The sequence below is a fragment of the Lycorma delicatula genome, chromosome 9, assembly GCF_047948215.1.
Source record: "Lycorma delicatula isolate Av1 chromosome 9, ASM4794821v1, whole genome shotgun sequence".
Lineage (NCBI taxonomy): Eukaryota > Metazoa > Arthropoda > Insecta > Hemiptera > Fulgoridae > Lycorma > Lycorma delicatula.
The window spans coordinates 35,807,693-35,951,871 of NC_134463.1; the positions used below are offsets into that span (position 1 = coordinate 35,807,693).

A 144,179-nucleotide genomic window follows, 5' to 3' on the forward strand; every position below is an offset into this window, starting at 1 on the left:
TGCAACCAGTAAAGCGGATGAAAAAATCTTATACATACATATGTATACGAAATCTATAAATAAAGTAATGAGACTAGTTTTTTGGCAGTCAAAGTGGCAACATTGTAAAGTTACTAGTAAACATATGGTTATATGAATAGCTGATTTATATTAGGTATTAATATTTTTAGTCTATTGTTGCTACATGAGACGTAACAAACTTTTCATGAAATGAGTTTTTGTTGTGCGTTACAAAAGTGAATGATACTAATTATGAGCAAGTTTTGTGTTAAACTTTGTGAAAATGCTACTGAAACTTTTTCAAAATTGGAAATGGGGTATGGAGATGATGCTCTGTCACAAACTCAAGTTTTTAGGTGGTTTAAAGGATTTTCAGATGGACAGGTATTAGTTGCGGACAATCCACGCTCTGGAAGACTGTTAAAGTCAAAACGTTATGACACTGTTGAGTGAATCAAGAGATTTGATATGGTAAAACTGGCAATTAACTATCAGAATGATTGCAGAAAAATTGAATTTGAACCATACCACAATCCATCAAATTTTGACAAACGAATTGGACATGAAAAAAATTTGTGTAAAATTGGTCTGTTGAAAGAAAAAAAACTGGGTGGAAGTGTGCCGCGATCTTCTAGGGCGAATTGAAACTGTTCCTGATTTTCTGAGATATGTTATTACTAGTGATGAATCTTGAATATTTGAGTATGACCCAGAAACAAAACGCCAGGGGAAGGAGTGGCACACTTCAAACTCACCATGTCACAAAAAAACAAATCAAAAATCAAAATCATGCTAATTTGTTTCTTCAATAGTTTTCTCCATAAGGAGTTTTTACCTATAGGGCAGACTGTAAATCAATATGTTTACCGAGAAATTTTTGAAATACTGCAGAAAAGAAATGCTCGTGCGAGACCAGCCATCAAATTCAACAAGATGCTACATCATAACAATTCACCTTGTCACACTGCACTCTCAGTGGATGAGTTTTTGGCAAAAAAAAACATTCCTGTAGTTCCTTAACTGGTATTCACTTGACTTAAGTCCCTGCAACTTTATCCTGTTCCCAACTTTAAAAAAACACCTCAAAGGACACCTATTTGCAACAGTAGAAAACAAAAAAAAAATGTAACCGACCATCTGAAGGATATTCCAGTTTCTGAGTTCCAACACTGCTATGAAGAGTGGAAAAAACATTTGAAGCATTGCGAGGCTTCCCAAGGGAACTATTTCAAAAGTGAGTTCATGTATAATTTGATTGTAAATAAAACATTTTTCTGAACCAGTCTCATAACTTTATTTACAGACCTCATACAAACATAGCAGAATCCTTCGGAGACTCCAAAATTTAAAGTAATGTTGGCCTTCTCCGACACCTCCTTAGAAAATCTGATTGGGCACAGAAGCGATTCCTATAAATTCTTTAAAAATTCATTAATAAACTTTTATTTATATATATATATATATTTTCACCAAAGGAATAAAATTGTTGCCATTAAAAGGATCTATTGTATGTATGTCTATAATTATTTTTTAATTCACAAAGTGATCTACAAATAAATAAATAAACTTTTATCTAATTGATACTTAGTTGGACATTTTTATTATGTTCTTGTCTTCTGAGAGATTGTGGGTGCTGCGATGTCTAAAGAGGAAACATTGAACTTTTCCCTGAGTGTAGTTTTTATTAGTTTTGTATCAAGTGCAGATAGTTCTTTTCTGCAAAGTGCTTTTCTTTATGCTTGATTTTTTCTTCTTCAGTTTTTCTTCTATGGGTATAGGTTTTACCCTATTGAGGATGTTAGGAACTGTGAACCAGCATACCCTTGATGTGATTTGGTGATGAAAAGGTTGTCTGAGGACTAGGTTGGCTAGGTTTCGTTTGGTGGATTCAAGTCAATGCCCGGATTGTGGGACTGATGATACAGTAGACCACGTCCTCTATATCTGTCCTTGATACGAGGTCGAATGTTCATAAGCTGTTAGGGAACTTGAGAGAATACATTTCTTTCTGGATCACCGTATTAAATGAATGATCTACGAGGAGTGTTCTATAGTGGCTGGTTTTCTTTGTGCCCTTGCGGTGTGTAGGTCTGCAGAGGGAGTTTAATTGAGGTACTCGGCTGTGGTAGGATCCCGGGTGGCTAGGGTTCCAGCCTAGGTATTAGATTGGCTGGAGGTAGGCGCATTGGATCGTGCCACGGTTATATTGGTTGTGATTTGATTGGGGGCTCCTGCTGGTGGGGGTGGCTGCACCGCCAGGGTATGGTAGCCCATGCAACTGAGGGCATGGCTTCGTTCCGCCGGTGGTGGTGGTCCTGATTGTGACTTTGTAATGCCATGCGAAACACCATGATTGGACCGGGTGGGAGTGCGGGATTTGTCCATGTCTCTTGTGCAGACCAGAATGAGGTTACATTCCCCTTGTTAGGTGACCTAAGTTGGTCGACTTATTTGGGTGTAGGTCTGAATTTCTATGTTGCATGAGACATAATTTTGATTGGTGTGAGTGTAGCACTAATTTACCTGTCAACTTGTTCGTTTTCTGAGTCACTCACAGTCACGAACGGTACTGTCAAATCTGAACTAGGCACAGGGTTTGCGCTTCCGCAGTTTCGGTCATTTAGTTTGAGGGAATCATGTTAGTTTGGATGTGAACACGTCTGTATGAGGCCTATGTGAAGGCAAAATTTAATCTGAATTTTACTGATGCAAATGTCTGCTGAGGCATTTACATCGGTGGCATCCCGACCGAGGCCTGGCTGATTACTGTGAGATGTAATCAGTTAGAGGGTCTAAAGACGACCTCTGGTAAAAACCCTCATGGCTCGGTACAGAGGGGGTGGTGTGACAATTGGTAACATCACAAGGTAGGTGGGTGTCTTCCCCCTATAGGGTTGGGATGGATGGATGTCTGATAACCTAGAGAACATTTTCCACCCAGTGGCTGCACAATATAAGCCTATACTGGCAGTTAGGTAAAGCCAGATTTCCTATCTCTCCTAAAATACAAACTTACTTTCTTTAACAATAAGTAATATGCTTTCTCCATAAACAGTACCAGAAATAAATAAGTTAGATTCCAGTTGATTTTTTAATTTTTTTTTAATGTGAAATTTAAACATAATTAACATGGATACTAACATAATTAACATAGCGTATATTTTTTTCAATTTTAAGCCCATTTTTTTCTGCAGTTAATGAGCAACAGAGAGAATGAGACAAGCCATTCTCTGATTAACAGCTGGATGTCTTCCTGATTTCACTGTATTAAAGGGGATGGAGTGTGGGTACCTTTAGCATGAAAAGTGCAATCGATTACAAAAGAGTACTAGACAGTACAAAAGAACAATATATAATCAAAAGAATAGTTAAACACGATATATTGTGTTGACATGTGCTGATCATCTAGGAATAGTGTATGCATCAACTTTTTTTTGAAATCTGTTAGTCAGCTCCTGATTTTTGCACTTGTATTAACTGACAGCTAGAATAACATTCAGTTAAAATCATTACACCTCTTTTGTAGACCTTGATGAGAAATTGCTTGTTTGTTTGATGATGTATAAAAATAGCTTGACAACAGCAATGATAAAATAATAAATAAGAGAAGAAAATAGTAAATTAAGTTATAGAGAAAACCATTTGTAAGATATATATATATTTTATAATCAGTGGTGACCTTCACAGGTGGTAACCTTTGACAACATTATGTGTTCTATCTTCTGCGGAATCATTTTAAAACTTATTATTAGTATTCACTTATGTAATAGCATTTTGGTCACAACAGCATTTACGATCCTAAAGTACATAGGCTGTACAACAATATTTAAATATGATTGATAAAAAAATGAAATAAATTTCTCTAAAAGTTTCTTCAATTTGGAACACTCCATAATTGACAGGCTCTTTGGCCTTCTTTCTAATCATCTGAGTCTAGTAACACACTTTATTACAAACAAAACATTTTGTGAAATTAACTTCAATAATCTAAAAATTCTTATCTGTATTTTCACAATTCTCTCCTTCACCTGTTTGCCAATTGAATTGATTAGCATACTGGCTTCTAAATCAGATGGTCTCTCAAATAATCCTTTGTAAGAGTATAATACATTTTCATTCATCATTCCCATTCATTTCATCTTCCTTAAGAAAATAAAATACACGTAGAAGAATATTCAAAATTATAATAATAAATTAACAATGATCCTGCAGTTTCACCACTTAGCAGATTACCATTGTTAGATATATATATGTGTATAGTATTGTCATTTTAGTCATTTTTCATCCTTACTAAATTAATTTCTAAAAATTTAAGTAAATACATAAAGTTTATCCAGGCATTTAGGAAAAAACAATCAAAAAAAATTATATTCAAATACTTATCTAATATAGATAAGTAAGGCTTTTATTTACTATTAAACAATAAAATTTAATTATATGCAGTATACAAAAGATAATAACTAGTTCATTTTTAAATACAAATAATGACAATATGATAATAGTTTTTTTCTATTGAAAGCAAAACTTAAACATAAGTGAGTTCTGATTAACTTGTTAGAATAAATAAAGATTATACATAAAAATATGGATCAAATGTATGCACATATATCAATGAACAATATTTTATACATATATTAAATAAGACTGATTTAAAAAAAAGCTTCTTTTTAGTTACTTAACTGTTAACTCTTATGTAGTTTATGATTTAATTAACTATTTTAGCTATTATATGGCCAACTTATTTTAGGAAAACTATTTTTTTGAAACAGTTAAGTCTTCAAAAACAATAAAGAAAACAAAAATTATTCACATTATTTATGATTGCAGCACCACTATGATTGATAATTAAGTCTAATACTGTTTAAAAATCATTTTTTAACATTTTAAATATGACATTTCTACATCTGAAAACTGCTCCATTTGAAAACTCTAGGTATCACAACATGAAACAACTGTCTACAAACAACATAATGAATCTTGCTAATATACATTATACTTGTACTCTAATTAAAATTTTAATCATACCATACAATCTCATTTGATCTGAAATTTTATAATCCAATAACCCTTTTTTCTGCAGTTTGTCAAATTTTTATATTAATAAAATCTTAGGTTAAATAAAAATATTATAATGTCTCTAATGTTTTTGAGAGATGGTCTTAATATAACAATTATAGCAGTATGGTATGAGAATGTTTTTAAAAACTATAATCAGATAGAAAAATTAAATATAGTGGTATTATAATATCCCTTTCTTCCTTCTACCAGTTTAATCAATAACAAAGTTCCAACATTTGAAATTTTGTTTGAAATATTTATAATTATTGAGCTATTTTTTTAATTTTTTCTTTTACTTTTTAAACTACAAATCTTTATTTATTTAACACAAAAATGTTTAAAATACAGTAGTCAGACCTTTTTTAAATTTATCTCTCTTTTAAATCACATATCTATTCAGCCACTCCACAAAGTACAGAATTAAAGAACACTCTTACCTTACTTTTTTTCATTTTCTAAGTGCTTTAGAGCCTAAGCCCATCTTCAGTAATTAAAAAGTATTTTTTTTTTTTACATTTACATATTAAAATACATGATATGTTAAAACTTTTTGAACAAATATTTGTTCAGTCAATAATTTTTTTTTTTTTTAAATTTAAAATGTTATATTACTTAAAATCTTTAACATGCTGTCAATTTGTCAATATAGTACTGTCACTACTGTACTGTATTGACCAAATTAACAGCATTTTAAAGATTTTAAATAATATGTTTTCATTTTTTTTAAATTTTTTATTGACTGAACAAATATTTATTCTAAAATTTTTAACATATCATGTATTTTAACATGTAAATGTAAAAAGAGAAAACATTTGAAACAATTACTGAAGATGGGCTTAGACCCAAAAGTGCTTTGAAAATCAAAAAATAAGGTAAGAATATTCTTTAATTTTGTACTTTGTGGAGTGGCTGAATAAGTTTATATTATATAATTAGTTTATATATATATATATATAATTTTAATAAATATTTATATATTTTATTTTTATTATAAAATACTTATAATTTAAAAAAATAAATTATTAAATAATTATTCAGTACAGAGTTTAATCAAGTAATCATTATTTTATAAAACATTTTAAAATATACTATAAAAATTATAATCGCTATTAAAACGAATAGCAATTCAAATAAACTATAATTTTATTCTTCTCAACAGTATTGCGTATGCATCATGATAATGCAATTCATAATGTTGTTACTTATATTACACAGTAACATTATTTTATCACATTTAATTGCGCTTTGAAAATAATTATCATTATGAATTGTATATAAAAAAATGAAATTATTCCTTTTACTGACCTAATTATAATACAAAACCAGTATGATCAAGCTAATATTAGAACATCTAAAATAAAGGCTTATTGTCATGTGTAATGTTGAAACAAGTAGAATTTGTCACACATCTTATTAAGCACAACCAACATTACACAAGTACGTGAAATGGCTTGTCTGGTATCTGATAACATTTAATTTTTCAGCTGTTAATGATAGGGTAACTTTTACAACTAGGTGGTTGTGGGGCAATTGAATCAATTAGGGGACAAATTTTAACTTTGTTTACCTGGATTTTGAACAGGAAACTTTGAACTAGAAAGCCAAAGATGTTATTAAACTGTTTTATCTGTGATTACTATTAATATAAACTAAATGAAATAAACTGTAATTCTAATAATGTAGAAAATCATTAAATTATTCTTTTTATAATATATTACAAAAAATAAAGCTTTGATGTCTCCTTTACTTTTATGTAGAATAGCTGTCATATTTTATAAAAATATAACTTATAAATGTATTTGACACACTGCAAACTTACTTAGCTTCCAAAACACGCTAAAACAGATTTATTTTACCTTGTATCTAATTATGTTATAAGGGTGACCGGATTAAGCTCTGGTATGAGGTCATAAGAGGTCTTATTAATTTGGTTAATTACAATGAATTTAAATTTCTATGGCCTCTATCTAATGAAAAAGTGTAAGAATGAACCTTATAGAGCAAGGAAGATTTCAGAGCTAATAATACGTGATACTGCTATGTAGGTATAACTAATAAAACGATCAACTGCATGTCAACTTTTATATTAAACAAGTACAATACAGATTTATAATTTATAAATTATTTCTTAAGAATTCAAAGAGTACATTTTTATTACCATTATTCAGATGTAAATATAATTAAATCTGATAATCAGGGGTTGTAGATGTAGTTGGCATAACAGTAATATTTTGTAAATATAAAGGATAACTATATTCAGAATTCCAATCTCTTAAAAATATATATTGTAAATCTGAACGTACTTCTGTTTCTCCTTCTAAAACAATTCCAACACCACCTGTATCAATGAAATAATTTCCTATCCAGTTTGATGTACCTACAAAAAAAAGAAAAAATACAATAGAGTACTACTCATCTGACAAAAATTGGGGTTAGATTATATGACATGGAATGTTGTTAGATTTTGATATTAAAATTCCAACATGATACATGTTTAAAAATTAATTTAAAAAAAAAAAAAAATGTTAAACTACATTTAAATAAAATAAATAAATCTAAATAACCTAAGTCTGAACTACCTTTCGCTTTAAGGTCTTCAGGGATTGTTCTGTAAGTGGTGTGTTCATGTTTTGTGTTAGTAAGGTCCAAGACGTTGATCCCTTCTTGGTACCACATATTTTTAAGTTGCATCTTCTATATATAAAGAATATCATTAAAGAATTCTGGTATCAAGAAGCATAAACATCTTGAATTTTATAATCACAAAACGTGAACAAAGACACGTTTTAAAATATACAGAAAATCTACCACAACTTGGCATATAGTACTACTTTAAGAGAAAACTGAACAGGTGAGAATTGACATTTAAAAGAAAGCCAAGTAAAAAAGGAAAATTTTCATTTGCATGAAATAATTAGATGTAGAGCAAGACTAAGCAGAGGCTGTGTAAAAGAAGACATGAAGTAGAGAAGAGATGACAAATCAAAACGATCAAGACAAAAGACAAAATTTAAAACCTAAATTTCTCAAAAGTGACTGATGTGATTTTAATAAAATTTAAATATGTTTATTTTTTGCTAGGATTCTAAGTTTATACATATTTTTAACATATGCAGGCAGTCTTCATTTAAAATTACTCTAATAAACATCACATATTTTTGACACATGAAGGTTTTATTGTATTACTGATGCAACTTATTATGCAGAATTCAAAAATGCAATCAGAATTTTTCCATCACTGACAGTTTTTATGTGATAACATCTTTGGGGTATTATTTTAGAAGAATTCTACATACATTTTTAGGGAAACTTATGTTCATAACAGATATCTTAAATGATTTCTAACAGAGGGAGGGGTACAAACATAATGTAACATAAAAAAAGCAATAGCTCTATACGACTGATGATTCAGTTACTGTAGGCTGTGACATGTCACCACAGAGTAGTCTTTTGAGTAATAAAATTAACGCACTTTATAGTTTAAACATTCACTGTGCTGCATGTACTTTGATAACATTCTGTTTTGTGATTTACAGTTAATGTGTTAAGTGTGTTTTGTTAGTGAATAAGTATTCCAAGGAAGTGTGTAAATGATTTGGATATTTCTACAGATGATCTGGAACTTCTGTTATGTGTGTGGGGATTTGAAGTTTAAAGAACTATGATGAAGTTTGACTCTTAGTTAAAATATGTTATAAACTATATTTTCACTGTAAAACTGGAGATCAATAGTTCAAGAGATCAAGTTGGCTCCATATAAAATTAAGGTTTTTCAAAAACTTTGTTAAGGCTATGTAAACAAATAATGGTGGATTTAATTATTTGAAAGAAATACCTCCTTGTGTTAGTGTTGCTAAAATCAAGAAAGTAATTTTTGTGAGCTCCCAAATAAGAACTTTGATGAGATGAAAAAGAACTGTTAAACCAAGTTGAAAAGTCGGCATGGAGGTCATTTTGAAGTATTGTGCAAAACATTAAGTCATATAGTTGTTATAAATTCACCAATTAATGTGGTATTATGGGTGAATTATTATAGTCATACAAACATATGGGTAGTAATATGTCCATAAAAGCTAATTTCTTGGAAAAAGATCTAGATTTCTTTTCAGAAAATTTCAGTTCCATCAGTGATGAGCACAGAGACGGGTTTTGCCAGCAAATCGCAGTCATGGAAAACAGGTACTGGCAAAAATGGAATGCAAGAATGCTTGCAGGTTATTGTAGAACATTAAAGAGAGATATTCCAGTTGCCAAATAGAAAAGGAAAACAATATAAATTCTTACATTTCTTTCAAAAGAGTTTTTTAATTTATAAGGTACTTCAATATTGGCTGCCATTTTAGAATTGGGCTGGAATTGAACTGGATTGAATTATTTCTTATTGATGTAATGTGAAGTTTTAATACAACAAACTATTAAAAAAATTATAAGAGTTGTTCTAAAATATTTACTACATGAACTGAGATACATATACTTACAAATATATACTGTTTATAGAACCCAACATCAGTTCTGGATCATCCAAAACTGGATGATTATTATTAATATTAACAGACCATTTAAAAAAAACTCCATTTTTGTGATCTAAGATCACCAAAAGAAAAGGTTTTCCATGTTAACTATAGAAAATAAATCATAACTAAAACCTTTTAATAACGAAAAATGACTTAATTAAGACAAACATTTTTCCTTTACATTACATTTGCAAAGTAATATAGAAAATAAAATTCTTAATATTATTTAACTTCAATGTTAGGCATTACTTCAGACACTTAGCCAATGAAAAACTGAAACTTTTTTAATCATTACATTATTCAGTGTAACATACTTACTTTCTGCAGAAAATTATATGCAACATAATTTTCTAGGCCATTCAAACATGTTTTACTTGAATGACTAAATCTGAAATAACATTACTTAGTATGAAAGAAGGCAGTTAGTTAGTTGTCTGTCTATCTTGTTTAAATTATAAAGATCCATTTTTAAAAATAAAAAAAATCAGTTGATTCTACTTCTCCCCCCCAAAACACACACACACACACACACACACACACACACACAATCTGAAATTTTCAAATGTTTACATGCACACAACACTGGAAAATGAGAAAATTATTTTTATATCCATCCATTCATAATTTTATTTATTTTGAAAAAAGCTCCCAACAGATATTTTTAAATAAAAGAACACATCAGATAATTCTTAAGCCTGTTAAATTATTATAATCCTTTACCTTCATTAGAACGTATTGCTTTATATTAGAATATATTGTTTGGATGATATTGTAAATGAAAATACTTTACGGAAATGTGCATCTCTAGATCTAGTTGTCTATTTAGTATATACTTGAATATATAAATTCAAATTCGAAATTTTGTAATGATAAAACTGTCTGAACTAAATTTTATAATAAAATGACTGATGTTTTTTTTCCAATTAGGCAGACATAATATGAATGTGGCTGAAAAGTGTGTGTGGTTTGAATGTGAATTCAATATATTCTTATTTGTTTTTTTTTGCTTTATATTTCAAAATGTATTAAGATGTGGTCCTTTTTATGTGTAGATTTGTGATCTCTGTTTATTAGGTAATAAGCAAATATTACACTTTAACCTTAGTGAAGAGGCCAACAAGTGATAGTGATTGTAAGCAAATATGTTGGTGTGGAGGGTTTTAAGTGTATCTTTCTTTGAAATTCCATCATGTCTAACCAGTGTTAAATATTGTGAAATTAGAACAGTCTAGCTTCTATACTCTATGGGCACTGTGTTTGGTGACTGTGAACATTGTACAATGATTAGATTGGTTTTTTACAAAAGTTTAAATTTTTAATTAATGTCATCACCTGTCATCATGGACAGGAACATAATATCTTACAACTAATACATATGTATACAAACTAAACTTATTTAAAATTTCAAAGATCTTTTTTGTTTGATTTTATGAAAATAATCAAAGTTTTGATGTTGTTCTGAGAACTATGGGTTTAATCCTTACATAATAAAAATTAGTATAAGAATGCATTCTTCCAATGAATTATAAAATTTAATTATTTATCTTTACTAGCCTTCAATTTGACATACCTTGGATGAGATCATGTAAAAAAAATTGTATTTTATTTTTAAAGGTGTTTACAAAGCAATTGATGAATGTGAAAGTTAATGATTTAAAAATAATTGTCACTTATTTGCCAGAAAAAATTGTAATGTTATAATATACATGTGTACATGTTTATAATGTACAAGGTGGAGGGGTACGCAAACTTATTTATTTTGAAGTCAGTAACTATTTGTACTATCTCACTAAAATTGAGATTAATTCTGCTTACAATTGTTTTTGTAAATTTTTTGATTAAGAAATGAAACAATGGAGTGGAATATTCAACATTATGTATTAGCAATAATAGAGTGAGAAGTATATTGTAAATTCAAGTGACTATTATGAAAATACTTTAATTTTTTATGAAAAAAGAATCAATTCCAACTCCAACAGATTTTGATTTAGGTAAGAAAAGGTTTGGTATGTGTGATCTGAATAGAACGGGGCACTAAAAACTGTTTGCAACCCTGAGAACACTGAATTTATTACAATGATAAATAGCAAAATCCAATTCATTCAACAACATCACTCACCGTCTTAAAAATTTTACTAAATTTTGCCCAAAAATGTAACAGTTAATCCAAACAGACTGATGAAATGTTAAGAATGTCTGATAAGATTAATTTTCTTACTAAGCAAGGTTTTTCTTTTAAACACAAATCCAAAAAAAAATCCTTGAAAAATCGCTGCATTTGTTAGAAAGTGATAGTTTAGCATACTATTAAGATCAGGCAGCAGTATCGTCCACTACTTTTTAAAGAATGATAGGAAGGAGTATTTAATTAGTGTTACTGTGGAGAAATATTTAAGATGATCCAGTATCAACCTAAGCTATATGACCTTAGATATATCTAGGTTCAACCAGATAGTGCCATGGTTTATTGAGAAACAGAGAATGGCAATTCTGCATCAATATTTGAGGGCTGCTTAATTTTTCAGTTTGGTGCTACAAATGCAAAAACCAGTTTTGCTCAACTGTATAACAGTATACATTATGCAATTAAAATATAATGTATAGTTTATAATACATTTCTTCAGGTTTACCCCAACATATATTTATTTGTGATAAAATTATTATAATTAAAAACAGAGATTAACAAACAGAGTTTATTTAAGGAGAAACTTAAGTACTATCAATTTAAAAGAAAACTTACCAACATAAGCAGAGTTATCAGTGACCATAAATTTACCATGATTAACTCTAGCAAATGGAATTTTCTTTTGCTCTTCATCAGCAGGTACAACCATTTCTTTCTGTAATTAAAGTAATTACAATATTAATTTTGGTACAATAATAAAAAAAAGAATTACATAGGTTATTTATTCTAGTTATCCTGTAGTTGGGTGTTACAAACATACCATTTTCCATAGCACCAGAGCATATGTGCACTAGACATCAGCTAAGCTTAAATATTGTCACACATACAGTCAGTCGCCACTTTATTCTACTTGAGTAGTATGTGGTGAAATATGGAGATGATTATTGGGCTCTTGCCAGTTGGAAGGTACATATTTTTTTGCAATCAGAATAAACATCTGCAGCCAAAGTCCACCATCGGATGTGTATAGTTGAAGGTAATAATGTAATGAGTAATGGTTCTGTGAGAGAATAGTGTGGAAATTCAGGGACTAGTGTGCACAATGAGGAACATAGAGGACGACGTTCCACTGTAGGTGATGAACTTATTGAAAAGATTGAGCATGCCATTTGTAATAAATGCTGCTTCATAAATACTAAACTTAGTGAAAATTTTCCTCAAATTTCAAGGTCCATTCTAGATAGCATTCTTACAGACATACTGGGAATAAGTACTGTGAATGATGGGTACAGAAACAACTTACACATACTCACAAAACAAAAAGAGTGGGAGAAAGAATGAATTTTTTTTTCAGCAATACCAAAATAAAGGAAGTGAATTTATTGAATTGCTATTGTGGACAAGACATAGACTCGGTTCATTGATATTGAGACAAAATAACAGTCCAAACAAAGGATGCATGCATACACACACCTGCTGAACAAGACCAGAAAATTCAAATAAACCAATTCTAATAAAAAAATGATGGCTACCAAGCAATTCTAATAAAAAAATGATGGCTACCAAGTTTTGGGACCGTAAGGAAATTTTTTGGCATAGCAAAATGAAGCTGGATATGACAATAACTGTAGAAATTTACTGTAAAACATTGACAACAGTTCAGCTAGTGATACAGAATAAATAGCAAGGGATGCTAAACAAAGGGAATCGATTTTTGGTAGACAATGCATGATCTCACATTACTGCTAGTACTAACAATATACTAAACAAGTTAAGTGACAGATTTTTTACCACCACCGCCTTAAAGCACAGATTTGGAATTGCCTCAGTTTACAAAATTTAAAAACTTTGAATAGTTCAAAAGTAATTATGTAAATGATGAACTCATGGATGGAGACAACAAATGGATGGGAATTTTGGTGGCGCCATTCTTTGAAGGGGGAATAGACAAGCTGGTATCATGATATGTTAAGTGCTTTGAATTTGGGTAGGAACTATATCAAAAATTAATATAAGTATATACGCAGCTTTGGTCTACAGAATTTTTTTTTTCAACTTATTTTTATTATTTGACTGGAGGTTAATTTATAAAACCTTAGAAAAATCTATGTGATTAACAAATTATATTTTCCATCAGTGCCAGATTTACATAATGGTACTTGTGGAGTAATGAAATTTATTAACAAGAAATAAATATTAAAAATTAAAAAGCTCTGCCAAAAAATGTTTTTTGACAAATATTCCTCTTTAATATAGGATAACCATTTATTTAGGATAATTAAAGAGCATGTGAATGACAATTTTTTATATAGTATAATCTTTTTGCAAATTTTTAAAGTCTACTTAAACACACACACACACACACACACACACACACATATATATATATATATATATATATATATACATATATATACAGCCTATGACACTTCTGATAACGTTAGGATTCCAATGTGGGATCATAGATCTAAATCGGTTCAGCTGTTGAGCTACTACGATGGAACAAATATACACACATACATAACCCTAAATACATTCAACTCTTTTTTGGGCAGTTGTGTAAAACGTTTTTGTATTATTGAAATCAAATATCTCAAAATGTTAAGAAATAACATTTGAGGGATAATTCTTTGATTGACATTAATGCTTTCTCTCTGTTATTTAGTTTTAATTTTGTAAATACTCATGGGCATATTCATAGTAACTGCTACTTCATTGGATGAGTTTATATATATCCTTGCCAAAAAATATAAAATAGTAATTATTTTAAAAATCTAACAAAGGTATAACTAACTGTCTCTTCAAGAAATTTGACAAAACTCAAAAGTTTCATGTTTTTAAACATAATTCATCTGATGTCTCTTTTATACAAAAAAAAATTATAGTTTATTTATTTACTTTTTTAAAATCTTTTTTCAAGTATACAACTTTTCTGATAATGTGGCAACCGCTTTGAAAGTATCTGTGAACAGCCTATATAGAAAAACTAAAAAAGTAACAGAAGCCATTATTAAAGATAATTTGATGCATTTAACTATTAATTAACATGTGTGATTAATAATCTAATTTAATTCAGCATCATTTTATTTGATCAAATAATTATTAAATAATTAATTTATTATATAATTATTTTAATTAATCAAATAGGTTTTTAACGTTTTTTTTTTTAAATTTATTAATTATTATAATAGTTTTTAATTACACATTAATATTATTAATCTTTTTCAAGCATCTCTTAATCTTGTTAAAGTAGCATAATGAAACAGGTTATTTAATTATATACAACAATATATAACAAGATGTGAGACAATCTGCTTTAAAAAATAACATTAATATTCACAAGAAAAGGTTTTCCATGCCTAACATTTAAGGGAAAACGAAGGGTGGTTTTCTGTACTTTCTTAACTTTCATTAAATTAGCCAGTCTGCATCATTTATGTCTTTAATTAATGGATGTTTTGTCAATTTCTTTAAGGCAAAGATTGAGAAAATTACATTAGCAGAATAGAATGATTAAAAAAAACCTTCAAAACAGCTCCACGTGATTTAACTGACCAGTATTTTCAATGTGATTTTACAAATTCACAAAGCTGGATATTATTCTGTTTAATATCAGTAGATCAAACCCACTGAGATACCAAACATTTTTAATGTTATGAGACACTTTCGCACTCTCACCACTAGAGGTATATGGTGAAAATCATTATAGTCGGGAAAGGCTATGCTTGACTACTATATCTTACATACTTTAGATGTATCATATACAGTAGAAAAAGTTGGACAGATATTGTAAAGCAACAAATTAATATACCTCTTACAGTCATGTAAAAATAAATAAAATTGTAACAGGCCCAGTATAACGGATTATAGTAACAGATTTCTTCCAATTAAGAAGAAAGTAAGAAAATAATAATGAAAAGATGAATCCCTTAGGAAATAAAAGGGAACCTTTTCTTAGAGAAATAGGTCCGTTTTAACAATCTGTTCTTTGTAATACAGACAATGGCATCTCCAAAAGCTGTTGTTCGACAGAAGGGTGACTGGACTGGAATAAAAACTGATAGTAAAATGTAAGAGTGCGGATGATAAAAACGATTACACTTCAACAACGAAAAGGGATGAGGCTATACTAGTTCTGCAGGCCAGAGGACATAAAATACTGCCAGTGACCAACAGAGTCAGTAGTTCTGTTAGGTCGTGTTCAGCGCAATTGTAATAGAAAAGCGGTAACAGAGTAGTTTCGCAAGCCCGAGTTCGACACGGTTGCGGTGACAGAGATATCAGTAAGCATACACTCAGTATGCCATGAGTATTTAGCGTGGAGAGTGGGTGAATGCAGGAAGTTGTTCGGTGAGTTATTGGTAAACAGTAGTGAAAGTGACAGCATTCTATTCATTCATAAAGTGTAGGGTAGTTCTATTGTAAAGAGTAAAAGTAATAATATTCATGAAAGTGAATTGTATGAACTTTAGACTGTTCTATTGTTATCATATTGTTAATGCAACACTAGTTTCTATCACTCATTTTAAAGTTTTTAGTAAACTGGACTGTATTCTGGTTTTTATAATTTAACTGTCATTACACAAAAATTTTTAAATCTGTTAGTCTCTCAATATCCTGGTTAAACCACTAACAAGCGACAATATACACTGTCTAGTTTGTAAATGTAAACATCTAGATTACTTAGATTACATCTAAATTACTAGATCTGTTCTCCATATGTATATGGTTATAATTTTACTGACAACATCTAATAAATAAATTACATTTTGATACCGATTGTCCCAAAAGAGTTACCAATAGGAAGAGAAGCTTGGCTTTAATTACCAAAGTATGCCTTAATTAATTCAGTAAGCTTAACTGTAATTGGTTAAGGCATTTTTAATCTATCAACATGGCCAAATATGTAAAAGTTTTGACAATTTTTTTTTGTCCAAATTGAATACATTTACAAATTTGTGTTAGTATTATTTTTTTGATGAACCTGAAGAATAAAAATGTTTTCTCAACATTTTTTCATAAGAAAATCAAAGACTTTAATGGATCTTTTGAATTTCTTACACACTTCATACCAAAGATATATGAAACACAAAAACTCATGTGCAAGTTCTTTTTAATGCTTGCAGTATGTAGCAGTCAAATATCATGAAAACTATATTACAAGAAACTTGTTTTTACTGGAATGTAAACCAATTTTTTTTTAAATTCTTTATTACATCCATTTAATTAACTTGAATTTCTTTAAATAAATATATTATATTTATTATTCTACATAATATAATCGTAAATTTAAAATAAAAATAGTTTAATATGTTGGTCAGATTTATTTAATGGAAATAAGATTGTAAATAATCTGTCTCTGACAAACTATAATCATTTTTAGAAACATTATTCAAGAAATTTGTCATTTATACAAACTACTCAATCAAGTATTGTTATAAAGATTAATAAACATTTTGACACTGTGCATTAAGCCAGTAAGGAGTCTGATGTTACCGGGTGTCAAATGCACACTGTGCATTTTATGGATACATATTGATAAGGTTTCTTTACAAGAAGGTTTAAATAATTTAAAATCTAAAATATTAAGCCAGTAACATACCATTTTCTCTATACCTAACACACAACAGTAGATGTAACTTTTCCTGCCACACAATGGTATATACAAACAAACAAATCTGATTCTGTTTGTAGGAAATTAAATACTGTACAAATGAAACATGAAATAATCTTACAACTGAGATTCTGAGTCCTTTAGATGCTCCAGATAAAGCTATAAGTGACTGAAGAAACTGAGGAGGACTGTCTTTAAAATGCCATTTAGCAACTAATAATCTCACTTCCAATCTTTTTTCAAAAGCAGCAGCTCTAAGTGTAGAATCAATGTGTCCCCAGTACCTAAAAAAATAGGTAAATAATAAATTAACAGAAAAAATAAAAAATATGAATGAAAAAAAAATATATCTACAAATAATTATTTTTTATAGTGTAATTAAATTGTAATTACTTTTCAATTTACTACTTTTCATTTTCCAAACTGCTGTAAATAAATTATGTATGTGATAACTTATAATGTTTGGTCACAGTTATAATATGGATATGAAAATTAACATTGTAATATATTTCTATTAATACAATAAACAGTATTAAACTTTTTTATTTCTGGATAAGCAAGAAGGATTTTTAATATATCTATAATGATTTTTAAACTGCTAATTAACATTTAAGTGACTTAATAAAAATAACAGCACTAATGCACATTTTTGAGGTTAAGAATAGTTATAAAGATGCATGTTGTTTTTATCTCAGAACTATATGAAACTCACCAAATTATGTGTAAAAACTTATTTTGTGGAATACAGTGGATTCATAAATAAAATGATTTATTTATGTTAAAGCAATAAATGAGGTGGTTTCTAGTTATAAATAATGCAATCCATGCATTGATGTATCAATACATCAATGTATAAGTAGCATTGTCCAGCAGAAGCAGTTAAGTAATTTGATCATATAGTAGGATAGATGATTTAAGATTTCCTAAAGAAATTTTAGTGTACAATGGAATATATGCTCAAAGAATAAAAAATGTCGTAGAGAGGCAGTGAAAGGAAGAAACATGAGAATAAAAATTCTGAACATAGATTGTCTTGGAAACTGGCAGCAGAGTACTTTATAAATTTATACTGTACTTTATTACAATCTGCTGCAAGTAAAAATAATTGTGTAATTTGTATTATGTTTACAGTCTAAATTTCATAGATAAATTAAAAAAAGGTTAGTGTAATAAAAGGAGAAAAATAATTTCTTTAGATACTGTATTATACAAATAAAATGTAGTTAAAATGTGTAAAATTTATAATTTTGCATAGCCATACCTGTGTTAGAATGATTTCGCTGATGCTTTTCTTTTATAAATAGCCTCAGGCACATCCCGAATTAACGTCCAACAGTAATCGGCTAGCTTGTTAGTATTTCATTTCCCTTTATAGCAGCTTTCCATCACCGAAATGTCTTTGTGGAAACATTCACTGTGTTTGTCACTTACATCTCTGAGGTTGTCCAGGAAAAAATCCAGATGTGAGTGGAGGAAATGTATTTTCAGAGATATATTACAAACTATAGCTCTGTATGAAGTAAGAAGTTGATTAACAATATTGTGGTAATTGTCGGATTTTTTTGCTGAGAAAAGGTTTGCAAATGTCTTTAAATGAAGTCCAAGCGGCCTGTATTTTCTACATTATTTAATATTCAGTTAAATATATCATCTTTGACAAACTCTTTTATTTGATGACCAACAAATATTCCTTCTTTACTTCACTTACATTTCCTTCACTTACATTCGGAAATTTCTGTCTGATATACAAAAATCCGTAACTATCCTTCTTCATTGCTTTTACAAAATTTTTCTTCATTAATCCTAGCTTGATATGGAAAGCGGGTAAAAATATTTCCTAAGTGCAACATAAGCTCATCAATATTTGTGCAATAAACCAAATTATTTTCATCAATAAAGTACTAAGAAAGTTCTTTTTATCGGCTTCGATAGTCTGAAATTTTTGTATTTTTTTTAAGTAAATCCCAACCATGCAGTCTTGATCCTAACAGTTCAGCTTGATTTTTTGATAAATTTAAATCCCTAACCAAGTCATTTAACTCAGCTTGTGATTTAAGATCTGGCTTATTGGAAGATAATCAAAATCAAAATCATTGTTGTCTTCTTCAGAATGCCTGATTCTTCACCTCTGCTTTTGAAACATACATTAACAAGGGGCTCAGGAACTGGAATAATTTCGCTGTGAGGTACAGGCCTGATTGCAGATTGCAATGAAGTATATTTTACAGCATGTTTAGATTTTTTAGAAATTCCAGAACTTATTAAACAAAAGTAATAATCAGTTACATGAGCCTTTGGTTCATGCCAAACCAAATTTGGTACATCAAATGGCAAAGCCTTCCCTGCACCTTTAAGCCATCCTCTTAAATATACAGAACAATTAGTGCATACTATATGAGGAGCCCACGTCTTATCCTGATTACCAATTTTACGCTGAAAGTTCAAATGATATACTTCTTTAAATAAAGGTGTAATAGTTTTTCTATCTGATTTTATGGTAAACTCACCACATACATAACACATCATTTACACAATTTTGAGGCATTATGACACTGCACCGTTAAACTTAAGACAGAAATAAGACTGAACAAAATTAAATCATTCCTAAATCCAGTGCTTAATACAAACAACACTGTGTTTTCAGCTACATGTTTTGACCTGCACAGATGTGATTAATCTTGTCCATGAAGATCTTGTCCTCTTCAGTATTAGATATGATGTCATATTATGTGACTATGATATGATTTAATTCTTTGTCTAGTATTGTTTATTTATAGCTTAGAAATTATGTTAACAAAGTTAAACAAATAAAAAAATGAGCTAACAAAAAACAATATAGGAGCTTAAAATGCTAACCATACGTTAAAAAATGAAAAAATCCTTTAATTAAAATTTAAAAATTTTTCAAAAGTGGTGGGTGATAGAAAGATTCTGAGTTCATATTCGTTTTCAGCATCAAAACCAGATTAAAATCATGTATCACATGCTAGGAAACAAGAATTATGTTTATTAGTTTTATGAAATAACAGCAATATTATTTATATGTGATTAAAACTGTATAAATGAATATTAAATATCAGTTTTACATTCCTGAAAGACAGTGTTAATTTCTCTTTATGAAGGATACTTACAAAACGAGTTCAATTAGCAGTAGAAACCATCTAAACTAATTGCACATTACCTTTACTTTTGACATTCAATTATGGTAAAGCACATTCTACAGCTTTATAAGTAGTAACATTTATATATTTTTATTATTTATATATAGTTTTTATAAATGTTTTAAAAATCTTCCAATTGAGCTCAATGGAACCAGATTGACCAACAAAATTTCTAAAAATAGTATCAGCAGGACTACACAAGAGTTATTCACAATTGAAAACATATTATAAGAAACATCAGTCGTAGGCATGGGCCAGATCATCTCAACAAAACAAAAAAAACAAAAAAAAATCCAGCTTCATCTCAAAAAGGACATCACATATCTTTTCTTAAAAATAGCTTTATCTTAATATAATTATTACAATAGCATAGGTGCTTTTTTGTTTTCTTTTTATTGTTGTAATTATTTTATTATAATATTAAGGTAATTATAATGGTTAATCTGAAAATCTTTAAATATAGGTTTATGTACATGTATTAAATGTTTCTTAATTTCATTTATCACAAACCTTTTCCAAAAAAAAAAAAAACAGATAATGAGCTCATTAAACCTGACACTTTAATAAATAATTATTAACATCCTTGGCATTTAATTGGTACAGCTGGCTAGGCAAAAACTGAGCTGTAGGATGGTCGAACAGAGAAAGTGTGGGAATAAAAATGAGCAGTAGAGAAACAAGATATACATCTTCTCACATTTAATGTGTATCAGCTTGATTTGATTGTTTAGTCCTCCAGGCTGGTCTAGTGGTTAACTCATCATCACAAATCAGCTGGTTTTGAAGTCGAGAGTTCTATTGTTCAAATCATAGTAAAGGCAGTTCCTACTTTTATACAGATTAGAATACAAGATCATGAATACTGGTGTTCTTTGGTGATTGGTTTCAATTAACCACACATCTCAGGAGGAATGGTCAACCTGAGACTGAACAAGACTACACTTCATTTACATTCATACATATCATCCTCATTCATTCTCTGACATAATGCCTTACGGTGGCAAAAAAAAGAGAAAAAGAGAGCTTGTTCTGCTACATTTTTGTAAAATTGAACAACATATTTCTTAAGTTACAATGGGGTTTTAAACTCCTGAAATATCTGAACAAAAGAACAAGACATAATGAAGGTGTAACAAAACACAACATTGAAGTTTTTGACTGTGAAGTAGGCTTTGGAGAACTGCAGATAATTAATGATGGAGACACAATATATCACTGCTCCTAATTGAGACAAGGGCAGTTCAGAATCAGATTCAGTGTATTCTTTGGCTTGCTAAATTTCAATCTTTGAATATTTTTTAATATTAATATCATTCATGTATGTAAGAGAATAGCACATTTAGTACAGGGATCAATAGCTTAAGGAAACTAGAAATTTATTAGATAAAAAACATTCTGGCAGGTCATGTAATGAATCTCTGCAGGAGAGTTAAACAAAGGGTTAAAAAAAATCAGTCTGAATCTATACTTAAAAATAAATCTTAAAAACCAATGTTTAAAGTTCTTTAAAAAGTCTGTTTTGTAGTTTGATAGTAGTGAAATGCAACTTCACCCAGGTATTACCAAAAGGATGCTTTTACTGAGACATGTTCAATGAGGTAGACAATGGTGAACAATTTTTTAAAAAGTTAGTGTTGAGTGATGAAGCTACATTTTATATAACTAGCCGTGTTAATCGACAAAATTAAAAGCAACAATGTACATGAGTTTCTTAATATATTTCCACAGTGCTGGACTGGAAGTGATGGGTGGGTGAGAGGTAGTGGTGGTACCGCCACCACTATTACTGGATCTCATGTCTTTAGTCTTTTGCTTCTGATGTTATAGAAATAAACAGTGTATATTGATTCACAAACAACTGATGAACATTGGAAGCAAGATTTATAAATTTTCTCTTGCATTAATTACTCATATACTTCATCTTGTGTAGCAAGAACTTGAATGGTATTTAGATGTCTGCAGAGCAATAAACAGAAACCACATTAAATTTAAAAAAAAAGATCACTTGATGAGCTGCTTTTTTATTTAACATATATTTGAGATGGTTTACATTTATGGTAATAAAAATAAACATTCCAAGATGTGTTTACAGACATACTGCATAATTATACAAGATTAAAAGTAGAAAGAAATTAAGTAAGAATGCTATATACATACAAATAATTAAAACTTATCCTAAAATATCAAGTTACTGTACATATATACTCAGCCTACATACAGATTTTACTATTAATTAAATAATAAGTATTTTTTTAATATATGGCAAAAATGATTAAACTTATAAAAACACTAAGTACTTTATTGCCAGATAATTGATTCGTTTTATAAATTTCAATAATTTTATTTTTAGTACAGTGTATGTACCACATATCAACATACAACATCAAACTCATTAATACCAACTATGAATATGATTTTAAAATTTGAGAGTTTATATAGAGTAGGACATATCAAGTTGTTGTTACTATAAATCTGTACAATTGTATAAAGACAGAGTTTCTTTGCTTGTTTTTCTGGGATAAACTCAAGAACTACCCCAAATTTTTATAAACAAATTTCAATATGAAAAATTTCTGCACTCTTTTAAAGCTGTTTTTAAACCTTAAATATATGATTTAATATAAGAAAAATATTTATATATATAATGATGTAAAAAGTTTCAGGCTTTCTTAGTCTCCATGGGTATCTTCCCAATAACTATCCAAAATTAACCAAAACTGAAGTTTTGCAACATTTAAACTGTTCTTTTTGAGTATGTAATCTAACTTCGGGAAGAAGTTGAAAATCATACAGAAGAGGTTCATGTATTTTAACCTCAGAGTTCCAGCTCCCTAGCTCCGATCTATTAACAAAAATTTTAATATTGCAAAATTGGAACTTTTATTTTTAAAAATATGTTCCATCTCCTGAAACAAAAAAAAAAAATTATATATTGTCAAGATTTCAGTCCTTCTTGCCCCCAAGGACTTCTTGCTTCCTTTAATTAAAAATCTGATGTGGATATCACATGACTTCCTTGTATGCCTGTTGCGTACATATACACATTTTTTTGACTGTAATCAAAAGGAGAGGTGCACAATTAGATGTTACAACAGTTCTAAATCCAAAATTTCAACATCCTATGGTTAATCATTTTTGAGTTATAAGAGATACATGCGTATGAACAGACATCACACTGAAACTATTCAAAATGAATTGAGGGATGGTCAAAATGGATATTTCCCTTGAAATCTGAAAACCGAAATTTTTCGCGATCACAATATGTCCTTTACTGCGTACAAGGAAGTAAAAATTGAAAACTTGTATTAAAACCCTTCTTTTTCCAAGACATTAAAAACTTTGGAACTTGAAAAACTGATAGTGCCAAATTCCCCACCCAGGTACCCTCTTAAATTCCTTAAGAACTTAATTAGCAAGTAAAAAAAAATAAAAAACAAAGGGGTCAGGGACCTCTTGCCAACCTATTTGTTTAATTAAAATTAACTATTTCCTACTTTCAAGTTTGGAAAAAAAAATATTTGATACTCATAACATTTCTTTTTCAAAACCTCTATTTCTGAAGAAATAAAATTGTTGGGCATTGAGAAGTGGTGGGAGAACTCGTAATAAGGCTTGGTTGTGGCCGGTCATTAAGTTAGTTGTGCATATCATTTGTCATAACACGGTTCCACTCTGTCAGCGAGTGTATCATTATGTGCATTTACTATATCTTGTAGTTTGGTGAATCTTATTATAAATTAAATATCGTTTATCTTATAAATCAAGTATCTAAATTCTCATACTGGTCCAAGGGATTGTTCCAGCCCTAGCATTGTCTTATACAGTCCACTATCTCCAAATCAACATAAATTTTCTACCTAAATGTTATCAACCGATCATTTATTTTAATTTTCCTAAGTAAATCCCACATTTCTATGGTTCTCCGATTTCTTTAGTTCCCTACTCAACATCCTGTTTTGGTCCTATGAACCACAGTTCTTCTTTGGTTACCAATTCCTTCAAAAATACTCAATTATGTCAGTTGAGTCTATGTTTTTTGCTCTCTCTCTACCATCAATTTAATAAACCACAAGGGATAATGAATGAAAAAGAATAGTTTTAGTTTTCAGCTAAGCTGTATCAAAGCCAAAAATATACCAAGGTTTAAATTTTATTTGTTTAGGCTAATCAGTTGGTGTAATTTTTCAATAAATCATTCGTTCGTTAGTGTAGCTTCTTCAGGGTAGCAATATACTTATGAAAGGTGCAAACTTCAACAATTATTTTAATTACTATTATAAATAAGTATGACAATCATTTTATTATTATAATTTTATTACCTCTCAGGTTTTGCATAAATCCTAGCTGGTCGATATGACATAACAGTAATATAGATAAATTTAGCAGCTGTATTGATAACATGTCTGATAGCCTGTAAATCATTACATCGACCTACTGTATTCATTTTTGGTGGTGAGCTCTAAAATAAAAAATTAAATCAAAATTGAGTTGTTATAGATAAATAAAATATTAAGTAAATCAAATACATAGATAATTTTTTTAGTGACTACTATAGTCACTTATACAGAATTATAAACAAAAACAGACCAATACTTACAAAACATTATAAATAAATTACTTGTCTTTTATGAAATAAAAAAAAGAAAATGAAGACTAAAAATATAGGTTAGATGGAAACAATTCAAATTAACAGAAAAGGTTAACTACCAAATGGGAAATTTTCCACTTGAACTAGCCATTACACCCTGTTTTTATAATATTTCATCACCATCATGTGCAGTTTCCAGCTGCTAGCTGGGTCCCTTACACAAAAGCCATTCCTTTCTATTCTACGGTAACCTCTGTTCTATAAACATATAGTGTGGGGAAATGTAGAACAGAAGGTTCTACATTTCCCCACATCGTCATGTAATCTCCAACCACCATTGCTCTCATCATTCTCTCTTCAACTTTCACTGCCATTTTACTCAGTACACTATACATTACAAAAGTTATTAACAAAGATAAGAATGTATGAACTTGTTCAAAACAATTTCTCTGCTCTATCCAACTTAATTTTTCCTTATTTTTTACACTTTTAACACTTCCTTCATCACCTTTTCAATAATTCCTCTCTGAACTCTATTTTTTTAATGCCTACCATACATTTCTTTTATCCATGTTGTCCTACATCTTTTTGCTCTCCAAAAAGGCCATCAGCATGACAACAGCACATTTTTTTATTGTCTTTTTTTTTAAGTTGCCTCATGTTAGGGCTTCATATTTTCATCAGAAAAACCTCAGAAGCCAAAGATTTAGCCTATGAAGATGTGTAGGAATAAAGCCAAGTAGAACCCAGCTATCAATACACAAGGAGGTGAAGTAACAAACATCATGTTTTTGTCATTAACAATGATACAGTAACCATTAAAGTAGGGTTGGCTATATTCATTAATTTAGACATTTAAACATTTAGGTTAATTGAACTGGCAATCTGCGGGTAAGAAAACCTCCGGAGCTACTTTACGATAAATACTATGGACAGACGAAATTAAATAAAACTTACCCCAAAGAAAATATATCCTTCTTCGCCCAAAGGCAGTCTGATTTTCATTGGGTTGAAAGCATTAAATAAAGCATTGTAATCACTTGGCCACTGCATAGGTATAATGGCATTATTTTCACTAAGTTCCCAGTACACCTGGCTCAAAGTAAAAATAAAATTAATGTAGACTAAATTATAATATCATAATTACAACTAACATTTCTAAATTAGAATAATAAACTAAGGTAACAGTTATTTTAACAAACACAATTCCTTACAAAGAGATGGTTCTGCTATACACTGAACCACCTCAAGTAATAGCATTTTGAAAAATAAAAGGATGTGTTGTAATAAAACAATTCATATAGTTGATGTCATGTTCTATTAACTGATTCTACAGATTAATCAAGTTAACTGCTGGATTTTCCATTTGGCACTGTTTCTAAACTCTGCAGATTGTTTTTTTGTTATTGCCGTAAAAAAGTCATTAGCGCAGTTAATTTTAAACTGAAGCAAAAGATAAATGCATGAAATGTATAAGAATAGAGCGAGAATTGAGTATTTGACACTACTTCTTTATAGATAAATCACTGTATTAATAGATCTGAATGGCTATGTTGTTAATAAAATTTACCCATTCAGATTCAGTTATTGTTTCAAAATTAAGATTGGGCAAAGATTCAGAAAATGAAACTAGCAAGTCAACTGCTTAAATGTGCAGTACTTTGTTTATAATACATTCACACAAGAAAAAGTTATGGATACATTTATAATCATTATTAAGAACTATCTTGAAAATTTATTTGTTTTCTTTAGTCAACTTCCAGTCATTAGTTCACCAAGCAGTTATTAAGTGTCACACATACCCAGTTTACCATTTATCAATTCAATTAAATTCATTCGATTTGAGTTTCAACTAGAAATCAAAATTAAATCTCAATTACAGACTGGATTAAAATCTAAGTGGAAGCAAATCTGTTATTTGAATTTATATACAATGCTCATCTAAATGAAAAGACTTACCCGATTTGCTATTTTAAATTTCATTTACCTTCAAATTGTATTGTTAATTTATATATGTCTAACTGATAACACTTTTTGTAATAGAAATCTCTGTAAAGTTTTCTGAATATTAATCTATAAATTTTATATTTAACAGTTCAGAGCAGCTTTTTTTTAAAAATAAAATTGTAACTGAAATTGACAATTATGAATATTTAAAAATAAACTTTTGCAATGAAATACCAAATCAAATCTGATTGTAATATGTTTTAAAAAAACTTACTTCAAAATGTTCTCAGTCTTCTTTGTTACTGTCTATAGTGAGTTACTGGTACTGATGTCCTCACACCAATTTCAACTGAAATTACTATTGATGATGGATTATTTATTTTATTGTGTTTGAAAAGTGTGTTGCAATTGAATACATCTGTTCATTTATTACATTACTGTTGAATAAGTTTATGTACTTCATTATGCTGAGAAGTGGTTCTCTTTTGTGTACATGCAGTGTATCAATGTTGTTGCCAGTGATATCAATGCTGTTACTACTGGAAAGCTGGCAGGTGAGGTGGGATAGGTGACAGGTGGTTAGGTGGACCTGGAGGCTAATCCCAGAGTTGAAACCATGGATGACAAGAACATATGGAGAACTGTCGTTTGAGCTGTGACACAATTCTTGTCTGGCCATGGCTGCTTCAATATGTATCTGTTAGAGAAGAAATGGAAGAGGTTGGATCAGTGCTTCTACTGTGAGAGCAGTAACTCAGCAGAACACACCATCTTTCATTTGACCAGGTGGACTGAGGATGTAAGGGAGGTCCTTGTGGTGATTGGTGAGGTTATGCCTGACAATATCATAGCAGCTATGCTGCATGGTTCTTGAAATTGTGCCTTGATCACTGGAATGATTGGTGGTATTCTGAGAACAAAGGCTTTTGTAGAACTTCAATATGGGGAAGATGGTGGATAAAAAGAGTCTGCAGAGGAAGAGGAGTAGTTGGGCAAGGGAGGGAATTGCATAAGACCATAGACCTGGTGGGGGTACTCTTTTGGAGGGCTCACCATTAGTGGCAAGGCAAGGAGGAGACCTAATCCTGGCCGTCTGGGTGGCGCTGACAAATCCTATATCTTACAGTCATTTGCTGCCAAAGTTTACTTATTCTTTTTCACTTCGCAATAACCTCTTTCTTGACTGCTTTTGATGACAAATAGGTAATTTTTCTTACTTGGAAAAATAAGTATTTTTCTTTTTTGGTGATAAATAAGTAATTTACTGTATCTAAATAAAATATCAGCTGTTACCCTTGTATTAATGGAATGCATGTGTGCTAGCAAGAAAATCAACCAACAGAACAAAGAAAAGATCCTCTTCACAATGTTTACGTAAACATTACAACAATACATTTGACAACACTGTTTTCAGTAAGACCAGTCTTTTTTCTAAGCTTTCCAAACATTATAGAGATATCAGTAGAAGATCCAAAGAAAAGAAGGCAGAAAATATTAAAAACTATGGGCAATCAAAATGAGAGCAACCAAGAATTCAAAAGTTTAGCTAGAAATAGAGGAGCAAACACAAAGTCACGTGAGGAGCAAATAATATTATGATGAGAGTTGCTGTTTTTCTTAATCATTCAACTGAATGAGGACTACAATACATGTGAATGTACATAACAGAAGTACAGACATCTATTTACTACAAATTATATTATCACACAGAATAATTTATATTGTCTTGATTAAATAACAGGATATAAGCAGGAAAAACTTTACTATAAAAATTAATTACTAATAATATAGTTCACTCAGGACATAAAAGAAAAAAAATATGCCAAACATTTGTTACCTGAAATATACGTCCCAGATCTGCAGATAATTTTGTACAATTCTGAACATAAAATCCCAATTCTTTAACATGAGTTAAAGCTCTCCAATCCCAATTTGCACTTCCAAGATAAAATGAGCTATCATCAATTATCATGAATTTAGTATGAAGTACACCACCTCCAAAATATTTTGGCATATATAAATTTCTAACCTAAAAAAAAAAAATATATATATATACATATTCAAAGAGAACTTGCAAAAAATGTTATTTACCACCTTTCTTTTAAATAAACCAATATAAAAATTTTATATGTAAAAAATATATATAGCTTAAATCAGAAAGGAAAAAGAAAAAAATTACTGATTGAAAAATAAAGAATATATTCTTATGAAAGTTTTTTTAGTTAATAATTGTTCTTAATATTTGATGTTAGCTTTAACCTAACTGATTAATAAATAATTTTTTAAATTGTATTCTTTGGTACTACATAATAACAAATGAAATATAAAATTAAGAAAAAAGAACTGTTTGGCATTTTATGATGCTGATTATTATTTTTCTAATTTTTTATCTCAAACCTTGAAATGTTTTAATTAAAATAATGCAAATATAATATTTAGAAGATCAAGACAATCTACATAGACAATAAATACCAATTGGTTTCCAACACTGAAGGTAATAATTAATTTGCTAAAAATATTGAGTAGAAAAAAGAAAAATAATAATTAGCACCGAAAAAGTAATGTAAGGTATGGTAAAGTAAGAGAGGTTTATCTTTTGTACAGGTAAAATATTTAGAATTACATTACATCATTTAAACCTTCTCAGATTTAGCCAGGCATGATTACTAATACATGGATACTTACAAGAACAAATTAACAAAAGTAAAGCAAGTGGGGGATTTGAGGGAAAAATTACACTTAGAAGAATTCACTAGTTTTTTTAGTCTATAGAGAACACACATACCAGAAACATTAATATGAAATCATAAAATATTTAGTATAGGGTGTGCTGCTTTTACATCCAATATGTTTTTTTTTTTTTTTTTTTTTTTTGTGGGTGGAAAACGCTTGGGCGTTATCACCGCCCGGAATTTTATTAATAAAGGGTATAATAACTCCAAAATAATAAAGTTTATAAGGTATAAATGTAATATTAATCATATAATAAAAATTTATTAAAACAAGCCAAGAAGGCAAAATAAAATTCAAAACTAATACCAAAGACAACGTCGATAAAACATAAAAGTTAAAATAATCGAATAAAGAAACTATATAAAACTTACCTAATTCCGATGGGTTGTGCGAAAGGTCCCCTCCCCGGATAGTAAAATTAAATACATAGAACCAAAAAAATCAAAATTGAAAGTAAAGGTTAAAATTATTAAAAAGCTCTTCTAACAGAAAAATATATATGATAATATTAAACCTTTTGTAGTAACCTGGTACTATGCAAACATCCGGAGAAGAGAAAACATCCGGTCCAAAATTCCGTTGTTATTGCACAAGATATCACGGATGTTTCTAGGTAGATTAAACTGACGACGCAACGCCGCATAACATATGCAGTCCACGAGAATGTGGTGCCAGTCATGCGGCAGTTGCATCGTGTGCATAGGGGTGGGGCTTCGCCTGACATTAGGTATTCGTGTGTGATCCTCGTATGTCCTAACCGTAACAGGGAGAGGACCACTTCCTCACGACGAAATTATCTGCAAGAGGAGCCCCATGGCAACACTGAATCTTAAATCCGTCGGAGTTTATTATCGACGGTAGTCGCCCAGTCACTTTGCCATCTTGCTCTCAGGGATTGTTTTATACGATTGATAAAATCAACGGTAGTAACTCGGGTGGTGAAAGGAGGTTGAAACGCACCTGTGACAAGCCGAAGAAAAGCATGATGTAGACCGTCCAGCATTTTAAGCACGGTTTGACAAACTGTAGAATAGGCGACACAACCATAATCTAAACGGGAACGAACAAGGGAAGTAACATACATGACCGATCGGCTCCCCAATCGGTGTTACTAAGGACCCGCATCATATCTAAAAGTTTGGAACATTTTGTCCTCAATTCCTTTACATGTTTGATCCAAGTAAGACGGCTATCAAAAAGAAAGTCTTTACCAGGCTTTAGTACTGGTATAATAGATCCTTCTGACCAGCCGGGCGGAAATACTTGTTCGGAGAATAAACCATTGTAAATACTCAAAACATGTTGTAGTGCTGAGTTAGGAAGGTGTGAAAGCATACAAAGGCGAACGTTGTCTGGTTCAGGGGAAGTGTCACGTGAGTTCTTAAGTGCGTGTAACAATTCTTTAAGTAAGAATGCAGTGTTCAATTCACCAACCGAAACACCAATATTTAACGCCAATATTTCCATCTGTGCTTTGTACCTCTGAAAGTGGTTACTATATGATGAAGTGAGAGACACCGAGCGGAAAGATTTTGCTAAAGCATTTGCTACAGCCGAAGATGATGTAAGGAGTTCTCCTTCATCGACGAGAGCGAGAATAAATTGCCTTGGCGACATGAAAATTGCATGCACACAGTAGACGTGGGAGTAGCACGGAGTTGGTGTTCACATATTTCGTGCATGAATTTCTCTTAGCGTTCAAGAAGACACGACGGCATACCGCTCTAGCCCTGCGGTACCAATTTAGATGTTCAGTTGTAGGTCTATTATTGAATTTGCGTAGTGCCCGCCATCGATTCCTAATAGCACATTTGCAATCATCATTCCACCACGGAATGGAAGGACGATTAGGATTACCCGATATTTGTGGGACATATCTGCTGGCAGTTTCAAGTATCATGGACGTAAAAGAGGAAAGTTGCTCAAGGATGTTCGCACCGTCGTCATACTGCGATTGGAAGGCTTTAAGATATCCATCCCAAACTGTCCTTTCAACAATCCACCTCCGTGGCCTTCTCCGAATCTCGTGGTCCACACCGAAACCAATAACAATTGGTTTGTGGTCACTGCCGTGAAAATCATCACAAACAGACAAATCAAAATGAGGGAGTAAATTCGGCGAGCATATGGAGAGATCGATGTTAGACACAGTACCTGATGATAAAGACATGAATGTACGAGATCCATTATTCAGCAAACAAAGGTCCAAGTCTTGTCTCACATTGTGTACCATATTTCCTCGAGTGGAGCAGAAAGTCGAGCCCCAGGAAACATGGTGGGCGTTGAAGTCTCCTACTATTAACGACGGAGATGGTATTTGTGTGAGGAGGTTTGAGATGTCTAGAGCACTGAACTCAGTGTTCGGTGAGATACAGATTGCAGATATGTAGCGGAGATTTTCACTGCAACAGAAGGAACGAGAGTGGTCAGTTGAATCCTTGTAGCCAATACTTCATCCTTCATGAAAATATCCATTCCACCAGTCTCTCTACCGTCTACTACACAGTCGCATCTCTCACAGAAGTATCCTCTGAGTGCTATTGGGTCATGTCGTAGAAGTTGAGTTTCCTGGAAACACATGATAATCGGATCATGTACATGCGCCAGTACTCCAATATCTTCAATGCGCTACCGTACACCTCTAACATTCCACTGAATAATGTTCATAAAAAAAAAATAAAAAAAAAAAAAATATACAAATAAATAAATAAAATATATAATAATAATAAATATACTTAGAAAACCATATAAAACTTAGTTGTATGTGATTCTGTTCTTCTTTTTCGTGTTCTTTAACTTAGATAACTCCAACGCCTTTGGGTCGGGAGGTTCGTCAACCATATCCTCCAATATATGGGATGATGGTGGAGGAGATTTACGAAAATGGGATGTCGCTATTGACATCCCAGAGGGGGTGATTATGTGGGTTCCCTTTGTAGGGATCCTGTTAGTTGGCTTACTGCCAGCTGTGGTAGCCTCCGCCCGTACCGATAGTACTTTGGGAGCAGGAACCTTTGTATGGACCACACTGTTGGATTCAGTTATTGCGACACAGGACTTTTTACTCATCTCTGTCAGCCCAGAAATAGTGGTTGTAAGCTTAGTAACTTGATCAGAAAGCATCTGAACGAGTTTCTTAGGTTCAGCGCAGGATGCGGATTATGAACAGTTGAAGGAGTTTGTTTTGACGCAGTGGTGGCGAAAGACACATCTGGTTGTATGAGGTTCCGTGAGTTAACTATTTTTCTGTTTCCCTACGTGCAGCCGGGAAAGATAGTTTCTGCTCAGTACAGATCTTGAGAATTGCCTTTTCCTCTTGAGGAAAAGGCAATTGAGGAAACAAAGGTTGGGCAATCTCGGGAGCGGGCCGTATGTGAATCACTGCAGTCCGCACATTTTTCACTTTCCTCGCAGTTAGTGTCATTGTGACCTTCGGTAGCACATCGAGCACAGACCTCCGCCCTCGAGCAAGATGTTGTAGTGTGACCGTACTTTTGGCACCTGAAACACCGCCGTGGGTTGGGTATGAATGGGCGTACCCGAACGGAGAGGTAGCCCACTTTAATCCTCTCTGGAGGAACAGGAAGACTGAACGTCAGTAAAAGGTACGGTGTTGGTTCTTCTGTTCCATTCTGCCGTTTCATCATACGTTTCACCTCTACAACACTCTGAGTACGGAGTTCATCAGCAATTTCCCTTAACTTCATTTCCAGAAGGTCACGACAAAAAATTACTCCTCGGCTGGTATTGAGGGTCTTGTGGCATGTCGTACTTACGATTATGCCGCCCATATTGGTCAGACGTAATAAAGAGCGACTCTGCTCATCGTTATATGTCTCCACCAGAATTGTCCCATCACGTAATGTTTCAATGTTCCTCAGAGAACCAATACATCCTGTGATGCATTTATTAATCAGGAAAGGCGAGACCTTTTGAAGGGAGCCACCCTGCTGATTATTCCTAATAAAAACATTTTTGCACCTGACACCATCTTCATCGGCTGTAGAAAAATTATTCTCGTCAGACGAAGCTGACCGAGGCCTTTTCACTAGACTTAAATTGGTGGTTTTTTAGATGGACCACCAACCATCATAGAATTTGCTGTAGGAACTGAAATTTTGGTCCCACGAGAACCGGCGATATAATAGACCACCCCAGCAGAGCGCACGCGTACTGGAGCTACAGATAAATACAACTGGGTTTGCTCTGGTGCCCAGAGGACATCGTTCGAGACTCACTACGTAGAGCCATTCACCCATCGGCACGATTGTTCCCACCTTGGGTTACGGTTGCGTTTCGTACGATGTCGCAACACCACCGAGTGTAAATGAAAGAGAAAATTGTGTTGGATGTTGTCATGTAGTTGAGTAAATATATATGTTGTAATTCGTGTATTGTACTTGCTGTAGTATATGTGTATAGTGAAAAGTATCCTGCAGCTAAGTGTGTAGTGGGAAGAAAAGCTGCAGAGGCTAGGCCCGTGGGGACGCCAACCCCCAAAGTCTTAAAGAATAAGACTCTGCGTCGGGGAACATGTAGTGCTGTTTTTAAAAAAAAGCATGTCTTTACCTGTCACAGGTCTGACATCTTAGGTAATGTAATAGTAGGTATATAAAAACATGCATGTATTCGAATGCAACATTACGTAAAAATTTCAAAGCAATAATCAGTGAAGAACTTTCCAACATTTAAGATTTTGTAGAAACAAACATTTACATTTTTATTTTTGCAGATGCTCCTATATTTTAATTAATTATATCATTATTGTTATCTGCAAAAAAATTAATACATTAATTCAAATAAAGTAGATGTCTAAATAATGACAAATTTTATTATTAATCCTATTTTCATTTTTTTAATGACGTATGTGATTTTCCAAGTATTACTTGATTTTTTCACATGTGCTACTTTGTTTGTTTTATGCTATTATAAAATGAATAACGTTTTTAAAATGTAAAAAATTCTATTTGTAAAAGTTTGAGTAATGCTGGCTTGATAATAAAAATATAAGTGTCAAACCTTAGGTCTCTAATGAAGGAAATCTTTTATGAAATTTAACTATTCTGTGCATTATCTTGTGCATATAAAATTGATCACACAGATGATCTATCTTATTTTTATAAAAGGGGCTGTACAGAAAGTCAATTCAGTTATTATTAAAAAATCAATAATAACTTACATTAGCAATATTGCTATCTTTTAGTCTAATAGCATCTCTATTTTTGTGAGCCGCACTTGGTGAATTTTGCACAATATTAACTTCAACACCACGACCTTGTTTTGCATTAACCAAAGCGTCATAAATCTTCTGACCCTGTGAGAATAATAAATAAAAAGCAAAACAAAATAATCATGTAAGATGATAAATACAAAATAAAATTAATATATAAATAAAACCATGAATATACTTTTATATACTCATGTATATATATATATATATATATATATATATATATATACATAAAACCATGAGTTCATATAGTCTAAGAAAATGCTTATAATCTAGATCAAATAGGATTAGTAATTTTAGTGAAGCAAAGAGACAAACAGACAGTGGTAAACTAAACTTATTTATATAAATTTGAAACATCAGCGAAATATCTTATTACAGAGATCATTAGAAAACTTTTTTGTATACTATGTTTTTTCATACTATTCAGTCACTTTTTATTTAATTATTTTTCATAAAATATTTATTGTTATTATCAGAAACACCATTATTATATTTCATAGCATTTAATTAATGCTTTCAAAATATCATATAAACAAAAACAAAAGTATTTTATATACTCTCTCTCTTTAATGGAACTGTTTGTTGACAGGTATCAAATAACTGCATTATCTGTGACATTCTGTCCTATCTTCCTTCTTCATCTTCCCCTCACATCTGCAATTATTATTTTTTGAATACAGTCATATCTTAGTATGTAGCCTATCCAATTACCTTTTCTTCTTTGTACTTTTTGTTGTAGTGACTGCAGTGATTTTTAATTTTACTGAAAGCCATTTTACCATTCACAATTCTTCTTCTAACTTTCTCTGTGTAACTTCCATCAAAGTTTACTTTGGTTTCAAAGTATTTAAAACTACTAATCTGTTCCAATTGGTTTTCCTTAATAGTAATCTTTGTTGCACTGTATTCCAGTGATATCCTCATTACTTTGGATTTATCAGTGTTTATTCTCATTCTAAGATTAGTATTTTAAAAAATTTCAAGACTGAATTTTTCAAAAAAAAACTATTTTATAAATTTTAACATTTAAGTTACTTTTATGAAAAAAAATTCTTCACATGCTATACAGTATCTACCAACTACTTTTAATAAAGTTACTAAATAATTATATTCTTATTACTATTATTATTTACGTACTTTTGCACAGCATTCACTTCTAAATTCAACGGGAGGTATTAAATGCCAAAACCATCTATTGAAACTACAGCAACCAGTATTCATTAATCTTCATAATCTAGATCAGTTTATTAAATGTGCATTTATCCATAGCCATTGTTTGTTAATCTAATACCTTCATTTACAGATTACTATTCACTGAGACATTTTGCTCTTATCAGTCGCAACTATCAAACACAAAACCTCAGCTTACTTTTTTATACAGGACCTATCATTAATTAAAAATCATATTTCAAAACTGAATTTATCAAAAATGGTTCATAGAATTTTAATATTGGTATTATTTTATAAATATTATTTGGTGAGTTCTTGCTACAATTTAAAAAAAATAAATAAATAAAAATGTTTCAAAATCAATCTAAAAGCACATAATCATAACGTAACTGAATATGATAATGAAAATCATAATACTGATAATTGTAAAAACAATGCAGACAGTTTTGAATTACAGAGTGGGCTTTGAATGCATGCATAATTAATCGTTGATGATGATACAATGCATATGCCAATCAGTTGAGATGTAGACAGTTAAGAAAAAGGATTAGCGTGTTCTTTGACTTACCAAATTTGAATAAGTGGTTATTGTTGAACATGAATATCGTGGTGATTTTAATGAAAAATAATTTAATAACACCACATTATATAATTATAACACCATTATAAATTATATAATAACACCACATAAAAATAATATTTACTGTCAAGGCTATCAGCTTAAGTAAAATGGTAGTTTGTTAGATGCAAAATGTTGTAGCAGAGCATCCGTTAGTGATAAGCTCTCACATAAAAAATAACAGGGCCATTTTTATTGTTGAAACTAGCTGATGATGTCAAATAACTATATAAATTTGTTGAATTATATTCAGTATCACAAATTATAAGTGGAAATGCCATTTTATCGGTCCAATTTCGTTAATCGTGCCGATAAGAGTTTTGTAACAATTTTTTCTATTTTTTGCTTTTTATATGAAACGCGTAAACATTGTTTATTATATGTATTTTTTTTAAACATAATTCTAAATTAATAACAGATTTTGATAATAGAAATGTAGTGTCTTATCATTTTTTGATATCGGTATCATTTTGTTAAAAACAGTTATATTTATATTACTGAAGTTTTTGTTATCAGAAGAAATGATATCTGCCAAACTCTTACCGTACGATTTACAATTTCATTGTAATTTTTTTTTTTTATATCACTGCATTTTGTTGGATTATTTTTTTAATTTTATATGAATTACTGATTGTTATCTTATGGGTTTATTATTAAAAATATTGACTTTCTAGAACAAACAAATACATATTTTTTTAATTTCTGGACCAATTTTTTTTGTTGATAATCATATTATACTTCATACCATATTTTTCCTTTTTTGATAAAACTAGCATAATGACCTTCGCGAATCGAAGATCCGTGATGTTATACTGCACTTTTTATTTTGTAAGTGTAACTCTCGATTTTTATCGTATCCTTGGACACTCTTTTTGTATTATTAAATAAACTTTTTTTTTATTTCTCCATCAATTAGTTCCAACAGTTGTAATTGTAGAATAAAAATTTACCAATCGAATTTATTTCTGTTTATCTAACAAATCTTTGTTGCCGCCACATTTGCGACACTTTCCTACTGTTCGTATTTTTTTTGTGTTTAATTAGCAGCTATAATCTCTTGTAAATTAATACTTTTATTTATTATTATTTTTCTAAACTGATGGTAATTAAAAAAATTGTTTCATCTTAAGTACTTTCATTACAAAAAGCATTTACTGTTAAAACAAGCTGTAGTATATTTTCTTTTAAATTTTATTATTTCAAATACATTACCAAGTTTTTGTACGCTACCTGGTACTATCAAATACTGATACCTAGCGGTGCAATTCGTAAATCCACCTTTTTGAGGAAAAAGTGACATATTCGTATCCCGCGGTTCATCAAATTTAAGAAAAAAGTTGTCTAAACAAAATTCGAGGTATATTTTGAAAATATTCTTTATTACAAATCTAATTAAACTGAAATAAAATGTTTTCATGATTATTTTTTAATATTTTTTGCTATTTTCATTTCACTTTTCGGTTAGGTCACGTTGAGAACTGTAAACATAGTTCGTTGGCTTCGCCGTGCCATCCAGTTCTGCGGACTCTTACCGGCGAAGTTCTAACGAACTTCTTGATACGCAAATAAAATTGCATAAAACATGTCAAAAAGTAAAAAGTGAATTGCTTGTTCATTTAGGATGTATTTGAACGTTCACAAAATTTATGGTTATAGAAATAAATAGTAAATCATCCCATTGACTTTATGGACATACAGTTGTATAAATAGCAAGCAGTAATTAGAATAAGCATTTTATCAAATTACATTTTTTGTGTTATTTTGTATGTAAATATGTTTAATTTACCTCTTCTTCTCCCTTAAATTTTACATTATCATCATCAGTACATGTTAATGTCCAATAAAATGAGCAAATATCAATTTTCCTTTTAGCATTATTTATCATATCAAGCCATACATCCTTTGTCTGAGGAAATATTTTAGCATTTGGAAATGTCATCCCTACTGGTAATGTCTCAACAATATCAATTCTAAAAAAAAAAGATTAATGGTTTGTAAAAATTCTAAATTATTATTTAACAAATGTATATTTTTAAATACTGGATCATCATATTTAGCTTTGTGATTTCTTCAATGTAATATTATTGTAGTTTTAAAATTAAATTACATGTACTCGTTATTGTAAATCTTATATGAACAATTTAAACAAAAAAATTATAATATGAATAACATTAAGATTAATATGAATCAATCAATATGGAAAATTTGAAAAATAAAAAGTAGAATGTGTAATATGAAGTATGTAAGCTTAAATAAACTAGGGAAATCTGCAAAGAAACACAATAATAAATATTATATTGTGGTCGGTATTTAATTTTAAATAATTTGTCTGTATAATAAATAATAATTTATTACATCAAAAATGATATGAGTAAAGAAAGAAAATGCTCCAGTGTTTGCCTGGATGGATCAAGGGAAACCATCGTAAACCTTGACAGAATTCAAAATTAATTACAAAAGAGAAATGGTTTTAGGCCATATTAGTAAATAATACTTGAAATATAGCCAGTAAATATCTGAAGCTACTAAATAAATAAAGTTAAGTATAAAAAAATAGTTTAAGACGTTAATGAAAATTATTCAAGCACATTATATTGGGTTGAGAAAAAAGTTTCTTTCTGTTTTAATTTAAAAGTAAAAAACAAGATTTTTAATATTTCAAAATATGTTTATTAAACCACTATGTGCAAAGTATTGATATCTTTCACTATTTTGAAAGTAAAAATCATAATCTATCTCTGTACAACATCTGTGTTTTCTGGATGAAAACCCTGTGATAACTATGTTCACAGACCTCTTCTGAAGCCAACATTACTGTTAAGAGAGTTCTGTAGAGACTGAATCAAATGGTAATTTGATGGTGCTAGGCCAAGACTATATGGTGGATGTATCACAACTTTCCACTCAAGTTCTCTCAATTTCTGATGGTTCACCAAAGATATATGGGTTTTGGTGTTGTCCAGATAAAAGATGACTCCTTTTCTTTTGATCAATTCTGGTTGCTTTTTGTGATTAGTTGGTGAAATCTTTTTCAGTTATGACTGTAGAGGTTAAAATTAATTGTTTGACCAGGTGGCAGCAGCTCATAGTGAACAATTCTTTTCCAATCCTTTTTCATCACACACACACACACACACACACACACACACACACACACACACACACACACACACACGCGCGCGTACACACACACACACACACACACACACACACACACACACGTACACACACACACACACACACACACACACACACACACACACACACACACACACACACACACACACACACACACACACATGCGCGTGCACACACACACATGCATACAGAGAGAGAGAGAGAGAGAGAGAGAGAGAGAGAGAGAGAGCATTTCTTCTCTTGGCAGCAATACTGGCTTTGCTACTGTTTGCTCTCACTTCAGCCATGATTTTTCCATTTATTATTGTCATTTGTGATCCATTTTTCAAAGCCTGAAATAATTCATTTCAAGAAAGGTTAGATATCTTTAGTAACGATTCACAGAAGGAAATTCAATCCGTTAAATTTTTCATTGCTAAATCATGTGGCATCCAAATATAGATTTTTTTTTTTGTATTCAACCTTCTTCAGTTATGGAATCCTAAAAGCTGTCTACTGGGAGAAAACAAAGAAACTTTCCCCCAAACCCCTTTTTTACATGTTAAACAGAGCCATAGAATATTAATCTTTTTTTCATTTTAATTTGTATTATTCAAGATTTTTATTTTCATTTATTATCTTTAATTTAATTTTAAATAATCTATAGAAAGATTTTTTTATGTGGGTCAGCTATTTTATTAAAAATAGCAATCCAAGCACAATGAGACACTTTCCTTTTCTTAGTAAAAGCGACTATTGTATAACAATTTGTTTTTCTTTTAGAAATGCTTACAGATACCTTCACCAGCTGCATATATACACTATAAAATTATTTTATTTAAAATGGCAAATTAGAAATTAAAACATTATTAAATTATAGCTGTATGTGTAATAACAAAAACATAATGTAAAATAACATACTCAACTGATGAAAGGATAATCTGTAAAGGGCTAAATTTCAAAAGAAGGCAAATAGATAGAGATTGTATAGGAGGAAATAATGTTTTAATCAAACATGGTAATGGATATGATAAGTTGATAATAATGGAAAACTAAAGTAGAATGCCGTAGTAGGAGAAAATTGAGAAGGTAAAATAGCTGAACTGGAAAGCATGGGTTAAATTAAAACATTAAAAAAAGTGAAAGAAGGGGCAACCTTTCTAAAGTTTATATAATCTTATTGCAGTAAAACAACAACACAATTTAAATATAAAGTAAACAATACAAAAAGAAAAAGCTAGAAAATTTTCAAAGAACAAAAGTAAAAATGTAAGAAAAAGAAAAAAAGAATAATTTTTTTTAATGATCAAAAAAATATAGAAGTTCAATGGATAAGATTTTTCCTAGATCACTGAGAATCAAATATAAATAATTAAATTTAAGTTACTTACATACATTCTTCATCTGGTTGTTTTAAATTAGGCCTTCTTGTTCCACTCAAAAGAGCTTTATTCACCGTTTTTACCCAGTTATTTCGTTTACGACTTCTATAATTTCCTTGTTCTCTGTAAAAACCTGGATATTGTGGAACTGGAGGTGGTTGAACATACGGAGGAATATTTGGATTATAATATGGAGGTCCTACACCATAAGGAGGTGGAGGTTCTACACCATAAGGAGGTGGAGGTCCTACACCATAAGATGGTGGAGGGGGAGGTGGAGGGAATGGTGGTGGTGGTGGCGGTGGAGGAGGAGGAGGAGGATGAGAACGTCCATTTTCAAATTGATTATCATATTGGGGTGGTTCATTTCCATACTCGTCACATTCTATAAAATTTATTGATATAGATATTGATATCAAGAATACTCCTACCATGCACGTAATCATAATTTTTTTATTATTAAAATATTTACTAATTTATTGTTATGCAGTTCTGTATCACACTAAAACAAAATAAAGAAGCACAACAATTAGGTAAATTGAAATAATTACCACATCCAAGACTGGATGTAGTGCATCCTGAAATATTATAGTAGGCTAGTTTTTCAATAGCAATATATTTTCTAGTTTTAAATTTTTTTAAAATTACTGAATTTGAAGATAACTAAACAACTCTATATAAATAAGGTAAAAAACACACAAAAAACAACTACTAATAAATAAATTAAATCATTCTACCAATCACTCTGATCAGAGAATATCATAAAGTTTTTCTACAAAAATCACATAGTGATCCATTATACTATGTGATTTCATGAACTACTATCTTGTAAATAAAGAGGCATGCTACATTAAAAGTATATCTAAATAGCATTACATTGTCAAAAATACAATTATATGAGGAACTATGTACAAACTATGTTCATAATTTACCTATAATAAGACTGAATATAATGCTTTGAGCATAGCCTGCAGTGTCCTCAACGGAAAATATTTTACTTTGAGCTATGGTCATAGATTGTTTTGATATGTTTTTAAATAATATACAACATACTTTTTTAAAGTTCATCTTCCTAATTTTGCTGAGCTTCATTGTACTTTTAAGGAGCCCCTAGTGACAAAATCTTATCTAATGGGTGATACCAACAGCATATGATAGTTGTACAATCTTAAAATTACTAATTCACTAATTAAGGTTTATGTTTATCATCCAGGAGGAGCCTTGTTGAATGGTCTCTAGTACATCTGGTTACTACACAAAATTCTACGGGGATGGGCAAGGGTCTTCTTTAAGGAACCTAAGCTCTTTTATAGGTTATTCTGGAAGAAACTAACAGCTGCAATAAATATATGCACTGATTGATGAACAAATCATGATTAGTAATGAACTGAACCCATTCTGGACAAAAATAATCCTAATCTTAGAAGTAATTGAAGGCAGGTTGGATGCCCGTATCTGAATAGGTCCCTGAAGTGGAAGGGTCAGTGATGTAAGGCTGTTTGTATCATTTTATAGATCTTCTGTGAGTTCATAATCTATTTTATACTATTCACATCTTTCTTATTTCTGTAATCTTTTCTCTCCATTGGGTATTATTCTGTAGGCTTTTAGTAGACATTAACTGGATTTGTTTAAAGGTACTGGAACTTAGTTAACTATTGTGAATTATTAAAAATATTATGGAGTGAGAAACCTGGAATGAAAATAACCATAGTTAAAATCTTAATAATGAGAGTTTGTAAGAAAGATAGCTCATTAAGATATCACTATCAGGAAAGACCAAAGAGCGGAATAAGTCATTAAATTATTAGGTTAAGTTTGGGGATTCAGAACAGAACCTATACAAAAGAATCTAAGAAAAAGGAGCTTTTGAAAAGCTGAGGATTACTGATAGCAAGAAGAATCCCAATTGAACCGAAGAGGTTTGCCAAATTCCTTGTCAAAACTTTATGCATTGTGGCATCATATGAATCTGATTTGTGGACAGTCATAATGAAAAAAGAGAAGGATTTGGATAGTTTTGAAATGTGAGAATGTAGAAGAATTAAAAAATAAAAATGGTCAAAATGAGAAATGAGTATTAAAAAGAATAAGAGAAAGCAAGACTTTATAAACATGTTAATGAAGAGGAATACATCTTGGTTAGAGAATGTCTTATATAAAAATTGGTTTTAGGGAAGGATCATTAGAAGCTTTAGTAAGGGAATGAAGAAATATGATCTAATCACAGAAATATGATCTAATCACAGAAAAATAGAGGGCATTCATTTAGACTAGAGGTTTAACCCATCAAAAGAGATTCAACACAAAAGAAAAATCTTTATTTGTATGAATTTGTTCTACCTCTTTTTTACCCAGCTGCTGTATAAAAAGACTTGACTTGGATTGAGATACTTATTAGATAAAACTGGCCTACTAAACCAAACAAGCATTATTACTGGTCTATTTAGCTGGTTGCAGAACTTTCTGTTATGTGCTCTTTTAATCAGACCACTATTACACAGAATAAAAAATTACTTTAACTGGTGTAGGCAATTAATATTTCATCTATATAATTCCTTATTGATTTATATATTTTTGGTTTACATACATTCTATTTTCCACATCATAACACAACTTCATCAAATCAATATCTTAGATTAGTGAAAATAAAATCCTTTCTTTATTTTATCTGAGAATTTAGTGTACAAAAGTTTATGATCTCCAAAAAAGAAGATTCAACACGAGATTGGAAAAAGAAAATTAAATAGTAAATTGAACAGAAGCATGTAGAAACCACCATAACTAGTAAGTAATTTCAAGTATTTAGGGTAAATATCAAGAAATAAGTTTTCAGATTATTGTAGTAATAACTATTTTAATTAAGTGATAAAAATAAATAGATTTACACTAGGGTTAAAATTTTAATTGTAAAAACAATTTTTTAAAAACTTTTTTCTATAAATTCATAAAGTTAAGGATCAATGAGTGTAATTTATCTTTTGGATTGGTTACTAATTTTAATAATATCACATCATTATTTCTGTTGGCATATTGGTCATAGCAGTCAATACCACATAAATGATTATAAAAATAAATAAAATGTTTAACCTTACTGTATTGCTTGATTGATTTCAGCGGTTAACAATTTTTCTACTGTCAATGGTAATGCTTTTAGTTTGTGGGAAGAATTGCCACAAGAGTTTGTTATTTTTTCTTTTGAATCTTCAATTTGATATTAGTTAGAACACAATAGAACAAAAGCTACCACTGTAGCAACTCAAAAAGACTAAAATACAGAAGTTAATCTCATAAAATGGCTATTTCATGATATCAACAATTCTCAAATACAACTACCATTACGGTTCTACATCATCTTTAAGAAGGCTATGGGATTTTAAATTTAGGCTAGTTTCCAATGGTTATTTAATTGTATAAATAACAATTATTTTATTTAAAAATAGCTCATTTAGTAATGTAAACATTTATAAGGTTTCATTTTTTATGTATATAGATAATGTTGCTGTTGTGTATCATAAGATATATTTTAGTAAACAATTCTCTTAAACACACATTGCAGTTCTAAACAATCTTTCAAAAGTTCCTTACAACACCAAGCATATAGTAACTCCAAAGTTCTACAATCCTTTTCATAAATCCATTAGGCATCTAACCAAAACCCACAAAACTCATTAATTTTAAATTTAAAAAAATGTTGGTGTTATAGACAATGTATATATATATTTTATTGAAATTAATTTTTTTAAGATTCATATTATTCCTCTGTACTGTTTTTATTATTTAAATTCATGGTTTATTAAATAAACCATGTAATACAGAATATTGATATGAGACATATTGTACCTTAATTTTTCATGAAAGAAAGTGTGGGATCCCGCAAACATACTTTTATGAAAAATTAAGATAAGATATGTCTTATCTCAATATTCTGTGCTAGGAGTTTATTTAACAGGATTTAAATATACATAGTGCTTCATTTTAATCGCCCCAGGCGATTTTCTTGTAAACTATGCACAATGCAAAACCATTACCTAAAAAAAATTTACTTAATTGAAGGACACCTCATGGTAACCTTGGATTTGACCTTGAACTTGGCCTTGACCTTATTTCAAGGTTAATACATTTTTCAAATGGAATGACCTTTTTTTGACCCCACTAATGAAAATAGCAGAAAATTTTACATTGAAATATGTGATCATACATATGGCCTTGGACATTTTTTTGAGGTCACATGGCTAACCTACATAGTGTTATGTGGGACAGTACCAAATAGTAATCCTCTTCTCACCACTTAGAAACCAGTGACTAAATATCTGAAAAAAGAATCCAGCACCTGTATAATACAATCTCTGACGGTTATCCGTATGATCTTCAAAAAAGTTCTAAGGTCATATGTGTGATCACATATTCCAATGTAAAGTTTTCTGCTCTTTTCATTGGTGCGGTCAAAAATAAGTCATCCCATTTGAAAAACTCATATTAACCTAGGAATAATGTCAAGGTCAATAAAAGGTCACCATAAGTTGTCCCCCTTCTATCTTAATAACTTTTGTTTACGTCATTCTTTTGTATTGTGCGTAGTTTATGAGAAAATCGCCTGGGGCAATTCAAAAGAAACTCTATATATGTAAGATGATATATAAACTGTATGCATATTAAACATTAACAATTTTGTTGAATAACACACACACACATATATATATATACATTCATTAACAATATATCATAATACATGCAAAATATGTTGAATACACGGAAGGAAATTATTTATTAGTTATATAATTTTACTGATGATTTCCTGTTGGTATAACCCACACAAGCATGCATGCAAACACAAGTACATTATTATAGCTGACAACAATAGTCAACATATTTCATAAATATAATGTATGATTGCCTGAGCCACAGAGGAATCAGGAAATAAAATGGGATTTACTTTGTGGTACAAATAAAACATAAGTTAATTTTAGCATCAGTAACCAATAAGGTGTTCATTATTCTATAAAGTAGGTAAAAGCTTTGTGTCAATTAGCTTACATATATATAATGCTGCAATAAACTACTTTTTTCCACAAAAGAGAAATCTGAAAACAGCTTCAAGCTTCCCTGTAGAAAATCTTCTTTTATTCTCAGAATTATATGGAGTGTGGAAGTGTTCAAATAAGATAAAATATCGATTTACAATATTCTAACGTTTGTGGGTCTTAATTCATAAGTGTTAAAAATGGTTTAATAAAGCATTACACACATATAATTTAATGTCTTGTTCGGGTAAATTAAATATATCAATTATGTTACATCAGATTCAATTTTTCATGTTTATTTAAACAGTATTTAAAGTGTTTATTATGATTAAATTATAATATGGAAATGTTATGATTAAGATTAGATCAATTGTCTAAGTCATTGCAAACAAATTTATTTAATATAAAAAATATAAGGATAATGTGGGTGTGTATGTGTGTGGATGTGCATGCATGCATGCGTGCGCGTATGTGACTTTATAAACACTTACTGCTTTAATTATATGAAACTACTTTCTTTAAATAATATTTAGATCTTTGTACAGATTAATCTGAAGAGCAATTTATTTCACTTCTGAAGGCAATATTCTCTTTCAGGCCAATGATCTAAATAAAATAATATTACAAAAATTTTTAAAAACTTACTTTATACTTTTTAGTTATACTTTAATCAAATTATTATCATATATTGCATAAGTTTAATTTGGATTTCAATAGATAACATTATTCATTGGAATTTCTATTATATTTATAAAGTATCAAACAGATTTTCAATCAAACATTTACTATACAAATTAACAAAATTGTGAAGTTTTTGATTATTGAAATACAATTGTAAATTAACAAAACTTTTTTTTTTTAAATGCTTATATACATTTTACAAATTTACCTCCGTATGGGGGGGATATTTGCAAAAGTAATGGTGGAACATTGTATTGTCACCCGACCTTAGTAACTGTGCAGAATTTCATCAATTGGCAATGTCAGGAAGTATGTTAAATTAAGGATGCAAGATATGAGTACTAACTTGAAATAAACATTATGAGTTAAAGAAAAGCAATTAATTATAGATGTAAAATTAAAAGTCATGGCAATGATAAAAATCATGATACATTTAACATTGGTTATATAAATACCTTTGTCAGTCAACTATTCTGAAGAATTCAATGCAATAACAAATTGGCATGGAATAATAATTACTGACTCCAATTTAAGATAACATAAAATATAAAACAAATTCTAAAGTACATCAAGTGATATAAAATGTATAGCACTAATATACATCAACCAACCATCATACAATGTTACCAACATTTTATGAAATAACATATCTATGTTGCCTTTGAAACAACAAATAAAATGTAAAAGATCAGACAGATCACTTGCTAACAAACACATCTATCCAACAGTATACAAATCAAACTGCTCTGTATTTATATTGGACATACTGGACACATATTAACCCACAGTTAAAAGAAATAAAAACCTACATTAAACAAAACATGTAAATTTTATATTTAGCACATAAAAACCAAGATCACAGAACAGTTGAGCAATATAAAATTTACAAATATAAAAGTTGATAAAAACAAAATATGTTTTTCAAATATATATATATATATATATATATATATATATATATATATAAATTATTTTTAACCTTAGGTCCACAGTTAGGTATTGCTTCAGAGGATGAGATGAATGATTTGTAGCGTGTGTGAAAGTGCCATGTCTAACCAGGATTCGAACCCAGGACCTCCAGATGAAAGGCTAAGACACTCCCACTTGCACCACGGAGGCCAGTAAACATATATTTAAGAGTATTTAAACTAACATTTTTAAGATGGATGCATTTAAATTTATGTTACAAGACTACATTAGAGAATTAATAATATCAAAAGGCCTTTCAAAGAAAACTTTCCATTATTTTAAAAATGAGTTGTTGGATATAAAAAAATAGTTGTTTAAAATGCCACCATGATTGTCATGATTTTCAAAAAAAGACAGAATAGTCCAATTTTAAAATGGTCTATTTATCACTTTTTATTATGCTAATATCAAAAAATTCATGTAAAAAACTTTAGTTCAACTATTAACTGGTTTGATGGTTGATTTTGCCACTTAGTAAACTTTTACTTCAACTTACACTTAAACTTTAGCAGATAAGGTTTTGGTTAATTAAGTTTTCTGTCAATCAACTGTTCAGCCCTTCCTAATTGTGCATACTGTATATAAATTAAAAGTAACTAGTAATAAACAGTTTATAACATTACTTGTATATTGCATTTTTTCTCCTGTATTATATATATTATCACTGATACTCAGATCACTTGGTATAATTACTGTAGTTCAGAAATTAACATTATAATGGGTAAAATAGATCAATTAAATAAATACAGTACATAATAATTAAAGCTAGATATACTTTTTTTGAATATAATACGAACAGTTAATTCTTTGCAATATTTAACCTAAATACCCAAGTGTGTGTGTGCGCGCGCATATGTGTATTAATGGTTATAATACTAAAAATAGAAGTGCTTAAAATTTAATATCAGTATATCAATCTTATCATATAATAATCAGAACATGATTCATTTAATACTTTATTAAATAACACTTCATTAAGATAATAGCACAAAATTATAAATTAATTCATAAGTTCTGGTTTCTTTCTATGTCTTAATAACATTTTTTAATCTTTATGTTGCATTATATTAAGTGAATGCACTTTGAAAAAGTGTCCCTCTTTCATTTTTGTTATAAAATGTTTTCATATATTTTTCTTTTTTTAAACATAAAAAAATACTCTTAAAATGAAAAGCAAAATCAACTGTAAAAAACTAGATTACAATGTAAAAATAATACTTTACTGTTTAAATTTTGACTTGTTAGAATTGATGTTAAAATAAGGATAAGTAAGTTGTTGGTAATTGTTTTTAACTTGGCGTCAACTTCCAAAAGCAAAAAATGAAAAGAAAAATACTACTTTCATTTCTCCATGTGGTCTGTTTTTTAATTGGTTTTAACATTTTGTAGTTTTATTTAATTTACGAATAACCCTTGACAAAATACTAACTATATGATAAACAATCATTATAAGAAACACAAAGAAGAGAACCTTGTAGCTTCTAATTCTAAGAACCTTGCATACTACTCAAAGGTAGTTGTATAGAAAATTAATTCAGAGAAACTACATAAAGAAACTACTATTGAACATGAGCTAATGCTTTTGGAATATGGGAATAAGTATTATTTTTTTAACTTTAAGTTTTTGACCTTTTTTTTTAATTTTTTGCATGAAAATATTTTGAATATCAAAATTATATTAGGCTATATAAATGTGAATATGGTAATTAAATATTTCTTTCATCATATCTTCTATTGATTAGTCGTCTCCCCATGAGGTTAAAAACAGCTTATTCAGAAAATAAAAGGCTACAACAAAATTATGTTGTATTTTCTTTGTATTTATATCTTAAGCAAGAAATTTTTACAAATAACAGAATTCTATTGAAAATATTTTTGTTTTTAAGACTACTTTAAAAATATAATTTGGGAAAATTTTGAGGCAAATTTAAAAAAAAAATGGTAAGATAAGCATGTGTGCATGTACTTGTATTTAATATAAAGTGGGATTATGTTAGTAAAATTTTGAGAAGATTGATCCCAAGAACCTCCACCACCGCATGACCATATTGACCCCAAAATTTTACCAACAAGTTGCCCCATATAATGAGTCTGTTCAAAATTTATCAAAATTGGTTAATCCAGTTAAAAGTAATTAAGCTTGAAACACACAAATGATATTATATACTGAACAAATGTTATTAGCAAGAGAGTGTAGGTACTGAGTTAATTGTATGGTAACAACAGTAGCAATAAAGCTGTCTAGCAAGATATCATGCAAGTTCAACATGATGCAGAGAATTTGTGCTGGGTACATCACTCAGAACTGGACTATGGTGATTTTTACTTCTTTTTATATATTATTTATATAATTAAACAAGTATCTGATGAAGTTTAATTTTTTGAATTAAAATAATTTCAAAGAACTAATGCATATTTTTGAACTGCCGAAGATCAGAGATGAAATGGCAATTTTTGTATGTGTGCAGAACGTATATGTGTAGATAAAAGTGTGCGAAGACATTTGTCTTTAAATAATAATAAATATTTATAAATCATAGAACAAAAATTTCAATTAGCTCAACAAATTCCAAAGAAAAAATACTGATGTTGATAAATATATTAAAGATTTTCTGCAATGTATTTTTTAAAATAATCTAACTGATTAAATTGACTGTACAAGAATAAAAAAAAAATATATATATACATATACCTTTTCAACATAAAAAGAAACAGTGGAATAAGATCATATAATTAATGAAATTTTAAAAAAGAAATAAAAAATCCAATAAATAATATCCAGTGGTAAAAGCCTATTTCTTCCACATTAGATTCCAATCAGTATGATAAACCAAGAAAAAAGAATTAATTTACAATTATTATACTAAAAAAAAAAATTTAAATAATTTATCATAATATTCATCAATTAATCACTGTTATCAGTGTTCTTATCAACAGGTGATCATATATGCAGTATACAAATACATATACATTGTTCACAAATGTAAATGTACTCCACTTAAAATTAGATTAATCAAGATAACAGATAAAATAATTTTGTATTACAAAATCATTAACATATAGGTTAGATAATATGATAAAAGAAAAAAAATTATAAAAGTATATGAACCTTAGGTCAATCATTACACTTATCAATAGTTAAATCATTTTGCCACTAAAATAGTATTTTATACTTTTTCCATTACAAAAATATATAAAGAGGTCAATAATGATAAATCAATGAAGAATATAAATGACGTTTTGTATAATGGTTAGAATCAGCTGGTCTTGTTTTAGACTCTTGGAAGGAATATAGTATTTTTTACACCTATCATTTTATCCATTTCATCGTAATTATTAAAATACACGTAAACTTACTAAAAATATTAATATTTTCACTTTCTTAATAATAAATAAATATTTTATTAAAATCCTAACATAATTATACATCATATTTGTATTATGTAGATAGCAACAAAAATGGTGGGTGTTTTATTCTACGGATGATAAAAAGTATAAAATTATGCTCTTAATTAATGTCCTAAAAATTTCAGTACAACCTCATTTCACCAGGGGAGCTGAAATCCAAGTGAAATCTTTCACAAGCCATAACTTACAAATGAAAAATGCTTTTGGAATATGTTCATATGAACTTTTTCCATTATTTTACAAGTAGAATAGGTTATGAATATCCTGGGAGAACTTTGTGATACACTCTGTATACATATATATCTATATTTTAAATTACAAACTAATTCCCAAGCTCTTATGCTCAAACTTTTTATTAGGTTTTTTGAGGATGGACAACCAGACAGGTCATTATCACATCGAAAACACAAGCAATGAATGATGCACAGCTTCAAACTGGGAAAATTTTAATGAAATTTTGAGAAAAAGTATAAAAGAGATAAATAGACTTTTAAAGTATGCACAAAATTAATACAATTTTTAAATAAATAAGCAATATATAGCAAATATTAATACTAAACCTGTGTTTAGTGTAAATGCATGCTTACATAAAGTAACTGATATAGGAAATGAAAAGGCACTAAGTAACAAGAGGTGTAAAAACCCATTTCTTAGAAAAATAAATTATATATATGAATTGTGATTGATAAAGAAGGGAGTATAAATGACTCCCTCTTTTTCTCAAAAATCTTCTTTACCTTCTCTTCCTCAAGCTTCTCTAAATTCCACCGATTTATCTGGCACCTTCTCTTCAGGTTTTTAAACCCCAATCTAATTTCATTAACACTAAATTATGGTCGCTATCAATGTCTGCTCCAGGGTAAGTTTGGCAGTTGATGAGTTGATTTCTACATCTTTGCTTAACTATGATATAATTTATTTGATACCTTGCAGTATCACCTTGCCTTTTCCATGTGTATATTCTTCTATTATGATTTTTAAACTGGGTGTTGGCAATTACTAAATTATACTTCGTGCAAAACTCTATCCCCTCTTTCATTCTTTTTACCCAGCCCGTATTCACCCACTATATATCCTTCCTTGCCTTTTACAATGCTTGCATTCCAATTTCCAACTGTTATCAAATTTTCATCTCCTTTTATGTGTTTAATTGCTTCATCAATTTCTTCGTATACACACTCTATCTCATCATCATCATCATGTAGGCATATAGATGTTAACAATCGTTGTCGGTTTAGATTTCGATTTTATCCTTATTACAATGATTCTATCATTATGCATTTTGAAATACTCTACTCTCTTCTCTATCTTCTTGTAAAAAACCTACTCCTGCCTACTCATTATTTGAAGCTGAGTTAATTATTCTAAAATCACCTGACCAAAAGTCGTTTTCCTCTTCCCACTGAATCTCGCTAATTCCTACTACATCTACATTTATCCTACCCATTTCCCTCTTTAAATTTTCTAACCTACCAACCTTTTTTAAACTTCCAACATTCCACACTCCGACTCGTAGAATGTTATTTTTTAATTCTTTGGTGACCCCTTCCTTAATAGTTCCCACCTGGAGATCCAAACTGAGGACTAGTTTACCTCCGGAATATTTTACCAAGGAAGGCGCCTCCATCATTTTTATATGAAAATGCAGAGCTACATTTTCTTGGAAAAAAAGCAGCTGTAGTTTTCCATTGCTTTCAGCTGCATAGTAGTCAGAGGACTGAGTGATGTTGATATGGCCATTTAAGTCGTCCTGACCTATGCCCTTAACAACTACTGAAAGAGCTGCTGCCCTCTTTCAGGAATCGTTCCTTAGTCTGGCTCTCAACAGATATCTCTCCGATATGGTTGCACCTTCGGTCCAGCTATTCTGTATCACTGAGCACTCAAGCCCCCTCACCAATGGCAAGATCTCATGATTCATAGAGGGAGTGAGCAGCCATAGCCCTGCAAAATTCAGGTCACATTAGTCCTACGTGTAAAATGTTCACACAGGGAATAACTATACAATGAATAATATTATCATACAGGAAAACCTGTAGTACCATTAATAAATTAAATGCTGTATATGCATCAAAGCCTTAAGAAAGGTTTAAAAAGACAAAGTAAAACAACACTGAACAAATTGAGTGCACGTGTGTGCAAATACAATGAACACATACAAGCACTACACACAAGTGAAACAAATTTTGCAAATCAATTCATACACAGGTCACACTAACAGATGAATTAACTAGAAACAATGTACAAGTAGATTTTACACAAAGTGTGACAAACCTTACAGACACGTGAACAATATAAAACTTGCTAACCCACAAAAAATTTGATAAGAACAATAAATTAAATGAGTAAACATGCTTAGATCTATGGTGTATTACGTTATTCAAATACATACTTAAGTTGCTTCTAAACCTTTTTAAGATGAATATCATTAACAACAATGATGCTGGTATTTCTACTAAGTGGTATTGATTAACTCCAAAAGATCTTTGGAAGAAAAAGTTTGGTAATTTTGAATGGCACATTTAATTTTGATAATTTTTGTGTTATCATGTTTTTGATCATTCTATATAATCAAATAAAACAAAAAACTAATGCATTGTTCTCTGTGGAAAACAATCCATTACAAACAATGTCTCCATTTGTACAATAACATAAAATTAATAAAAAAAATATAAAAAAATTACATAACTGATCCAGTAATTTGGGATTATAGTTTATAAATAATAAACTAGTATATAATAATAATATGGTTTATTAATAATAATTAATATAGTAATTGTTATATTCATTACTTATATATTTTTTAACAACTGTTAAATTTATATTTATTTTTATAATACATAATTGTTTCAGTGTTAATATTATTATTTTAAAATTAATAATTCAACTGTTTTTATTAATAGCTTATCATTATACACACAATAATGAAATTCTTTATAAACTTGATAAAATTAATAAGTGTCTATGTTGTTTTTTTCTGAATAATTAAACATGAGATAGAATATTTTAGTCATGAGCTACTGATATTCAGGTATATATATTCAAGTAAATACAATTATGTGTGTAGATGATATCAATCATCTGCACAAGTAAAAGTTAACATCATTTACACATAAACTGTTTAAACACATTTATGTTCAACTCATTTTTTACATGGACTGTTGTAAAAAAAGGCGGCAATGAATTTTTCTGGCTATGTCAGTCAAGTAATGCAACACATTTTTAAAAAAACTTCCTGGCTTTTTTAATGATTTTTTATTAATTTATTTTTTTAATGATTAAAATATTCACTTAAATTTATTTTAAATACATAAAAATCAAAATTTAAAATAAATCTTTTAATTGTTTTTTAAATTTCAGATCTCCCCATCAGGGGAGAGATTAAGTTATTAGTGACTATTTTTAACAAAAGATGTTTAGAGCATGAAACATTTGAAATTGCAGAAAAAAAATTCATTTTGGGGCTCCCATACTCAAGATGAAGTATTTGTGTAAACTTATTTTTAAGAAAATAATCATGTGGTGATAAATGAAAAAAAAAACTGACATAATTTTAAATAAACAAAGTAGTAATTTTCTAGGAAGGGAGTGAACATTTTTTTTTCAAGAAATACTAAAGAGTAAAGGCTATCAAAAAATAAGATTATTACAATTTAAATGCAATCTATAACTTGGGAGATATATTTAAATAAAATTAAAAAAAAAATTACACTGGGGTGGGAAGGGCAAAAGCTTATTATAGTGGTTGGAAGGCCATATGTAAAAATCTGCCAATCTATTAGATTAAAATTAATTTAATTTAATTCCCACTATATCTAATTAAAAAATTATAAAAAATACCAGTTTTTGTTTATTTTAATTTGACAAGAGGTCATTTTAAAGACAAGCGGACAGGGTGAAATTGATGCTGACAAGGCATCACGAGGAATTGTGAAACTATTACCGGAATATTCCTGCCGCTGTCAAAGCGACCATGACAACCTTATTAACGTCGATTTTGTATGCAGGGCATTTTCCAGATTTGCCCAAACCACGAAAAAGTTTATTTTTTATATTACAGACCGATCCTTTGGCGGTGCTTGGGGCCGGAAGTTTGGCCTGAGAAGTTTAGGCTCAGAGAGGGTCACTCTAAACGACCCTTCAACTAATTCGACTGGTGGACAGTCTTGTTGAATGTTTGAACAGGAAAGCTGTGATCGCGGCCGTTTTCCTGGATGTGGCTAAAGCCTTTGATAAATTTTGGCATGACGGCCTACTATATAAAATTGCTCACACGACGGACTTCGGCCGTCATATCAAGGACTAAGGTCTTACCTACTTGGGAGACAGTTCGTAGAACGCGTGGGATTATCTACCAGGGCTGTAACCACCGTGGTTCTGGGTTACGCGATCGAAAGACTACAACGGTAGCTGGATTTAGCGGAGCCGTGGCTTGATAGGTGGAATCAGGGTCAACGGGGAAAAGTCCGTGGTCGTGCTACGTGCTACTCACGAACAAGTTACGCGTTCCGGACAGACAACTGTAAATATCAGTGAAAAATTCACTTTGGGACAAACGTTAAGTATCTGGGAGTGATCCTGGATAAACGGTTTACCTTTGGGAAGCATGTGAAGTATGACCTAGAGGGCAAAGGCCGCCAGGGCTTCCCTACACCCAGTGCTTAACCGAGCCAGCCTCATTGCGCTAGTGATTAAAGTATATTGACTCTACGTCTTGATAATTTAAACATACGCCTATACGGCATGGGGGGCTTCTGTTTGCTCCCGTTCCAGAAAAAACTGGATGTTGTCCAAAGCGTGGCGTGGCATTGCGGACGAACGATACTTAGAGCCTTATTTATAGCGAACAGTTCAGCGCAGCGGTGAACACACTCGTAATACCGGGTAGGCCAAACATATAAGTTCTTTCGTTGACAACCAACGGTATCGTCTTGTTTCGACCCATCAGTGTACCACGTCTGGGTTCGTCTTGGTGAGAATATACTGAAACATTTGCCGGAAAACAGTAGGTAGTGTTGATTGTTTATCGTATGCTGTAAGGTCAAATGTAAAATTTACAAGGTTTATTCTCCATGGAGGATATGAGCACAGACATGAAGGAAAAAATGAGGGAGTGTCAAGATTTATATGCTGCAGCAGACGTCGGGTACGGACACCCACAGGCGCAGTACAGCGTGGACGGTCTTCATACCTCCTTAAATTAAGATTCCTAAGAACTGGGTCAAAAGCCGGGTGATTTGGCTGTCCTTTGAGACGGGCAAAATAAGATAACAAAAGCTGGTCTCGTCTATCCCAAAGTGATAGTTCGCTACATTCTACAAGTGAGCTTGCGATAGGGCTTTATCTAAACGCACCTGTGGCAAGCCGAAGAAAAGCATGATGTACACCGTCCAACATTTTAAGCACGGTTTGACGAGCTGAAGAGTAGGCAACACAACCATAATCTAAACGGGAACGAACAAGGGAATAATAAAAACGTAACATACATGACCGATCGGCTCCCCAATTGGTGTTACTAAGGACCCGCAACATATCCAAAAGTTTGGAACATCTTGTCCTCAATTCCTTTATATGTCTGACCCAAGTAAGACGACTATCAAAAAGCAAACCTAGAAACTTTACGTAAGGAGAGATAGCAATAAGCTCTCTGTTCAGAAAAACCCGCGGAATAGAAGGATTCCGTAGCCGAGAAAAGACTACACATTTCGTTTTGTCGGAAGAAAATGTGAAACCAGTAGTTCTGGACCAAGCCTCTAGGCGAAATATAGTGTTATGAAGCAGTCGCTCTGCACTGAACGTTGAACGGCTCGCAATATAAATAACAAAATCGTCAACGAATATAGAACATGAGACAGGAGCCTGTACACAATTGGTAATGCTGTTTATGGCCACAGAAAACAAGGTGGCACTTAATACACTACCTTGAGGTACTCCATTTTCCGAGACGACACTGTCCGAAAGTGAATCGTCCAAACGAACACGAAATGTTCGGTAATTTAAGAATCCCAGGATAAAAGCAAGCATATTTCCCTTGATTCCTCATCTCTTGAGGGTGTTAAGAATACCACGTCGCCAAGCAGTGTTGTACGCCTTTTTTATATCGAAGAAGATAGCAACGAGGTGTTGACGGTTCAGAAAGGCGTTTTGTATGGCTATTTCCATTGACACTAAATGGTCAATAGAAGCTCGTCCTTCTCGGAAATAACATTGTTCCGAAGAAAGAAAGCCATGTTTCCCCAAGTACCATGTAAGCCTGCGGTTTACCATTCTCTCCATTATTTTACACAACACGCTTGTTAAAGAAATAGGGCGGTAGCTTGAGGGATCGGATTTGTCTTTACCAGGCTTTAGTACTGGTATAATAAATGCCTCTGACCAGCTGGGCGGAAAGACTTGTTCGGAGAATAAACCATTGTAAATATTCAAAAGACGTTGTAGTGCTGAGTTAGGAAGATGTAAAAGCATGCAATGGCGAAAATTGTCTGGTCCAGGGGAAGTGTCACGTGAGTTCTTAAGTGCGTGCAACAATTCTTTAAATAAGAATGGAGTATTCAAATCACCAATGTTTAACGCCAATATTTCTATCTGTGCTTTGTACCTCAGAAAGTTGTTACTATATGATGAAGTGAGAGACACCAAGCGGAAAGATTTTGCTAAAGTATTTGCTACAGCCGAAGATGATGAAAGGAGTTCTTCATAGGTGAGACTGAGAATAGATTGCCTTGGCGATCTGAAAATTGCATGCACACAGTAGACGTGGGAGTAGCACGTGAGTTGGTGTTCACATATTTCGTACATGAATTTCTCTTAGCGTTCAAGAAGACCCGACGGCATACCGCTCTAGCTCTGCGGTACAAATTTAGATGTTCAGTTGTAGGTCTGTTATTGAATTTGCGTAGTGCTCGCCATCGATTCTTAATAGCACATTTGCAATCACCATTCTACCATGGAACGAAAGGATGTTTAGGATTACCCGATGTTTGTGGGATATATCTGTTGGCAGTTTCAAGTATCATGGACGTAAAAGATCAACATTGCTCAAGGATGTTCGCACCGTCCTCATACTGCGATTGGAAGGCTTTAAGATATCCATCCCAATCTGCCCTTTCAACAATCCACCTCCGTGGCCTTCTCTTAATCTCATGGTCCACACCGAAACCAATAATAATTAGTTTGTGGTCACTGCCGTGAAAATCATCACAAACAGACAAATCAAAATGAGGGAGTAAATTCGGCGAGATCGATGTTAGTACCAGATGATAAAGACAAGAATGTGTGAGATCCATTATTCAGCAAACAAAGGTCTTGTCTCACACTGTGTACTATATTTCCTCGAGTGGAGCAGAAGGTCGAGCCCCAGGAAACATGGTGGGCATTGAAGTCTCCTACTATTAACGACGGAGATGGTATTTGTGTGAGAAGGTTTGAGATATCTAGAGCACTGAACTCAGTGTTCGGCGAGAGATACAGATTGTAAATATGTAACTTGAAGGGGACAGAGATCTTCACTGCAACAGCAGGAACGAGAGTGGTCAGGTGAATCCTTGTAGCCGATACTTCATCCTTCATGAAAATATCCTCTCCACCAGTCTCTCTACCGTCTACTACACAGTCGTATCTCTCACAGAAGTATCCTCTGAGTGCTATTGGGTCATGTCGTAGAAGTTGAGTTTCCTGGAAACACATGATAATCGGATCATGTACATGCGCCAGTACTCCAATATCTTCAATGCGCTACTGTACACCTCTAACATTCCACTGAATAATGTTCATAAAAAAAATAATAATAATAAATATACTTAGAAAACCATATAAAACTTAGTTGTATGTGATTCTGTTCTTCTTTTTCGTGTTCTTTAACTTAGATAACTCCAACGCCTTTGGGTCGGGAGATTCGTCAACCATATCCTCCAATATATGGGATGATGGTGGAGGAGATTTACGAAAATGGGATGTCGCTATTGACATCCCAGAGGGGGTGATTATGTGGGTTCCCTTTGTAGGGATCCTGTTAGTTGGCTTACTGCCAGCTGTGGTAGCCTCCGCCCGTACCGGTAGTACTTTGGGAGCAGGAACTTTTGTATGGACCACACTGTTGGATTCAGTTATTGCGACGCAGGACTTTTTACTCATCTCTGTCAGCCTAGAAATAGTGGTTGTAAGCTTAGTAACTTGATCAGAAAGCATCTGAACGAGTTTCTTAAGTTCAGCGCAGGATCCGCACTGCGGATTATTTACAGTTGAAGGAGTTTGTTTTGACGCAGTGGTGGCGAAAGACACATCTGGTTGTATGAGGTTCCGTGAGTTAACTATTTTTCTGTATTCCCTACGTGCAGCCGGGAAAGATAGTTTCTGCTCAGTACAGATCTTGAGAATTGCCTTTTCCTCGTTAAAGGTTGGGCAATCTCGGGAGCGGGCCGTATGTGAACCACTGCAGTTCGCACATTTTTCACTTTCCTCGCAGTTAGTGTCATTGTGACCTTCGGTAGCACATCGAGCACAGATCTCCGTCCTCGAACAAGATGTTGTAGTGTGACCGTACTTTTGGCACCTGAAACACCGCCGTGGGTTGGGTATAAATGGGCGTACCCGAACGGAGAGGTAACCCACTTTAATCTTCTCTGGGGAAATAGGAAGACTGAACGTCAATATAAGAGACGGTGTCGGTTTTTATATTCCTTTCTGCCCTTTCACCTCTACAACACCTTGAGTACGAAGTTCATCAGCAATTTCCCTTAAATTCATTTCCAGAAGGTCACGACAAAAAATTACTCCTCGGCTGGTATTTAGGGTCTTGTGGCATGTCGTACTTACGATTATGCCGCCCATAATGAGCGGCCGTGTCCAATCACCGTCATCCCAGGGATATCTGCCGAGAGAACCCTACACCACAGGGTGTAAGGAAAAAGTCTCAAGCCATGTTAGATGAGGTACCGTGAAAAGGCGGGACGAGGCTTGAATAATGATAAACCAGGCCAGAAGCCTCTATATCGGATGATCTAACAGGGAACCCCCAGAATATACTGTGGCCTTTAAATTGGTCATTACAAGAGATGTTTGTGCGCATTGTTAGTGATGCGCGTGAGGTTGTCATCGTTTGTATGTATATTTACATACAAACTGTTTGGTTTTCTACAGTCGGAATTCGACTTGAAATTTGGAAAATTGAGCCGTTTTAAAATTGTTAGGCTCCAGCCAATCGTGCCCCTGGAAATGGCCACTAAAAAGTGATACATAAAATAAAATGTATGTATATATAATATATATATACATTTTATTTTATAATTTTTTTTTTCATATTAGCGCCGGCACGCTTTAAAGCCAAAATGCTGCGGAAGTTCGGCTTATTCGAGTTCAAAGCACCATTTTCGATTATTAGAAAGAAAAGAAACATGACAAGGCGTTCTTTCACTCTGGAGGTTTTTTCGTATGTTGTATTATACAACATACAAATCTCGCCTGTAATGTAGGGACAGGCTTTCTTTTTTTTGTCTGTTTCAGGTAATGCTATTCAACGACGGCGGCCTTGCGGTCCCGCCAAGCCCACTTGGACAACATACGTGTGTGTGTCTGGATGACTTAAAATTAAATTTTTTTTTTCTTGAAAGGATTTTTTGAGCTTCTTACTTCTGAAACACAAAGACGATGTAATCGCCGCTCCCTCAACATTTGCAAATGCGAAATGTAAGAAGACCGCCGAAGGTCAGCGAAGATTGTAGAACAAAAAGCCCAGCAGCCGCCCGACGAAAGAGAGAAGAGGCCTGCACTTTCCATGTGTTGCCCTCTACCCTGAACAGAGTTACCATGGACCAAAACAAGATGAACGACCTCCAGCTCTAGCTCATGGGACTGTCTGTGACTAAACATCAATCCGTCAACTTGCCCAGCACAGACATATATGCAGGGCAGTCGGCCGACCAACAATCATGTCCCGCTGGCTTCCGTAGCCTAGAACAATTCACGCATACGGATGGGCTGCAATTCCTCTTATCTGGGCAATCTGTAACACAATGCCCCCCCTTCGCACAGAATGTACAGAGCTCCTTACCAGTACGTTTCCTGGTCACATGGCCAAGTTCAGAGCATCTAAAAGATCGAGTAATCTTTATAAAATCTAACCTTGCAGGATTCATAACTTATCCTGCAGGATTAAAAACTCTGCCCTTCTCTAGAAACACATCTCACAAACATTTATCACACTACAATATAATGTAAATAGCTACTTTCCTTCTTGCCCGCACGAAGAGCTATTCTAAACTTGCTCTTGAACTCATCTACAGAATAACCAGTATTCTGAACTCGTAAGGCATTCACAAAACCCTTATCGCCGAGGTAATGCGTCACATCATACACAATCATGCGAGGTCGGAGAGAGCTCGTGGCAACAGTCTTGAGTGGGAAGTGCCGCAGATTACGCAAAATCTTCCTCCCTGTATCGCTATCTGCAGCAACTATCCGAACACTCTGCGAATTTTCCTTCACGCTCACTATTCGCAGCCTTCCCCAACTGTATCCAACTTCTCAATCACATCTCGTTTAAAAGCTGATTATCAGAAGGCTTATCGATTAGTAAGATTTTTGGCTTTGACGACACACGTTTCGCAACCTCCTCGTTAGTATACTCTCAGCCTTCTCTTTCTCGCCGAAACCTAGGAAAATTTTTTTTAATGGCAAGATATTGCCATTTTTGTAGTAGGTATATCATTAATGCAATGCTGTGTAACAATACAATCAAGAAGAATAGAATAACTATAAAAAGGTGATTTTTGAAAGGATGTACTGAAGCACTCCTTGATAACATGAGTCATGCAACAACTTGGGTTGTTCAAAAAGATAACAACGGTTGGCTTTCTTCATAACCATCTTGCACTGATGTTTTGCAAGGCACTATACCTTCTTTAATGTTACAGTTGTTCTTGATTAATGCGCATCTCTAATAGATGAGGAATCAGTAACCTAATTTTCAGAGAGGAAGTAATGATCTATGTAAAAAGCAACTTTAACAGCTGATTATTCTTTTTTTTATAACTTTGAATTTCATAAGAATGAAATCACATTTAAAGGACAAAAACTATTCTATTGAATAAATGATTAATTTATTTTGTCTTGGAACTTAGGTAGCAGCAACATTTATAATAGGGCTATTAAATTTAGTTTTAATTAGCATGAAGAATTTGATAACATTTCTAAAAATTATTAACTTTCAAATTGCATGGAAATTATCTTCCAAAAGATCATTTCAGAACCAATTATGCAACTAATTTGTCAGTTGAAGTACTGGCAACATAATTAGATATAAAAAGATCTTTTGGAAGAGAGTTTTCAAGTAATTTAACAGAATTGTTAATAATTTTTAACATTATATTTAGGTCAATCAAACTTAAATGACAGGACATGGGTTTTAAGATTTTTTGACTATATTGTTCTTTAATTTCTAGTTTCTTGATCTGACAAAAAAAAAAAAACGGAAAAATCTAACACTGTTTAAAACTCTTTAAGTATTCTATATGAAATAGTTTATTAAATGATCTTGTGGAGGAGTGGGAGCATCTTGGCCTTTCATCTAGAGATCCGGGTTTGAATCCTGGTCAGGAACGGCAATTTTCATACATTACAAAATTTAAATTTCATATTCCCATGGCATATGCTTCGAGCTTAAGTGATGAATTAATCAGAAACAAAATACCTTTGACTGTTTAAATTTTATTATAAATTAATACTAAGAAAAAACACAATTGTTTTTAATTAATATTTCAAGGTGAATCTGAAATTTTTAAACATGTTTCACGGGATCCATTACGTTTACAAGGAACAAGGATGTAAACATCTTTGCTTAAGATCTGGTTATAGTGTTTTATACATTTATAAACTAAATAAATTTTTAAATTGAGAGGAATTAAAAAAAAAATTAAATTTATGGAATGATAAATCAAGTGATCTAGATAGAATACATAGTTTTATTTAGCCAGAACCCATAGGCAGTGCACACCGTCAAGTTCATAGAATGGCAGTATCTTAAGTGAGATAATTTGGATTCACTAAACTAGGTTAATTAATAAAATTAAAGTTCTTTCAAGATGAAAAATGATTTAAATTCATAAAAAAAGTAATGTTCTACATTGAAAACACCTAAAAATTTCACAAATTACAGTTAAATTAATGGTAATGCTTTGGAACTAGTCAAACATTATTAGATAAAACCAAGTATTGATTTATCCAGAACTTACAACATCATGATAGAGTATAATCTGTCATAAATTACATTATCTAATTAAATTAGGTAATTATAAGATAAAGCCTATGAAAATCTTCATTATCAGAAAATCTGTTTTTTATTTTACATCCTCCAATGTTTTAGCTGTAGCTAAAACAAAATTCACAGTAATAAGTAATATGTACAGTAACATACAAATTAACCTGAACACAGATGTTACTTAATAAACAGTAACTTCATTTGGAAAAAAAAAATCATACCTGTACAATTTGTGAATATCTAGTAATTAATATGTCCTCTTTATTCTTAATCACTTCGGGTACATGGTTTGGCATTGATTTAACAAGTGTACTACACATTTTTTTTATCTCTTCATCTTGAAACCGTATAGTGATTATTCCTTAAATGAGATCAGTTTTTATGATACAATTCACTTTTTGACTTCTGTCCAAATACTTTCAATTGGGTTTAGTCTGGCCACAGGAGCACTTTAATGTTTTGTTCTTCAAAAAATTTTCCCACTTTTTTGGCAGTATGGCATGGCACCAAATCTTGTTGGAACACTCCGTTGTCTTGTGAGAATTTGTTTTGAAGTTGTGTCGCAACTCTTTCCTTCAGAATTTTGAGGTATCCATCGGTTATCAACATACCATCTGCTGTAAGTAATGTGAAACATTACTTACAAAGGCCTTCAAATGTGAAACCAAACATTTTTTTGGGGATGTTTAACTGAATGTTGGAACTGGTGTTGTATTTTCATCTGATACTTTTCTAATGTACGGAACCCTTTATCCCTGATCACAAAAATGTGACTCATCGGAAAACATAACATTTTTCCAGTGTTTTTTGGTCCAGTTAGCATGTGCTTTGGCCCACAAGGGGCTTTTTGGTACATTTCTAGTATTTAAAGCTGCTTTTTAGCTGGCCGATGAGGTTTCTGTCCAGTTGAAAGAAGTTGACGACTAACAGTTGTCATTTGTAAATCTGTTCCACTGGCGGCTAATTTTCAATTTAAGTCTATAACAGATAATTCTGGGTAAAGTTTACTTTTTCTCACTAATAAGAAATCCTGTGTTGGAGTAGTTTTTTAAGGCTACTTTGCCTTTCCTTTGTAGTGAAAAAGAATCAGTTTCTTTAAATAATTGTTTTAAAATAGCATTCATTGTCTCTAGTCCAACCCCACATTCAGAAGGTACTTGTGTAATACTGCTATGTTCAGAAAGAGAAACAATTTTTGAATTCTCTCTTGGAGTTATGTATATAATTAAATAACGAAGCATAATCATAAAGTAGGGGCCGTTCGGACATTAAATAAATTAACTCGTGAGGAAAAGGTTTTTACTTACAGTTTTAGTTTACTACTTCACTTACTTTATGGTTTTAGTTTACTTCATTTTTCAACAAAGTCACCATAGAGTTCTAAGCACTTTTCATAACACTGCACCAGTTTCTTTAACCTCTCTGCATAGAAGTTCGCCACCTGGGAATTGAACCAGTTGACAATGGCAGTCTTGAGTTCCTCGTCGCTTTCAAACCATTGTCCACCAACCCACTTTTTCAAATGCAAAAAGAAGTAGTTGCTAGGTGCAAGGTCAGGACTGTATGGAGGGTGGTCAAAAAGTTCCCAATGAAAATCTTGAATCTTCTTCTTGGTTAATATACCAATCTTAATATATTACAATATTAATATATTAATATTTAAATATAAGCCGATGGCTCTTACTTTATGTATATGCCTTGTATTGAAGAAACAAAGAAAAAAAAATGAAAATATTGTTTTATAATTAAAAAAAAAATAAACTGTTACAAAGTACTATTTATAACATGAAAATTGCTAAATAACAAAAGAACAAAAACCTCACATTACACAGACAACTTAAAGAATGATGAGGTCAATAAATGCAGCCACAACATAGAAGTAAACAAAGTATGGTTTGTTGAGGCAACTCTATTACAGTTATGGTGTATATTTAATAAATTGGTTCATTTTAAAAAAGGTTGGGTTGGAAACTTCTACCTGTTGGAATTGTTTTACTAATTGAAACTTTGACCACTGAAGATTTTCAATGTTTTCACATCCTTTTAATTTCTTTAAAAACGAGTTTATAAAATAAATAAAGTAGGAGATAATTAAATAATAAATTTGGTAAAATTTAAATTTTAAACTTTTTAATTTTTTTCAATTATATATATATATATATATATATATATTTAAATATATATCACACAAAAGTGGTATAAAAATCATAATTATTATTCTGTAATAATAATGCAGCAGTTCAATACAATAACAAGATAAGAGACATAAGAAAAGCATTTAAAGATAGAAAAAGTGAAACATTAAAAGGTATATAAATACACAGTGTTGAATATATTTGATAAAAAATTTTCAAAATATATTATTATAAGAGTAAAATTAGCTACTTTATATATATATATGTATATATTTATTTATTTCATAACAAAATTAGGTTCAATCAGATTAACCTAACCCATCTACATATTATAAAGCCAAAGAAAGCATTTTATGTAAAAATCACACACACAATAAATAAATAAATAAATATATATATATACATATAAGTACATCCACTCTATCTACAGTAATAAAATACTCTATACAATAATAAATTCAATTTAATTAACAATCTAATTTTTTGGTTAATTTAATACTAAAATAACAAAAGATTTACAGAGCAAAATCATTTGGCTAGAAAAAATTAAAATATGTTAAACCGGAGAAGAAAAACAGTAATGAGATATTAAAAAATAATTCATCAAGGTTGGTTATGTTGAGACACATAACACTGCTCAATAGTATATTTGTACATACTGTTAATGTACCATAGTGCAGCTTAACAGAAGCATGTTAAATTATTGACAATATAGTAGTTGCAAAATATTCCTGAGTTAGTTTACCAGTTGTTAAGTAAAACACAATGGTGAAGATAGTATTATGGTACCAATATGAGTAAAATAAATATCCAGTTTAGTTCAGCCTTAATCTGATAACTTTTATCAGCAACTTTTTACTTCCCAAATGTAATTTTATAAATACTGCTAACTATTTTAAACTATTATTAAGGCCCAAACTAGATCCTATCAAAACAAAAAATGAATTTTTGTAAGTAATGATTCTGTTAAAAGAATGTTATGTTTTTTGGTGATCATTTTAATTCTAATTACTGAATTATCTGGATATCACTCTTAGGATTTGAAATTCCTTAGATAGATGAAAAGGCACTGAAACTAAAATATTTTCCTGATAATAGGTGTAATAAGGCATAAAAACTAACTTACTTTAAAACATCTTAATGGGAATATTAGACTGTTTTATTCAGATGGAATAAACCAGCTTATCTATAAATAAAATTCAATAATAACAGAAATTAAAGGTAAATTGGTAATGAAATCCTGCTATAATGATTCTCTCATTATTATGATGAATTAGACTACTACATACCATCATGATTATATTAATATTTATGGTTTTTTGTATGGGTGAACAACCAAGATTTCTCCAAAAAAAACACTGATCTATAATAAATCTATATAAGTCTATATAAATCTATAAGTAATTTTTCTGAATATTTGAAAAATAAATAATAAAATTGATATAAAAATGTACAAGTATGGCATACACTAAAGAAATCAAGAATAAGAGGGTTATAGAGAGATCACACAAAAAGATGAAACCACCGAACTAGGATGAATGTAAAAATCCATTTCTAAGACAAGTAACAAAGCAAACATAAAAATTAAAATTAAGAAAATTCTATTAAGTTTTTTATAATTTAGAAAAGTTCTACTAAATCTATACTATGTATGAAGATGGAAATATGAAAAAAATATTTTCATATAATATATGCGATATGCAAAAATAATGAATATACTAAAATGTAATAATAATTACATTTACTTAGGATTTTGAATTATTGGATTTATTCAGAAATTTGTATCTGTTTATGTCATCGTTAATGTTATTAAGCATACAAAACATCTAACATTGAAAAAAGTAACAATTACAGGTTATAATTTTAAGTTATTTCAGAAAGTTCCATCAGATTTTTTAACTTAAAAAATATTTTTATAAGTTCACTAAAAAAAAATCTTTAATTAATATTCAATCTGTTCAACTGAGAAATCCAATTGTCTTATAGCTTGGCTTAATTATTAATATGATTAATATCACGTTTGATTAATACGATTATTTAGTTAAGTTTTTTAATATCTAATGCAGCTTTGTAAATCTAGGTTCGCAGATCTTAATATATAGCTATATCCTTTGTTTGTATATGTATTATACTAACACTTGGATTGTAAGACCAGGGTCAGTAGAGTTATATTGAATCAAACAACAATAAAATCTACGAGGATTAAAATATAATAGAGTCTATCTAGGCATGAATTATCTGTATGAGACGGCAAAATGATATTAATACACAATTATTGATAACATATTTGTGAAATACACTGTAATAAGTAACTACCAACTTTGATTTTCCTGTTTCTAAAAAAAAACTGTTTCAAGTCTGACGAATCTCTTAACAAAGGAAGATACTCTAGTAACAAACATCAGTCATTCAACAAATATGTAATTACATACCAAACAATTAAAATTTGTTCTTCATTAAACATTTTACTCACTGTAAAAATGAAAATTACAATTCAAAAAGAAAAAAATTAAATGCTACATAACATATTATTTTAAACTATTAACTTTTCATTTTGCATAATATTTTACAAAAATTTATCCTTACTTTTTTTTATTAAACATTAAAATATCTTCTTAAGTAAAAATTGAATTTTTTAATAGTAATTTTCCATTCATAAGTACTATTAGATCTACAAAAGAAAATTTAAACAAATGTTTTATAAGTCATTTATGAACAAAACATTCACATCATTTACTTTAAAATAGAAAAACACCTTATCATAACAAAAATTTTCTCTACTAATTCAAAGAATATAGAGAGGTGTTATTGAAGGTACTTAAACAAATTCTGTGAATCTAAATACAAATAACAGTAATATAATATTATATTACAAAAAAAATCATTTTCTTCAAAGTATTTCTTAATAAGAATTCAGCCATCAATGATTTAAATAATTCAATTTCATACTACAAATAAAATTTACTTTGTAATGCTGTAATGAAATTCATCATTTTCAGGTGAGAATTGTTATACGACAATAATAAAAAAAGAAAATAAAGATTACATTACCAACAGTTTGGTCACATGATAAACACAATACTATTTATTACTGAGATGAAATAAATATCATGTCATGCTGACCAGCACAGACAAACATATTTTGGAGAATTATATATACTTGCTTTGTTTATTAAAAAAAATAATTTACCTTATGACCTTTCTTTTTATATTATTATTATACAGCTGTTTCAATCTTTTACAAGATGTCTTTGTCGCTCTCTTGGGCTCCACTCAAGGACCGCCTTTGTCCACCTTCCATCACATCTTCTCGCAATGTGCCCTGCCCATTGCCATTTCAGAGCTTTCACTGTTTCCATTATGTCATGCAATCTTGTTATGGCTCTTATGTCTTCCGCTCTTTTCCGGTCCCTCCTTGTATAGCCTAGTATTGACCTTTCCATGCCTCTTTGTGCTGTCCGAAGCTTTCCTTTCATGAATTCATTTAAAGTCTAGGTCTCGCATCTGTAGGTGAGTACTGGAAGAACACACTAATCAAACATAGTCTTTTTCAAGACCACAGGGATGTTAGATTTGAACACTGTTGAATGCACTCCAAATGATTTCCACCCGTCCTGATTCTCAGGAAAATTTCAGGTCTGATGTCATCTCTGGTGTTTATTAGCTGCCCCAGTTAGATGTATTCTTCCACATTCTCTAGGATGTTGTCGTCAACTACTATCTCTCCTGCAGCAGCCCATCTGTTGTACATTACTTTTGTTTTGGTCAAATTCATTTTCAGACCCACTTCTCCACATTTTTCTGCAAGATCCTCAATAAACGATTGCAGTTCATCAACATTCTTAGCCAAAAGTACAATATCATCTGCAAACCGCAAGTTTTTCAGTCTCCGTCCATTTACCTTGATACCTCTTTCAGACCATTCAATTTTGGACATAGCCATCTCAAGGACCGCTGTGAATAATTTAGGAGATATGGGGCCTCCTTGTTTAACTCCAACTTCGATAGAAAATTTTTTGTTGATTTGCCAATGCTGACAAATGCTGTTGAAGTTTCATAGATATTGTGTGGCATTTTTATGTATCTTTGGTCTATTCCTTGTTTAATTAGAGCTTCCATGACTGCAAGATGACTCACAGAATCAAACGCCTTTACAACATCGATAAAGGCTAAACATTTTTATTTTTATATATACTCACTAACAATAACAAAGCACAAAAAAATTAATATTCGAACACACATAGCATTAGGAAAATACTTAGGAAAATATATCATATTTTTATAGATAAAATGGAAAACATTTATTGAATGATTACATAACACTGAAATCCTGTAATATAATAAGAGAATTTACAAAATATGTTGACTTAGTAAATTCTCTAACATACTTTTTTATGGTTAAATTATACCAAACAATTAAATAAATATAATTTATACTGAACAATTCACAAATCTCATTCATTTTATAATGTATAAACATAAAAAAATGGCAGCAAATTAATTAGATTCATTGACATTTGACTTTAACATTTTTTATCACTATATAATACTACAGTAGAGCAATCAAATACTGAAAAATCATATACAACCCCACCAAAAAAAAAAAAATTGATATTATTATGGAAGTAACATATACCCAACTTTTATCCTATTAATTTAGACCAAATTTTATGTTTACATCAGATATCTAAATCATTTACACTATTATCTTAGTGAAGGCTATCTTGAAAGTAAAAATTGTTTGATTATAAGAGTTTTTAAATATTACATTTAAACATTATTTGTTTATAATTTTTTTAAACTACAACTAACTACATTACTTAACCTACATATTAACATAATCATCGGCAACTCTGCGCCATTTATAACCTCAGGATTATGATTTTTACCATAGTAATGGTAACCCATTATCACAATTTCATTTAAGATAAAAGGGAATAAAATCATTTAGAAGATATTTCTGTGAAAAGTAAGATCATATTCACTTTGTACCAAATTTAACAAATTGAGCTCAACAATAAAACTTAATTATAACATGAATATTACAAAAATAAATCAACAAAAGAAATTGTCATCATAATTGACTAGAAAGTTTATCCAGCTAAAAATAAACTTACTTTTAGGAGTGTGCTAAGTACTCCAGGGGCATTGGATAATATGAAACAAATGACTGCCAAGCAGATACACAGCCTCTATATCCTTACATTTGTTTTCATCTATATTATCAACATTAAGATTTTGTGATTAAGCATATTTCATGTACAGTGATATAAGAATGGTCTTAAAAGCAAATATTAGCTTTTAAGATGTAAAAACACGTAAAGAATAAATTAGTTAATGATTTTAAATGGTGAGACAAATGGTATATGACATGGAATGAAGGAAGAACTGCATGTTGATGGAAACTTAATCACCACTGAACTGCACAATCACCCTCCCATCTAAGAAAAATAGCATCTACCATTCTGAAATGGAAAATTTTATTTACCTAATACTTTTTCAACTAACAGTACGGAAACTTAATGAAACTGAAAAATCAGATAATACATTTGACCAAATTGCATCATAAAAACACAAACCGATTAAATATTAAAAGATCAAGTTAAAACAGCAATGCTTTGCTTGATCAACTGACTCTTATTTTCTATAATTTCATCGATGTACAACCATTGTATCGTGGTTGGTAGAAATTAACCCATTCATTAGTATACAGATTTTACATAAATTTAAACAGATTAGAAAATGTGTAGATCAGAAAACAAGAATTCTACTAAAATATTAAAATTTAATTCATTAATATAAACTCAAACATCAATACATGGATCAGGAAAGAGATTAACAAAAGTATGAACATATGGATAAACAACATTAAGTTTTAAGCAATTTTTATTTAATTTTTTATTTAAGTATGAAAGGACTGAAAATAAGAAATATACTATATAAGCCTCCATTACAGAAACAACTGTTAACCTTTCTGATAGAAAAATTGTTTATTCAGTAAATGAATTTATTGGTGAGACCGGCTGATAAGGACTCTGTTGCACTCAAATTTATTAATAATTATATAATTTTAAATTTAGTAATATTATTTTGAGTTTAAAGTAGTATTTGTTATGCGCATATAATTTATTATATATATCAACAAATAATATACAAGGCTGGGAAGGTAGTAATTGTTTTTGTATATAAAATTTGTTTTATATGTCTAATATAAATTAATTATATTTTCAGTGTTTTTAATTTTCACCATATCATGTATTATTATGCAAGTAATATTGTACATAAAGATTTTGCTTTCAATTTAATCATTTTACCTTTAGCAAATAAATTTAAATTAGATGTTATATTTAAAACATATATTATACTCATTAATACTTTTAACTTTTTTAAATGCATTTTCATTTTTGCAAACTAGTATTTATTACGTTTAACTGATAATAAAATTAATAAAATCCCTACCAACTCATTCATAAAAACTTATTGGAAACTGTTCACCAATTTAATTTAACACTCTTTATTATGAAACTAATAACCAATAATTCAACATAAACCGTTAAACTAATAGCACTTAAAATTATATTTATTATTTATCTCCTCATAGTTTATTAAATACTATTCTTCCAATACTAAACTTGGAATTACTGCTTAGGATCAATAAGACTGTACTTTATCATATAATATGACTGTACTTTATCATGTTGCACACAAAAAAAAAAAATAAATAAAAAGAAAATTAAAATAAAACAATAATTATTTCATACATAAAATCTTATAAGTACAGTATTTATCTTATTAGGAATGTTTATCATTAAAAGCAATAAAAATAACAATTTATCTTATTAAAAAATTGGAAAAATTCATGGTACTTAAGGTTAAACTTTAAAGTATAATTGACATTAGTAACAAGATCAACAGTAATCAAATATTGTTAACTTTTATAATAAATATTAATTATTATATATATATAATAATAATAATAATGACTTTTTTAAAAGATGAAAATGTCATTTATATTTATAAAAAAAAATATTTGTGATCTAGCTACATATAAAGAAAAATAAATTTCATATTCTAATTATAAAATCAGGAACTAAGAAAAAAATGAAAGACCATGAAATAAATATATCAAATAAATTTATATATATGTAGCAATATATGGAATATGGACAAATACAATAACAAAAAAATTGTTCTTTCTAATATATATATATATATATATATATATATATATATATATATATATATATAATTAAAAAAATTAATTATAAAGTTTAAGTAAATGAGTATATGATTTAAAAAAAGAAAATTATTTATTCATGCAATAACAGGCTGACGCCCAAAAATAGTTATTTTTTAAATATAATAAATGATAATGAATTTTGTAGTGTGTGAAAAATGCTATGTCTACCCAGCTGACAAGGAATTGAACCTGGAACCTCTGGAATTCATTCTTAAAACAATTTTGAGAGTGAACAGGGCTGAATTAACAGACATTAAACTGCAATTATTTGTGCTCAACATACTTTTAGGTATAAAGTGATACCAAGTTAGAAAAGTGGTTTTTAGCTGTAATAAAGTGAATTCAAAAGCTGTTATGAAAAAGACATACGGTTTTTAGAAACTTATCTAAAAATGAATTTCATTCTTATTAAGTGCATATTTAGATTTAAATAAAATAATTACATGTATTATAATTCAGAAAACATAAAACTTATAAAATCATATGTGAAATTTTTATTAAAAAATAATAATAAATTATTATTATTATAGATTCTTATAATATTAAGAATCTAGAATAAGTAAAAACAAAAAATAATATGAATAAGTTTATTATTTATCATTAATCTCCTTATTTCTCCTCCACAGAAATGAGGAAATTCAGAAAGAACTAGAAAGAGGAAAACTGATATAGAGCTTACTCGAGTTTTAAGTCAATGATGATATAATCGAGAACGAAAGCAAATATGGTAAGGAATAAAAATGGGGATCTTCTCTCTGATTTAGATGATCTGGAAGATGAAAATAGGGTGGATAAAGACATGATGGGACCATCTGTATCTAAGGAAGAATTTGTTAACGCCTTGAATAACCTGAATAATGGCAAAGCGACAGGCACAGATAACATCCGAGCAGAAATATTAAAAGAATTAGGAGAGTCAACAAAGGAGTGTTTGTATAGGGTTATCAAACGTTGCTATGAAGAGAAAACGATACCGTCGCTAGATTTTATAAATAGCAAAACTGTAATAATTCCTAAGAAGGGAAATGCAATACATTGCACCAATTACAGAACAATCTCTTTGCTATCTCACACTTCAAAAATAATGCTAAACATTGTAAAAAGCTGAATAAAAGGGAAAATTGAGGCAAATTTGGGAGAGGACCAGTTCGGTTTCAGATCTGGGAAGGGAACTAGAGAGGCGATACTAGCGCTGAGTGTGTTATTGGAGAGAGGAATTGGGGTTAATAGGAAGACCTTTTTGACTTAGAAAAAGCCTTTGATAAGGTGGCTTGGGAATTGCTACTTCAAACAATAAGGGAAATAAAGCTTGACTGAAGATAGAAGATTAATTCTGAATCTGTATAAAATGCAGAAAACAGAGACAAATTAACGGCTTAAAGAAAAAGGCCAAAATAAGAAGGGGAGTCAGGCAGGTTGCTCACCGTCACAGTTTCTGTTTAATTTGTTTATTGAAAAAGTTATTGTAGAAATGAAAGAAAAAACAAAAGGAATCAGGCTTAATGGAAATCCATACATTGTATCTGCTTTGCAGATGATACTGTGTTACTGGCAGAATCAGCAAGAGGAATGAAGACTGTGTTAGAAACACTATCGAAAGTACTAACAAAATTTACTGAAAATTAATAAGGAGAAGACAAATATTATGACTGTAAGATAAACAAAGGAAGGTACAAGGGTTGATATAACATTAGAAGTAAAAAGATTAGTGCTGGCAAAACGAGCTCTCCAGGTTAAAAAGAATATACTGTCTGATAATCATATGAGTATACAAGTAAGGAAACAGTTCACTAAAACCTATGTCTGGAGTGTTCTAACTTGTAGTGTGAAACATGGACGCTTGGGAAAGCAGAAAGAAGAGGACTGGAAGCAATGGAAATGTGGATTTGGAGGAGAATAACAAGAACAAGCTGGGTGGATAGGAAAAGAAATGATCAAGTGGGTGAGAGGAGATCCTTACTAAATGTTATGCGAAGAAGATAGGACATATAATACAACATGACCAGTTCTTGACGAATATATTTCAGGGCAAGGTTGTGGGTAAAAATATCTAGAGGTAGACTGAGAGCAACCATCATCAATAATGTTAAAGAAGAGATGGGCCTTGGTTCATAAAATGACTTGAAGAGAGAAGTGGAGATGAGAATGATGTGGCTAAATTGACAAGGTGTAGTCTTTATTGAACAATGATGATGATGATATTTCTATGATCAGCAGATATTATATACAGATCTCTGTATTGTGGCATTATTGCAAACTATCCAAATGATATAAAATCACAGATTGAACAAAAAATGACAAGATATATGTTAATCAATACATATATTAATACTTAGAACAAATATTTTTGCAATTTCCAATTACTTCTGCATGATATGAAAAATAAAATTAGAATGTGAATACAAATAAAAAACTGTAAAAGAACTATTGTTAATAATAAAAATTTAAGTTGAGAGTACTTAATTCAATTAGAATAAGAAACCAAAAAATATATTTGGCACAAAAGGTGATTATTTCATCATTATAAATAACGATTACGACAGTTCATACCAATCAGATTAGTACTGGTTATGTTGCTGTTATACCAATACTTATCAGGTGTTAGTTATCTAGGTAAATCATATGTAAATTCAGAATTCCAATCCCTGAGAAATATTTGTTCTAGCTGATCCCTTATTTCTGTCTTTCCTTCAATCACTAAACTCATTCCACCGGTTACAGTAAAATAATCGCCAGACCAATTTGATGTACCTGTAACGATAAAACTAAATGATGAAAAATACAATATCACCAATTTAATTTTTTTAAATAAGAAGATTTACTGTTAGTAAAACTTAAACTAAGATGACATAAATCATAAAGATAACTGTTGGGTTCACCTATTTTTTTATTATGAATTATCTTATTTTTCAAAATTACTTATAATAATACAGTATACTATTTCTATAACAATCTAATCAGTTTCTAGAAAGAGTTCATTAATTGAGCAGTTTTAAAATTCCTTTACATTGTATAGTTATACTGATACAGTACCAACTAGGAAAATATTCCTCTGATGTATTGTTTTGGTGCAGTTAAATTTTTTTTTTGTTACTTCTCCTTGGGTCAGATCTGCTTTTATACAATCCGAAAAGAAAATCAGAGGTGTACTTATTCTGTACTTCTTCTGCCATCTTGGTTCGAAAAATTGAGATCAAACATTACAATGTGTTCCACACCCACTCATTCTGCAGCATAGTACCTGTGATGTTTTCAGGGATTAGCATGCTGAATTAGCCGATTAACAGGTTTCCCTGTACTGCATGAAGCTGCTACACACAAACACAACGTGGTCTGTGGTGTCCTCACTTTTGCAAACGTCACATTCAGCAGAGGGTCTCAAATGTGTAGATATGCTTTGAAACTTCCGTGACTGGTAAGGAACAGGGTCAACTCATACCGTAACTCCCCATGTCTGGTGGAGCCATCTCTGATTTCAGATCGGTCTATGGGTCCATCTATCCTTGATCAACTGACCCATCTAACTGTCAACTGCAAAGGAGTAATGCCTCTGCTTTCAGCTTATTTACACCCTGGTATATTATCTCTTCCTTTTGAACAAGTTGGAAGCGCTTCCCACAGAAGCGGTTCAAAATTGACTGGAGTCTCCCCCTTTCGAGTATGACAAACCAGGTTGGTGTTCCATACAACACTTTGGCAGAATCAGATATAACCCTTCCCTTAGAGAGCCCTCCACATGGGTCAGTACTTTAATTGAACAATAGGATTTCGTTTTATTATACCATGTAAAATCATGGTTATGAATGTGTTGTGGCTTCAAAACAAAACATGTTCATTTCTTCTTTGGTTGTATACATCATCGTCATAGATTTCCAGTTGTGTTTGTTTTAACATTTAAGTGAATACAATGAGTATTTTTTCTCTCATCTTTTAGCTAATATTACAGTAGTTGTTAATGAGCAACACATCAGCAAGACAGTTCCAATTAGTATTTTAATGTGGTGTAATCTGACTTGTCTTCTAAATTGATTAAACCACCCTTCACTGATAGAACATTTCCTTGGTTTTAAATGAGTGCAAAAAAATCATTAAAACCAGTAAGACTAGATAGAAAATCTTAATAGAAGTAAGGCTTAATTGAAGTACAAAATGTAGATTTTAATCAAATAATGGACATTAAGCACAGTAATCACTCTGCATTATTAAAAAGGATAAATAAGTTATTTTTATAATAAAAAATATGATTAAATTAAAAAAAATAATTACCAATTAATGCTGCTTTATCAGTTACCATATATTTATTATGATTAACACGTGCAAACGGTATTTTACTCTGTTCTGTTGAACTTGGTACGACAAAAAGTTTCTGTAAAACAAAATTAATACCAGATAAATAAATAATTTACGTAATTAAAACAAACTAAATCTTGTAACTTATTATGTACTGTACGATATTAAGTCTTGTATAAATAAAGTGAATCCAATGTGAAAAACTTATCAGAAACAATAAACTGGATGTACTGTATGTACAGGACCTGTAAAGTTAACTGTGAAATTATTGTTTGCCAGTTCTCAATATGTAACGCAAACTAACCTAACAAAAATTATTATTATAAATCAAAACTCAGTATATTCAGGATAATATAAAAAATGGATAGTATAAACCAAAGCCAAATGAATTACATAATTGTAATAAAATTCATGGTTACCACAGCAGCAGAATGTATAGGATTACCCGTAGCTATAAGAAGGTATTCACAGTTTACTACAATTGAAAGTATATTTTATTTGTTATTGAAAGAAAAACTTTTATTTGTTATTGGCTTACATCAGTTTATTAAAATTAAATTACATAAAATTTATTACTAAATTTTACCATTCTATTGATAATTTAATAAAGTAAATTTAAAATAAACCTTAAAAAGCGTGCCAATTTATTTAGCATTATAAGAATTCTTTGAAAACTATTGTAGATAACAGTTCTAGGGTCATTTTTTAAAACAATCTCACCAAAAACAAAAAAAAAAAACACAAATTTTTCCCAATAATTTGTGTTTCAAGAATTTCATAGTAAAAGCAAAATCTAAGTGAAATTTTCACAAGCTGTAACTTGAAAACAAAGCATTTCTAGATCTATAATTACATGATCTTTTTTTAAATTTTCTTTAGTAAAATTTATCCAGAAATTATTTAATCAACCTATTATTAAATCTATTATTTAATAAATCCTATTATTTAATCTATATTTTATATGTTTAATCAGGGAAAGTATTCAGTGTCATACTTCTGTAGTGTGGCAGCATTTAAAAATAAATGATAAATTACCCATTTCTGTCAAAATTTTGTCCCAATTATATGATCTAGTCAGTTTTAATCAACAACAATGGTTCAGATCATCCGGATTTAAAGAAAAGACCACATCTCTGATGATCCTCAGAATGAAAGAACACAAGGCTTTACATCACATGAGCAAGATGACCATTCAATCATTTCTTAGGATTCTACTTATTTACAGTTTGTTTGAGGTAGTCTCTAATTAAAGAGTACAGTGAAGATCTGCTACCAAACACTGGAAAAATAATGTTAAATAGAGGGTTGTTCAATAGTTTAGGAATAACAATATCTTATAATATATCAAAATATAAATCATCTATTATAAGCTTTGGTTAAAAGAAATAAGGTTCCAAACACTTTTTTTTGTGATCCCACACCAAAAATTAACTCCAAGTACATTAAATTTCTTCTCCATAACTGCAAGAGGTTAGGTTAATTCACCAGACCAATTAACGTAATTATGATCAATTAGTAGTAGGGTATTTAATTTAAAGCATGCTCCATCAGACCAATAACTGAGTTGGAAAAATGTGGATCTGCTTCTCAAGGAACTTATTTCTTCAAAAATGTCTGTAGATTTTAATTCTTCTGAAAGGGAAATTCTTCAAAAAAATTCTACCCTTCTATCAAAATCATCTTCACAAAGTAAATTTGGCTGATAATACTCCAGTTTCTTTATACATTTTTTTTTTGTAGTGGTTCTTGGGTATTTGCAACCAAATGGAACCCTTTCTGTTGACATTTGAGGACTGCTCTTTACTAATGTAAATAAGTTGTTTGTTTTTTAAAGAGCAATTAATACTAAGCCTGCCTGATCTGCGAGCAGATTCAATATATCCAGTATTTTCAAATTAATATTTTGAATTAGAAAATTTTGCATGGAATTCTTCATGGACAGCAGCAATATTCTTATCATTTTCTTATAAATGCTGAAGTATTAAGTCTATGATTTTATTTTATGTACTTAATACTATGATTCCCAGTAAGATAAAAAATTAAATGAACAACTTAATAGTAATAATATTTGCTAATTATTATAAACAGAAAAATCATAATTTCCTACCTGTTATAGAATTAAAATAATCATGTATAGATATATGGGAAACTTAGCCTTCATATATATATCTTTATGTAAAAATTAATATTTGTTTTTTTTGTTTGTCCTGTATGCGTTTCTATACCATTCATTCGATTGCGATGAAACTTTCGTGAGTTGTTGTGCACACACCCGCAAAGGTTTCCGATTAGTTTGGATGCTAGGTGGCACTAGGGTCGAGATATTTTGAGAAATTGTATTTATGTTCTGATTTGGCTCATATTCAGAATATATATTAATTACATGAAAAGAAATATTTTTGCAAAAAAGGGAAGAAAGGGAAAAAGGGGAAGGGCTGAAGATGGGAAGTGAAGAAGAGGGAAAAAGGGAAAGGTTAAATTCTGTTATGTTCCGAAATGTTCAGTTTCTTAATGTTTAATCAAACTTTCATTTGGTTTATTTAATCTATATATATATATATATATATATATATATATACTTATACATTTTATTTTTTCAACATGATATATCACAGTATCAAATAATTATTAACAAATAAATATTTAAATTTATCAGATACAGTTCAATAAAAGGTAAGAACTTTGCCTATCTGTCAGTAGCACTTTCAGAACTTTAATGCCATCACTGGCAGACCAATTTTTATGAAAAACACATAATTATAAATTAAGTATATAGTTAAAAATAAAAGTTATTTAAAAAAAAAACATATAGTTAAAATCTGGAAGTTGTTAGTACATATGTACTATAATCATATTTAAAACTTCCTATATCCACTATGGTAAGATAAAGAAAAGTTAGATACGTGAGTGTTCTTATCTTCTATTGAACTGTTTCTTACGGATTTAAATATTTAATTGTTAATAATATATATATACAAAATATTATATGAGATATAAACCAGCAAAACACATTATTACATAAGTTAAACTTAAAATATTAATTTCCAATAACAGATTTTTGCAGTAACCAATAATATCTTCAGTTGGTATAAAATTCTTTAATTATATTACAACATATTCTTTTAATAATTTTTCACTCTATTTAAAATTGTTTTCTGTTTTGAAATTTTGAATTGTATTACGAATGTGTATGTGTAAATTTTGCTGAGCAGTACTGGAATCTTAATATATATATTTATTTTTACATTGTATTTACATTTAGATCAATAGAAAGAATCAAAATAAATATTTTGATATAGAATACGGTATAAAATTCAAAAAAATAATAATTGCCTAACATGTCATAAAAATTTTAACATTATTTGACAAAATTTCCATGATACTATTTATAACAATCACTTACACAGGATATTCTGACACCAGGATACACATCAGTTAATAACGTTAAAGAACGTAAAAAGTATTTTTCACTCTGTCTTGAATGATCCCACCAACTAATAAGAAGTCTTATTTCTATTTTGTTATCAACAGCTGCTGCTCTCAAAGCATCATCAATAATTGCCCAATATCTGAAATGGAGAAAAAACATGTTTTATAATCAGAGACCAATGATTCCATGCATTGGAAAAATTTACTAATTTTTATTTCACTCTCAAAGGGTTAAAATATATATATATATATATATATATTTTTCCCCTAATGTGTACATTGCAATCTATTCAACTAGTAACAATAAGCAATCCTCCATAGCTCAATGAGTTGAGGATATGTATGACATATAGTTAATTGAATTTGAACCACAAAAATACATCGACCATCTAGTATTCATATCTGTATAAAAGCAACTACTAACCTTTACTAGGATTTGAACCTCAAAACCTTCAACTTTGAAAATCAGCTGTTTTTTATTTTTACCAAATCTGACTTCCAGTTTCTATATACTTTTTCAGATGTTACTTCTTACATTAGATATGATAAAAATACATTTTTATATCTAGTATGAACCTTATAAAAGATATAAGATTGATTTTAAATCATTCTCATTATAATTGCATCGGTATAATTATGACCTTATATTTAAATTTTGAAAAATAACTATTAAAAAATCTCAGGGTACTCTTGTTGGATTTATCTGGATCAAAGATTATGTGTGTACTAATCATAGGGAATGATTAAGAGTCAGAAAATGACATTAATGGCAGTAAAAAATATAGATTGCATAACAGTTATAAATATAAATAAAACATAATAACAATAATGAGCAAGTAATTAAAAAATTAAAAGGAAAACGTACTTCAGTTTCTTTTCATATAAAATTAAGGGATAATAATCCATAACTGCAATATAAATATATTTTTCAGCTCTTCTAATGACATCCACAATAGCATTAGAATCCTTTGTTCGCTCCTTAGGACAGAATGGAGGTGGAGAACTCTAAAAACACATTATATAAAAAGAGAAAAATTACATTTTAAATAAAAAATAGCAACATCTGTTTAAATAAAGTCATTTAGACTAACACTAATATGTATTAATATTCCTAATTAAATCAGATTAGCAAACTAAGACATAACATAAATTTTTATGACTAAAACACATTATAATGATTTAGTTAATTCTACTTGAGTGAACTCAATAATAAACAATGTAAATTCATTAACTTGCAGTTTTAATACAAAAAATCCACCTAATATGACAAATTTTTAGAGTAAAATGAATGCATACACTTATAAACTTTTAAAAATTAAATTGAGAAAGATTTCAATAAAAAAAAAGAATTATTTGTAAATACTTTTAATATAATAGAGAGGTTTCACTGATAGAAAAATGGAAAAAATAACAGTTTTATGATATGATCCTCTTAGTTAATTTTATGATTTTAAAACTAACAAAAAAATTCAATAATTATGTGAGCTATTCCAAAATTTACAACTGATCGGTTACTTTAAAAAATAATCACATATATAAGTTATCTGCATCATTTGTCAATATACTTATTAACATTCACATTTAGGCAATTTTTATACCACAAATCCAATTTTGGCAGGTCTCCAAAATTTTGACTGGACTGTGTGTACAGTTTGGTAATATGAAACTGTTGTGTACCCAAATCTATGACAGTCAACAAACTTAAAGGAAAGTGTGAAGCAGTAGAAAGTGAATCGCATCGCAATAAGTGTTCAAGGACAAGTATGACAGATAAAACTTTCAATTGATCCATTACTTCAATGAAGAAAATTAGCAGCTTAAAAGTGATAAAACTGCTTCAAAAGTGCGTATCTGGCTAGGTTCCAAGAGTTGTTAGGACCCAGGTTCGAATTCTGGTCAGGCATCGCATTTTCACACGCAAATCATCCATCTCATACTCTGAAGCAATACCTAACAGTGGTCCCGGAGGTTAAAAAAAAAAGTTCCAAGACTTTTGACCTAAAATCAGAAACTGGCCTGACAGGAAATTTACCGAAGACTCTTGAATTGATTTCATCAAGAAGAAAATAATTTTTTATTGAACAATCACATTTGATGAGATGGGTCCATCACTAGACTCTTTAGTCAAAATCGGCAACTATAAAGAGCCATAGAAGATCTTGCCTTGTAAAGATGAAAATGTGTTTATCAGTAGGAAAAGTCTTTGCAACTGTCTTTTGGGGCTGGAAAAGCTTACTTTCTAGAAAAATACACTTTCTTTACAATTTTCTTCATTGTGAATTCTGCATACTAATGCCAGCTGTTGAACAAAGTGAAAATATGTACAGAAAGAAGAGGTGTCATCAGCCAAACAAAGCTCCTTCATACAACTCCAAGCATCACACAACCGTAGCACTTGGGATAAACTACATGAAATTTACTGGGAAACCTTAGAATATCCTCTGTGCAATCCAAGTTTATCTGCCTGATGATCTCTTTTTGTTTGCACTGTTGAAGAATGCACTGGGAGAATATACATTTCAGAGCAACAGTGAAGTAGAGGAGTTCATGCACTATTGACTCGTGACATATCCTTAAAATTTTGTGAAGAAGTGATCCACAAGCTCCCCCCCTCCCCACAAAGTGTAAAACTTCAGGAAGACTATACAGAAAACCAATAAATATGTTTTGTATTACTATTCTGTTAATAAATGTTAAAAACTAATGTCTGATTTATATTTCACTGACCTAGTAGTCCATCAAAAATTCCATTTTTATAAATAATAGAACATTCATAAAAAAAAAAAAAAAAAAAAAAACATACTGATGAAACTGAAAACCTTGCCCTTTTTTTAGAAGTTTGTTCAAAAACTAATCTATAACAAAATATTTAAAAAAAAAAACTGTTATCATATGCATTTATATAGCATTAAACGCATTAACAGCCAGAACTGCTAACATAAAGATATAACTAAGCTACATCATTAACTCTCGTTACATCTTCCTCTCTTTTTCTCTAATATGAATGATAGCTCTACGTTAAAAGATTTCAAAAGACTGCTGAAGTATATAAGTCAATCAAATGAATTAATGAAACAAACAGTATAATATTAAATTTTCAAAAAAGTAATTGAAAATACTAATACAAAATTACTAAATATAATTAAAAGTACGTACAGATGCATAAATACGAGCAGTAACATTATTTATATACAATTTCATTGGAGTATACATATTAAAACGAGTGGTAAAATTCCTTGGCCAATGACTAGGGATTTTTTCCTTATCACCAAGATACCAATACACCTGAAACAATAACAACAATGAAAAAAATCATACAATTCAAAACCAACTCGTAATCATTGAAGTAGAAATAGAATAGAAAATAAAAGTAATACAACTATTTAGTTTTATTAAATAGTTTATTACCCTACTATTTTACTGTGATAAGAGAATTTGATTGTATGTAGCAAAAATCTGATGTGAACACCACATGACTTCCTTGTACGCCTGTTAAATTACATGTACACATTTTTTTTTAAATAGAAGAAAGTACATAAAATTTTATTTCATTAATAACTTCTTTTAGAATTTTGTTATTTGGGAAGTAGAATTACTAAAGACGGACGAAGCAGGAGCGATATAAAATGCCGAATAGCACAAGCTAAACGAGCCTTCAGTAAGAAATATAAGTTGTTTACATCAAAAATTAATTTAAATGTCAGGAAAAGATTTTTGAAAGTGTATGTTTGGAGTGTCGCTTTATATGGAAGTGAAACTTGGACAATCGGAGTATCTGAGAAGAAAAGGTTAGAAGCTTTTGAAATGTGGTGCTATAGGAGAATGTTAAAAATCAGATGGGTGGATAAAGTGACAAATGAGGAGGTATTGCGGCAAATAGATGAAGAAAGAAGCATTTGGAAAAGTATAGTAAAAAGAAGAGACAGACTTATAGGCCACATACTAAGGCATCCTGGAATAGTCGCTTTAATTTTGGAAGGACAGGTAGAAGGGAAAAATTGTGTAGGCAGGCCACGTTTGGAATATGTAAAACAAATTGTTAGGGATGTAGGATGTAGAGGGTATACTGAAATGAAACGACTAGCACTAGATAGGGAATCTTGGAGAGCTGCATCAAACCAGTCAAATGACTGAAGACAAAAAAAAAAAAAAAAAAAAAAAAAAATAACTTCTTATATTTTCTCATATTTTTTTTAAATTGATATTATTGAATTATTATTTATTGTATTTTTTCTTTTACAATCAGAGGTTAATAATTAATAAATCAATATATTTATCTAAAAAAAAAGAAGAAAAAAGAGATGAATCGGATTTGGTCCGATGTGCCCTCCCCTTCAAAGATCAAAATATTTCGTTAATTAAAATTTTAAATGGCTATAATTCTGGAATTAATGAAAATAGGTACCACTACATATACATATTAAAACGAGAAAAGCTCATATCATTGAAAAGCTTTCAATGAGGGCTTACTGCTGTAGATAAAGTCCAAAATCCAAAGTTTTTGGAATTTGGGCTTTTTTGGACACCTTTGGTTCAGCCGATTGCAATCAAAAGGAGAGGTGCACAACTAGATGTTACAACAGTCCTAAATACAAAATTTCAACATTCTACAGCTGATCATTTTTTGAGTTATGCGAAATACATACATACGTATGCACAGACGTCACGTTAAAACTAGTCAAAATGGATTCAGGGATGGTAAAAATGGTTATTCTTGTTGAAATCTGAAAACCAATATTTTTTGCAATCACAATACTTCCTTTACTTTATACATGGAAGTAAAAATGCAAAGCTAGACAGTGATTTGAAAACTTTCTGGATAAAAGGTAAAAACAATACCATTCTGCCAAGCAAATTGGAAAATAATAAGAACCCAAACTAGATATAGGTTAACAAATGTATTAATTAGGAAATTCAAGTTATAAACCAGCAGTTTGATAAACTCATTTATGATCAGTAAATACAATATCTGCTGATATATAGGTCGCAGAACATTGTTTTTTTTTTATATATATTTTAATAACATACTATAGTTTCCATTATAATTACTTATGACACAATATTTATTGTTATTTTCAAAAGCACTGAAAAAAAAAATTACTTAAAAAACAACCACTTTTGAGCTTTTAACTACATTTAAGTACAAAAAATGTACATTTTAAACATTCTGTTTAGTATAAAACATATTATTACTTTTAATAATATGTTATTATTTAAAAATGTTATATTTAATATAATAATTATTTAATAATGTTCACACTCTATTAAAAATATTCTTTTTAGATTATTCTAATAGATGAATTATTATTAGTATAACAATAATGATAATAACAATAACAATCTTTTTAATAACTTCTGAATTTATATGTGGGGTAAATAAAACTCTCTGAAATAAAAAAAAAACATTTATAGTCTTTATAATGCGAAGAACTGCCATGATTGTCTAAATGAGGGCACTACTATCTTTTTGTTTACAGCATACTCAGTCTTATAAAAACGTGGTACCGTTACTTTTACTTCATGTGTACATGATTAAATAATGACTTAAATGTTATTATACACCAGACTATCAAAATTAGTGTAATAAGTAAAATTTTAATTTGTCATTTAATATTAAAGTGAATTCATGAATTTCATCCCACTTTTCAGAAAAAACTTTTACATAATTACTACAGTTCACAGAGGCATATCCTTCATATTAACAACACAATAATTTAAACATTTTATTTTTCATAAAAATAATTTTCTTTGGATTTAAAAAATTATTTTTGGATGAATAAAAATAATGGGTTAGAGACAATTAGCACTATGTAATTTAATAGTGTTAAGTCATGGGTATGATTTAATTATTGTGGATAAGAGTGCAAGTAAAAATATTTACAAAAAAAAATTGTTTGTTTTGGGTTTTTTACTATTAATCTGAAAATCTCAATATACACTATATGTATATATAGAATATTTATCAATAACAAAGAAGAATTTTTTTATCTCTATAATGTAGAAAAAAATTTCTTGGAAAGTGGTATAAATTTATTCAAGGAAGTTTTCTTTTAATTATGTAATTAGTTTCACATGTTCTATAACTGTAAGGTACACATTCTAAATTTTTATTACACAAAACTACCTAAATTATTTAAAAAAATAAGATATTTAAATATTTAAAAGTAAATAAAATATAGTAAATATAACACAATAGTAAAAAATAATATTTTTTTACTAAAAGTTAGATTTGGAAGTATAAGAAAGTTATGATTTTTTTGTATCCTACTCCAATTTTGCATAAAAGATCCTAGCATATTTTTAACAAATATGGTAAAAAAACATTAAAATTGTTAATCATTAACCATTTATCTAGAAAAAAGTAAAATAATATTCCTCTCTTACAATCCAGAAAAGTGTTCTTAATATAAGAAAGTTACCAATTGTAAATAAATGTTTTATTTCATAGACCTGATCCCACCAGTAAATAAAGAATTACAGTAAGCACTTTTACAAAAGTTCTACTGAAGCAAAGGGAGAGGGTTATTGGTTATTGTGAATTGATTAAGGCACAGCTTTACTCATTACGACTTCAGTTATTAGAATAATGTACAACAATACAGACATAAACTGATCCACATGGAGCCTCTTTCTAGTACTAAGGATGCTGTAAGTATTCAAGTTAAGCAAGACTCTGAATTTTCAGTATGGACAACCTAGAGGCTCAGCCTGTATCCAAAGAACCAATAATAAGGAAGAGGTCAAGGAAAAAAAGACACTATCTACCTTAATGAGTAGATTAGGGTAATTTCCCCATATCCAAGATCAGTAAATATTAAATTTTAAAGGGAATAGGATTATGGCTCCTTAAATTTACTATTTCCTTCTGAAGAAGGTGAAATTTTTGAAAATCTCTTGATAGTCGTTTTTCTACATGAATTTTACCAGTTATAATTCAATAGTTACCAAAAATAAGTTCTACCCACAAAAATAAAGAATTTTATTAAAATCTTTCTTTCAAAATAGCAAACAACATTTTAAACTGACTGAACTGCTTTAAAGTTTAGGTTAAAAGTTGTCAAGAATAAAAATATCTTAAAATGATAATGTCTATCCAAAAAAAATGTAGTAGCCATTAAAAAATATTCTGGCCATATTGGAAAAATGGATGAGACAAAAGAAATATGGAATCATATTTTTAACATCTCAAAAAAGAAGGTTCACCCTGACTTCTCGTCTAAGTTAAAATCTTTGGAGCACAAATTCAGAGGAAAAATGAATGGTTCTGTATGATTTTGGCCCAAAAATATCTTTTAATGGGTTCAGAATGGTACCTTTAACAGTTTCTGAAAAAAAAAATTGTTGAAAGCTCTAATTACAGATCAAAAACGTATTTTTTTAGGTTTAGTATAGATTAGTTTTATTAAATTGCCTATTCCAATAACACTTTTAGAGAGAATTTAATTCTGAAAAATTGATGCAAATAAAGTCAATCAAAAACAAATATAAGATACAAAAAATTTGAAACCAAGCTAAGAAATGAATATAACTAATATTAATTAAAACAACCAAAAATTTTAACTGATTTATCTAAATATTGTTTAACCTACTTCAGTGATTATTTATACTCAGTCTAGGACAATATTCACCAATTACATACATAATTATCCATATTATTAAGATTGCTCTTAACAAGTTCAAATTTTTAGTCCGATTTGATTAATTAATTGCTAATTTTTGTTTATGTGAGTTAATACCTAATATTATTATTGGTATCAATAATTAATATTATTCATTGTGAAAACTTACTGTGAATTCAGTTACAATTAAATAAAATGGATTAAATTCATAAAAAATATATTACTTACTTTCAGAAAAATGGATTAGCCACCCTCCAATGATGCGTTACACAAACCAAAACAATGGCGCTTAAAGATTTAACTATGTGAATAACACAACCGTTTTGTTTTTTTTTTTTAATTTCCATTATTTATTCAAATTGTAATTAGAAATTTCATATAATTAGCCTGGATGACTACACACTAATGGTGTATATACATTAATCAAAATTATAATCTTTTATAATGACAGTACCACATAAGTAAATGGCAATTATGATAAAATTTATAAAAAAGAAAACTGAAAATATAATTAATCTTACATCGAATATTTTAGCGACGTCTTCAGCTAAACATGAACAATTTTGTACATATATTCCAAGCTCTTTAACTTGTGTTAATGATCTCCAATCCATATTAGCACTACCGACATAAAAATTCTGTCTATCAGTAATCCATAATTTGGTATGAAGTATACCACTTCCTACTAGTTTATTAAAGTTTACACTCTGAAGCTGAAATGCATAATAAAGAAAAAATTAAAAATGTAAAGAAATAAAAGGTAATTTCAAACAAATAACCATGCTATTTAAAAACAATAATTTCCAGATTATCATAAGAACCAATCAATGTATTGTTAATATATAGAATAATTCTTAAAAAAAAATATTATAAGCTTATTTTTTAATAATATATATTAAGATATTTAAAAAAATATATATAAGTTAAACATTTAACATTTAAAAATTATTTTTAGGTGATTACAGTATTATTAAGTGAATCGTTTATTGATAACTTTAATAATATGGCTAAAAAAAATCCTATTTTTTTAACTCAGATAAATAAATGAGACAAAATACATTTTTTAATAAAATAAAAAGATTCTACATGAATAATTTAAGGACTGACTAATCATGAATTACAACATATTGTCATCAGTACTTTATCTCTCGTATGATTTAAAAAATGGAAACACAAATTTTATCATAGAGGATCCTTAAATGTAGATTGAATAGAAATCAACAATAAAAAAAGGAAAAAAATTATCGAAAAACTCTATAAATCATTGCCAAAAAGTTCATTTTTAGTTACATTGCTTAAAAAAAAAACAGTTTTTGCATGAATAGACTAGAAGGAAGAAGATATATTTTCTGTTTATCTTCGAGATCAAGAATAATCAGTTTTCATGGAACAGAAATCGAATAATCTTTATTACAAATTTGGGTGTATTAAAATCTTTAAAAATGTGGAAAAATAATAGATGGCATTCTTTTCTAAACAAAAATTATTTTTAAATTATCAAGCAACTCATTTCATTGGTCTACAGGTACATTTGCTGTCACAAATCAGCTGTTTTAACAGTTGAGATTTCATAGTCAAGATTCTGTGGTTCAAATCCTAGTAAAACTAAGTTACTTTTATATGGATTTGAATACTAGATAATGGATAACAATATACTTTGGTAGCTGAGGCTCAATTAACCACACATCTCAGGAATGGTCAATGAGGCACCAGATACATATTACATCATACATATTCATCCTGATCTCATTGAATCATGGGGGTTGCTTATTATTCACAAGTTGAACAGACTGCAATGCACACATTAGAAATGGAAAAAGAGAATTTAAAGTGAATTTAAAAAATACATAAATTATATGGTTCTGTAACAATATCTAGGCATAAAAACACGTAATTAAAGTTAAAAGATATTTATCACTAAAATAATCATTAAAGTATTAAAAACATTACAGAAAATTTGACGATTACTTAATAAATCAATAAATATGAAAATTAACTAAAAATAAATTTAAATTTAATTATTGCATTGTGTTCTTCAGAAAAGTAATTAGAAATTCGCAACAAAAAAGATTATAATTATAAATTACATTAATTATCTACTTTGAATACTAAATTTATAAAAATTCTGAATATTCAAAAATAAGGTACCAAATCTTCGTCTTTAAAATAATTAAGGATGTGTAATAATTTGGAACAATTTTAACCCCCGCAGTGGTAACTGCCAATTTTTAACAGTGTGTTTCTTCACAATAACGTAACATATCAAATAAATCAGTAACAATAGTATTTCTAAAAGATCTGAAGTACATTAGTAGATACTGTGATACGGTCTTTATTATTTTTAATCTTAATTGAAAACACTTTTATCCAACATTTGTAGTTTCATGTATTTAATGTTTTAAAAACACTAATGTAAAAGCTATTTGTAGAAATACACAACCTTAATTTTATTTATTTCAATGTGTACATTTATAAATTGCAAGTTTTTTACTTCTCGTTTGTAAAAATATGATGAATCATTAAAAGGATAAAATATGTAATTTTCATTATATGAATTTAGACATTGAAAGTAATGATTCAGAATTTTTCAACATTATTAAAGACGACAATGATTCAAATTATAAATTAGGTGTTACTTCTAAACCCATTTCAGACTATTAACTGGATAAAAGTAAGAATTTAATTATAGTCTTTGAAGTAATCTCATCATTAAGACAAAATAAATAAATTTAAGACTTTAATATGAAAGTTGTAGGTCCAATTAGCATGCAACTACATAACCCTACTGCAATATAATTTATTTTTTACAATCTCAATCTAGAATTTAAAATATGTAATCACAAAAGTGTGCTCAGAAAAAATGTACAACTCATTTTATTATATTCTCTTGTTGTAACTTTGCAGTTTGATTCTATAAACAAAATTTGTTAAAAAAAAACTGCAGAATTGAATATTTTGCATTTCACAACCATTTCAGATCTCAAAAATTTAAATTCAGTAATAAAAAAAAATCATGTGATTTAAAAATCTTCCTTTTCTTTAACTCATTTGTTTATTTAAAAAGTTTTTTCATTTAAAAATATTGTAGCCACTCTCAAAGTTAAAGGCTGTCAGGATATAAAATATATCACATACCTTGATAGATTTCAACTGTGTGTATGCTTATTAATCAATACACTGCTGTTTATACAACAAAAATGCACTATGATACATACAGTAGTAACTCAGGTATGTTTCTTTGATAATAAAACTATAAGTGGAAGTGAAAGTACAACTATTTTTATTTTTACTTGTTTTATTACGTAAATAATATTTAAAAATGTAAATTATCTTATCTGAATTTCAATTTTTGTTTAAATTTTCTTCAAAATTTAAAGATATTATCTGTTAATAGATCACTGTAGTTATCATTTTTTAATCAGCAGAAGTGTGTTACATCATTCCAGAAAGTTGGCAACAGAAAATAAACACTAATTACCTTCAGATAAGAATCTAGATTTTTTAAAAACTTCTGACAAAAAACAATAGATTTTAAAATACTACACCTGAATAGCCTTTTCTTTTTGTAAATATTCAGTATCAGTGTTTGGTTGCTCCTGAGAAGGCTGTTCTTGAGCTACTTTGATTAATAACTTTCTTTGAGTTCCAGCTTCTAATATATTTTGAAATATTTTCTCACCCTGGGAAAACAAATTCAAATCAAAAGAAGGATTGTATACATATATATTATATTGAAGTATAAAACATACTTATACTTAATCATGCTTAACAGTCATCCACAACAAATATGGTTTTTAAAGCTTGAAATTCTAAATTTTATAGTTGAAATAGTCTTAAATTAGTATAACACATTTCCTTTTTAAGTAGTACATAAAGATGTCATGAAATATGGATACCTTATATTATGTACAAATTTTACTTCAATAGAAGTAAAATGAATCTAAAGGAGCCGACAAAAATATTCAAGATATCTATAACTTTGAATTATTGAAGTCTGGATACTGGTTTGCACATACAAACACTAAAAATATTATTTTTAAAGAAATAGCAACATTTTTATATATTAGAAACTTTACAGGATAACATTTTATTTTAACATCAATTGTAATTTAATGCATGTGCATGCAGATAACATATAATGTATTAAGAATACTTGCAAGCCAAAATAACTACAGAATTAGTAGAAAGAAAATGATTTTTTTAATATCTGTAGATGGAAACAAGCAAAGATAAAATGTTCAGCAAAAATCTGAAATGATGTAATGACAGTAATGTTACAAGGTTTTTTTTGTCTCAGTCATTTGACTGGTTTGATGCAGCTGTCCAAGATTCCCTATCTAGTGTCAGTCATTTCATTTCGGTATACCCCCTACACCCTGCATACCTAACAATTTGGTTTACATATTCCAAATGTTGCCTGCCTGCACAATTTTTCCCATCTACCTGTCTCTCCAATATCAAAGTGACTATTCCAGGATGCCTATCTCTTCATTTAACTATGTTTTTCCAAATGCTTCTTTCTTCATCCATTTGCTGCAACATCTCTTCATTTGTCACTTTATCCACCCAACTGATTTTTAACATTCTCCTACAGCGCCACATTTCAAAAGCTTCTAATCTTTTCTTCTCAGGTACTCCGATCATCCAAGTTTCGCTTCCATATAAAGCTTCCTAAGCTCCAAACATACACTTTCAAAAATGTTTTTCTTACGTTTATATTAGTTTTTGATGTAAGCAATTTATATCACTGACTGAAAGCTCATTTTGCCTGTGCTATTCAGTTTTATATCACTCCAACTTCATCAATCTTTAGTAATTCTACTTCCCAAATAATAAAATTCTTCTACCTCCATAATCTTTTTTATATTAAGTGGTCGTACATTATTTCTACTATATTTCATTACTTTCATTTTGTTCTTGTTTATTTTCATGCAGTAGTTCTTGCGTAGCACTTCATCCATGCCAATTCATTGTTTCTTCTAAATATTTTTTACTCACAATTAGAATTACTATATCATTAGCAAATCGTAGTATCTTTAGCTTTTCACCTTGCACTATTATCCCAGATCTAAATTGTTCTTTAACATTATTAACTGCTAGTCCTATGTAAAAATTAAAAAGTAACAGGCATAGGGAACATACTTGCAGGACTCCCTTTTTTATTAACGGCCTCTTTCTTATGTTCTTCGATTACTGCTGTTGCAGTTTGGTTCCTATAAATGTTAGTAATTGTTCTTCTATCTCTATACTTGAAACCTAAATTTTTTTAAATGCTGATCATTTTATTCCAGTCTATGTTATAAAATGTCCTTTCTAAGTCTACACATGCCATGTACGTTGGTTTGTTTTTCTTTAATCTTCCTTCTACTGTTAATCTGAGCACTAAAATTGCTACCTTTGTCCCTATACTTTTCGTGAAACCAAATTGGTCTTCACCTAACACTTCTTTCACTCTCATCTCAATTTTTCTGTAAAGAATTCTAGTTAAGATTTTTGATGCATGAGTAGTTAAACTTAAATACTGCATTTTAATACTGTTACCATGACAGTAACTCTTTTTGAAGACTGATGAAACTTCTCCTTTTTGTAAATATTACACACCAGTTTGTATAATCTACCCATCACTTCCTCATCTGTACTGCACAGTAATTCTGTAGGTATCCCATCTATCCCAGGAGCCTTTCTGCTATTCAAGTCTTTTAATGCTCTATTAAATTCAGATCTCAGTTTTGTATTTCCCTTTTCTTCCTCTTTGACTTACTCTTCTTCCTCTATAACACCAGTTTCTAATTTATTTCCTCTGTATAACTCTTCAATATACTCCACCCACTTACTGAACTTTACTTTCATATTATAAATTGGTGTACCATCTTTATTTAATACATTATTAGATTTTAATTTATGTACCACAAAATTCTCCTTAACGTTCCTGTATGATCTGTCAATTTTACCAATGATCATTTCTCTTTTCACTTCTGAACACAAATTCAATTTCTGAACTTAAAGCCACACTGGATTTTTATTTCTGGGGTAATAAAAGTAATGTTTATCAAAGAAACCCCCATAGTCTCCATGAACTTCAAACTGCTATTTGTGATTTCACCAAGAACATTCCACACGAACAACTTGTGAGAGTCTTTGAGATTAAGAAGAAACGTAGGGAAATATGTTTGAGACCATTTCCAACAATTACTGTAAAATAAGTTAATGTTAAGTACTGCTGAACTAGTACATAAAAAGGGTATAGTCATATAGTCACTTGTTGAACATTTTTTAAGACATATAAGCTAGATATCTGTCTAGATAATATTCTTCTGGTCCAGTATCAATACTAAAACTCTAATAAATGTTAATTAAAATTAATTTGTTTTCTAAGAATTGTACAAACAAAATACCTCATCAGATCCTGGATATTTATAACCATCCTCTCGAAAATAATGTGAATGAACATCTTTATCTCTTAAAGTCCAATAATATGAAGCAATTTCAAGTGATTTATTAGCTTCTTTTATCATATCTGACCATACTTTAAATGTTGATGGAAATGGAGTAGAACCATTACGATAACTCATTCCTTGTGGTATTGATTCAACTAATGTAAACCTGAAAATTAAATTAAAATAATGTTCATAGTATTATTATTTTAAAGAAATTAATATCATGATAAATTTAAGGCATACATTGTTTTCAAACTGATATTTCTATAAAAGTAGTACAGAAGTGAAAAGAGACAAACATGTGCCAGTTAAGTAACAGGTTAAACAGAAGTGGAAAAAGTGCAAGTAACAGGTTGAACAGAGAATAATTAGAAAATGTTCTATTTCTTATTAGTTTCTTTTTTTGCAGTAATACAAGTAAAATTTTATTTGATCAAACTTCTATATTCTTTTTTCTATAGTTCTAACCTTTTCAATGTTTACTAAATTATGAAACACAAAATAATACTTAAATATGATTTAAGATTAACACAAAATCCTTTATATATATACTTTATATACTTTGCCATCATTTTTTAATAATTTATGCCAATATATCTGATTAAAATATTTTATTCTGATCTACATACAAAGGTCATTCTAAAAGTTCTCAGCCTGATAAAGAAAAAAAAAAAATTTTCAGAACTTTTTTTAACTTATTATTATGTTACTGTTTATTTTTCAACTTGCACTTGTCACCTTGCATTTCAATACATTTAGATCAACCACTATCCAATTTTTTAATACTCTCAGTATAATACGACATGTCCAACTCTGCAAAATAAACAGTTTTCTCAGCTTTGACCTCATCATTTGAAGTGAATCTCATACAGCAGGCCATTTTTTCAGGTTTGGAATGACAACATAATCGTTAGGAACAAAACCAACAAATATGGTGCATATGGAAGTAGTTGGAAGCGTAGATTATGGAGTTTTGCAGTAACAATCTAAGATGTATGCAGGCACATTTTTGTAGAAAAAGAGTGCTTTCTTTTTGGCTGAATTTGGACATTTAGCCTGAATAGCACCCTTCAATCAATCAAGTAGTGAAGTGTAATACTCCATGGTGATGGTCCTGCCTCTTTCCAGGTAGTCTATGAGCACCACTCACTTAGAATCCCAAAAAAACCTTAACCATGACTTTTCCTGTAGATGGGACAGTTTTAATTTCTTTGGCACACTTTTACCCACTCCCATTCCCTGTTTAGTCTCTGGTGAATCCATGTTTCATCTACTGCTATAAGACATCACAATTGAATAATTCTAAACATCCTTAAGAAGTGTTCAGTCAAATGCGTTCTATTAACAAAATCAGTAACCATCAAAAGCTTTTTCATACTCAAAACACTCATGTGAAATGTAACGAACATGGTCTACTGAAATGTCTGGAGTGTTGCAAGCTCATGTAACTCCAGTCAGTTATCACTTAATAGAGCATTGAGAATTTTTGTGACAATTCTAAATCTGAAACTTCATATACCCCATCTAAATGATCATACTTCACAAATAACACAGTCATTTGGATGTACTTGTACCATATATGTGTCAGGTAGATAACTTTCCAAACAATCCTGATAATAATCGATTATTATTTATTTTGTCAGTAATGGGTAAGTATAAACTTTATTGATACCAGCATTTACCAAGATTTATTACGAGAAACTTTAATAACATCTTGATAAGAGTGACATCACAGAATGTACAACTTATTTAAAAATTAAAGTGATTAAAGACTATATTAATTGTTAAAAGTAAGAAATACACAAAACATCAAATATTTATTTCATGTTCAGACACACAAAAACGTATCACTATTATACCAAATGAACCGACATTTTTCAGATCTAGTTCATTTTGACTATACCTAAGTATGTGAATATCTATCTATCTAACCCAAAACAACCTAAAATGGAACTAAAAAGCTAATGCTAAACAGTAGTATTACTGGCACCTAAGGGGTGACAAGAATGATTCATAGTGAAATAATAAAACAAAAACTAAGTTATATTCAGCTAGTCATTAAAAAGACAATAATTTTTTTTTATATACAACATTAATTATAAAGAATTGTTTTGTTCATTGTAGTTTTGTAAACAACATATCTAATGTTTTTATATTTTGTCCCTTCTTCATTCTCCCTATTCTAGTTTTGAACTATTTTATATCCCTGAATAGTTTAGAGCTCTGCATAGGAGATGACACTGGTGTTACATGACTTCCTTTTTAGTTTCTAGATACTCAAATTTTAAAAGTACTAGTATTTTTTAATTAAGTGTAAATTTAATCTATTAAGAAAGGCTGCAAGCAACAGGGCATTGAGTTTTACAAATTTCCATACTTTCAAGGTAAACCATTATCTTTCAAGATAATAGTAAACACAAGAAGTATAATAAGGTTAAAAAGTATGTTGAAATTGTATATTTACACTTATATAAAATGACTTATAATTTCCGTTATGCGGATGCATGGTTTACGTATATGTTTAAATAACAAAAATACATACAAATCAATGTGATAATAATATGATATCGACTGGTAAATTAATTTGTAAAAATTACTTGACCTCAATTTAAAAAAATATATATATACTGTCTTTTTATTCTATTATCTATTTATAATGAATAAATGGAAATTGCATCTAACACATCCATAGACAATTTTGTGTCTCTTCTGTGAAGTATTAATATTTTATGTTGACTCATGCAATCACATTTTGTGCTGATGACTGACTTAAATGTAATGAAAAACCAGTTGAAAATGTGCAAGCTTGCATTGTCAAAATGGAACTGTAGTTAGCTTTGTAGGTACTGTTATTCAAAACAATTAAAGAAACAATTTTTTTGAAATAATAATTCTTATTTTGTTACATTTTTATTTAAATACAATAAACATACATATAATTTACATGTATGTTTATTATAAACATACGTATAAATTAATAAGCCAATCTGGCCAACTTCTCGGTAAGATATTAAACAAAAGACACTTTCTACTGATTTTGATGTTCTACCCGAGTTTGAAGTCAACGTTTTGAAATCCCAAGTAAAGCACATGGACAGCAATCCCGAAATAAATATTGAAAATTGAACAAATAGTAATATTGTCTTTTAATTCAAAATAGCTAAGATTCAAATTTTCATATTTATTCAAAACACAAAATTTAGAACAGATGTACACAGTAAATATTTTCCGTATAGCTTTGTACATGTATAAGTGAATCTGAAACTCTGTTCTATTTGTTGTATTGATCCTTCCTTTTTGAACTCGGTTAGCTAGTTCAGAGGGCAACAAAGTAGGTCAGTCAAGAGGTCCGAAAGAAGCCTACAGTGAAGGCTGAGTCAAAATTCACTGATGTAAATGTCTACCAAGGTATTACATCGGTGGCATCCCAACAAGGCCAGGCTAATTACTGTGAGATGTAATCAGTTAGAGGGTCAAAAGGCAACCTCTATTAAAGCCCATCAGGGCTAGGAACGGAGAGGGTGGTGTGGTGACCGGAATCACCACAAGACTTAGGGTTGGGATGTCCTATTGTCTGGATGTGTGCCATGTGATGAATGATGCACACATTGAACACTTACAGGAAAAACTGTTTGAGTTGCTCTTTCATTTCAAGTATCAATGTAAGTAAAACTTAATAAACATTACATAAGTTTAAAACCCTAATATTCATTTTGAAACACACAGTATATCTGAATACTTATTCTAATATTATTGAACATATATATATAATAATATATATATAATTAGAATATATAATTATTGAGTATGCAAATTAATCTGAACATAGATGTTATTTAATAAAAATAGCTTTGTTTAGAAAAAATATCATGCCTATGCAATTTGTTAATATCTAGTAATTATATGTCCTCCTATACTCTTAATCACTTCATGTACATGATTTGACATCAGTTCAATAAATGTAGTACACATCTTTTTGATTTCTTCAACATGAAATCATACCAATATTGTTGCTTTAATAAGATCAATTTTTGTAATGCAATGCATTTTTGAGAGTTTTATTTTTTACTACTGTCCAAAGATTTTAAATTGGGTTTAAGTATGGAGAGTTGCCAGGTAAAGGGAGCACTTTAATATTTCAGTCTTCGAAAGATGTTTCCACTTTTTTGGCAGGATGGGATGACACCAAATATTGTTAGAACACTCCAGTGCCTTTTAGGAATTTGTTTTGAAGTTGTTCCTTTCCTTTAGAATATTGATAAATCCATTACTTTTCAACAAACCATCTACTGGAAGTAATGAACAAAGGCCTTCAAATGTGAAACAATCCCAAAACATTTTTCAGGGGACGTAAGTGATTGTTGGATATGAATTGGTGACGGATTTTCATCTAATGCTTTTCTAACATACGGAACTTTTACCCCTGAACTAAAAATGTGATTTGTCAGAAAATATGACACTTTTCCAGTCTTCTTTGGTCCAATTGCATATGCTTTGGGCCATAAGTTTTTTTGCACATTGCTGGTTTTAAAAGTTGCTGTTTAGCTGACCAACGAGCTTTCTATCTAGCTGCAGTCAGAAGTAGAAGTCAGAATCTAACAATTGTCATGCGTAAATCTGATACACTCAGAAAGAGAAAAAATTTTCAAACACTTTCTTGGAGTTATGCTTATTATTATATATTCAAGATACACAGAACAAAAAATATGATTTTAAAATAAAAAATGGAATAAACTTTCATAAAACACTATTTATAAGTTGACAATTACTAAATAATCAAACAATAATAACTCACATTAAACAGACAATTTAAAAAATGGGTTTGGTAGAGAAGTGTAGCCATAAACAAAAATTCCCTGTGTTCGGATTAATTTGCACACTACTACATACATATTACACATACACCCACAAATTTTATGAATAGTTTTCACATACTTTATATAGATTAAAACAGAAATTGTCTCCTTGAATACCATTCAATAGATAGCCAATCCGTATAAAGAAGTGGTAACAACACCTTTCAACAGTAATACTAATCATTCATAGCTTTTTTCCATATCTTAAAATGTTTATTCATATTCTCTCACAGCTTTAAACTAATAGAAAATTAATCATAAAAAATCTCTTGAACTAACAACTAAGAGACTGGTTTGTTCTTACAATTAATAACAAACAATCTTCTTCACCTTGTGATGGATAGGTGTTTTAACTTGATGTTGACAATGCACTGACACATTCACTAACATAATATATGAACTCTTATTCATATTAATGCATAAACACATCAAAGTAAATTTATAAATTAGATTGATACTGGAGAAAAAACTTATATTAGGAACGAAATTGTACTATACATATTTTCTGTTACTTATTTTGTAATATATACTGGATTTATTCATAACTATAGTTTTCTGGGAAGGGATTGAAAAGATAAGTTTACTATTTTTTCTTAATTGAATAAGTATCATAAACATTTCAAATTGAAAAATAAATGCAATTTACAAGTAAGTCGTACAGCATATAAATACAATAAACAAAATTTTAAATTATGGAAGTTTATTCAAATGCATAAAATAAAATTGTATTTAAAAAAATTTTTTTTGAGTGTAGTTCCATGTAGACATTTGCCAAAAATCACTAAATAAATTATCAGAAGATATATCTTCGATTCCTCCTTTTTGATGAAATCAGGGTTTCCACAAAAAGTCCTGATTGATGCCAAGCCCAATCTTTTAACCTTCTTTTTTTTTTTAATCATGAATTTCATCATATGATAATCAAGTAAAGTAATTTGCTGAAAAATGGCTTTTCTGTGAAGAAGTTATAGGAAGTTCATGGTTTACTGACTAAACAGAAAAATTAAAAAAAAAAAAAAAAAAAATTATATTTTATAAAAGCACAATAAACCTTTACTATACATCATTATCATTATTACTGAACATAAAAATTTCTATTTTATTAAATTATCATGTTTACTGTTTCAACATGATGATATATGAAATCCTGTTTGGTATCAATATTAATAAATATTTTATTCTGTTCGATAGTGACTAATGAGGTTTTTTTAGCATGCGGGACCAGCATTAGGCATTGCTTCATAGGATGAGATGAAATGGCAATTTTTTAGCAAGTGAAAAATGTCATGCCAGCCCAGAATTCAAACCCGGGACCTCTGAATGAAGGGCTGAGACATTACTATTCGCACCACGGAGGCCAGCAGCTGTTTAAGGCTTATGAATAGGCGTACAATATCTTGAATTATATGTAAAAAAAATCCTAAGCTTGACTAGGTCATACCCAGAACCTACACTATGGCATATAGACTCTATGTTTAAGCTTAACTGCTCTCTTAGTGATGAGATTGCCTAGATATACAGGTGTCCCATATAAAATGCAACCCAACCTTATATTGGTAGGTATTGAAATAATAAAAAGGCATGTGTAAATGAAAATGTAATTTTTATTATTACCATCCATTACCTTACATTTAGAGTAAATGTTGGAAGTGGCCGCCATTTTCTTGAATACAAGCTTCAATTGTTTTTACAATGTTTCTTGCAACGTTTTCAAAGTTTGTGGCTGGATATTTAATACAGCTTGTTCAATATTGACTTTCAATTGTTCAAGTGTTCGTGGTTTGTTGCTGAAGGCTTTTTCTTTGAGGTAAACCCATAGAAAAAAATCCACCGCAGTCAAATCTGGAGATCTTGGTGGCCACAAGCCTCGACCGATAACATGATTACCAAAGAATTCCTCAACAAAATCAGAAGTTGAACCTGCTTAGTGCGATGTCGCACCGTCATGTTGTAGCCAGCAGTGTCTGTCTTCCTATTCCAAGAGTGCAATGAACTGAAATAAAATATGCTGATATCGTTCTGCATTAATGGTGTACTCGAAAAAAATAGGACCGATTATTTTCTTCTGCGATATCGCGCACCACACGCCCAACTTCTGCGGGTGTAATTGTTTTTCATGATAAACGTGGGGATTTTTAGCACTCCAAATTCTACTGTTTTGGCTGTTTACATAGCCACCCAAATGAAACCGTGCTTCATCTGTGAAAAATTACGAATTCATAACGTTAATTCCCTAACGCAGAAATCGACGGAACCATTGACAATATTGTACCATTTATCTTTGTCGGGCTCAAGAAGTTGATGAACCATTTGAATGCGATAAGGTCGTAATTGTAATTGTTTGGTCGCTCGGTGAACAGTTGATTTAGACAAATTAATTTCAGCAGACAAACGTCTGATCGATCTATTTGGCGAGGCGAGTAATCGGTCTTTGATTTCAGTGACTGTATCTGTATTCAACACTGACGCAGATCTTTTGTGTTCCTTGTTATTAACAGAACTGGTCTTTCTAAATTTTGCAACTAACCTTTAATACTGATGTTTTGTTAGGAGCTGGTTTATCTGGGTACTTATGGCGAAACAAATCTTGCACTGCAACCACTGATTTCGTACTGAAGTACGACTCAACAATGAAAACATGTTCATCTAGCGAAAACACCATCTTGTCTCTAGCAATACACTGAACATTATGATTGCATTGTTGTTACTATCAGTAGTGTTCTACTGCGTCGCCGCTATGTTCAGATGTTGGACGAGTCCATTTCAGTAACGAGTAGGGGAGTAAGCTTGACTTTTGAAAGTTCATGGATGAGTGATTGATGGGTTGCGTTTTATATGGGACACCCTGTATTTACATAAAACCATCCTCACATTTCAGTAAAAATATTGGTAAAAGAATCATTCAGTTTGCCCCAGCAGTTTTTGATTTTGAACGTTAGTACAACCATATGATGTATAGATAGATTGGCATTATGATTTAACCTTAGTTGATGAATAATATTTATTTACATTTTTGAAAGCAGTCTTATTTTCAACAGTTAAGATAATGCTAGTTTTTAGATTAGTATGAGTACTAATTAATTTTGTTTTTAATAATAATATTAATAATTTTATCAGGGATTAAATAAAAATAAAATGCACTAGGATAAAAAAACTAAAGTTTATTTATCAGTAATAAAAAAAGGAATCGATATTATTTACTATGAATTGGGACTTTAGATTACAATTACTTTCATGTCTAACTACTTACTGATAAGAACTTGTTGTGATTAAGTAGTAAACATGAAGAGTATGCATTTTGATGTCAAGATCTTTACTTATTAATTATAATAATAACAACAACATTTCTCTTGTCCATAACGCAAAATATGTGGTGTTTTATTAGAGGAAAAAGTTTCTTGTGATGATCAAATTGATTTCATTTACAACGAAACAAAGTCAAACTGAACCGTTTTGCTTTGAAGCAAAATAATTATTATACTTACATACCTTCCCATCTGAAGTATAATATAAACTTACGGGGCTTCCTTAAAAAGTGTGAATGAGTTTCCAATAGATAAAAATGGGCGTCGATCATTATCATTTAGATAGATATTTCAAAAATTAAAAATGTTACATTTATTGTATAATCTTTGCTAAAAAGAATATTTGCTAATTCTTAAAAAAATAAGAACATCCATCTCTAATAAACCATAACTAAACTGTTTTTGTGCAACTCAACACAACAGTTCGTTCTTACAAGAAAGGGCCAAATTATCCTTCTGTAGACATTTTTAACAAACAACTGAACCATTTACAAAATCTTCTAACCAATTTACTTAAAATACAATTAATAGATTTTCAGAAACCATATTACTCTATCAATGAATTTTTAGATAATATCTATGAGTAAAACATTTACTGAATCCTGAATTTTCTTCATCCCGTTCAATAGGTACCATAAATATGTGCTCAAATAATTTTTATAAATCCCTTTCTTGATGCTACTTTACTAAAGGATGACAGCAACACATAATGTAAATGAACAGTAACCAACCCACCAATTTACCATGCTCGACATTACTTGAACTTCAATATTAATATGGGACAGTGTTTTGTGCAGCAAATATTCCTGGCAATAATTTTATCTATTTGAATAAATACTATTATATTTTTTATAATATTTACATACAGAGTATAAAATATAGAATAAATACCTGCATGATGACCGACACAACTCTACTTTAAGCCAATCGTTTTGTATTACATGGTCAGATCTTTCAGCATTATCTATTAATGGAAGAAGTACAACTAACACAATTAAAATTAAGATAATTGTAATTGGAACACATGATGGTTTAAACCAGCCTCTTTGACCCCACCTGAAAATAAAATAAAATAGGAGCTGCTTAATAGATTCATTTTAATTGTTTAAATATTATTCTTAAAATAATTATAGGGAGCCTGCCTTCTTCTGCATTAATATTAAGTTTTCTATACTCACTAAATAATTTAGAATAAATTTTATCACAATAATTAAGAGGGAGTATAAATTCCATAAAAAAAAAAAATTTTTTAACCTTCTTATTTTAAATGGGAGTACTAACCCTGATCTGGCAAAAATAGTTTTTCTAATTTACTTGGTAGGGCTGTATTGTATTAAAAGTTTTAACAAATAAAAATTAAAATCACTAAGATTTTAAATAACTTGCATTGTTTTTTTTTCAAACAGGGACTCATTATGTTGTGGTAAAAAAAATATTTTGCAATTTACTTCTGTGAATGTATTTTTAGAAAAAAACAAGGAAGAGGAATTAATTCAAATAAAAGCAGTAACTAGCAACATCTGTATGAAACAATTTTTTAGCTGTAATTTAATAATAGCTAATTTTTATTTAAAAATATTTGTAACAGAAGGAGCCCTGGAATTTCTTTTGCATACTTAAAGATACAGTTAAAGCTTTAATATCCACACTAACTGGTCTGGCATGTGGCCATTTATTAGAATTCCTAGAACATTGTAACATTATTTACAGCACTTAAATAACATTGCCTTCAGTAAATTGTAATGTGTAATATTATAACAGTTATTGTACTACTTAATCAATTACAGCCATATATTTAAAAATATATGTAAAAATAAAAAAATAATCATAAAAAATTTTAATGTAAATTTTATTTTGTTGCTGTATATATAATATTTAAAAAATGTGAATTTTTAAAATGGAATTTTAAAAACTTACCATACAGAATTATTTAACAGTGTGATTACCAAATCTGTTTACTTGAAGTAGACAGATAGGCACTTAAAAATATTCTTATTGCATCAATAAAATTCACTTAACCAACAAAATGTTTTCTAATGTAAAATATACATTTTTATATAAAAACTTTCACTTGATTTTTCCAATTAAATATTTTTGAAGTAATTGGAGTTGTCTGTGTCTCTGATAATAATGATTGCTTCTGATGGTAGAGTGAATGAATTGTATATAACGTTTAAAGAATTTCAATACTGTTGCACAATGATCTGCAGAGTTACCCTAAGAAACTTTCTCTTGAATAATTTCATTATTTGATGAATAACAGCCATCAACTCTTCTATCTTAGAAGAAACCATTGATTAAATCTTCTATTACCATACATAACACTTTAGTATCTATATATACATTAATTCTTCTTAATTGTCACCTTTAGAAATTTCATACATTAGAACTGAAGATTAATGCCTAATATAGAAAAGACAGACACATTCATTAAGCAAACCCTAAATAACTTAAATACTGTATGCAATCTTTTATTTTATATTTGCCATTTCCTCTGTTTAAGAAATATTGGTACTGTAAATAAAAAATCATTCAAGTGATAGGGGGTATGGCTTCAGAAAGTGGTATGTTCTGTTTGTTAAAGCAGACAAAGGTGCTAGTTAAAAATTGCCAGTTATTAAAGTATTCTGAACTTAGAAGGTTAGGATGATAGGTTTCCATTTTATTGCAGTATGAGTAAAAAACAAAATGATATAATATAAAATGAAAAAGAGAGAAAATTGTTATGAAACAGAATATAGTTATACACTTCTATTATTCTAGGCTATCACTAAGCTTCACTCTTACATTTATTTAACAAAGTCAATTACTAATACACACACATACATAACATTAGTAATAATAAAATACTAACAATAACTACATAAAAAAAATTTGATGAAATTTTATTAATTTGAAGTAAAACTAATTACTGGAAAAAATATTTATATCAAATTTAAAAAAATAATAATTTACTTAAACAATTCTTTCTTCAAAAAACACAAACAGAAGAAAGTGTTAAAATTTTAAGTGTTATAATAAAACAAGGTGAGAGAAAGAGAGAGATTCAAGCAAAATATATATATCTAACAAATATTTTCCACACATATAATTTTATTATCAACCAATGATTGAACAATGATTCAACAGAAACAATAGACTTTTTCACTATTTTAATGATAAAACAATCAATAAATGTGATAAAGGAAATATTAATAAAAATGTAAATAAATAGGCAAATCTTCTCCGCCTTTATGTGTTATAATTTTAATAACCATAGCAATTAGCAACGAGTCTTAGTATATCAGGTATGACATTACTACCCGTATCATTAGTGTTTTAACCAAGTTCGGCATGCTTCTTCCATAACAATGGGTCTTTGAGGTTTTGTAGAGACTAAGGAGTGCTTTATGGTTACAATGTAAAACAGGAAAGCCTGTTTTACATTGATTCCTGTAGTTTAATTCCTGTAATAAGGCAAAGCATATGACCAGGTACAATCATAATTTTGGATGAATGGCATGCTTATAGGGGCATTCAAAATTTACTGGAAAATTTTAATCAAAATTGTAAACCACATACATAATTTCATAGACCCACAAACAGGGGCACACACCCTTTTTTTTATTTTTTAAACACTCCCAAAACAACCAGCCCACGCTAAAAAGCTTAACACAGTCGTCTCAGGATGTCGTGGCAGCGCAGTCTGCCCTCCCTAGCTCATCCGTTCTCATACATTCCATTGGGGTCTCCCATGCCTCTCCTTGAAGACATACTAATCACCTCTTCTAGTGATCAGAATGTTTCTCCGCATGGAAGCTACCATTCCTGTCCCTATCTTACCTGATCCAGACACTTCAAAGTTACATGTTCTCCCATGCATACCTTGAGGGTGTCCTGTTCCATCATTGGGGAGCTCCAACCCACCAACTCAGGGGCAAGGGGGCAAGGAGGCACAGAAGCTACCTCCCTGGCCCTACACGATGACCACGTTTCGTTTTTTTTTATACATTCCTTCCGTACCCCAGCCCCTGGTCCCTAGGATATAGGTACTCCATCCTTACCACCTGGCTGTCATAATACGTCCACCTCCCTGGCGGCAGACACTCAAAAATCCCTATATATATATACAAACAACTTAAACCTATGGAATTGCACATATGATTTCCAGTAAAATACTCCATGACTCATCCTTACGTATTGGCTTACGTGATCAAAAACTTAACCTACACAATAACTATAATTATGATTGCACCATGACACTACAGCAGCATGACACATAATATATCTCGCCCATACCCAACTGGTGCCATACATCATCCACATACATAATGCATAAAACACTAATACTATATAAGCTGAATAATAAATAATACAAATACAATGAATACTACATACTACAAGATAATACATAATACAATGACTACATAATGCTAGGGGCACATACCCAGAAGATTAAAAGCACACAGAAACTTGTAAAGCATAGAAATAAGATAGAATGTGGGACAAACAGAGCACTGTTGTACAGAATTTGGCGGGGTTTATGTGGCGACAGCACAATAACAGTTGTGATGTTTTTAAGCAAAAGCTTTTAGATACAGCTGCCTATTGGCCTCCATTATAGTTAATTTTTATTATTTACTGTACAAATAAATAATTAATTACTACAAATGACATTAGGGTTAAGTTAATAACACCTCATTGTCAGTCAGTCTCTCACCAAAATGGTAACACATGTCAGAGAAGACTCACATAGGCTTTCAAAGCAATACATTGCATATAATTTAAATTTATAGCATATAGTATAGCATAGAATTTAAGTAATTTACAATTACTAAGAAAAATATATGAGAAATAAAATCATTTAACAATTAAAAACCAATTTAATTCAAACAGATGTAAAAACAGAAAAAATCAGTCAATAATGTTTAAATAAAGAAATGGTAATAATAGTAATTCATTAATGATTATGTAAGTCTGATCAATTAATTACTTTTTAAATAACAGCTTAAATTAATGAAATGAAAAATACAATCATTCTCTGCAACTTACATAGTGATAAAAAATATATAGTTACATTAACAATTTATTTTTTAAATATGATTCCAACAAGTAAAACAGTATAACTATTGCATGAGATCTCCAAACTATTGATCTATATATATATATATAAAATCTATCAATTTTACTGTTTGAAAATGTTATCTCTATCAAAACATTACTGTATTGGTTATGTAATAATAAAATTTTTTAGATATAGTTAAGTAAAAAAAAATAATATTAGTAATAATAATTAAAAAAATCATCTTTTTTAATTTATTACACTAAAAAAAATACAGCTGAATTAAAAAAAAACATTTTTAAACAAATAAGTCAAATCTGAGAATAAATCATTCTGAAATCATATCTTTATAACTGCAATATTTTAATACTTTGTTTCTTTCAAGTTTTTATAATTTTAAATGATTTATAAATGAAAATTTTTTACAATAATATAACTGTTTTTATCTACTACCATTACAATAAAAAATATATAAACATACATACACACAGTTACATAAATACAAAGCAAACAACATTTTTTGTTGATAGTTTTCAAACTAATTTTATGATCTTATCTGTGGTATTCAGCAGTGAAAATTATATGGAACTATCAATTTTTTTAAAACAAAAAGAATAAAAGTTATGAAAAATTTTAGAATCTCACCTTCATCATTCATTCAATTGTTTTAGCAACCATCTTCATTACTTAATGCAGTTGATATTATAATAATATAGAGAATATATTAAATGAACATTATGCAACAACATATAATTAATACACAGACTAAATCCAGCACACTTAAGATATTCTAAAAACACATCTTCCAAATTCAAGAAAACTGCAATCAATAACAGTGGCTACCACTTACTAATGATCGGTGCTAAAGCTACTGAAAGCATTATAATGTTAAATTAATAAAATGTACATAAAAATTTGAATGTACATAATATACATTTACAAATTTACTAATGCAAATTTTGAATGTAAATATGCAGACAGTTCTATTATGTTTGTGAGTTTGTTAAATGTTTGAAAATTTTGAAGACAAAGAGAAATCACAGTTTGAAAGGTCTTTTAACAAAAATTTAAAAAACTTTGAAGCAAGAGATAGCAGCATAATAGTTTTTGTTATAAAATAGTTATATTATTCATTTTAGTATTACAACCATGCAAATGGTATACATTTGTTTTAACGAAGAAAATGAAAATATTTTAGACACTTACTGAATACGTAACCAAGGCCAGTTAATGTATCCTACATAAACTAAGTAAAAACTGGGGGGAAAAAAAAATATATATATATACAAAACTGTAAAAATAGTTTAACTGAGGATATAGTTGGTAATGTATAAACATTAAGTAGAAAAAGACATCTGATTTCCATTAATCTAATAAACCACCAAAATTAATTCAATAAAGCATTTACTGATGTATGAAATAAATATGTTTTAACAGTTGTAATTTAACTAAAAATAAATTGTGTATTTTTCTATCATGATCAACTTTTTTTTTATGGATTTGATCAACACTGATAGCCAGAGCCACAAAAGAGGGAAGATCAAATTTCAGTATGTGAAAAATGTAATTAGGAATGTAGGCTGTAAAAAAAAATAAATAAAAGAAAAAAAAATTATGTAGTTTGTACAATAATTAGTATATGGGGCAATAATTGTAGTAGATCAGCTTATCTTAGGTTTCATTTCTTTCAAGGATCTGATATTTTTATATCATTTCATCCTTATTGAAATATATAATTTTCCTATTATCTTTCTTGTTGAAATGCAAGAATGATTAATCAAGTTCAATGTATTAATAATAAAATAAACATTATTGTTGAACAGTGAAAGTTGTCTGACCAATATAAACTTAAAATTAAAGTATATTTAATCATAAATTATTCAGAATTATCTAAATAAAAAATAACTTACACTTCATCATTTCTTCCAAAATCATCTAAATCACTTCTAAGCATAAAACGTGAGTCCCAGTCATCAAAATCATCGGAATGTAATGAAGAACCCCTTTCAAATACTTTCTGCAATCATTAAAAAATTAAAATAACAAAAAATATCAGAGAAAATCCAAAATGAGAACCAAATAAACAGGAATTAGATGTGATTTATATAAGGGTATCAGTTGTAACAAGTTTGTTTTGTATTTATTCATATTTATTATTTATGGTAAGGCCTAGGAGGTTAAGTGATTTTTAAGTTCACACTCTGCAAAGAAAAGTTTAATTGTAATTTGTGGGTAATATAAGGATTATATGACATTGTCTAATAAATCCTTTACACAAGTGTATAATGTCATTAAATAGTAGTATCAACAAAATATTTTTTCCAATCTGAAAAGAACAATTATGAAAAATATGTTCTAACCACCTCAAGAGAGGCAAATTAATTGGTCTCTCTTGAATTAAGAGAGCCTGTTTATTAATGGTAGAGCCAATAACTCGGAAATATTTAATGGACATGAGTACATGAACTGTAGAACCCTCTTACAACTTGATGGTTTATAACATCTAAAACACCTCAAGGAACAGAATCTGGGAAATCAGTATAAAATAAAGCAAAATACCAACAGCCAACATCACATTTGGTAAACTAGTTCCTGAAAATCAGTAAAGATAAACCAAACTTGGAGCTTGCCTTACAAAACATATTGTTGACAGATTACATTTAATAATGGCTGTAGCAGATGTTATTTATAACAAAAAAAAATCAGATCTTTTCCATTACGTGGCAGAATTTGCGTTTCATTGGGAATAGCGTAAACACGCCTTGGAATGGGATGGAATGACATCACTGACATCATAGCCGCCTGGCATATCACTACCGCTTGCTAATGTGCTGTAATTAATTTATTTACAATATTCCATTCCCCCAGAAATCATTCATGTGAGTTGAAATCTTCTTCATTCTTCTCATTCAAATGTATATTTTTATATAGAAATTATTAAATAAAGTTAAATATACTCATTTGTAAAAAAAAAATATAATTAAAGAAAGCAATAACATTTTAATCAATTGAATACTGAATCATTGCTCTGGCAATAAACTGCCCCCACTAACAGCCAGTGAGCCAGTCACACTGGTATTGCCAGCAATATGCAACGATTCCAGCTATACAGAGGCATGTTTACACAACTCCCAACAAAAATGCAAATGCTGCCACTTAATGGAAAAGGTCCAAAAAAATCACCATAGTGCCAACTTAACTAAAAATAGAGCAGTATTAACAATTCATAATATAGTTTCTAAATTGTAACTAAATAAGCAAACAATAGCATCTAATATGCGTTGTCAGTAGCAGTAGACAATATTACCCAACTTTCATGTGAGATATACAATTATAACATCAGTAAATATATTCACACCACAATCATCTTCCACTTGCAATGTAAAATCTGATATTAGAAGTACACATACAATACCATAAAGTACCAACTCGTTATATTTTTACATTTTTTTTTTTTTCTTTAACATGCATTTTTGTTGCATGCATTTACTGTGGTTACTTAAGTTATGGCAATCATTAATTTGATTCAAATGCAGTTTGTTAAATATCTTCAGACTTAGCAAGAGAAGGTATGAAAGAACCATCTTCAGACGAGAACCTAACAGCATTCAGGAAAAAAGAAAATTGTATTGTATATTTAAGCTGTATTAAATATACAGCTTAAATGTATAATTAGGCTGTATATTTAGTGGACTGCATTCACACAAAATGTGAATGCAGTCCACTCAGATGACCCACCGGGTTGGTCTAGTGGTGAGCGCGTCTTCCCAAATCAGCTGATTTGGAAGCAGAGAGTTCCAGTGTTCAAGTCCTAGTAAAGCCAGTTATTTTTACATGGATTTGAATGCTAGATCGTGGATACCGGTGTTCTTTGGTGGTTGGGTTTCAATTAACCACACATCTCAGGATTGGTTGAACTGAGAATGTACAAGACTACACTTCATTTACATTCATACATATCATCCTCATTCATCCTCTAAGTATTATCTAACGGTAACGGTAGTTACCGGAGGCTAAACAGGAAAAAGAAAGAAAGTCCACTTAGATGAAGTAAAAAAAAAAAACTGCTTGTGTAACTGGATCAAGTAAAATAATCAGTATGCAGAATGAGAATGCAAAATCAACGGAATCCTTCAGTTTCTACCCAAGCAACTAGAATATTTGTTTTAAAAGTTATAACTTTGTTGAAAATAAGAAAAAAAGGAATGTACATAATTCTAGTTCCACCTATTGACAAAGTTCCAACTACAGACAAGCACTTATGTATTAGCCCAACCAATAAATTGCAAACTTTTGGATTATTGTTAAAATCACCTGATATAACCATTTATATTTATTTATTTTATAAATTTAATTTAACAAAACTTACTTGGCGCTCGCTAACTGTGACTAATTAACTAAGTAACTTTCTAAGTATTTATAAATAATAAATTCAGTAATTAGTGCAATTATTGATTATTTAAATAATAATCAAAATATTAGTGTTAATTAGTCGAGGTTAGTAAGTGAAGGTTAAGTTTGGTTAATTTATATCTATAATTATAAGCAATAATACTTATATTTTTAATATGTAAAATATGTTAATGATTCCGTAACTTTGAAGTATTTTCAGAATTACAGGATCATTACAGTTATGGTCGATAAGCTAATATGTAAGTACTGATAAAATAATTCAAACTTCTATAAAACATCTTTTCAATATTCTAAAACAAAATAATTTAAATACATAAAAATGTCAGGAACTAACTGATGGAAATGAATTAAAACTGACCATGTTTACAAAATATCAGGTTAATGAATTAAGGTTAGGGAAAAACTTATTACATGGGCATTGGATAAGATGAATGCAAGAAAAAAGTGAATGCAAACTATACAATAAGGCATATGTGTTAATCTGAAACCATGAAAAGTAATTCTAGTAGAACTATTAATCAGGAATAAAGCACAAACTGGTACAGTAAGTACAATTATTACTCAACCAGTAAATAATTGTGAATTTGTTGAGCAGAACAGTTATTTGAGATGGAAAAAAATAGGTCAATTACAACATAGATTTATGTAGACATTACTTTAAAGATTGGTTCTCTAACAATTTTCTTCTAATCAAAGAAAACGTTTTTAATACGATTAGAAAATGCATCATATTATTGTTGGAAAATGTAAAAGGTTCAACATTTTCACAGCTGAAAGAAAATACATATGAACACAATCAAAGTAAAACTCATCCTGAACCCTGGGAGACAACACAAAGGAACAAAATTCTCTGAATAAATCCAGGAAAATTCAAATAGTACGGAGAAATGTTTCACTACAAACCTGAAAGCATAAAAAAAGTAGAAAAAGTTGAACTTGAAAAAGTAAAAAATGGGCAAATCACACTAACATTGAAAACTGAGAAATCCTTACAAAATATTCTGAAAATCTAATGAAGTGCAATGAATGGTTGTCTTTTACTTCTCTCTCTTCAGGATTACTATGAACTAAATGAAGTGAGCACTCTTAAATTACCCAAATTTCTGGAGAATAAAGCAACAAATAATGAGTCTGGCATGAAAATAATAATTGCCTATGACGGATGATATAATATTCATAGAAAGCTCTTTTGTAGTGTTGATTTTACTATTAATCACATTACTTTTACATAATGCTATTAGTTTTATAAAAAAATTATCTACACAAATTTTTCATCAAAAACATTCAATAAAGAAAAAATATTTTATTCCACAGTGGCAGTCTAACACAGGTCTTAAAATAAAAACCACTGCAAAAAAAAAAATTGGTTACATGACTTCCTATTCTTAAGCAAAGAGCTTCTTATTAACTGCACACATCAACATCAACCAGTTTGAAGGATTCTACATAACAAAAGTAACTAATTTTAATTAAAATCTAAAATAATAACACTCATCAAAACAGATTACAAGATGTCACGGCAAATATAGAATTTTATTTTCTTATTTGGCTAACCAAAGTTTTTTTTTTAATTATGAGTTACAGATAACATAATTAAACCCATTCACACAACACAAACTAAAGCAATTACCTTTTTTGATACATCCTTCTTACCATGCAAAGCAGGTAATATTTTCATGCTAAAAGAATTTTTAACAAAAATTCAAGATTTATTAACACAGATTTCATAAAACGATAGTAAAATAAGAAAAATTATCAGATGCTGAATTAAACTAAATATGATATAACGAGAAGGTACAGAAAATCGGTGATTCACATAAATTTTCACAGATTTTAAGCAACACACAGGAAATTAATAAGCTATTCAAACAGAATTACGCTTATTCAAAAGCAACATGCTGCGTCACAACCGTTACACTACCAGCTGTGTGCTGTGTGGTATCTGTATGGTAATGCACATGCGCACTATCAGTTCCACTCGCGGTTTCACTATAATAATGAGAAAGAACGTTGCTTCTTGAAAGGTTAAGTGCTGCTGTAAACGACAGTTCCGTTAGTGTACGTTATAGCATCTCTAAAAATAGAATTACGTCTAACATGAGTTAACTTATAATTTAAAGATTATTTATTTTATTTAAATTCTCAATTACTTGATTAAAATGTATTAAATTTTACTGTGTGTAAATATTTGGAATTACTAGAAACTGAATACAACAAAGAACTGTGTACATTTTCTCGAAATCCCGGTAAATTAAAATAATAGCGAAAACTAGAGGTACAATCTTTTAAATTTTACTATCGTTCATTATTCTACAGCGAAATATATCTCTTCAATTTAATCAGCAAGTCTATTAAAAATTATAATATTATTCAACATAGAATGAATCTTATGAACTCGATTTATGCCCCAGAGTAAAATTCTGAGACTGAGTTAGATTTAATAAGAATAAAAAAATAAAAAATAAATAAAAAAACATATATATATATATTTTTTTTTTCAGTTAACTTAAGTAGTAATGGAGGTTAGGTGATTGTTTACAAACAGTCTCGTTGAAAAACGAATAAGTTCAATGTCAAGGTCAACATACATTAAATTTGTGTGCTTATTGTTTCTAATTAATTAAATAAGACAAGATCACAAGCCTAATTGATACATTAAACATTACTTGAAACTTTTAATGAATTACGTATCGTTTAAAAAAAATACCGGTTGAAAAATTGAAATCATTTTTTTACTGTGATTTAACTTACTGTTAGTTAGAATAGATTGACTGTGGGACGCTCTATTTTACGGAAAGTTAAAAAAACTTGGAACACAAAATAATAGCTGTTAATTTCAATTAAACATTTTAAATACAACATTAATTAAAAAAATATATAATATTTTAATCACATTCATGTTTGACATTTGTTGACATTCAAAAGTTACAAATGTGTCTTTCATATCCAATGCAATTGAATGTTACCATATATTAAGAATCTCGTCTTAATTTATGACATTAGTGGCTAAAGTAAATAAATAGATCAAATGTGAAACTTTACTTATTTGAACGAAGGAAGTGTGTAAGATGAACATTTTCAGAAAAAAAAAATTAAATTGTCATGTTTAATCATGCTAATCACTGAATTTATTAGAATCAGTGAAAAATTTAAATTTCAAAATACACACATAGTTTTTGTTAAAAATTAAAAATTCATCACGTACTGTACAACCCGATGTTTTCACAGCATCTAAACTGACAGAATACAGCATTCTGAAAATTGAAGGGTATGAAGTAAAGTAAAATTTCAAAGGCCTAAGTCACACTAATTTAACTAAGATCTATAAATCAATAAATCATCAGTTAAGAATGCTGGGTTCAGTTCTCTGCATGCTGATTGTATATTCTACTGTAATTATGATCATATCAGTCATAGTTACTTAATAAAAAATATATAAAATATTCACCATATCCCTCTTTTAACGGCCTAGCAGTCTTATTACTTACTACGTAGTAAGTATAGTATTACTACTTACTATAGTAGTAAGTAGTATTACTATGTAGTACTACTTACTATGTAGTAAGTAGTATTGCTCTGACATATTACTTACAATAAAGTAGTAATCAATGATGTATGGAAATAACAGTATGTAATCTTAATCCACACAGAATAGCCAGTGAACTCTATTTTACTCAAGATATAAATAGCAATTTATTTGCTCAAAAGCAGATCACAAAAATTAAATTACTGTAAACAAGCTAAACTGAAGATCTAATCCATTCCAATTGTGATTGGTCTTTTATGGAAATATCAAAGTTCTTTAGAGTATTGCAGATCACAACAAAAATGTTAAGATAAAGTTCAAAATACATAGTTCATACTTTACTACTACACTTACTAAATTTACCTTCACTAGATTCTTGTATAAGCTTGGAGCAGAGCCAACATCAGTGATTTTTTTCTTAAGTAGCAAAGGTAAAACTTTAACATTATACTATTGATTTTATCATTTTGTTCCAACCAACATGGTTAGATAAAACAGTGTTTATTCCTAGAAAAGTTACATACAAGTAGAAGAAAAAGTGTGAATAATTCTTTCACTTGTCTTGAAAAAAATATTCACTTAATAGAATGTCAAACATTCTAACACAATGTCATTAAGTAAATTTAAACATAAATATTAGATTGTAACAGATATTCAAAAACTAAGGAAGGATTCCTAAAATTCCTTCATCAGAAAATAAAAATATCACCTGAATCCACATAGGCTGGCCGCAAAGTTCCTTATATTTGATACTACTTATCCGCAATCATATAAACTCAATGAGATTACCTAAAAAACTTTAATTTATCGAAACATAACATCTACCAATTGATATTATTTAGTATTGTCATAATTCAATTATGTAATGGTGGTATGGTTCGATCTCAAAGAAGATGGAAGGAATGCAATGAGTTAATTACAATACTGGTAGAGTGCATTTGAATTATAATTAGTTTACTAGAGCTGTCTTTATAGAGGCAACTATTATTTGTAACTAAATAAGTTAGGTAGACAACTGATTGCAATGTACTGCTGTATCAAATTTTTGTATACCTGTCTTACATTAGCACCAATATTAAATCAAACACTTGTTACTCCTTCCTAGTCTCTTCTCACTGCAACATGGAGCTTGGATTCAAGCAATACATGCTGATCCATTAATACTATTGGGTTAAATTTATATATAATTATATTTGAAGCATATCTTGGATGTGGACTATCATATTTTTATGAATTTATGTAAAAATTTTACCTTTCCAATTTTATGTTTGTTGATTATCTTTAAAAAAAATGTATATTTGAAAGTGAATTTAAAGCAAAATCCCTCTTTAGAGCTTAGAAGGCCCAACTTTGGGTGATTATAACTTACAAAAGTCATATCAGATTGCTTACATAATTCATTCTATTATTTTTAATTTACCCTCCAGATCTTGATTCATTAAATTTTATACTTTTCTATTTTTATGCCGTATTTTAAATAAAGATATGGTATTCTGCAACTACAGCTCACAAAGGATGGTACATCCTGTAGTGGCTTTGTTACAAATTCAGTGCTATAAATTAAATAAAAAATTGAAATCATGGTAAAGATATTTTTTATTAAAAATTGTAGTTATTATTACAGAGTGCATATTATGAAAAAAGAGCTCAACTTTATCATTTTCTTTTCAGATAGGCAGCCATTTTATAGGCATACCTATAAAGAAAATATTTAGTTTTATAGCTAAAAGGAGTGTAGCACCATTGAACTCCATTTCCAGCAATGTTATTTTGATTTATTACTTAGTTTACAATACTGAATTTATTACAAAACCAAATCCATTTATTATGTCTCTGCATGCAGTATTTGTGAAATATAATATTTCATAAAATGCATAAAAATTATAAAAAAAAAGATTTAATTTCAGTATTAAAACTTCTGAATCCAGAGATCCAGAGCTCTAAAGACATGCTAAAAAGCTTTCAAAAATCATCTAAAATCCTCTCAAATAGTGTCTGGAAAATTTTCAAAAGCAATTAATAAACATAAAATTTAACAGGTTAAATTTTTATCAATGTTCTGGGAAAATTCAACAGCTCATTTATGAGATGTGTTTCATAAAACTTAGCACATATAATAGTTATTTTGATAGCAGACAATATTATTGTTCTATCTAACAGAAGTAAATAACACATTTTAACATATCAATATATAATATATATATATATATAATCAGCAAAGTATATAAAAAACTGTTAAGATGGATTTTTTTTTATTCATTTTACAGATTACCTTTTTGAGATTTAAGTAGCTTCAGTATAAACAAAGTGTCATTGCAACATGATATGATCAATACTGTACAAATTAAAAATTTTTTTTTGTCTTCAGTCATTTGACTGGTTTGATGCAGCTAGTACTAGTCGTTTCATTTCGGTATACCCCCTACATCCTACATCCTTAACAATTTGTTTTACATATTCCAAATGTGGCCTGCCCACACAATTTTTTCCTTCTACCTGCCCTTCCAATATTAAAGCGACTATTCCAGGATGCCTTAGTATGTGGCCTATAAGTCTGTCTCTTTGTTTAGCTATATTTTTCCACATGCTTCTTTATTCATCTATTTGCCGCAACACCTCTTCATTTATCACTTTATCCACCTATCTGATTTTTAATGTTCTCCTATAGCACCACATTTCAAAAGCTTCTAATCTTTTCTTCTCAGATACAACGATTGTCCAAGTTTCACTTCCATATAAAGTGAAACTCCAAACATATACTTTCAAAAATCTTTTCCTGACATTTAAATTAATTTTTGAAGTAAACAAATTATATTTCTGATTGAAGGCTCGTTTCGCCTGTGCTATTTGGCATTTTATATTGCTCCTGCTTCGGCCATCTTTAGTTATTCTACTTCCCAAATAACAAAATTCTTCTACCTCCATAATCTTTTCTTCTCCTATTTTCACATTCAGTGGCCCATCTTTGTTATTTCTACTATATTTCATTACTTCTGTTTTGTTCTTGTTTATTTTCATGCGATAGTTCTTGCATAGGACTTCATCCATGCCATTCATTGTTTCTTCTAAATCCTTTTTACTCTCAGTTAGAATTACTATATCATCAGCAAATCGTAGCATCTTTATCTTTTCACCTTGTACTGTTACTCCGAATCTAAATTGTTCTTTAACATCATTAACTGCTAGTTCCATGTAAAGATTAAAAAGTAACCGGGAAAGGGAACATCCTTGTCGGACTCCCTTTCTTATTACGGCTTCTTTCTTATGTTCTTCAATTATTACTGTTGCTGTTTGGTTCCTGTAAATGTTAGCAATTGTTCTTCTATCTCTGTATTTTCAGTTTTGCAGTCAACGAGTTGATTTTTAAATCTTTGCTTAACCATGATATAATCTATCTGATACCGTGCTGTATCGCCTGGCTTTTTCCAAGTGTATATTCTTCTATCATGATTTTTAAATTGGGTGTTGGCAATTACTAAATTATACTTTGTGCAAAACTCTATAAGTTGGTCCCCTCTTTCATTCCTTTTGCCCAGCCCGTATTCACCCACTATATTATTTCCTTCCTTGCCTTTTCCAATGCTTGCATTCCAATCTCCAACTATTATCAAATTTTCATCTCCTTTTACGTGTTTAATTTCTTCGTATACACACTCTACCTCATCATCATCTTGGACAGTTGTAGGCATATAGATGTTAACAATCGTTGTTGGTTTAGGTTTTGATTTTATCCTTATTACAATGATTCTATCGCTATTTATTTTGAAATACTCTACTCTCTTCTCTATCTTCTTGTTCATTACGAAACCTACTCCTGCCTGCCCATTATTTGAAGCTGAATTAATTATTCTAAAATCAACTGACCAAAAGTCACCTAACTCTTCCCATTGAACCTCACTAATTCCTACTACATCTACATTTATCCTACCCATTTCCCTCTTTAAATTTTCTAACCTACCAACCTTTTTTAAACTTCTAACATTCCACGCTCCGACTCATAGAATGTTATTTTTTAATTTTCTGGTGACCCCCTCCTTAGTAGTCCCCACCTGGAGATCCGAACGGGGGACTAGTTTACCTCCGGAATATTTTACCAAGGAAGGCGCATCCATCATTGCTATATGAAAATGCAGAGCTACATTTTCTTGGAAAAAAAGCAGCTGTAGTTTTCCATTGCTTTCAGCTGCGCAGTACTCAGAGGACTGAGTGATGTTGATATGGCCATTTAAGTCGTCCTGATTTATGCCCGTAACAACTACTGAAAGAGCTGCTGCCCTCTTTCAGGAATCATTCCTTAGTCTGCCTCTCAACAGATACCTCTCCGATATGGTTGCACCTTCGGTCCAGCTACTCTGTATCACTGAGCACTCAAGCCCCCTCATCAACAGCAAGGTCTCATGATTCATAGAGGCGGTTGAAAGTTTAATCTTTTAAAAATAATTTCAAAGATTTTGATATGGTTAAAGTACATACGGTTTGTGAAATGCAATAGTTTGTTTTTTACTCATTTTTAAACACTTTGTGAAATATCTGGTGATCTCTAAAACATCCAAATAAATTTTTTTAATGTGTCTAAAAATATATATACATAAAGGTAGATTTAGTCAATCAGTAGAAAACACATAAAAAATTAATTTCTTGCAGTTTAAATAAAAGTAATTTAAGTAAAACTTTTGGTTATTCAGATAATAATTTTAGTCTACTTAAGAGCAGACAAGTATATTTCATGATAATTGTTTTGTAGTTAGGGATGAATGTTACATTGTAAGTTATTATTTCATCAATACTGGGTTACTAATTATAGAAAATAGATATTACATATTCAGAAAATTACTTCATAGAGTTTCAGTAAGTACATTTGCATTTAATTCATTTTAATTCTAGTTGAAATGCATTTCTAAGAAAAAAGGAACCATTTTTAATAAAAAAGAAAAATAATTTACAAAACCGAAGAAAAGATAATAAAACTGTAACAAATCTAATCAAACTGTAATCTGTAACAAATCTACATAAAATCACAGAAAATGATAAAATGAGGTGAATAATTGGAAAGATTTTTTTGCGTAAATTCTGTTGATATCTGAAAAAATTAAAGTAAACCACTTGCAATAACTTGAAATTAATGTTAGCTGTTCTACAGTCTCCGGTTTTTTATTTAACTATAATAAAGATGTTGTTAGTAACATTTTTTAATCTCAACATATTTTCTACAGCCTAATTTTCAATTATCTGATTCATGTAGTCTTTGCCTCCTCTAAAGTTTTTACCTTCTATACATCACTCTTTGTTAAATTAGTAAATTTGGATGTGTTTTAGTTCATGGTTGACCTAGCTATTTCATTTCTTTAGAAGATTCTCTCAAAAGTTTTCTCTGCCCTACTCATGATAATTTCCTGCTCTTCATTTTGAATTTTATTGACCCAACTAATTTTCAACACCATACTTCAAAACCCTTTACTTTTTCCTTTCTGAGTTTGTTATTGTTACTACCATAAAATGCTACATTTAATACAGACATATACCTTGATTATATTACTATGTATGTGTTAATATTTACATTAAATATATTCATAATTTTGATATAAAATGAATACTTTTTGATAATTATTTTCTTTTTTTTTTCTTTTAATTGGAATAAATAATTCAGCTGGGTAGGAATACATGATCAGCTTTATTATCTCTATGTATAAACTGGTTCTTGTGATTCAAGCATCTGTATAATAACACACCATTATAGGTAAAATAAACCCAGTTAACGGAATTTAAATAAATTATATATACATATTTACAGGTATTAAAAATGGTTGATTCTAACTGATAGAAGTTGTGATTAGCTGTCTATTTTTACCCTTATCCAATTTCCTATCTTTTTATTTTTTAATTCTATGAAGCTGATAGGAAATCATTACATTTATGTCAAAATTAATGAAATGTTAATAGACTATATAATGCCAAACAAAAATAAAAAATCACATTAACTTACCATAAGATAATTAATATAAAACAAATATTTAAAAAAAAATACTTTAAAATAGCATCAAAAAACAATAAAAAAAGTAATAACACAAATTAATTGAATAATTAATACATTTAGAACTAAATGTGTAAGTAAATAGAAATAGATTTGGTAACAAAGAATGTGATAAATATTATATTGTTAAGAAAATAAGAGCTGCCAAATGTGACCACGTTTATTCCAATTAACCAAATCATACAAAACAAATCAACCATAAACTTTCAGATTTGGAAAATGACTTAAATACTCACACAGAAAAAAAGAATTGGAAATATTTCACATAATTTTCATTTAAATTTAAGCAGAAATAAGTGAATTATATTTTAATTAAAACTACTCTTGCCATCTACAAAGATGATATGAGAATTTATGTAGAACAATCAATCACCTTTTACATGATTTTTATTAAAAATATAATTTTGTTAATTTTTTCTCTTACTATTTTTTTTTTCATGATTATTGTTTCAAATTATTCATTTCAATTAAAATTTGTGATCAACATTTTACCACTACATGTCTTGTTATCTGAACATAGCTGTTGTAGTTCATTAGATGATTTAAAATTGATATATAAAAGAAAACCAAATTTCCTCATGAAAAATAACAAATAATAAAAGAGATTATGAAAATTTTGTTTATATATTTTTGGTGATGTAAGATAAACAGTTAAAGTCAAACAGAAGTCAGGGTCAAGTATTAACAAACTTAACTGTTTGATCCTAGATGAGATGATAAACTGTTCTGATTAGAGGCAAGCTCTTTGTGAACTGATTATCTTTGCTAATCTCCCGTTTCTTCCTTGGGTAAATAACATGGAAATTAGTTCAATTATGCTTTTTATTTATAGTACCATGCTGTCACCTTGTAGCCACCAGCTACTTTTTTACTTGAGATTATCTTTGAATCTAGAGTTTGGAGTTATGGATCTGTCCAAGAACTTTTTTTTCTTATTTGGGATTACCCAAAAAGCCAAACTAATGGCTGAGGTGCCTAAAAAGATAAAGCCAATTCCCCTGTTCCTTTTCCTATTCAAACAATTAAATTTAATCATTTTGGAATCATTCACTTTATTTAAAATCCTTTTAAACTGTATGAATCATTATTTTTTATAAATAAACTAATGAAATACAATAAAAAAAGACAATTTTCATATTTGTTTTTGACACAGAATCTAAGTAAAGTGATCAGTTTTTTTAGTTGCATTTACAGCATTTAAGTTCAATGTCACTTTAATTTCTGTGCTCTCTGTCTACCTCTTAACAAGCTTTTGAACTGAAACCTGAGAGAAACCTTATTTTTTTTAATATATATTGCTAATTTCTAACAGTTTCAATGAACTCTTCACCTGATGTAAACTTCCATCTTCCCAACTTTTCTTTCAGTGAGCTTGTAACCAAGCCAGAAACTGTTTGATAAATGATTCCACAGCACCAAATCAAGATTTTTAAGGCAATGAAATGATTATTGGTGTATGATATTAAGCATTGACTTGAGGCAACTCTCATGTTTTTAAACTTTATTGCATCTTTGGGATTTGATTTATTGTTAGTTCTCATGGTTTATTTTGTTCTTGAAATAAATTAATTTTAAAATTGTGTTTTTTTAAGTTTGTGTTTTATTATATATATTTTTTATCTTAATTCATCTTAGGTTGAAATAAATATGAATGCTTTTTCAGAATAGTAAATTTTTTAATTACGGAACATAATTTTATATTCACGTTTAATTCACATGAATTTGTTATGTAATGGTGCATTTGTACAAAGTTGAAAAATAATTTATTACTAAGACCACATTCATGTTGCATTCAGAATTCTTCTACAATCAAATGAAAGATAAGTTGTCCTCAATGGGGTTCAAAGGCTTCTGTTGCTTCTAGTAATTAATATTTACTTATTTTTTTCTTATTAAAATCATACTTAAATGCTTACAAATGGATAGATTAATTAGAAATATTTTAAAAATGGCTATTTAGTTAACATTGGGGTACCTGAAAGGAGCCTCCACGTAGATTGCAATTATACACGCAAACAAATAGCAATTGGGCGTACCCTGGGCAACGTCAAGTGTTAACTTTTTACAGCGGATGCTTTCACTACCGAGCATAGAGACAATGCAACTCAGTCCAATAAAAAGGCACTTTTCAGTGCCATTTTTGACAACCATCTCAGTTAATATTGAGGGAATTACAAAAGACAAGGAAGAGCTTCTTGCTCTTCTATGTAAAAATACTAATTGTGACATATCATGCGTACAAGAAATGCACAGGGACCTGACGAGAAATAGACTACAAATCCATGGATTGACACTGGCAGTTAAAGTGCCAAGTTCGAAGTATGGCAGTGCTATTTTTACCAGAGAACTCTAGTCAACCTCTTTTACCAACGATAATGATATTGAAATACTCACAATTGAACTAACAAACTGCACTGTAACATCCATTTACAAGCCACCAGGAAAGCCTTTCAGTTTCCTCCCACCTAAGAATTTTTTTTCACAGAGAATTCAGCTGATATTAGGGGATTTTAACAGCCATAGTTTATTATGGGGATATACAGAAACAGACCTGAATGGACAATTAGTTGAGGAGTGGGCAAAGGAGAATCAGCTAAGTCAGGTCCACGATCCGAAACTCCCAAATTCTTTTTATAGTAAAATATGGCGAAGAGGATATAACCCTGATCTGTGTTTTGCTAGCGCATGTGTTGGGGGAAGCTTACCAAGGAGGTATATGACCATATCCCGAGATCGCAGCACAGACCTGTTGGAATAAGCGTCTACTCAGCCATTAAAACTACTGAAATTCCATTGAAAAGGAGATTTAACTTTAAAAAAGCGGACTGGGAGTAATTTTCCTCTGAATTGTTTATAGCTGTTACTGATCTTAAGCCGACACCTCAAAATTATGAAACCTTTGTTAACATCCTAAGGGAAATTTCCCGTAAGCATATTCCAAGAGGATGTAGAAAGAACTACATACCTGGTTAATCAAGGCAGCATGTACTGACCAGATACAAGCAGCCTTTTGACCAGGACCCTTTCAGCGAGGAAACAATCGCATGTGGAGAAACCCTGATCCAGTTGATGGGTAAAGAGAGACAAAGAAAGTGGATAGAGACCCTGGAAAGGTTGGATATGACACATAGCAGTAAAGTGGCTTGGAACTTGATAAAGAAGCTCAACGGGGATAGGAAAGTTTTAACTCAATCTAGCCAGATAACCTCCAACCAAATAGCACATCAACTTCTTCTGAATAGGAAGACCCAACATGCAAATTTTAAGCGACAAAAGAGTACCATAATACCAGCAAATAGTAGCATGTTCAACACTCCTTTCAGAATGCATGAACTGGAAAAATGTGTGAGTGGATTGAAGATTGGGAAGGCTGCAGGAGAGGATGATATTTGTACAGAGCAAATAAAACATTTCAGAGACATAACCAGGAGCTGGGTCCTTAAACTCTTTAACAACTGTGCTATTAAATACACTATTCCAAAACTATGGAGGAAATCCAAGGTGGTCGTGCTTCTCAAGTACGACCGGGCAAAGCTTCTGAAGAACCCAGCATTTACAGACCTATATCACTTCTCAGTCACATGTACAAGCTTTATGAGAGAATGATTCTGAAACACATTCAACCAGTTATTGAACAAATACTTATTCCTCAACAAGCTGGGTTTAGACAAAAACTGCATAGGTCAAGTTTTAAAGCTGACAGAGCACATTGAACAGGGCTTTCAGGAGAAACTCATCACAGGCGTTGCTTGCATACGTCGACTTATTGGCGGCTTACGATACAGTAAACCACAGACTGCTTCTATAAAAAATATTTATATCAACAGGGGATCACCAACTAGCTAAAATGGTAGAATCATTATTACAGAACAGGAATTTTTATGTTAGCTTCGAAGGAAAGAAAAGTCGCTGGAGAAACCAGAGGAATGGACTGCCCCAGGGTGGTGTGCTACCACCCTTACTTTTCAACCTGTTACCAACGATCTTCCCCGAGGCCAAGCATTTCCTGTATGCGGATGACCTTGCCTTGGCTGTTCAAGACCAAACTTTTCCAGAAGTTGAGAAGAGACTTACTGCAGCGCTAAATGGTTTAACTGAGTATTATAAAACAAGCTCCTTAAAACCAAATCCAGCGAAAACAATAGTATGCGCCTACCATCTGAAAAAACCAGGGAAACAAAAAGACGATTGAATGTTACATGGAACGATCAGCAGCTGGAACACTCAGAAGCGCCAAAGTACCTTGGAGTTATGTTAGACAGATCACTTATGTATAGGGCTCACTGTCAAAGCACAATGTTGAAAGTAAATACGAGGAAAAATCTCCTGAGGAAACTCCGAAGCAGTAAATGGGGTACTAAGCCAACCATCCTGTTGAAGACAGCTAGAGCTTTGTGTTATTCAACAGGCGAATATGCATGTCCTGTGTGGAACAGATCAACACACACCAAAAAGGTTGATATAGCGCTGAACGAGACATGTCGTTTAATAATGGGATGTATGAAACCCACTCCTATTGAAAAGTTGCACCGAGCGGCGGGCATGGAGGAACCTGGAATACGTCGAGCTGAAGCAGCAGAGTACATTGAACGGTTCAGACAATCTTTTGATACATGACATACAATCTACCAGATGGAGTGACCACCCCCTCCGAGACTGAAATCGAGAAAGAGATTTTTGAACTCTACATCTATCGAGCCCCCTCCATGGTTCCCAAAAAGGGCCCCAACACCTCCAGGACATGACCTGGACTGGCAAATGTGGGTGACTTTAAACCGGCTTTGAACTTGAGTTGCACCAACCAGAGTTAACCATGGTAGATGGCGTCAAATAGAGCCTAACGACTTGAACTGCGAGTGTGGTGAGATTCAGGACTCTGAACATCTCCTAAAGTACACCCTCTGCCGAACCAAATGCACACTAGATCTGTGGCAAGGAAATGCTTCTGGTGTTTTGGTGGCACAATACTGTTCGCACAGGTTTTAATGTCTCATCACTCGGACACGAAAAGGAAAAAAGTAAAGTAGTTAACATTATTTTAGCTTGATCTAAATTGTATTATGTCTTAAAATTAACAGAAAATATGTTTCATTAACAGCATATTTATTCAAAATGCTATCTGTAAGGAAATAGTCAAAAGAAAATATCCAAAGAACAAAAGAAAAAAATGATCTCTTTCCTTTCCAATAGATAACTGCATTATAATGAAATTCGTTATAATTATGTACATTATGTAGTAGTGTGGTGTAAATTTTAATCAGTATAATAGAATGGCTATGAGTGTGTAAATATTTAACATTGTTATGACTGACATTTGAATTTTAGTTAATTTCCAAATTTTATTATATCTTTATTTCAGGTGGGAACTTTCTATATATCCAATCTGAAGAACATTAATCTTATTTTAATAATGTATATATGTTTACATACATGCAGAGTGATTTGCAAAGAATGTAACAAATGTTCAGGACATGTTCTACTAGTGAAAATGTACTAGTTTACATAATGCACAGACTATAATAATTAATAAAATACTGTGCTAATTAATATAGGAGTTGTAAAGAGATGGCCACTAACAATTTTTTTAGAACTAAAAATACACTAAAAAACACCTCTTTAAAAATACATATCCATCTATTAGGATTTTTAATATGTACTTAAACAAAAATAAATTAATAAAAAAAAAAAATAGATACATGGACCAATCCCAAGGAAGATATAAGATTAGTTAAAGCCCAGATAAAAGAAGTCCTAATGACATTAAGAATTTGGAAAATCTTTCAATTTCAGCTTCATCAACACCCAGAAATACCAGTTCTGTACCACAGTTTAAACTAACGCTGATTATTGTAGACAGTCAATGAAAACACGATTCAAATTTGCATGGCAATTATCCAAGAGACATGCTGGAGCAGTTTATTGCCAACCATTCATTTTGTCAATTGCTTTCACCCGATGCTTGACAAAACACGTGTAGTTGGAATGAACAACAGTATTCACTAAAATTTGTTAAAGTAAACACCTTTAGTGTTGCATCAGTGAATATGTCAGACAGGGCTTGAAGAGTACTTGTTGAATGATAGCACAATAGAATATGAAAGAAACCATAGTAGAAATGATGTAAGAGCATAAACATGGTAAAATGTTCAGTTTTAATATAAGCACACTAAATGAATTACCCTGTTTAGATCCATCAGTATAAAAGACAATATTTGGATTTACCTAACAAAGAATATCTGAATGTTCTTATTGAAATACTAGGAGATTGGAGTGCTCCTTTAAAAAGTTAATTGCAGATAAACGCACAATATGAATTTTCTATGAAGGGACATATACTAATGAAGAGGACAAATATCTGATAATTCCAACTCAAGCACAGAAAATATCAATAAGCTTGAACAACCACAGGAGCTGTACAAAGGTGATGCTTAGTAAATTTATTTTGATGTTCATATCCATTAACACAATTGAGTGGATGTTGAGATCGTGATAATGCAACCTATATAAAATACTATTAGCTGGTTTTGCCAGTGCCAAAAATAACCTTTTTTCTGATTGGTAGATAATGTATTCATTATATAGATCACGACAGCAATGGGTTAATAATATTCATTATCATATCACTATAATTATAATAGTAATAATGATGACAAACTTAGCTTTTTATTAAGATGACTCAAATCAAAATAGCATGGTTTGATTTTATTGTAATTGAAATTAATTTGATTACCCCAAAAGAATTCATCATCTCATAAAATACTGAGAAATTTCACCATGTGGATAACAGAAATGCTATCATTATCAATAATGGGGATTCTATATCCAAGCTATTATGCCTACTTCGAGAAGCATAATGCAACAGTTTTATGTATACTTAAAGTTAGATGGTTGAAATCTATCCAATGAATACGTGCTAACATTGAATTTTCAAATCCTTTTAAATAATTTCCTTTGAATGTAGGTAGCCTTGTATCATTTATGAAGTAGCTTATTAATGGATGGTTTAGGTTTCTGAGGCAGATCATTTAATAAACGATAAGAAAAGCAAAAAACTGAAACATTTCCCTGTGGGAAATCTTTATAATCTTGAAGAGGAGGACCTACATTTTCTGTATTCTTATCAAAAGATGAAGTTTCTACATCTGTTTATGGTTGGTAAGGTGGTACTTTACTAACTGTAAGCAGCTCCTCTGATACCACATTTATTAAGTTTTTTATCTGTATGAAATTGGAAAGAAATTATATGTTTTACTGAGATGGTAAAAAAATTTAAATGGAATCCTTTGGTTGTTGAAACTGTTTAAATTTAAATTGCTCTCTAAAAATTGGAAAATGGCTGCTTAAGTGGACACTTTTTACCTAAAATCATGTTGAGATTTGTTAATATATAATGCTTCTCAAGAAATTTTAAATGTCTTCATTTCATAATTTTTTTCACTTACAGCTCAGAAATACAGACAATAATGAAAGTGGCCAACACTTCTAGGAAATAATGTTTCTTATGGAGGAGAATATCAATAAAGTCTTAAAGGAGCTGGGAAGTATTTCATTATTGAGAAATTAGTTAATTAAATTTGTTGTAGAGTCAATAATAGCATCTATGATTTCTTCTAAAGTAGTGGCAAGAATTTCATTAATTTCTACTGAATATCTTGCTAGGTATCAACGGGAAATAAAAATATTGATTCAAGAAAAAACATTCAAGGTGAATGCTTTGTTTGAAATGAATCAATATTATATTATTGTTAACGAAATGTTGTAAAATAATTTATTAAATTTCTCTGTTAAAAGAATGGGATGAGATAATGGAAGTTGAGTTCTTTTGTATTTTGGATTAAGTTATCTGATAAGTTTTATTTCCAAATTTGCTTTTTTTATATAACTCTCAATATATTTTTTGGTTTATTTGAATTAGACATTAAATTGTCATATAAATTTCTAGCTTTATGAGTAAATTTACCAAAAATTCATTTCTCTTTTTAAGTATCCAAACAAATTATATTTAGAAATTTCATGTTGATTTCTAGCATAGAAATGGATTTTACAATTTTTCAGTAATCCATGTGTTTTTATTTTATGTTTAACTGTTTATTTTTTACCAAAGAGCAAGCTAAAAAAAAGAAGGCCTATGAAAAAACATTAAGAAAATTGTTAAATTTTTCAATAAATCTAACTTAGTTATTATTTTTCCAAGGTTTATGGAAACAACATTCTCAAATTTATGATTGAATTTTTATTGATCACCCTTATAAAAGAATAACAGTTTTCACTATCTTGTCATGTTATTAATTAGTGATGCTATTGCTATTTGGTAGTTTTAATCTAAAGGCTGCATGAAAAGATAAAAAAATTATCTTTAGGTAAATTGTCAATACAGGTAGAGGTACTTGTAGTCCTATTTGAGTGGGAGATAAAAATATTTGGTCCTGCTAACTTAACGAGTTAAAAGTTTATTCTTTACAAGAATAGAATTGTCTAGAAAGTTAACATGAAGATGGCCAGACAGTATGACATTGAATTTATGAGGAATTTTATAAAGAGTTTACTATAGTTTACACAGAAAGGTTTGAAAAAACCAGAAGATCTATAAATTAACATAAATATCAATTTTAGACTAGGACAGCATTCAGAAATAATTTCTTCCATGAATATTTCTGGTAACTTTCAATTATATTTCAAATAAAGTCTAATAAAGATTGAGACCCCTAGTTTTTATAACCTATAAAAGTTTTTATAATCTAGCTCAGAATGGCTTTTATAATCGTCAGTCAATGTTCTGAAAAACATGCAAAATCTGGTAACTCAATGGAAAGAAATATTTCAACTTTTTCGATTTTATTTCTTAGTGATTGAATATGGGAAATTTTACAGTTAATCCAATTAATTTTTTACAGGAAGGACTAATCAGAGTTTGATATTTTAACATAACAAACCTGATGTTACATGTATTTTTATTATTAGAATTTATTGTAATTTTAGGGGCAGGGATGTTAATTCTTATATTAGACATGATTGGAATACTACAATGGGAGGTTTATAAAGGGTTTGAGAGATATATCGTTTCAGAGATGGAACAAGGAACTCCCCATCATTTTGAAAAAAAATCCTTTCTCAGTATTTCCAACGACAAAGTTTCACCTAGAACTGCTTTGCTACTTGAATTTATGTGTAACTCGTGATGTGTGTACACACAGCATGTGTACACATTTTGATCCATAAAGGAACATCGTACAGTCTTATGCAATTATCATTCTTATGCAGTCGTTTATTCTTTTCCGGGTTGCTTCATACTCTGAAGAGCTGAATGGCGAAGAATGTCAGTGTATAATTATCTTATGTAGTCTAATTAGCCAATCTTCACTGCAACAACGGGGAAATGCGCCAACAGCTTAACAGTGACATTCTTACCACCTATGATAACCACTCCTGATGTAAAATCCTTAAACTGAATCTCTGCTTTGTGATGAAAAAATGCAGAGGACACTCCGATATAATCACTTGTCACACATGGTAATCCTATCCTAAACATTGCCACATAAAGTTGGCCAAGTCTTTCGCTCAGTAGTCGCTAAGCGTTGTGGAGGTTTGTCAATGAAGCCGTCTCCACCAAGTATTTCCTCTTCTATTTTGGAATCAGTAACGACGGAAGATAAATTGGACGAATTTTCATCGGTTTACGGAAACTCTTGCAAACCAGGATGAGCTTGCTATTATCAAGCGGAAATTTCTATTGTCCAGAGACAAATTCTCTTGACAGAATCGGCTTTCTCCCTCAATCTCACCTTATCAAGGTCGTCGGCGGCTTGTAATCGTGCTATTAAAGCCTTCTTCCTCTTAAACATCGGAAACTCTAGATCAGAGACCGTCAATTTCGAGTTTTTCATTTAAAAATGTAATAAAAAATAATAAAAATTAAAAGTTAAATAATTTTTTAAGATTAACCGCAAGAAAAGATAAAACTTAAAGATATTAAAAAATTCAAACACTTTTGACTATTAAGAGAATAGAAAGCACTGAAATAATAGACAAGAACTAAAAAAATAGATTTACTGAAAAACACGAATATTTAAATACTGAGTGGTGCACGAAATGATTCAACATTTTTTTTGGCAATAATTGTTTAGGTTAATAAATATTATTACTGTATTTTATGTTGGGAGAAGTGACAGCAGTTCATGAATGCTAGTTTCCTCTTTTTCCAAGTGCGCTGTGTGTATTGTACTAACATGGCTGACAAAGGACTGACTGTTGAACAGCGCGTAAAGATTGTTTTATAATGAATGAAACGAAAAGGGTGGTGCTTACACAAAGACGGTTTCGTGCACATTTTCAAATTCGGTGGTTTGAAAACAATACATAGACTTTATGAAAAATTTACCAGTGGTCGTTTAGTATTTGAGAATGAGCACGAATGGCCTGGCAGTGTTCGTTCTCCGTAGAATGTCAAAGCTGTCAGAAAAGCATTGCTGAGGAGCCCGGGCAAATGAACAAGAAAAGCAGCAGCACAACTTGGGATTTCTAGGCGATCTGTGCAGCGAATTTTAAAAACCGATTTCTATTTGTATCCGTACAAAATAACAGTGTTGCCCAAATTAACGGTTGACAACAACATCAAAGAATGGCATTCGCTGAACGGGCGGTGAACCAAGACGTATTGTTGGGCAATGTTTGGTTTTCAGATGAGGTACATTTTCACGTAGATGGTTGTTAATAAACAAAGTGTGTGTTTTTGGTTCCGAAAATCCACACGTGCTTTATGAAAAAGTGTATCGCGCTCCAAAATTATTAAGGTATGGGCCGCTATCTCAAGTCATGGAGTAATAAGGGCCATTCTTTTTTGAACAGACAGTGAACAGTGAACGTTATCTAAACATACTTTGTAATAATTTTGTTCCTCAGATTCTTGAAAAAGGTTTTCAATTAGAGGAGTGGTTCATGCAGGATGTAGTCAGACCACACAAGCTAATGTTGTTTCCGACTTTCTGCATGAAACGTTTAACGCAAATGTTATTTCAAACCGATTTCCTAATCGTTTTGCTTGTGGACAGAACTGGCTCCCGAACACTAATGATTTGAATCCGTGTGATTATTTTCATTGGGGATTTCCAAAGAAAAAGATTTTTCCTAAAAATCCTCGTACTGTGATGGAACTGCGAGTGCTGATAATTGAGGCGTGCAACAAGATAACCGAAGATATGTGATGTCGAGTTATTAACTACATAGGAGTACGTGTTGAAGAAGTTGCTAGACGTGATGGTGGTCATATTGAACATGTGATAAGCAGAACATAATCTCCAGGTACATAGTAAACACGTTGTATTTTACTTTTCTGTATTGCCATTCAAATAAATATATTTTAACAAAACCAAATGTTGGATCATTTCTTGCGCCACTCTGTATGAATCAAAAAATTATTTATGACTTCAATGAAAAGAGAGATTTTTCATTATATTTTATGACTCTGTGAAATTTTCCACAATTCAACAGTTATTCATTTTGGTATATATTTTTTGTAATATTAATTATCATATCACTTTTTGAATTCCGTTTTATATAGTCAAAATAAGGGAGGGGGTCTTAAATATGATTATTATCATAATGAGGTCACGATTTTAATGTTTATAGTCAAGGAGAAAATCTCGTTCAATAAGCTACTGATTTCAATATTCAGGGTAGACTATATATCTTACTTCCTAAACTGATTTTAACGGTAAGAGTAATTTTCTCAGTATTTAATATTTTCTTTTAAGGGGCAATTAACCTCATTATTGCTTTTGTTGAATTCATTTCCGTTACTCCTTTAATGGATAGTGAAAGCTTCGCTTAAATTTTGTTTCCTTGTATATATCATTTATATACACATAGTCCTTTTAATATATAAATCGGACAAAATCTATTTGCATGTTCTAAAAACAAGGTACGGAAATCATATCCAACATCTACCTAGATACATATTTAATTATTGTGCTTATAATTTCCAAGTAAGGTTAATTTCATCAGTTAGAGATTCGGCAATCAGACTGATCTTGATAAAATATTTTATGTAATTATAAGGACCTACGTATTAATTAACAATCTTTTCCGTCAAGTAATTTTTATTTAAATAACCCTTAAGGGTTAAAAAATAAGTATAAATAGAGCGGTATTTTTTGAGATGGTTGGGGTTATCAGGTGCTATATATATACTCTATTCTTTTTTTTGCTAATATTTCATTACAATATATTTATTTTATTTTATATCCCCAATTACCTGTTTTAAATATTTCAATTTTTGTCTTCTACAGATTTTATCGTTTACTTATGTGTTGTTTATCACCAAATTAAGTATAACAGGTTTTATTAATAAATGGCCCACCAGACTAGTTCATCTCTTTGCAAAACTTTGTCATAAATTCTTATTTCCTATTCGTCATAAGACTTCTTTAGTTCAAATTTTATTGAATCAACCAATTTTCAACAACATTCTTCTCTAACACTACACATGATGTCCTCCCATACATAGAATACATAATAATAATAAATAAATAAAGATTGTTTTCATAAAAAATATTTATAATTTTATTTAAATACAATAATTTTTTGTTGATTTAAATCAATGATACTAACTAAAGCGAAGGTGTTTATTTAAAAACGGGTATTGCGTATTTAAAATTCACGCAGATATGGCGGTACTAGCGGCGACGGTCGGCACTCGATAAACTAATGTAATTTCACAACCTATATAGAATAAATTTCGCTTGTACGGCCAGGCTGCTGTAGCCGCGAGGCTTAACGCACCAGGTACAGACCAGCCAAATCAAATTACATTTGTACACTTTAAATATTGATTTATTTAATTCTACCGCGCACCTGTGACAACACAATATAACAGAATACTACTACATTTTTTGGGATGGAGGTGAGATTTTGCAAAAAGTTTTTTTTGCAAAGATTGATATTTTTTAACTGCTAACAAATGTGCCTAAGAAAGATAAGGCCTTAATTATGTGAAATCTCGAGGATACTGAGGGTGACCTTGCTCTACAGCCTCACCCCCTTGACCTTTCAAATTGAAAATTTAATGGCATCATACATAGAAGTAATCTGACCAAGTTTGATAAAAATCAGTGCAGTAGTTCTTGAGATATAAGTTGATTTAGAGGCCAACACTAACACACACACATATACATGAACAGTAACATCTGAAAAATTTCCATCTGGTTTCTGGGTTCCTTAATTGTTAAAACGTAAAGATCCAGTGAAAACTGAATATACCCAAATTGGAACAATTAAAATACTTTCCCTTCTAGAGCTATAGCTTTGCAATAGTGCTATCTAGACGGGAAAGTAAAAATGTAATTTCCTATGTAAGGAAACTTACGGGACACTGTATTTCTAAGATACTTTGTACTTTTCCTTATTGTTTCTTTTATTATCCTTGTTTCTTTTATTTTGCTCATATAAAGCACAATACTTTGCATAAATAATTTCTTTTTGAAAATTTCTTAGTAATTTTTGGATCCATATGCGATTCCAGTAAATTTATTTTTTGTATGAAAGCTCTATTTGTTTGTGCCATTCTGTTTTTGATGCTAACAATTAATTTGTACATCCTTAATAATTTTTCTAATTAAAAAAAATGCTGATTAAAAATCTAATTAAAAAAATTCTTTCACTTGTGATATAATTTTATCCCCTTATCCTAATATTTAATTCCTCATTATGTCTCATATCATTAGCTTTTAGTATCTATTACTTTTAGACTTAAATTATCTACCAGCAATAAATTCATCCTATTTAGTATTTCCTTTTTTTGTTTCTGTTAAAAAAAAAAAACACAATATCATCAGCAAATTTTAATATCTTTAATTTTTCTTTGATAACTACTTTATATTCAAAAGTTTCCTTCAGATTATATATTGCTTCTTCTATGTTTACGTCAAAGCCATCATTGTCTCATTCCTTTTTTAATCATAGCATCCACTTTCTCATGTACTCGTACTGGTTATAAAACACTTTCCTCCCAACATTTAAGTTCTAGTTTTTTTTAACAATATTAATCATTTTGTTCTACTCTGCATTATCTAATGGCTTCTCCAAATCTAAAAATGCCTTGAATTTGGCTTTATTCTTTTTAAAATAATCTGAGAGGCCGAACAGTTTTTCTTTATACATATATACTCTTTCTAAACCGAACTGGTCTTCACTTAATATATCTTTTTCTAACATTTTATCTCATTTTTCACTACCATAAAGAATATTTTTGATGCATGAGAAGTGAACTGATAGTGCAATAATTCACATATCTATCAATTCCTGGTTTCTTTGATCTGGTAAAAGTTATACTCTTTTTAAAACTGCTAATCTTTGTGATTGAGTGGTAGCATCTTAGTCTTTCACCTGTAGAACCTGAATTCAAATGGTACTTTTCATAGACTACAAATTCCATTTACATATCGCTTATGTGGCGATATCAGCAAGTAAAAAAAAAAAAAACTGGGAATTTCTCTAGTGTCATAAAATTTGCATGTTTATTAATGCTTTTCAATTCTACTTCTCTTAAACAGCATGGTAATTCAAATCATCAATTCCTATTGCATTCATTAAAATTAATTCCATTTAAATAGAATGTAACAGGTTAAATAACCTATATTATTCAATTAAATCCTAAGAGCAGAATATGATAGGTAATTTTCACGACCTATCTGTATTTATATTTACAGGTAAAGGAAAAATAATAGCTAAATTAACCAGAGCACAAAACATGTAGAAGGTTTATTAGACTTGCATGTTATTAATAGTTAAAAAAGAAATTAAAAACTTTTAAATAAAATAAACTTAAAAATATAATTATAAAATGCATTCAAAAAATGTTCTATATATAAAACATAATTTTTTTTAAATTTTGCTGCTTTGAAGGAAGAATCAGATTAAAAGCTAGTGATTCTTAATTTTGGTGGTTTTATAAGTGCTGTTACGTTGTCACCGACTTCAGAAAGTCAAAATTTGAAAAATTACTTAAATTGGGTGGAATTTATTTTGTTGAATTATCATAGGGAAAGTACTTTGAATATCAGAATGGCATCTGAGTATATATCATTATGCTATAATAATCTACACTTAGAAAAAAAATTATGATATCATTTATAAAGATAATTTTTTTTTTAACCATGTATGTTTAAGATATCAGGGAAAACTTTCGGAACCACCAGAGAGAAATTTCCTCAACAAATTAAATATTCGAAATCAGTGCATCTAGTAATGAGTATCACATAAACAAATCTCTGTCGCAGTAAGTGCGTCAAATGGGTGGATTTCCAGTTTTAGTTAAAGCAAAAAATGTCAGAAACTGACTAGAAATGACTAACATTTCTGGATGTTACAGTGCTGTAATGATTTTTGAAAATAATTTTGCTTTTAGTGTTTTTTTTTGTTGTATCACATGTTGAAAACGATTAAAACTTTAAAACTGGTTTTTTAGATACCAACCTCTTTCCTTCATTCCAGACCACATTTTGGATTATTATGAAACTAAAGTACTACAGGGAAACAAGCTTTCTTATGATTGATGTATTGCTTTTTTTTAACAACTTTTCGAAGAAAAATACATTATTAATTTCGGTATATTTTGTAATAGGGGGGGGGGGGCAAATGAATTTTCTTTACGTTTTGGAATATGAGCGTTACGAAAATTCCACTCACTTAAATTGGGTTTTCCTTATACAAGGAAAATCTTATACAAAGCCTATGTATAAAATTTCGTGGCTTAAAACTACTAAATATCACTTAATAAATTCATTGAAATTTAGATATACGTTAGTATTCTATTTGAAGTTGTGCATGTGAAAATTTTATCAAGATTAATAGAGACCTCCATGAGTTACGCTCAATTTAAGGTTGAAAAAAGAATCTGCTCCGTTCTGAATTAAATCATTCACGTAAAATGCTTTCATGAAAACTACAATTTTATTAAATACAAATCAAATACGCTAGATTGCAGCACATACAGTTTTATTGAAAGTAAATTTTACCAAAGATTTTTCTAAAATATTTTTTACTACTTTTTTTATCTTAAACTAATTATTTTGCGTTTTGTGTATTATTATTGTTATAATTTTAAAAATAATATTTATTGTACAATAAATTTTAAAATAATTAGCTTAATATTTCATGTATACTTAAATAGAGCTGTAGTTTTCATGAAAACATTAATTTAAGTTCATAATAGTAGAACAAAAAAAAAAAAAAAAAAAATGAAAATGTTCCCAAAAACCTCGTTCTTTGGTTTTAACTCCAGTTCCTGGGAACCGATTCGTTTGAAAGAAAATCAATATGATTCTATTCCAAAAATATTATATTTATATCATCCTACCAAGTTTCGTGAAAATCGATTAAGATTTGCGTCCGGTAGAGCAGACGAAAAAATCTTATATATCATATTTATATAAACATGACCAGGCGCAGAAGCGAATCCATATTTTTTTTTTTGAAATCGCTAATTAGTCACTGGTAAAATTGAGAAGTTCGAAGCGGAACAGAAGGCAAGAGTATCGGGAGATATTTTATCCCTCTATTAATCTCAGAGCCTAGACATATGTCCCCTGTTGCTGGGTCCTTCTCATTATGGGGAGTATTTAAGTTTTTATTGGTAGTTACATATTTGTTTTTATTTTAAGATGGACCAGATTGGGGATTTTAATTGAAAAGCTCATCCTACTTCTGAACTTTGGTAAAACGAAGAGAATGTTCTCTAATTCTGAATGATTAACGTAATTTTAAAAAAAGAAACAAAAAAAACACAAAATCAACATTACTGTTGATTTTTTAACAAATAATAATTTGTTTATAATAATGTTAGACAAATGTAAAGAATTTTTAAAGAATTATAAGATCGAAGAGTTAAGTTAATAAAAAAGAAAAAAATATTTCAAACGTATAGCACTAATAATCTATGTTTTTTAGTTTTTTATTTATTACCCATAAGACCTTGTATTACATTATGCACACGTTATATGGTTGAGAAAAAAGTAATAATGTTGAGTGGAAACAGAGGAAGGGTAGTAAAAACCAAATTGGAATGGGTAACAAAACTTGAAGGGGGCGTAGTCAAATGTAGTGAAAAGCAAGGTTCATTATTACACAACACGCAACTATGTTAAAACGTTAAGCACGAAAATTTATTCGTTATTGTTTTGTTTTTATTCTTAAAAAAATCAGTTAAGGAGATTTTTTTTATTTGAATGAACATGTAAAAATAAAATAAGTAATAATAATAGTATTATTATTATTATTTATATCTAATAATTTAGAACTAAAATAAAAATTTAAAAGGAATAGGAAATTATTTCCTAACTGTAATGTAGCTTAATATAACATATAACATTACGAAATTCTCATTTATTGATGTATGTATCACATGTCCTTGGGTTGTTAAGAAATAAATTACATTAAAGTATTCCGCTTTACCGGATTCGTGATTAAAATACCCTGAGATAATTTCTCTGATACCATATGTAAATTACAGAAATATATAATAGAATTTAATAATATCTATTTAACTTAAACTTATTTTCTTTCTTATTTTCCTTAATAAGTTTACTTTTAGATTTTGTCAGAAATTAGGTGGCATTGTGAATGGGTTGCTGTAATTAAGCAAGTAATGATGCACGGAGTATCGCACAAGACTAACTTGATAAAGTGGTGGAATAGGATATTTCGTGTGGATAAATAGTATTTTTTAACATTATATGTTAGATAAAATAACAAAAAAGAAGAAGAAGAAACGCATAAACTTTCTACAAAAAACCTGTACCTGATAAGGATATCGATTATTAAACAATCTAAACAGTTATCATTAGAATATACATATTAAAGCTATTAAATTAAATAATAATCATGGAAAAATAAATAATACTAAAAAAACCAAACGATCAAGTACCGTTAAAAAAATAAATAAATTAAATAAAACCGGATGTGCAGAGCAGTCATCAGTAAATAGATATAACTGGTAATTTGCTAATTAGCATTTCTCCCAACTTCCTCTCTGGCACTATGTGAGGAAGAGGCCACTTCCTCACGTAATGGCATAGATTCGGATTCTGTTCCTGAGAGCTTTTACCAGTTATAATATTAGTTACGATCATTTGACTATTTTAAATTAAATTTAGAACTTAATTTGTTTAAGTACATATAAATAAGGTTATACCACTCGCGCCGGCCTACTGGCCCTCGCTACCACTCGCGCCACGGCGGCCGGCGGGAGTGGTAGCGTCTCGGCCTTTCATCCGGAGGTCCCGAGTTCGAATCCTGGTCAGGCATAGCATTTTTACACGCGCTACAAATCATTCGTCTTCATCCTATAAAGAATGCCTATACGACTTATTAGCCTTCGGTTAAATTTACGTCCACCACCCTTACGTCAGTCTAACAATTAAAACTGGATTTTAAAATTAACTAATATAAAATAAATTATATTAGAATTAAAACAACTTGGGATAAATTCCCCCCCTTCTACATGTAAGACTAAGTTGGTTTGCAGCTTTACTAGTGAGCCTTTTTTTATGATCACTTCTCTTGAACACCTATCTCACTCTGTGTGTAAACAATTTCGGACGTCTGCATATAATTTAGCTGGTGAGTAGATCCAACTTTACAGACAACCGAGATTTACCGATAATAATTGAATGAAGCAATCTTATCGAGGAATTTCTGTACAAATCAACAGTATGGCTCGCATCATAAAGACTAGCCGTTGATGAGAGATAAATTTCCCTGCCTGACCGGGTTCAAATCCCGGTCAGGTATGGCATTTTCACACCCTACAAAAATTGTCATTCATCTCATCCTCTGAAGCAATACCTAACAGTGGTCATGGACGTTAAAAACAAAAGTACCAGTCTTGAAGTTTGAGGATTAACGGTCTCTAGTCTCCAAGAATAGGCACACAAATGTCAGATTTTTATTTGATTGGATCATCCCTTGACAAGAATCATCAGCCACTTGGTCAAACATCTTTAAATACAAGTTATTTGATGCGCATATTCCAGGTTTGGACAGAACCTGAGCAAGGATAGCAGTTAAATAGACTTAAGAGATACTCCATTCCCACCAAATCTGATATGAATTCATATTCCCTCACTGAAATATTCCTAGTTCTATCATTTTTCCAAAGCAAGGATTCTAAATCTCTTCTTTAGAAAAATACACGGCAATTCAGTTAAATTTATAACGCGATGGCATCAGTAACATCTGATATGTATTTTATTGCTTGGTAAACATGCTTGGTCGTTTGCAGAGAACGCGTTTTCATTGTTGAACCTTATTTTTCCAGTCGTTCTTATGTACGTATTGTAGACGAATATCGTGGGAAATATCCGGATATAGTAATACCTAACAATTCGACCATAACGAAATTCATCGCCCGTGTTAGAGAATGCGGATCAGTTGCAGACAAGAAGAGAACCGGGAGACCGGCCATCTGACTGATGCTAAAAATGGCTGAGGTTAAGAATGTGATGCAAGCGTTCGCCTTCAAAAAGCTTTAGAAGACTATTAGCGCACTCAGATTTCATATAGAAGTGCTCAGAGAGCGATGAAGCGGTTAAAATTTCGTGCGTATCATGTTCGCAATGTTCAGGAATCAGCCGGATAAAGAAAATCGTGTAACGTACTGTACATGGTTTCGATCATTTGTTGACAACCATGAAATTGCAGAGCTTCACCGTGTTTTCTTCACTAAAACAGACCACACATTGGCGGAATCAAAAATGAACATAACAACGAAGATTAACAATATCAGTATATACGTGCTCCACAAAGTGGCTTCAAACACGGTAAAAAGAGTTCGTACATGCATTACTAAACGGGGCAGTTATTTTGAGCAGATATGTTATGAAAATAAATAAATCTTTAAGTATTATTACATAATGTCTTTTTTTATCATTACTTTGGTACGCGAGTTTTGGATCTCTGTGTATAATATTTGGCTACTGGTACAGAATAGCATAAATTGAAAAATCAATTTCAAAATATATCTAGTAAACTAATTACTAGGTCTGAACAGCTAAATAATAGTAATATAGCTTTGTTTAGAAAGTTCCTGTAAGTTTCATAAGAACGATTCGAAGAAAAACCGTGCTCTTATTCAGGAGACAAGGCGTGATGTTATATATACAATTATATATAACATATACTGTAACATTACGTAATAACATAGATTACATGCGGGCCGCTACACGTAAGACAATGCGCCAGATAATAATTTTTTTTTGCAAGAATTACTGTACATAGTTTGTATATTGATACAACTTATTTAATCAGATTTTATTTACCGAAATAATTTCATCCAGACGTAATAATGGTAGTTTTTTTTTAATAATTATTTATTGTTTCTTATTCAAAACGAACGTACAGGTTTTCTTTATATTTTAAAAATAACTTTTCCTGACCAAGAAAGTTATTTCTAGGAAAAATTATTACACAAGTTCATTTTTATTACACGTAAATTTATTAGACCGCATAAATTATATTAAGCAAATTATTCTGGGAAATATTCATATCGACAACAATTTAAAGGAGTAAAACATTTTTAGTCACGTAAACAATTTATAAAACGTATCGCAGATATAAATCTATTTTTTTTTATTATTTTTTTTACAATAAAGTAATATTAGAAAATTATCGGTTAAAATTATATATATATAATAGCTGAGCTGTATAGCTATAAAAAGAAAAACTCTCAAATTAAAATCCAATAATGTATAAATTGCGTTTATTACAACAAGAAAATTGACCATGACAGTTTACTTGTTTATCATGTACATCGCTTATATTAATTAAAAAAATATATATATATAATTTTACGTTAATTATGCTTGACATGCTATACCTTTCCTGATGAAATTTTAAGCAAAATAACTCGTTTTATAATAAGGGAAAAAATCAGACAAGGTACGTAAGTTTTCTGTTAATCTGTTTCATTACTGAGATTTCTCTTTAAAAAATTACAAAAAAATACGTTGTTTGTTTGACTATGTTTAACGTAATTCAACAGTTCGTATGATAGGCGCAGAGGTTGTTTTAAAAATTTCATCTTTTACAACTAATAAATAACTAATTGTCATCCCTCAATTCGGGAATTTGTAGATTTTCTATTTATCAGGCATTTTATAAGTAGCAATTTCTTTAATCCGAATGGAGATTAAAATTTAAAAAAATCCTTGTTATATTCATTTTCATAAAGTGATTAAGAAAATGTATAAAAAAATTTGATGTTAACACCACAGACTTCCTTGTACGCCTATTAAATTACATGTATTTTTAAACATTTATATTTTTTGTTACATATTTAAAAAAAAAATATTATTGAACTATTATTTACTGTGAATTTTTTACAATCAAAGTATAATAATTATTAATAAATCAATATATTTAAATTTAAAAAAAGGTAAAAAAAAAGCAAAGGAAATGAAATTGGATTCCAACGTATGTGCCTTCCCCTTGTAAGACAAAATATTTCATTAATTAAACATTTATTGGGCTATAATTCTGTAACCAATGAAAATAAGTACCGCTCATGATATATCGTTGAAAAGATCTCAATGAAGGCTATTAGAGTTAAGAAAAAGTCCAAAATCCAAACTTTTTGATTTTGGGCTTTTGGAAACTTTTGGTCCAGTCGATTGCAATCAAAAGGGGAGCTACGCAACTAGATATTACAACAGTCCTAAATCCAAAATTTTAACTGAGATTAATTACTGAAGCTGCATTTACTACTTAAGCTCAGTTAATTTTTACTGAGCTTCAGTAAATTGTACTTTTAATCGTTTTTGATGTATGCGAGATACATACGCACAAACGTACGTACAGACGTCACGACGAAATTAAAAAATGGATTTAGGGATGATCAAAATGGATATTTCCGTTGAAATTTGAAAACCGACATTTTTCGGGATTACAATACTTCCGTACAAGGAAGTAAAAATGTAACCATTATTAAGGCGGGTTAAAGAAGTACTTAGTATGAAAACGTATTTATAAAAAAAAACTACTACATAATTTCTAAAGATAGGAGAAAGTATTGTAATGTCATATAATACAGGTTACAAAGATTTTATAGCGATTACTACGTATAAGTAAATGCAATGTGACAGAAAATACATTTTTTTTGTGAGTACATCACCCGCACTAGCGTGAAATATTTAATTATTAATAATATAGATTTTATACGAATTTGAATACTAGATCGTGGATACCGGTGTTCTTTTGTGGTTGGGTTTCAATT

The 144,179-nt window shown here is 30.1% G+C and overlaps 2 protein-coding genes across 3 annotated transcripts in view; both read right to left on the minus strand.

Moving 5' to 3' along the window:
- Positions 1-4,445: 4,445 nt before the first annotated feature.
- On the minus strand, positions 4,446-69,674 carry LOC142330458 (5'-3' exonuclease PLD3-like). Its single transcript, XM_075375700.1, has 10 exons — positions 69,515-69,674; positions 41,271-41,646; positions 38,549-38,732; positions 34,920-35,054; positions 28,845-29,036; positions 26,018-26,152; positions 24,792-24,931; positions 17,433-17,595; positions 12,313-12,412; positions 4,446-7,435 (listed from the first exon to the last, which is right to left on the minus strand). The coding sequence occupies exons 1-10, from the start codon at positions 69,672-69,674 to the stop codon at positions 7,239-7,241; spliced, it is 1,782 nt and encodes a 593-aa protein (XP_075231815.1). The 3' UTR covers positions 4,446-7,238.
- A 3,343-nt stretch (positions 69,675-73,017) lies between these two features.
- LOC142329912 (5'-3' exonuclease PLD3-like) overlaps positions 73,018-144,179 on the minus strand; it is a 122,899-nt gene continuing 51,737 nt past the window's right edge. Inside the window, exons 1-11 of one of the 2 annotated variants that reach the window (XM_075374847.1) lie at positions 113,992-114,314; positions 109,859-109,965; positions 103,799-103,963; positions 94,705-94,912; positions 91,855-91,989; positions 88,831-89,022; positions 83,847-83,975; positions 81,556-81,695; positions 80,665-80,830; positions 77,238-77,337; positions 73,018-75,722 (exon numbers count right to left, since the gene is read on the minus strand). In XM_075374847.1, the coding sequence (XP_075230962.1) occupies positions 75,577-75,722; positions 77,238-77,337; positions 80,665-80,830; positions 81,556-81,695; positions 83,847-83,975; positions 88,831-89,022; positions 91,855-91,989; positions 94,705-94,912; positions 103,799-103,963; positions 109,859-109,965; positions 113,992-114,039 (1,536 nt within the window). In that variant the 5' untranslated portion in view covers positions 114,040-114,314 and the 3' untranslated portion in view covers positions 73,018-75,576. Of the gene's footprint in view, positions 75,723-77,237; positions 77,338-80,664; positions 80,831-81,555; positions 81,696-83,846; positions 83,976-88,830; positions 89,023-91,854; positions 91,990-94,704; positions 94,913-103,798; positions 103,964-109,858; positions 109,966-113,991; positions 114,315-144,179 lie in introns of those variants that run through there. The other variant, XM_075374846.1, reaches the window with a different exon arrangement.

Excerpts from the sequence above, each read along its gene's own strand:
- LOC142330458 (XM_075375700.1), bottom strand. The coding sequence starts at position 69,674 with ATGGCTATGTCCAAAATTGAATGGTCTGAAAGAGGTATCAAGGTAAAT. Across the intron at positions 35,055-38,548 it reads AATTTAAGGGAGAAGAAGAG|GGTCAGAAGATTTATGACGC; the intron begins GTAAATTAAACA and ends TTATTCTCACAG. Across the intron at positions 12,413-17,432 it reads AAGGACTCAGAATCTCAGTT|AAAGAAATGGTTGTACCTGC; the intron begins GTAAGATTATTT and ends CTTTAATTACAG.